At 34.8% G+C, this 144,179-nt stretch overlaps 2 protein-coding genes and 1 long non-coding RNA gene across 3 annotated transcripts; 2 read left to right on the top strand and 1 right to left on the bottom strand.

Moving 5' to 3' along the window:
• The first annotated feature begins 7,528 nt into the window (after window positions 1-7,528).
• LOC129747132 (serine protease snake-like) lies at window positions 7,529-8,624 on the top strand. The gene is made up of 3 exons (XM_055741166.1): window positions 7,529-7,626; window positions 7,686-7,724; window positions 7,782-8,624. The coding sequence occupies exons 1-3, from the start codon at window positions 7,578-7,580 to the stop codon at window positions 8,549-8,551; spliced, it is 858 nt and encodes a 285-aa protein (XP_055597141.1). The 5' UTR covers window positions 7,529-7,577; the 3' UTR covers window positions 8,552-8,624.
• A 21,657-nt stretch (window positions 8,625-30,281) lies between these two features.
• On the bottom strand, window positions 30,282-140,035 carry LOC129749236 (neurotrimin-like). The gene is made up of 8 exons (XM_055744173.1): window positions 139,294-140,035; window positions 60,141-60,238; window positions 59,730-59,937; window positions 31,889-32,047; window positions 31,585-31,713; window positions 31,358-31,495; window positions 31,077-31,235; window positions 30,282-30,641 (listed from the first exon to the last, which is right to left on the bottom strand). The coding sequence occupies exons 1-8, from the start codon at window positions 139,376-139,378 to the stop codon at window positions 30,427-30,429; spliced, it is 1,191 nt and encodes a 396-aa protein (XP_055600148.1). The 5' UTR covers window positions 139,379-140,035; the 3' UTR covers window positions 30,282-30,426.
• Window positions 34,316-35,821, top strand: LOC129749237 (uncharacterized). The gene is made up of 3 exons (XR_008737972.1): window positions 34,316-34,435; window positions 35,292-35,428; window positions 35,489-35,821. It is a non-coding gene; the product is annotated as an uncharacterized LOC129749237 (long non-coding RNA).
• Window positions 140,036-144,179: the final 4,144 nt, after the last annotated feature.

Raw genomic sequence — 144,179 nt, 5'->3', positions numbered from 1 at the left:
TGACGTTATTGGTTTCTTTAGTTATTTTGAATTTTTTGGTTGGAGTTGCAGTTATTTACCGGTAGCACTACGAGCACACACATAACTAGTTAGGATCTCCAAGTGCAATCTAAGTTCCTTTGGCATACTATGTGTGCCAGGTTATGTCACGACCGGGATTCAATCTCATGAACGTTGGCTTAGAAGACAAGGATACTATCCTCTAGGCCACGATCTGCTGGCATGAAAAATCTTATGAAAACTTATGTAAATGCATAGTTTTATATAAATGTATGATGTCATAAAAGTCATAAAGTCAGTCGCATAAAAACCCCTATTGTAGTGATTTTAGGTTCTGTTGAAACTAATTTTTGCACTTTTTCTGAACACATTACAAACACATATAGGATCTCAATGAAACTTGACGTTTCCTCGAAGAGACTCCATTTTTACTTAACACTAAGCGTACATCTTTCGAGGATATGATGGCTAGCATCTGACAAATGCTAAAACCACCAACCCACAGAATGTGTACTATGTATGCCGTGACCGGGAATTGATCTCATGACCGTTGGCTTAGAAGATTTGAATGATATCCTCTAGGCCACGGGCGGCGGCTAACAAAAATTTGAATATTGTATACATCTAGGGGAAATAAAATTACTTAAAAAATAATCTGCTAACTGAAATCTAAAAAAAATGTTTGGATGAATGAAAATTCAATGTTGACGAATGCGTGATGCAAAACAATCATATTCGAGCATAGGGAAACGAGATTTACAAGGTATCATTTTGAATAGCATTTTGTTGCATCTTACCCAAGGTAACTGAAGTAAAAAGCCAGCCTCGTCTTGGGCTTTTTATTAAAAAGAGTAACTTTGTAGAGTAAGTTTGAAACCAATCATTTCTTCAAAATTAATTCATCGAAAACTAATTTTTAACATCAACACATGAGAGGCCATGTAACAGGTGTTTATCACCAACGACGGTAATTAGAACTAGCAAAACAAAGATCTAAAACTAAGTATCTTCTTTATTATTTCTCAAGATTTTGATAATTAAAAAATCGTTTCATTGCAAATATTAAGCTGGAATAAAATATTCTTCAAAAAAACAATTTCAGTCTCCGTTTTTGTGTTTCTTGTATTTTGTTACATTAAAAAAGTTTTGATAAATCACACAGGCCTCAAAATTGACATTCTTCCGAAGGGCAAACAATTATAAGCTAATTTTGACTTATTTGAGTGCCCTGAATCTGAATTTGAAATTTTTCTATGAGCTTTTGTTATTGAAATAACTCTTGAAAAGTGCTTGAATTCATTTAAGAAATTCCTGCACTTTTTCGGGAAAAAGTTAAAAACATAAATATGACATTTTTAAATAAAAGTTTTGAATCCCACATCATCGTTCACTATGCCTTTCTGTAAGAAAGCCAAAAAAACATCAAATTTGGACATTGGAATTTTGCAAATAACAATTATTATCATTTTTCTTACAAACTTGAATCATGGATAATTTTTGACCTGATCTGACATATTTTTTAAATTCAATTTTTATTCTAAATCTGTTTTGGAAATATTTATGCAAAATTCAAAAAATAGTCTACTAAAAATTAATTTTGAAGAAAATTTCTAGTTCAGATTACGGAACATCATTTAGAAAAAAAATATTAATGACTTACCGAAAATAACATTGATTCGAAACTTCCATTATGATTTTTTTTTGAAAACTTAGATTTAATTACACTAGTTTACAGCATTTTTGAACTCACTAAACTGACAGTCATTTCCAATGTAAAATCGGGCGCTGAATCCGAAAATGAAATTCAAAAAAATCTCAGTAGAACCGTTTTTGAGTTATGCTCCAAATATGAAATTTCGGAAAAATTAAAAAAGTTCTTGTACTTAGATTAAAATATCTCGGACGGCATAACAGTAATTTGAAATCTCTCTTTTGCATATTGAAGGTGAATAAATTTTCTATCGATCATCTGAATACTGTTTTTGCGTTTGACCAACAGTATTGTTGATATTAGTGACTTTATGAAGAAAAAAAATATAAAAAACGCATTTTTTTAGAGAAAATTTTGTTTCTACGAAAGTTTTAAACTCGATGATAGCATTTAAAAAATCTGATTTTCTTTTGCGCTTAAATTTCAATTTAAGACGAAGATTTCAAGTGGTTATTTATTAAAATAGGTTGAAATTTGAAGAAGTTATGGCTGCTTTACCATAACTGTAATTTTTGCAGTTTTAACGAGCCGCAGTACACTTATCATAGTATAGGAAGAATGAAACATGATAAATCTCACTCGCACCAAGTCAAAATTATTTATTAGCTTACCAGAAGGTCTCATGCCAAGTTTCAGGAAGATCTGACCATAGGAAGGGGTTGCTTGAGTCTCAAACGTGAATAAAATTTTGAGGTATTTTGCCCGGAAGGAACGAAAAATACTGGTTTTTCATCAATAACTTTTTTCATCACTAGCTGATTGTTTTTTATGGTTGATTTTCTTAAAGCCTAAGTTGAGACAAATATTTCACCCGAAGACTGTAACTCGATTGGATTTGAAACAGAAAAGTTATTGCGGTTTAAAGGCCGCAAATTTTGTCCAACACGCAATGAGTACTTTTTACCCATTGCGATTTATACGACAATTTTCGACCAAAATACAATCTTTGAACCGCAATAACTTTTCTGTTTCAAATCCAATCGAGTTACAGTCTTCGGGTGAAATATTTTTCTCAACTTAGGCTTTAAGAAAATCAACCATAAAAAACAATCAGATAGTGATGAAAAAAGTTATTGATGAAAAACCAGTATTTTTCGTTCCTTCCGGGCAAAATACCTCAAAATTTTATTCACGTTTGAGACTCAAGCAACCCCTTCCTATGGTCAGATCTTCCTGAAACTTGGCATGAGACCTTCTGGTAAGCTAATAAATAATTTTGACTTGGTGCGAGTGAGATTTATCATGTTTCATTCTTCCTATGCTATGATAAGTGTACTGCGGTTCGTTAAATTATTAAAAACTGCAAAAATTACAGTTATGGTAAAGTAGCCATAACTTCTTCAAATTTCAACCTATTTTAATAAATAACCACTTGAAATTTTTGTTTTAAATTGACATTTAAGTGCAAAAGAAAATCAGATTTTTTAAATGCTATCATCGAGTTTAAAACTTTCGTAGAAACAAAATTTTCTCTAAAAAAATGCGTTTTTTATAATTTTTTTCCTTATAAAGTCACTAATATCAACAATACTGTTAGTCAAACGCAAAAACAGTATTCGGATGATCGATAGAAAATTTATTCACCTTCAATATGCAAAAGAGAGATTTCAAATTACTGTTATGCCGTCCGAGATATTTTAATCTAAGTACAAGAACTTTTTTAATTTTTCCGAAATTTCATATTTGGAGCATAACTCAAAAACGGTTCTACTGAGATTTTTTTGAATTTCATTTTCGGATTCAGCGCCCGATTTTACATTAAAAATGTTGGTCAGTTAATCAAGTTCACGATTTTTTTAAAATTTTGTAAACTAGTGTTATCAGTAGTATTTTTAATTTTGGAGCTTGTGTGATAATCATGACTAAGAAAATGGTGTTAGGAATCAATTTAATTATTTATTGTGATTTTTTGGTTTTGCTATTATTTTCCGCTAAATTTGAATTTCGAAGCCTCTCCCGAATAATGTCTTCATCATTCATTCCAAAAATAAATCGATTACGTTATATAAAATTGAAAATTATATCAGCTCTGTGGTATACAAATGTCGCATCTAACCCCGCTGTTGCATGATGCCCCGTTTGATGGCATGTATTTTTCTTTTGAGTGGACGATGATCATTGCCAAGCATGAAATTATTTATACTTCTACAACGGCTTGTACAGATCCAATAATGTCCTGATAAAAAAGACTGAAAAAAGTGCTTTTATCCATAAATAAGAAAGTTGTCTCTTTAAGTATGTAATAATTATATGGTAGTACTAGCAGACCCGGTAAACTTCGTTTTACCATATTAAACTTGGCGTCCATTTTCCATTTTTTTCCTTCGCTGTTTGACTTTAAAAAAGCATCAAATCTTGATTGTTAATCGTCTCGCTTTCGTGAACATGTCCTAGTTTTTTTTTACATATCCTTCTTTTCCGCTTACTCGAATTGTTGCGCTTAATATATCGGAATCAAATCTAAGAATTTTAACTCTATTCTAAGGGTCTTTTAATAAATTATCTAAAAAATTGCTCAATCAATCTTACATGCATTTTACATGAATCCTTTTCATTTACTTTTCTTTGATTCGTATGCTTTGAATATTCCCGAATGGTATCAGGTATCAGCTTCCCGTTGCAAATTTGATTTTTTCAGCACTCAACGTAACCATCAAACTTAGCAAGACTCATGCTAAAAAAATCCACTTTTTGTAACTTGCTCCATTAATAACTATACGTTGATAATATCTATGTTTCATTTATTAAATACCATTTAGTTGATTTACTCCGCTTTGCTCGAGTTCACTTTAAGGTTGAAATCGAAATCAAAAGTTTCTCAATAATTGAAATTTATTGCATATGATGCTTTATGGAAAAAGAATTTTGAATATCGGGACCATTTTTGAAGTATTTGCCCAATACTCTACCTATCGCAGCACTTTCAGCTCCCGAGTAACTTTGGATGGTCTATTTTTTTAAACTGCAGAAATTTTAAAAAACATTAGAGATGATTCTTTACTGACAATTTTCAAGCAGCAGTGGAAATTAATATCCATATGTTCATCAAAACCATGTCCAAAAAAAAAGATCGCCGTTTTATTATTTGTTTAAGCAAAAAATTTCTTTGAACATTAACCCAATTAATCAAGAAAACGATCAGTTTTGAATGGGGGAAAAATGTGTTTAAATTTTTTACTTCAACCGAGTTACAGCATTTTTATTTGGATTTTTATCCCAATGGACATATCTGCCAATTTAAACCATTTTTTTAAAGATTCTTACTGAAGCATTGGGGTGTTCTGATTTAATTTCCTGAACAGTGTTGGAGGTGGTCTGCTATTTTATTTAAGATTATGTGGTATTTTCAAGATTCAATAACATTTGATTGAAATACAGGTTTTTAAAAATTAGAAAGACCGAAAAGAGCTAACCTGTTAAGGCTACGATGATTTCATGAGTTCATTCGTTTTCTCTGGAAGTTTTCATGTAAATATACCTCGAAATCTTTGAAAACATTAAAGTGTCTTTCGGCTATCATCACAGTTCAACTTTCATATTCCTGCAAAAAGAAATATCTAAGTATACATGTGTCCCATTTATTGATGCAAGTGGAAACACTTTATTCTTTTTCAGATGCGTCAGTGTAAAGACTTCAAAATGAATTAAATACTTGTTCCTGTTTGTCTTTTTTATCAACTTTCATTGATATATCTGCAGTTTTTCTTCAGAATGAAATAATGCTTGGTACTTCAATTTCACTGAATACTGTTTTACCATAAGACCTTCATTTACAAAGACATTTAAAAGATTTGAATATCCGCTTCAAATTCACCACTCGGGATACCCTTTCTGACCATTTTGGAGAAAAAAATTCTTAAAAGGTATATGTTTAATGGCTAAAAGGCGCGTTGCCACTTGTTTCACCGTGTGAAATGACAGGAGTTAATGTTATTTTCGGCACTTTCAGGTCATAAAAAAAACTTATCCAAAAAAACTGCTTCTGCTATCAAAACAATAATGTTTCTGGAATATCAATCACAAAAAGCGGATCTGAAGTCTCGTCTTTGTAGCCAAAATATAGTAAACAAAGACACACGTTTATGTTAAGTACGTACTTGAATTCTGTGTAAACAAACAGTGAACCTGTAAACAGTTTTTCGGTGAATGATTTGACAAAAAAGTTGAGTTTTTTTAGTCCGATTTTTTATTTGGGCTTAACCATTTATAGATGAAGAAATAATGTATACATTTTTTTTGTAAATGTTAAACTTCAATCGTGTATAATCCTTTTTGAAGGACAGGCTCTTGTTCAATTCAAGTGTCTGTTCATCTTCAACGGATTTTGTTGTTGTTCTGTAAATTTAAAAGCACTTCATATATCTTCAGTTGAACACATTTGTACATGTTCGAAAAATGATTCTAGGGGTATTGGATTATAAAATTGTATGTAAATTTTCCCCCTTTCATTTTTTTAAATGCCCGCAAAGTCATACCATTATTTTGTATGCATCAGTTCTAAATTCATATTTTTCAGACAACAATTTCTTCTGAATCTAAAATAGTTTCATTTTTTTTTAAATCGTTTAGGTAAATGGTTTTGATTTGATCGGCAAAATATCAATCTGGGCGTCATGCATTACTATGTGCTGTACAAATGATGTAGGAATCGAGTAGATAAAAACACATCTAGGCTTCATATCGCCACCACATGCATTGAAATTATGCTTGGTTTAGAAATGCGCGCCCAAATATTTCAACTAATCAGTATGCTATGCCTTGGTAACTATCCTTTCTCGACGTTTGCTGGCGACGCCTCGACCATGGAGATGAAAAACAAACCGCCCGCCCGGCGCCCAAAAGAAAGAAAATCTCGAAAAAAATTGAAGGCCATGACTTGATTCAATTTATTACAAATTCAATGATTACGGACAATTGATGCGACTTTTTGTTGTTTTTATTCAATATAAACCGATTCGCATGCCCAAAGAATATTTTAAAAACAATTTCATTTGAATTGGTTGGGTCATTTCGGAGGAGTAGTACTACAAACACCGTTACAAGAGAATTTTATATAAAAGATACAAAGTTTCTCTTTGTCCAACACTTTAAACTGTGAAATGAAATCTTATATTGTCAAAAAAGTCAATGAAATTTTTATCACCCTGATTAAAGGGTCAAATATCACATTTTTTTTAGTTCCACGAAAATGCTTCTAGTTTACCTACGGGTTCAAGTATTTTCTAACTTTTGGAGCATATTACCTTGAAATTACATGCTGTCAGGAAATGCAAAAGACGGTGATCTACAAGTTTTTTCCAAAAAGATTTTTTTTTTGTATTGATTATAGTCGTTTTAACATCTTTATGTCATTCGCGATCGTTATTGAAAAACTTATCCGGTACAACTGTGTTCGATGTTTACTTCTGGGCTCGAACTCGCGGACATCGGCTCAGGAGACAACAGACTTGCCAACTGGGCTTTATCACAAGCCTTCCAAAAAGATATGATTAAAAATAAGAATAAAGTATCAAGTATCCCCATTCTTCTCTATTGTTTCTAAATGAATATCTTATATGACAAAAGAAAAAAACTAAGCGCTCAAATTTAATCTTAAATTATCCAACCCTTGTATTTCAGCTTCAGTTTGCTCTATTCAGTAAATATGTGAACGTAAATTTTCAAATAGAAACATGTTCCCTGTTACCTCATTCCTATTTTTCATTGAACTAGTAGAAATATTGATTGAGCTCTAATACCCAATCGTAATCGGGGCATATGGATGCCATCAGTAGGAAATTCCCAAAGAATTTACATACACGTTCCATTCGCTAACACTATCTATAAAAGATTGAGTCGTCCTGCACGGGATCGAACTTCGCTCAGAATGAGTCTACTGAACGGTGTCTCTCTGCTTGGATTATTCATACTGCAAGGTTTACGAGCTACAAACACCTTATGTTGACCGAAACTAACTTAACAAATTTCTCTTCAGGTTGGCTTGTAGTTCAAGGGGAACGAATCTCAGTTCAAAGTAAGTAATTCTCTAGCTAACTACCATTATGATTCCGTTAATTCCTTTTTCCCATAGAATGCAACGAATATCGAGCGCTCTCATCAAGGAAATGTCCTGCGCCTGCAGGGGATGATTCTTCTTTAGCTGAACCTGGAGATTTTCCGCACCAAGTTATACTCGGATTTCCTGGAAGAGATGAAGAAAAGCCGGACGAAGTAAGATTTGTGTGCGGTGGGGTTCTGATAAGTGAACGATATGTGCTTACCGTGGCACATTGCGCTGTTAGTGGTCCAGCTAAACCCATTTCTGTACGCCTGGGAGACGTAAACTTGGATCAGGAACAAAACGGGGAACAAACCATTGGGATCGAATCGATCGTGGCACATCCAAAGTTCAACCGCAGTGTCAATGATATTGCGCTGATCAAACTTGAACAGGATGTTCTCTTTACGGAAACAGTGCAGCCAGCTTGTCTGGACCAGGGTGAACCGAGAAAAACTGCTATTGAATCGAGCTTCGAGGAATCTCAGAGAAGGAAAACTGTGTTAAAAAGATTCCCGATGCGTATTCTTGACATTTCGGAGTGTGCGGAATTTGAGCGTGCTAGTACAATCTTCCGGAATGGTTTGGACCCGGAACAACATTTGTGCGTTACTCACGCGGCCGAGCCTGTCTGCTCACGGAACAGTGGTGATCCGTTGCAGGTTCCGGTTGAGGAAAACTCCTGTACCAGTTCTATTATAGCGTTGGCTGCATTTGGCAAACGTACCGATTGTGATCGTGGAGTCCATGTTAGAGTGGCTAAGTATCTGGATTGGATCGAATCAATCGTCTGGAGTCAATGAGTAACCTATTTCAGATTATGACACAGTAAACAAGAAAAATTGGAAAAAAATATATATTTTAACTACTTTTTTTTTTAAATGTGGTTCCTTATCATTCACATAATTGTTTGAAAAGATCATTATGATAAAAACGTGACTTTTTTTTTCTTTAAAAAAAAGAAGTCCTAAAATCATCATTTATGCTGAAAAGTTCTACAAATCTATAAAAATGTTTGTTTCTGTCTGATTTTCTTAGAATTACCATATCTAAGGCCATCTTAGTGAAACCAAAGTGTGATTCTTTATTTATCTTTAGCAGAAAATTCGATTTAAATAACATGTGGGTTGCCACTTATAAATGAGTACAATATAAGCTATACACTGCTCCTCCACCCCCACTTCAATTTTAATGAAGAAAATCAAATGTATTTCGAAAAATATGAAATTACCTAGGAATAATGAAATCTTTTAACAAACTTTTTCAATATATACGAGTCTGGTAAAAGTACGTTTTAAGATTATCGCACACCGAGAACAGTAAAATTCAAAACTCTGGCGTGGATAGATAGTGATTTGGACTGCCTACATCCAGACATAATTTTTTTTCGTAGAAGTTAAAATTACTCGGAAAAATGAGGTAAAGTAACTTTTTTGCATAAATGATGTAATATTTAAAAAACCGGCAACTATGTTTGAGCAATCAAAATTTTGCCTTTCAATGAAAGTTTCAATGTGTCTGTTTAGTTGTTTTTAACCACTATCAAATGCCGAGGAAAGTATTTCATTAATATGTCTCTGTTTTGCACAATAAACTGTGAATCACAAAAAACCTTGAAGGGCAGAAGTACGAACTGCAAATGGGGCAAAAGTATGAATGATATATAGGGGTTACTGAAATAAATCTGACCGGAAAGTTTTAACTTCTTGCTCGCACAAAAAAATGCTCAAATACGATGAGAACTGTATTTCGTTAACCTGTTGATTATGGAAAATAAGTGGAGAACTCCAAATTCGCGCACGTTGTTCGCCTATGTATAGGATTTGTATCAGAAGTGAATACAGAAGCTGCAGCTGTAAGTAAAGATTGATATAAAATAATTTCCCTCTTAACTTCATGCAGAATTGTGGAATTTTGAATGGTCGTACTTTTACCCCACATCATTCAAACTTTTGCCCCAGAAGAGTACGTTTCGCAGTTAGGCATTTTGACTAAATGTGACAATATGTGATAAAGGGGGAAGGGGGGTAAATTTTCTACAAATTTTGCCAGCCATCATTAATGGACGGCCCCTAAAATAAAAGGTGTGTAGTGTACGTGGTATTTTAAAGCCCTTCCTGGCGGACAGCAGAGGAACTACTGAGCACTACGGTCAGTAAAAATCTTGATATAATATTCAATTTGTAACCTTTCCATACCTTTTGAAAATATTCGTTAAAATGTACATATGTCATTTTTATTTGATTCATAGTTTGCATTCGTTCCTCTCTCGTCCATTCTGAAGAAAATACTTCAAGTTTCTCTACATTTGAACCCTACGTTAATAAGTTTTAGTTAATTACCAAAGGCCCAGCTACGAATGAAAAAAAGCCCAAAAATGATCATAATTTAAAATGTTAATTACTTCTGACTATTTTATTGTATTGAGCTGTTTCGATAATGTTTAAAGTTGCTAAGAATCAATTTATCCATGGATGCATAAAATTTTTTGCTTATTTTTTGATATTTTTTGATCATACTTCGAGCATTTTTTGATCAGTTTTGTTTATTTTAAGATAATTTATTGATCATTTTTTGATAATTTTTTTAACATTTTATGATAATTTTTTGATCATTTTTGATCATATTTTAATAATTTTTCAATTATTTTCGATCATTTTGGGAAAATTTTTTGATCATTTTTCATTATCTATTTTTAGATTTTCTTATCATCTATTCGTCTATTATCAATCAATTTTGATCAATTTTTATAATTTTTTAATAATTGTTTATCATATTTTGATCTTTTTGAAAATTTTTTTTTATCATTTTATGTAATTTTTTGATATTTTTTGATAATTTCTTGATCATCTGTAATCATTTTTGGATCATTTATTGATCAGTTTTGATCATTTTATGATCATCTTTGATTGTTATTTGTTCAAGTTTGATAATTTTTTATCAGAAAAGTTTCCAATTCTGATCTTCTTTCGAGTATTTTTTGATTTTTTTATCAACTTTTTTTCGAGTTTTTTGATGATTTTTTTACCTTTTTTTAAACATTAGCATTTTTCATCAGTTTTTGAAAAGTTTATGATCGAGTTTTGATAATTTTTGGATAATTCTTTAATTTTTTTTTCATTATTTTGTGAAAGTTTTAAAAGTTTTTTTATTAAATTTTGTTTATTTTTGATCATTTTCTGATGAGTTTTTGATCCTTTTTGATATATTTTTTTTTTATTATTTTTGATCATTGTTTGATCCTTTTTTATATTTTTCTAAACATTTTCTGATCATATTTTTTCAATTTGTATTGAAATTATTTTTTTATCTTTTCCTGTTTATTTTTTGAAAATTTTTGGATCATTTTTGAAATTTTTTAAAACCATTTTTTGATCTTTTTATCAATTTTTTCATCATTTTGTGTTACTTTTTTCTAATTATTTGATCACTTTTTCTTATAACTTTTCGATTTTTATTTTTGTTCGTTATTTTGATAAATTTTTGATCACATTTCAATGATCATGATTGATGTGGAACGGAAATTCAAAAAATAAAATCGATATCTACAACATCAATCAACCTTCTGAATGAAGGATTATGCCTGCTTAATGAAGGGTTCTTTGAAATGAGAAGTGATTATACAGTGAGCGAAATAAGAATAGCACCACTATGTGTTTTGCTTGTTAAAATATGAATGATTGAAAGTTACGAAAATTTTCTTCCACAGTTTGTTCTGAATTGCTTAACGGATAAATCTAGCATAAGTTTACTTTTTTTGGACGTAGCAATTGGCGTTGAGGACCAAAAATGTGGAAAAAGGGTGCGAAATAAGAATAGAACCACTTGAGCTTTTCAACAAAAAACAAGCTTATTTTTAAAAATTTACTGTGTAAAAGTGAATAATAATGCTTTTACGAATTATTTGAATAAATAACTGCATTTTAAGGAGTTTTTCAGAATTCCAAAGGTTTTCATAGGTTTTAATTGGGGGGTTTTAAGAGATGCTCCTCTGGCGTTAAGGAATTTGATATTTGAGCTGTAATTCTTTACCAAACTACTTATTTTCTTCATGTACTTCGTCTTGGACGTATTAATCATCATCGGCAAAGCAGATAAGTTGACTGGATCTGTTGAAAATCGTGCCCCGCATTTCGCCCACCGCTCGTCGAATAACACCTTCTAGCGCCACGTTGAACATCATGCAGGATAGACCATCACCTTGTCGAAGCCCCTTGTGCGATTCGAATGAACTCGACAATTCACCCGAGATCCGCACACAGCACTGCGTTCCATCCATCGTCGCCTTGATCAGTCAGATCAGCTTCCCGGAAAAGCCGTTCTCGTCCATGATTTTCCATAGCTCGTTACGGTCGATCGTGTCGTATGCGGCTTTGAAGTCGATGAATAGATGGTGCGTAGGGACTTGGTGTTCACGGCATTTTTGGAGGATTTGCCGTAATGTGAATATCTGGTCCGTCGTTGACCGTCCCTCCATGAAGCCGTCCTGATGACTTCCCACAAATCTGTTTGCTTGTGGCGTTGGGCGGCGGAGTAGGATTCGGGACAGCACTTTGTAGGCGGCATTGAGCACCGTGATTGAGTTTGGTACGGTGATCTCCAGGTGTACTTGTGTGGGAGGCGGTGCTGAAAAAAGGTACTACGTACGGCCATTCGTTTGGAGGCGGCGAAATCAATAAGTCTGAGGCCGTTTTCGTTGGTCAGCTGGTGCGCACTGAACCTTCCAATTATCGGTTTGAATTCCTCCTCCTGGCCGACCTGAGCATTGAAATCCCCGATGACGATCTTGATATCATGTTTAGGGCAACGGTCGTATTCACGCTCCAGCTGCACGTAAAATTCGTCTTTGTCGTCACCGGTACTTCCGAGGTGAGGGCTGTGCACGTTGATGATGCTGATATTGAAGAACCGGCCCTTGATTCTCAACCGGCACATTCGTGAGTTGATCGGCCACCACCCGATCACGCGCTTTTGCATCTTTCCCATCACTATAAAAGCTGTTCCAAGCTCATGTGTGTTGCCGCAGCTCTGGTAGATGGCGCGACCATCTGGAAACGTTCGTACCGTGGAGCCCTTCCAGCATACCTCCTGCAGCGCTACGATGTCGAATTTGCGGGCTCTTCAATTCGTTGGAGAGCACGTGGGTACTGCCCACAAAATTTAGAGATCGGCAGTTCCATGTTCCAAGTTTCCAATCGCTAGTCTCTTTTCGTCGCGTGGGTCTTTGCCGATTTCCATCCGAAATTTGTTGTTCGTTGTTCGTTGCTTATGTTTTTTGTAGTCACAGGCTCGCAAGGCCCGCAGCTAACCCCACTATCTCGCAGGAGGACCGTCGTGATGTTGCTGTTTTGGGTCCCGAACACCACCAGGGCGTTGTTGCACTCCGCACGCCGCCCCTGACATGGAGAATAGACGCTTACGAAGCCCCCTGACTCAGTCTGCATGCGACCAAAGCATCCACCGGGGTTGGGTACCCGATCTCCGCTAAGGTTGCTCGCACCCCAGCTAGCACCACGGGGAGGTAGAGAATCGGAGTTGCAGACAAGAGGTGATATGACCACTACCCGAAGGTTGGGTGTATGGGGTCTCGAGTTGCACATTGTCTACCGTTCACTAGCCATGTCAGTGAAGAATTATAAGTTAATTTATAATGAAGTTCATTATATAATTGTGTATGTTTATTCTTTTCGAAAAATTAAAAAATCTGAAATCAACGTTTTGTGTATTGCATTTTGAAATTCTAAAGCAATTAATTTAAAATCCATAATTTTTGTTATTTGGGGCCACAGAAGTTTTGTTAAATTGAAACCACCAGCATTCAGTTATTTTTTACCCGAAAATTTTGTTATTTTGGCCAAAACTATGGATCACTTTGAAAAAGGGTGTATTTTATTTCCAATCAAACGATAATTTTTAGTCGTGTGAATAATCGATATTTCAAGTCTGGCTCACCAAAATTATATTTCTACATTTTCTCAACCGAAATTTATATTATTTTTGGCCCAAATATAATTGTTTCTACGATATATTTTTCTACTTGTACTTGTGAAAAGAGTTTTTCAGGTCTCAGGTTATTAATTTGATTTTCCAAGAACTCTTCTGGTTGAATCGGTTAGTTTTTTAATAAATTTATGTGTACTTTTTACATATGTTTTTTTTAAAATTTTTTCTACCTCTAAATACCGATTTTTAGGATTTCCATCCCAGTAAACGATTTTTTTGGGTTTCAAAATACCGATATAAATGTGATATCACTGATCACCACCCATCGACTTAGGATTTTAACCGAGCGTGCACATGGTCGATTGCTTCGGGTTTGCCGCTACTTACGGTCATATGAAGATCCAGCAGTCGACCGATGGAACTCGACATGTAGGTAAACATACTGGAGCCTATTTCGTCACGTTCCCCGTGGTGTTATTGGGTAACGTGCCGTTATACTGAAGTGGAAGTTGCGGGTTCAAGTCGAGCCGTTGTATCTCCTTAATTTTGCAAGCAAAAGATTTCATTAAAACTGTTATCTAAAATATCGAACTTCAAACCGTGTGGTCTAAATGCACTTTTTTTTTCCCTTTCAAGTATTATGAAACTTTCATAGAAGCTTCAATTTGTTTTACTTTTTAAGTTCATTTGAAAAAAAAAACAAAAAACACCCAAGTTATTGATTTGAGTTTCTTTAAGTATGAAATTTAATTTAAAAATGAATTAATTAAATAGGTTGTCTTGTCAGCCGTTTCGTCAAACAACCGTAGGCGCATTTAACCCGCTAGGCGCATTTAGGAATACTTTCCCCTACCTAATATTCCTAGAAATATTTCTCGTAGGGGAAAGTATTCCAAAATGCGCCTACTACCGTTTACCGAAATGGCTTACAAACAACATATCTAATGATGCATTTTAAGGATGATACACTTTAAACATAAGGCAAGAAAGAATTTTATGAATTTTCCAACTGAAATTCACTGTCATCACTTCGAACACCTCGGACTCTGTATCGATGAAAACCTAAAATGGGGCGGTCACATAAGTCAGATTTGTAAAAAAATAGCACCTTACGTATTTGCTTTACGAAGGGTACGTCAAAATATAAATGAATCATCAGCATGGAAAATATATTATGCCTACATTCATTCCCATCTGATCTATATGAACTCTATCTGGGGCTGCGCAGCTGAAACACGCCTGCAACGACTAAAAATTCTACAAAATAAAGCTATAAAACATATTAGAAGATTACCGACCTTGTTTTCCACTGCATTGTTATACAGTACTAGAATACTCCCTCTGGAATTGCTAAATAAATTTGAAACGCTAACATTTTTCTATAAAATATCAAAGAAACTTTTAAAGTCAAACATCGAACTGGTTCACATTAATAACATCCACGCTAGGAACACGAGAAGCGCGGGTAATATGAATTTTTTTATAGCGCGAACAAGAACACAATTTGCGCAAAATAGCCTAGTACATCGTGGATTAAATCTCTTCAATACACTTCCAATAGAAATCAAAAATGCCAGAAATTTAGACACATTCAAGAAAACTCTTAAGTCATATCTTTTCAACCCACCCTAAGTCAATTCAGCCTAGAGGTATCAACCCACCTTGACGAAGCCTTACGGTACAAAGATAGTTTGGTTAGTCGGGGGGTTCGATGCCTCTTTGCTTCGCCGAAAAAACTTTTTAATTCTTGCTTAGCACTCCCAAGACAATCTTCAGAAGCAACGCGACGTAGGCGCGGTAAAACCTACTTACATGAACTCTTGGGAGAAAAAGGATAGGAAATTATCCTTGAGCTTTGCAATCCCTATACCCTTCCATTATCCTATCCTATCCAACCTTATTCCATGTAGCAAAATAGAAATGTGAAATGTAGACACTAGCCGGCAACCCAGAGCATCCCCCGGAATGAAGCAAAGGAAAAGTGTTTTCACGTACACATGTGTAAAAGCACTGGCATGAGCAGTTGACAACAGTCTTCAGACTAATCCAACTGCCAAGAAAACCGTTAATAAATAAAAAAAAAAAAAAAAACACACTCACTCTCTCAAAAAACAATTTTCATGTTCGAAGTGATGAGTTGATGACACACCCCAAGCAACCAAAAGTCTCGTTAAAAGGTCGAACACAGCCTAATCAGCATAATCAATGTGCTGAAGTTCGTTTTATTCAGCCCAAAATTTAAGTTCTTATTGAAACTTTGAAGTTCCATTACAGATTTGAACGGCCTTCTATTCAGCCCACAAGTAAACGTTTAATCAGCGAAAACAAAAAATAATTCTCCTCTTTTCTTTTATTTTGGTCACTACCAGCCCATGTGGTGCTGCCGGTTTCTCGGCATCCATATTTATTCCTCCCATCACCTCCCCCAATTGATCTTATTTAATTGCTTTGTTTTTAACTTTGAGCGATAGGGGAAAGGTTTCCTAAATGGGCCTATCGGGTTAAATGACCCTACGGCTGTTTGACGAAATGACTGACTAGACAGCTTATCTGACCAATGCATTTTGAGGGTGATACGCTTAAAACATAAGGCAAGAAAGAATTTTATGAATTTACAAACTCAAAAAAAATTAAAAAATCATACAAGGTTTTGATACATTTTGATGTAATATTTCGAATTTTAAAAATTATACGTAAAGAAGCTTAAAACAAAAACTAGGATGGTTTTTGTTTCTTACTCAAATGAACTTAAGAAATAAAACATATTTCAGCTTTTGTGGAGGTTTAATAATGATTATATAGTGGAATAATAGAGTGTTTTTGTATGCCCCCATCATGTTTGTAAAATGCCTCCATCTTAAAATAACAGGTTGAATAGAATAAATAAATGATTTTTATCATTGAACCTTAAAATCTAAGCTCTGAATAACATCTTAAGAGAGAAATGGTGGATCTAAAAACAGATTTGATAAAGTTTTCCTCATGGATGAATGCCTCCTTAGTATGGCAACCCTAACTTTTGTTTTATTTCATAAAATTATAATATACAAAGATTTTTATAAAACTTCAGCTTTGTCGTACGGAAATTATTACTTTCTAGCAGTTTCAATGGAATTATATGGATATATTGCACAAAAACAGAAATTTTGTTCGAAACATAAATAGGCGCATTTAGCCCGCACTGTTTGAGGTTCGGCATTTTAGACAACACTTATAATAAAATCGTTTTCTTGGAAACAGAAGAAAATTTTAACATTAAAATTACTCCAATGTATAGGAAACAGATGCCTGCACACGTGTATATAGTTTTTGTACACACATTCGATGTGATATTTGATTAAATCAGTGTTCTGCTTAATAGGCGCATATAGCCCGCTCCTCCCCTACATGCCGGCACGCACGCCAGTTCTGCTGCTACACAATTATTTGATTCGCTTACTCAAGCAATTAAACAACCTAATGGAAAAATTTGTCCTGGTACCAGATTTGAACCCGATCCTCCGAGATGATAGCCAAACACGCTGCCACGACGCCATGCCTAGATGTTGCCTTGTCGGCAGCTAAAATTCGAAGTGGTTATAAACTTCCTAGAATACCCACAAGAGCAGCCAGCAGCCAGCAGCCAGCAGCATAGACGCATGTTGATTATTTCTAAGAAACATTACGAAACGGCATATAAATCAATCATCGGTTATAATAATATCGGTTAAAAAAATGGAATTCCATGTTTATAACTGTTAAGCATAAAATTATACAAATTCTTGAGTTTAACTTGATATTAAATTAATGAACTGCTTCAATTGACTTTCTATGTGTGACAAATTCGTGGTAAGTAAATACAGTTGGACGAAATTTTATAAAGTTAAAATATTTACTCTTTTCAAAAACAATCACTTGCGAGTTAGCTTTAAGTTGTTCTGAGTTGAAGTTTCAAATTAAATTATACATTTCAACAATTTCCAAGCTGAAAAAAATGATTTATTTATTAGATGCCCTTTGGTGATGTTCATTCACCTTCCATATTCATGAAATGGCGGACATGTCTCAAAAAAGGCTGTTCGAGGAACTTTATGGAACTTGAAGTTCACAGCAGGTTATTTGAGGAACTTCTTGATACTTGAAGTTCACAGAAGGCTATTTGAGACCTAATGTGTAACTTTTATACTGTGTGGATGCGATTGACATGTCACAAAAATAGCTATTTGAGGAACTTTTTGGAACTTCATGTCCATAGAAGGCTATCTGAGGAACCTTTTGTAACTTTCATGTTCACATTCGAGAAAATTCGGTACCAATTCCCTTTGGAACCTTTGTTCAGCGAAATTCGAACTTGGGAGGCACGAGTTTAAGTAGATATGAGACTTTTGGTTTTTTTTTTTTCCTTGTAGGGGAGAGCCCACTGCGACCAGTAGTTGATCTATTGTGGTAATTACCCCGCGTTACTGTATGCTATCAGGCTCACCTGCACTATGGGTTGAAGTGACAGTTGATTGCTGACTAGGCATTTTATCCCAATCGGGTATGATATCAAAGATGTATGATATAACCTTCTTAGGGCTGATATTCAACCATATATCTTGTGCGCTTATTAACTTTGCCCCAAGAACACGCTCTCTCCTATTTAGGAGGGCGCAGCAGTTGCATAGAAGATGCTCTGCAGTTTCTTTTTCGAACCCGCAGAACCGACAGTCGTCGTTTTGAATAATGTTTATCCTTTTGAGATGCTGTTTTGTTGGACAGTGTCCTGTCAATAGACCAGTGTAAGTACTTAATTCGTGCTTACTTAAGTTCAACATGTTTTTGGAGAGTCGTGCGCTTGGTTCAATGAATCTTTTTGCCTGAGTTGCTCCCTCTGCTGTTCTCCAGTTGGAGACAATAGTGGTGCTTTCCCAGTTCTTGAGTTCCATATTCAAGGCACTCCTAGATACTCCGCAGAAAGGTTCAGGTCCAATTAACAGGCCCTGAGATCCTTCCCTAGCTAGCTGGTCTGCTTCTTCGTTCCCTAGGATACCGCAGTGGCCTGGAACCCAGAATAACAATACTCTGTTCCGTATGGCCAGGTTTCTTAGTGCAACAATACACTCCCATACTAGCTTGGAGTAACATGTGAAAGTACTTAGTGCTCGAAGAGCGGCCTGACTATCAGAGAATATATAGATACTTGTGTACCTGTATCCTCTTTTCAAACAGGCTAAAGTGCATTCTAAAATTGCTTGAACTTCTGCTTGGAACACTGTTGGCCAGTTTCCCATAGGAATTGAGATCCTGAGTCTAGGTCCGAACACCCCTGCCCCAGTTCTATTATCCATTTTTGACCCATCAGTAAAGAATTTTATTGATCCGGAAGGAACCGCAGGTCCACCTGACTCCCACACGTCCCTTTCATTGATAGTTACATTGTATGGTATGTCTAGATTGAAAACGGGTTCCATCCAGTCATCGTTCTTTACAATAAGTGAGTTTATTTTAAATATCTTAAGGATTTTTAGGTGTCCTGTAAGATCCCCCTCATAGAGAGTTTTGTTTTTGGTGAGTCTCAAGGCACTACGTTCTGCCTCTAACTCAATAAATTGATGTAGTGGCAGGATATTTAGTAGTGCATTCAGAGCCTCGTTTGATGTGCTTCGCATAGCGCCAGTTATAGCTAGCGTTGCTATTCTTTGAAGCTTCGCTAGTTTCTTCCGGGCCGTAGCTTGCACAGTTTTGGTCCACCATACTAAAGAAGCATACGAGATTTTGGGTCTTATTATAGCTGTAAATATCCAATGGATAATTTTAGGCCTTAGTCCCCATTTTTTCCCTACTCCCTTGAGGCAAACCCATAGAGCTGTTCTAGCCTTGGCTATTACATGCTCTATCTGCGGATTCCATGATAGCTTTGAATCTAGTATGATGCCTAAATATTTCACTTGTGATTCGAAGTTTAGCACTTCCCCGTCTAATGTTAGTGGTTTTAGTGCAGTTTTTCGTCTCGTAGTGAATGCTATCACAGTAGTTTTGGAAGGGTTAATGTTCAGTCCCTCTTCCCTGCACCAGAATAGTGCGTAGTTAAGCGCAGATTGCATTCTGTTTGACAACACATTCTCATATTTTCCCCGAACTATTATTACTACGTCGTCTGCAAAGCCAATAACTTCGAAACCCATAGATACAAGTTTGTTTAGGAGGTCGTCCACGATCAATGACCACAACAACGGTGATAGAACCCCACCTTGGGGACATCCCTTTGTTGGAGTGGCTTTGATTGTAAGTCCTCCCAAGCTTGCATAGATGGTTCTATTTATAAGCATGGTACTAGTCCAGTCAACAATTGCCGAGTGGCATCCTCGTCTTTTCATAGCTGTTTCGATTGAACTGTGTGATGCGTTGTCGAATGCCCCTTCAATGTCTAGAAAAGAAGCGAGTGCTATTTCTTTTGCCTCTAGGGTCTTTTCTAGTTTTTGTGTTAAAGTGTGCAAGGCCGTAACCGTTGACATACCTTTTTTGTAAGCGAACTGAAAATTATTTAGCTTACTTGAGCTAAGATACTGCGATTTAATGTGCTCGTCAAGTATCTTCTCCATTATTTTCAAGATAATGGATGTCAGACTTATAGGTCTGAATGCCTTTGGTTGAGTTTTATCTTTTTTCCCTGGTTTCGGGATGAAGATAACACGCACCTTTTTCCACTGAGTGGGAACATGACAGAGGGTCATACTGGCGACGAACATCTCTACCAAGGCAGGTATTACCATTTGTTTTGCTTGCTGTATTTGGATTGGTATAATTCCATCTTCGCCAGCAGCTTTAAATGGCTCGAATGTACTTATCGCCCAGTCAACCATTGACGGTTTAAAGATTGCGCGCGATTTGCGGAGAGCTTCCTCGCGTCTGACATTTCGTCTGGATCTTCCAGCCGGAGTGTCTATAATCTCTGTCCCTTCAATGGATCCTGGGAAATGCGTACTTAGTAGTAATTGAAGTGTTTCTTCTGGGTCTGTAGTGAACTCCCCATTATTTTTCTTCAATTGACCCAGTCCATTTGAGTGTTCTTTAGATAGAACTTTCTGGAGCCTGGCAGCTTCTGGCGTAGATTGAACGGTTTCACACATGTGCCTCCAACTACTTCTCTTAGCTTTACGAATATTTTTATTGTACTCAGTTAGAGACTTACGATAGTCATCCCAGTTTGAGTCAGCTTTTGCTTTGTTGAAAAGTCTCCTTGTTTTTTTCCTTAACTTTTCTAGTTGTCTGTTCCACCAAGGAACTCTTCTGTTTGAAACACGTTCCATCAGTGGACAGCTTGCTTCGAAAGCGTATATGATCTTATTGGTAAAACTGTTTGAAGCTTCCTCTAATTGCTTTGTTGTTCGTATTTTCACATCCAACAAAGGTTTACAAACTTCAAGTGTGTGTTTGTAGAGATCCCAGTTGGTGTTCCTAGGGTCTCTATAAACGTCCCTGATTATTTCTCCTCCCACTATGTCGAAAGTAATATGTCTGTGATCAGACAGTGATTCTTCATCCGACACCTCCCAGTTATTTATTTTCCCTAGAAGCAGTGGTGTGCATATAGTTAAATCGAGGACTTCTTGTCTGTTCGTCGTTGTGAACGTTGGTTTGTTTCCCTCGTTACATATTTCAATATGGTTTTGCGAAAGAAACTCTAATAAAGACTCACCTCTATTGTTGATGTCTGTACTTCCCCACAGCGTGTGATGAGCGTTAGCATCGCAGCAGATGAGAAACTGCTGGTTTTGTGCCCGGCATTTTCTCATGAATTCTACTACCATCGGTGGGGGTATTTCGGTGCTATCTCCCGGGAAATACGCTGAGGCTACACTTACCGTGTGCTTACCTTTCGGTGTCGGTATTTCCATTCGTATAGCCGTGATGTCTCCGTCGATAAATTCTGTAAAGGGAGTAAATTTAATTCTTTTATTAACTAGTAGAGCAGCCCTTGGGCGAGCGCTTCTTTCGTCGTAAAGAATCTTACCATTCGGCGTGTAAAGCCCTTGTACCTTACCCTTGTTAACCCAAGGTTCCTGGATAAAGGCAAGGTCCAGGTTTTCGGAGACGAATCTTCTCAGTAGTGTACTTGAGGCTCCTACAGCATGATGAAGATTCGCCTGAACACATTTTAGGGTGCTCATTTTTGGGGTTTTTTGCCCGTGGTGGTGGGGCAAAGCACCGGCTTTTTGCCATTTGCACATGTTTGCTTTTCTCCTTTTGGTTTGCTCCATGTGCTAGGGTTTCTTGACAGTTTTTTGTTTGCAGGTTTGTTGATGGTTACTTTACCTTTAAAACTGGTCATTCCACTCGGGCCTGGTTTAAGTTGATCTTGTTCCAAGCATGGGCCCATGTTCAACAACCTAGTCCCTTCCGGTGAGCAATCTGCATTGAATTTACTGGGGCTATACTCATTTTTCTCGTTTGTCCCTGAGTCTTGTCCCTGGTCCATAGATTGGCCCTGGTCCTTAGACTCTGGTTCTTTGAGATCGAGTGTTGCCGAAGTATTTCCTTTGCTAATCGACTCTCCTTCTGTGGGTTGGACCTGGTCTGTCGCCGACTGGTCCTTTACAAGGCCCTGTTTAGGCTGCCCGGGTCCTTGAACAGCTTTATCGGTGGTGTTCCCTTCAACAGCTCTGCTTTCTGGATTTCTCTTGGTTATTTTCCAGATTTTACTGGAACCAAATCCATAGTATATGACGAAGTTCCTCTTCTCCAGCTCTTTCATTGAGGTTTCGTCTACGGTGAAAACCACTTCGAGAGCTTCGTTCTTTTTGTGGATATCGTAGAATCTCCAGCTTTCAGTACTAAGCTCATCATTTTGGCTTTCAATTGTAGCCTGAATCGTACCGATATCGTCCTCGGCAGCTCCAGGTAGGTGAGCCTTCAGGATCTCCGATCTTGGGATTTGATTATCTCCAACGGCGACTAGCTCAGCTCCTACCCATGGCTTGATTGATGGTGTAACTTGCTTTAGCCAGTCCGATGTAGCCTGGTCAAGACACGTCACAACCATGAAACCTGATTTGTACGAACATTGAGCGAACTTCGGTTTAAGTTTCTCCTGTCTTTGACCGAGAACAGCCCGTTTAATCGCTTGCTGTACCATTTTCAGTTGTTCTGTTTTCAGCTGTGTGCTGGGGTAATCTTTGGCTAATATGCCTACCCTCACAGAACCAGCAACCTCACTATAGGAGGGTCTTTGCTTGGACTTGCCTTTAATTTTCTCTATTGGTCTCATTGGGCGTTTGGCCCTATGTAGACCTTCACGACCCTCATTGGTCTGTGGTCGAGCTTGCTTTGATTCGTATGGCTGTCTCGCAGGGGCTTGTGGCCCTCTGGCCTTCTTGGCTCTCGATTTTTCCACACTGTTTGAACCATCGTTATCTCCACTGCGCGCCCGTTTTACATTTTTTGCAGGGGGCGTATTTTTTTCAGTGGAAATTAGGCGCATTGCCTCTTCATATGGTACGTTTTTGGCCATAAGCTTTCTCAGCCTTCTCTTGGCCGCACCACTTAGCTGCCGTGTGTCGAGATTTTTCTCTTTTTTCGGCATTTCTGCTGTTTTGATGGTGACATTAACCCCATCATCGTCGCTCTCGTCGTTCATTTCCGCAGGTGAATCTAATGCGGAAGATGAGATGGATGGCACTCCTGTGAATGACTCGTTAGAGAGCTGTCTTTCGAGTTCACCTTCTGTGACTTCCATATTATCCGGCTGAGACGAGCAGTCGGCACTCGTATTGTTTTGTGTTTGTTTGTTTGTGTACATATTTTGATCCCACGAGTAGCTAGGGAAGTAAAGGTCAGCTGTGTCAGTGCCCTGCTGTAACACAGTAAGGGCTGTATACTGTGGGGTGCGCCCTGGTGCCCCACAGGTTCCGTTAGCGACTGAGATTCCCTCCAGCCATACATCCTATCGTCACGGTGCCTTAGGATTGGGGCACCTCCTCACTTTGCTATTGTCGAGTTGACAACATTGCCCGGGCTTCGCCGCCAGCTGCGTGTATACTTTTAGCTGGCTGTCATTTGTGATCATATGACTCGTGGAGGCGTGAGGTAGGAACGAGTGAGGACCAGAATTATGTTTGTCATTCCTTCCAGGTTGTCAACCCACCATTTGAAGCCCGAAATGACTTTTGGTTGCTTGAGACTTTACTGTGATTTCGATCGTTCCGTTCTGCTCTCTCTCCCCACAAAACCGACCATCGTTCTCGGAGAGCAAATAAACCCATGCGTTCTGCTGGTGATACTAAATTTTCTGGAATGATTCTAAGTTCATAATTTGCATATTTTGGTAACACATCCCAGCGGAGCTTTTTTTATGTCTATTAAATTTGCTTTCCCTTGAATATAATTTTAATTGGTCTAAACAGTGAAAATTCACTGCAAACTGAGTGTAAACACAGGAAAGATAACGAAAAAAAGGAATAATATTTCAAATTTCAAAAAATTACCGCTAAATAGCCAACTTTGATAAATTGTAGTAGATTCAGTTCTCTACGTAACCAAAATTTAATGATTGCAAATTGTTGGAAATAACATGAATTTTGTATCCGTATTTTATAAACAATATTTCCATCTCTAAAATAGTTTTAACAAGAGTTGAAATCGTTTCCTCTCAGCCTTTGGCTAGATCGTTAGTTTTTTTTTCACGCTCTCGATACTTTTCTAAAAGTCTAAAGATATTTTTTATGATCGCGTAAGTTCGGCATGTGGTGAAGTGATGAGTCCGTCCCCCGGAGACTACCTAGGTCGGACCACACCGTTAGACCAACTTATTGATGTTATTGAGAAAAATCCGTTGAAGCTTTATTAGTTCTTCAATTTACTGGTAAAGAGAGAAGTTATCAAAGAGAGAATTATTCATTATCATAACCTTCAAATACAACTTGAATGCTGCCATGCTGTGGATGTGCTTAGAATAATAATTTAAATTTCAAGCGATATTTTTTTTCTGTTTTTTGACTAATATCTGGATTTTCTTCGGTTTTTCCCAGATATTACCCGGTTTGAAAGCGATGAATTCAAAATCAAATCTCTGGTTTTTGTATGGTTTAAAAAAAAATGAAGTTCAGGGGAAATTCCTGGAATGTACCATATTTTTGGTTCTATTTCTTTATTAGAAAGACTTTCAGTACACGGCTGGTTCTTCAATTGGTCCTGTTGCCAAAAAATATACGAGCACCTTTACTTCATTCGATAATTCGTATTGCAGTACAAGTAATTTGCATTACTTGTACCGATATTTCCGCTTTTTCTCGCGTTTCCACGCGCTGTTCATTCCAATTCGCTTTCATACTTCAACAAAGCCGTTGACCTACACATTCGCCATCAATGAATTGCCGGTTGAACGAAATTGAAAGATGCCCCAATGCGTCGGTACCGATCATTTAAGGCAGAGAGAAGCAAGAAAAGTAGAACGAATTAAGACATTTATCAAACGGCCTCACTTCTCAACCCTTCGTTAGTGTCGATCTAATTGGTCATCATTTGTGGATCGAGCCAGACACTTCGAATCGGACAGCGCATGTGGAGTACGGAGAGAAAATGCCTCATCCGGGTGGTCAGACCATGGCCCTACTTGAGAAAGTTCCTCGTTTTTTTTTTGCTGTGGGCCCTTTTCTCTCCATGGACGGACAAGATGCGGTTCAGATGTCTGAACTTGGAACGAGTACTGAAAACTAGAGTTTCATGTGCAATATTAGATCCGAAAGGGCCAACTCAGGAATCATTATTGTTTACTGAAATAGGAAGATGACACTTTAAGGGAAGGTCGCCCATGGTTGTTGGAGAATAAAATAAAATCAATCTGTGATCAAATAGTAATTAACATAAAAACCAAACAAAACGATTATCAACCCAATGCCGGAATGAAAATCGAATTTAAGATAACATAACAAATCGAACTACAATGGAAGACTCAAAAAATTGAATTTGATATGGTAAGAACAAATGAAGAATTCGTAGTTAAATAACTGTTATAATCTGTTTATAGAACTTCAAGAATATTAGAATTTAAGAAAATTAGGGTAGGTTGTAATCATTCGGAATTTTTTGAATCATTGAATGTGTTTCCAAGAAATTTAATAGGGTAATGTGATTGCAGACTGAAATTAACGGTTTCCCAAAAAAAAAATTTGCTCAAAATAAAAAAAAAAATTGTATTTATTATATTTATTCCTTTCGAACTAATTTCACAATAAAAACAAATTTTCTTTATTCAATGATTGAATGACATTCTTGAAAAACATTTTCGTGTTCTTGCTTAAGCACTTCTCATTGTGACTGGAACAAATAACGAGAAAAATTCAAAATTAATAAGTAGTAGGACGCATCACAAGTCAATTCAGTAACAATCCTCTTTGCCCTATTTCATTCAAAGTTCAGAGCGTGAGCTTTATCGCCTAAAGTTATGCAAGCTAACAGCAAAGAAACTCATATCTAACTGCGTTATAAGCTTTCAATACGAAACTGACAGCACGTGGAGAGTGTAACGCTTGTTAGTAATCCTAGTGACCGCTAGGTGGCAGCATCGTCTAGTATTGTATTTCAAGTTTAATTTAGTGTTAAGAATTTTTGAAGGTCTAATTCGTTCTTGATTCACTGCAAAGAATAAAATATCGACATCAGTTATCAGAATTGTAAGTTTAGGGAACAGAATTCCAGATTCTGGTCTCTTAATACAGCTTTCTGAAATGAAACTTCGTTTTTTTTGCTTCTGTGCCGTTATCATTGTCCATTTGGTTAAAGAAACTTGGCATTATTTTACTAATTTTGTTATTCGACCGAAAGTGAATTTTGAGGTTACGTTAGCTTTCGGTCTTTTGGAAAAATAAAATCACTTTATATGTTCTTCATCCGACGTTTCGAATTATATCAATTCTTCTTCTAAACATATTTTCAATGCCTAACATCAATTTTTGAAATCAAAATTAGGCATTGAGAAATCCGAATCAAAATAAAAGTTCAAAATTCACTCTTAATCCTTTCAATGACCCATTTTTTCCGCTGAGAATTTCACAGAAGTTTAGTCTAATGAGAACAAACTACTTTTGTTCTACGAAAAACTATTCCAATAAGAATTAATTTTCACAATTTTAGAAAAAAACATCCATTTTTAAAAGAACAGAACTTACCATTCAGTAAGGGAGAATGGGAATACTTGATCCCTTTTACTTATTTCAATCATATCTTTATGGGAAAATTTTACAAATCGCCGTCTATTGCATTTTCTGACGGCGTGTACTTTCAAGTTTATATGCTGCAAAAGGTAGATCGATTCATGAATTCGTAGATTAATTTGAAGCATTTTTATGGGACTAAAAAAATTGTAATATTTTGAAAGTTACAGGAGACTTGAACCTAAATTCACGGTGTACTAAGCTTCGGCAAAAGTCCTGAAAATTTTAAAGATAATCGTTCCATTGACATTTTTGGCCATATTAGTTTCCATTTCTCAGTTTATAAGTGTCGGACAAAAAGAAATCCAAAAATTTGTCTAATACTCTAATATCATAGTTTACTTCAAGGCGCAATTTTTTAATATAAGATAAAAGCTTTTTTTTAGTTCTTTTTTCAGGAAAACATTGAAATAACATTAGCCATCAGATAAATGTTAATAATTTCGTGCTTAGCAGGGATCAACATACATTCAGGAAAAAAATATACCTTTATCGAGTTGCCACATTTCGTTATAATTTTTAAACAAAGAGCAATAACTCAAAAAATAAAATTTTTAAATTAACAGGTTTGATGATTTGATCTATTTAGCAAATTTATCTAGATAAATTGATCTTTGTAAGACATTCCAGTTTCGGAGGAATCAAGTATCTCCAGGGAGCAAGTATCCTCATTCTCCCCTACTTTTTCGGTTGCACTTTCTACACACTTTTTTTTCCTAAATTTGGAATCATATTGAGACTGCTACATAGCCTCATTTTGTTTTTGAGAGTTGGGAATCATGCGCCACTTTTTTTCGTTGTACCATAACTTATTTATTATAAAAGATAAAATGAAAATAAAAAATGGTCTGGTTTTCTACATTTTCAAGGTATCATAAAGTATTTTTTTAAAAAAAATTTAATATGTTATTTTCCCCAAATTCTGACTGTTTGAAAAAAAGTAATATTTTTTGGATTTTGAAAAAATGGTGGGGAATCGTGGGCCACCAAATCCAAATTGACCAAATAACATGCCAAGTTTATGAGTTGACCCAAAACTGTGATTTCTTAATTCATTTCGTTATTTTAAAGCAATTTCAGATGATGAAATAAAAAAGAGAGCTGTGTATGATCGCATAAATTCCAAAACCTGGCTCGCGAACGTTTTGGCAAAATTTCTTATATAGGATGGACAAAATATTTTTCATAACTCTTCATTTGGCATAAGAAAACTTTACAGATATGTAAAACGTATTTTAAGTTCTGAATGTGTATAAAATCATAAAAATATAGGTGGTGTGGCCCACGATTCTCCACAAGCTATGATTTGCAAATAGGTTGCGTTTGTGTGACTTATTGATGTTTCATCAAAAATTACTTTTCCACGTGAAAGATCATGACAAAACTAAGATCATAAGCGTATGAGCATATTTATGTTATGCACTTTAGGTTCCCCAGCGCTGAAATTAGCGGGTGTTTTTTTCAATTATGTAAGTAAATTTTTCTAACTTTTTTTTTCGATTCATAAATAAAAGAAGCATATGATGCGTATTTCAGTCAACGACATATAAGAATATATGCTCACGCAAAGCGACGACGATGATAGTTGGTTTGAGATTTTTATCTCAACACACATCTGAGATATTAAAAGTGGCCCACGTTTCCCGAACGATATAATTTCAACATAATCGAAAATTAAGAAAAGTAGAATGGGGATACTTGATCCCTTTTGCTAATTTTCATCATTTCTTTTTGAAAAAAAGAATTGCAGATCGTCGACTTTTGCATTTTCTTACAGAGTGTAATTTCAAGTTTACATGCTGCAAAAGTTAGATCCGTAGATGAAGTTTGAAGCGTGTTCGTGGAACTTAAAAAATTGTTATATTTTGAAAGTTAGAGGAAACTTGATCGTTTATTAAAGAAGACTTGATCCTCTAATCTGGGTGCTCTGAGATTCTTTAAAAATTTTGAAAATCTAAAGATAAAAATTCCAATGACTGTTTTGGCCTTATAAGATTTCATTTCACAGATTGTAAGTGTAAGACAAAGAGAGTTTTAAAAGTCTACTATCTTGAATTCATTGCATACTAATTTGGCATTTTTTAGATGATAGCACTTTTTGAGTCTTTTTTAAATCCTGAAATTATTGGATAAATATTAGTTATAGGATGAATAATAATAATTTGGTGCTTAGAAATGATCAAAATCTATTCAGAAGAAAAATTTACCTTTTTGATTCGAGGGATCAAGTGAACCCATAATATAATTTTGGTAATTTTTTTCTTACGTTTGAAAAAATGGCATTTAGAAGTTGATATGATAATCTAACAATTGAATTATTGGAATAAATATTTAATTATAATTCATTGGTGTAGGAGACATTTTATAGGCATAAAAAAAAGATTTCAAATCACATTTTTTTTTTAGATATTTTAAACAAAGTGAAATAACTCAAATTTAATTTTTTTAAGATAACAGATTTGTTGTTTTGTTCTCTTTGGCAATTTTTCTAGAACATTTAATCTATGTGAATCATTTCATTTTCGAGTTATAGCTGACGAATCACATTTATATTTTCGATTTTTTATTGATTTTTCTCAACCTCGTCTTTAGACAATTCTGGGGCTTGTGATATAGCTCAGTTGGCAAGTCTGTTGTCTCCTGAGCCGATGTTCGAGCCCAAGTGTAAATATCGAACACAGTTGTACCAGATAAGTTTTTCAATAACGATCTGCCAACTGCAACGTTGATAAAGTCGCGAATGCCATAAATCTGGTAAAACGACAATAATCGAAACAAAAAAAAATCTTTAGACAAGCTTTATATTTCATCTGTTTTAACAACATTAAATTTCATTTTCTCCTAAAATCAACCCAGAATGGTTGCACAGAACTTTAATACCAATAACTGTCTACAAGTTTCTTAGGTCGAAAAACATTGAGGATTCAAAGTTGATAATTGAGAATTTTACACCTCAAAAGTAGAGCATTGTAATTCTGATTAATTTGAAATAAAGTTCAGAATTTTAATTTAATTTCAATGTTTCGGATTAACAATTCTAAATGATGAATTCAAAAATTAAGATTTCAAAACTCAATGTTTAAACTTCTATTTACGAATTTATGATTCAGAATTCAGAATACTTAATTTAGGTATCGGAAGTCTTGTTTCAAAATCCAAAATTAAGAGTCTAAAATGTAGAATTCGCGACTAAAAATTTAGAGCCTCAAATTTGGAATAAATGATTCAAAGTTCAGGATTCAGAATCTAAATACACCCAGTAAAAAAAAAATTAAAAAAGCTTCTATCTTGAAACGTTAGATTTTCATTAAACCATTTTTTCGGACTCAATTAACCACAGAAGTGAAAGATAAATTTACAGGAATATATTTACAGCTTAATTGAAACATTTCGAATAGCAATTTTATTTGTGTCTAACAATTTTCTGTTTAGTCCGTTAACGATCACTTATCAGAGTTCGTATAAATTGAATGCTGCGACCCTTTGGGGCACGTTATATTTCTAATAATTCGTATAAGTGAATTTTCCTTTTCTTCTTGCAACTTGATCCTGAAGAGCAACAATCAGCATCGATAGGTTTTCACTGCGGTCCATAAGCTGAAGAAGAATACCATTAGACTTCCTGGGGAGCTTCCAGAGCATCTGTTGGCGGGCGTTTTCGATGTCCTCAGAACCAAATCCCGCAGCTGGTTCTGCTTGCTGATGGCGTTCGGAATGTTGTTGGAATGGGTTTCCTCCAGTATGATTGCTGGAGTTTCCTCCAAAATGGGTGCTTTACCTGGAATGGTATAAAAATAGGGAATACATGCCATAAATCTTCCTTTTAATTGTATTTGGAGTTTAACTACAGAAAAAATTGTCTTTTTACCAATAAAAATATGGTCTTCTGAGATGACTTGAATTGTGGAATTGATTGATTTTAAAAATAATCAAAAATGATAAAGAATCCGCTCATTATTTGACCATTCAAATTTTAATACCATAGTTTAACGAATTTTAACTATAAATTTCATTGATCTATTCTAATACTGTGATCAAAGAACAAAAAAAGATAAATATATGTAAATTTCATAGGTACAATATGAAGAATTTAGCCAAATATTATGCATGATTTAAAATTTAAAAACTAGCTTCTGTCGAAATCAAAGGTCTCTACCTCAATTAAATTAAATTCTAATGATACGATTATTTTCTCTTTAAACAGTTCACTTACTTAATTTCTTATGTATTTTAACTCCTTCCTCGGTGACTCCAAGTGCATTTTTGGCCACACATTTGTACACTCCAAAGTCGGTATTCTTCTGCAAGTGTACGGTGATGTGCATCTGCACCTTGTACACGTTATCGACAAACTGTTTCATTTCGCTGAGTCCTTTAAAAAAGAAAAAGAAAACCGGTAACAGAGGGAAAAAATCAAAACGTAACATTAGAATGCGGTAAACTGTTGGCTGTTGCCGGTCTAGTTTCAAGGAATGTAAATTTGCTTAACCTTACCGGGAAGAATAATTTCACCCTTTCCCCGCATCCAGTAGGTAATTGGATCCGGGTGAGCCTCGACCAAACATTCCAGCGCCACTTTTTGGCCTATTTCGGCAGTATACTGACGCAGGGGAACTCGAACGATTGGCAAGACTGTTGGAGGAGGTATAGTGAGACATAAAATGTGACACTTAATTATATTAAACAGTTTGGCTTGGGATAAAAATGAAAGCGATACTCACAATCGACGGTCACCAGGATTCGCTTACTGACAGTCGGCGAAACGCCATTCGACGCTATGCAATGGTAGGCCCCCGCGTGGTGTCGCTGGATGTTGAAAATATTCAAAACGGATCCATCGTGGGTGGCAACTGGAATGCAGAAGGAAGGCATTAGGAATCGGGCACGGTAATCGGAACCGAAGGAAAGAATAATGGTTAGCGCTAATAAATTCATCGCTATGGACTAATTAGGGACCGGGAGCACAATGACATCACCTGAACACTTCCCCAATCCATTTGAAGCTAAATGTTGGTACAAACTTACAGCCTGAGTTTTCCAGCTGAGATAACGATTTTTCACCGGCCCTTTTCCAAACGATCGTCGGATCAGGGACTCCGGTGGCCGCGCAAGTAAGCGAGACGTTCGATCCTTCCGGCACGGTCATGTCTTGGCTCGATTGGTGGTCCAAAATGTCCGGAGGAACTGTTGAAAAATGAAAATAACTAAACAATTTAAAGTTCCAAGAAAAGGGATAAGAATTGAGGGTATGTCGAGTTTTGATTTTTGAGAACAGGGAACGTGCTATTAAATATACTTATACTGCCAGCCAAAAGTTTTAGATCACCCCCAATAAAACATGAAAAATTTGATCGGCCATATCTCAGCCATCTTACTACATATTGGAATTCTTTTGATCCCATTCAAGTGATCGTGAGCAAAACCTTGTTCGAATGTACATATTCGACAAAATGTTAATATTGAGTTAACATGACTTAAATTTAGCTTAATTTGGGACATTTTTCAAATCCGAACTTTAAATTCAAACCTGATCTCAGGGTGATCGGATTGACTTACTTGCAATCTTATAAATTGCACTGTATTTGGAAAGCTTAGCTCAAAAAATATATCAAAAATGATTATAATCAGAACGTTAACCAAAATTAGAACATTAGTTTTTAATAGAATTAAGGAGAGGTCGACTGGATCATCTGTTGCGTTTGTTATTCGGCAATTCAGTCAAAAACTTTCGAAAACGATTTTTCGATTATTCCGACGTTTCGATGCTGTTTAGAATCATCTTCAGGGAATTCTAAAATATGATGTATTTCATCTTAAATCTCATATATTAACATACAAATTTAATTACTTGATAATTTGATGATACGATACGATTGTTAGTAAGATTATCAAATGTGTATGTTAACATTTAAGATTTTAAATGAAAAACATAATATTTTAGGATTCCCTGAAGATGATGCTAAACAGCATCGAAACATCGGAATTATCGAAAAATCGATTTCGAAATTTTTTGACTGAACTGCCGAATAAAAAACGCATCAAATTATTCAGTCGACCTCTCCTTAATTCCATTGAAAATCATGGCCGATTCATTTTCAAGTTTCTATCAGCACACAAACAATCAATGCGGATTACAGGTGACAAAAGCTATGAAAAACTATGCAACACTCAACCGAAAATTAGGAAATATGTTGAGTCGAAAACCATTTCTAATAACCTGTGGCAGAAAATGAATATTTCCACAACACATAGCCACTTCTTTCAAGTGTGTCTGTGAACTTCTAGCGCAAAATGGTCCTTACTTACACAAAATCGATCGAACTATTCAAACTTTTAAAATAACAGTTATGAACATCGAAATAAAAAATAAACTTTCCACACCATAAGTAAAATTGGAAAAGAATTACAGAATATCCCATGGCAAATAGCAAAATAGTATTTTGTTGAGAATGTATTGATCAACCTTCTCTCGCTCAACGCTTTACTCGGAAGCAAAGGTTGCTTTGAGGCAGCGAAAACGACAAAACCGATGATGCATACGCTCTCAACATGGCCCGCCTTCACGAAGCAAAATACATTCGAGGCAGCGAATCCAAGAAACCAAACGAATGTCTCTCACTCATCTTTTAGTTTTTTTAGTTTAGTTTATTTATTTCGTCAACCGTAACGTAGACTACATAGTTTGATACATGTGAATTTCCTTAAGAATAGGTTTAAGCAGTGTCTGCTTTACAATTTCTCCTTAAGAGTTTAGATTTCTTCGATTAAAATATTGTTTGAGTTTTTGCCGAGACATTGTAAAGTCAATGGTTTCGCAGTGTTGATTGTAAGAGGCCATCATGCGATTTATTGGCCCGTTTTTCGCGTAGTTTGTGCGATAGTGATTAATGAAAAATAAATTTCGATTTCGGAGTTGCCGAGAAGGTGCATAAAAGTTTAATTTTGATAGAATTTCTTTTGAGTCAATACGCTGCGAAACAATATCGTTTACAAATGAAACCATTGCATATTCACGGCGTTCTTTTAGTGTTTGTATGTCAATGAGCATGCAGCGCGCTTTATATGATGGAAGTGGAAATGATGTCCAACCTAATTTACGAAGAGCATATAGTAGAAATTGCTTTTGTACTGATTCTATTCTTTCTTCGTGTGAAATTGAATAAGGGGACCAAACAACGCTGCAATATTCCAGTAAGGACCTTACATAGGCAATATATAGTGTTTTTATTGTGTATGGGTCTTGAAAATTAAAGCAAAAGCGCTTAATAAAGCCCAGCATGTTATTTGCCCTATGGATGATAGTATTGTAATGGTCTGTGAAAGTAAGTTTAGAGTCTAAGATAATTCCTAAATCCCTAACTCGTTCACATTTGTCTACATTCTGATCTCCTAATGTAATTGTGATGTTTGGTGTTGTTCTTTTTCTGCTAAATGATATTAAATTGCATTTTTTTACATTCCCGCATACTCAAATATTATATCACAAATAGTCGATACGATACATCTACGGTCCCAAAAAAAGTGATTGTATTTGTTAACGTAGCTATAACTTTAAACTTTACTTCGACAACGGTAAGAACATAAAATGGACGTTCATGTGAATAAGTAATGGTATCATGGAAAGGTGAAAGAATGGTTTAACGATTTACTTCAATTTTATCAATAATTGTTAAACTTTTCTCGAACCATAACACTTAGCGTTCATGTCAAATGTCAAACTCACGTCAAAAATTATCGAAACGCAGATCATAGATGCCAGATGGTTTGAAAAACGAAAACTCAGCACGGATTTTTAAAATATCTTAAAACAATATTTATCGAATCAATCATATGAACAAAAAATAAACGCATCATTGTACATAGAAAAAAAACTTACATTACATTAAGATAATTGGGCCGATAATCAGCATTTATAGTTGATGGCGATAAAATGTTAGATACAAAGATATACATTTTTAAGCTTTTCATTAAGATACCAACAGGAGCTTCTGTATTCTATCCTGGATTTGAATCAAGCTGTCTACAATGAGCTTTGAATTGAGTTTTACATATAAAAAATTCTTTTTTGTTACTTAATAATCATTCCACATTTATAAATATATATATTTTAACCCTTTTATTGAACAAAGACTTATCGGTTTTGATCTTTTTTGCATTAATTAATTATCTCATGATGCAATAAAAAGATAAAATAAACTGAACTAAACACTTTGCTGGTTGAAGTCAAGGAATATCACTTACTTCCGTTCAATTTTTTGAATGATATCATTTAACTGTAGTGTCTTTGAAATTTTTCTGTTTCTAAAACTTATCGGCTTAGATTAATAACTCTTTTTTCCGTACAAAAATGGCAACATTCCATTCTTAAAAAATCATAATATAACTCCTTTTTTTATTTTCATTTTTTATTTTATATTTCTAAAATCAGTGTAGTTGGCATCACTGCTGAAAACATCAACATAACGACGACAACCGCAAGAGAAATTTTCGTTTTTCGCGATCAAAGTAGAACTCCCGGATCGGCAGCTGCAATCAAGAAAACGGACACCAGCGATGTTCAAACAGGTAAATTTCAGTAACAAAAATATTAATCTGAGAATGAGAAAGGTTTTTTCTTTATTTCAGCAACATATTCGCTGGAGGAGAGAAGGCACGCTGGGAGAAGCCATCCTTCTGGATCCAGCAGCTACGCCAACGTTCGGGTGGACACGGACACGGATACGGTTGGTGTGTCGGAAATGAGACCTGCACTAGTGGAGGAGCTAAGCAGCAAGAAATTCAAACCCACAGTCGAAAGGGACTTGGTACCCGCCGCTCCAGGAAAATTCCAGCTCCATTCAACCATTCGCACACCCGGTGTTGATTGATGGGTTGATCGAGTTAATGGTAATTATGTTTATTATTAGTTCATATGTTATAAAAGTGATTAAAGTGTATAATAAAAATGAATATAAAATCTAAAAATCGTTTTTGGAATATTTACACAAAAAGAAAACTTTCTTTTGTAAGTGCATGTGTGGGTGCTCCATTCCCGTACGATTCAGAATACGATACGGATAACGTTGGAAGAACGTTATATCGGATCGTTATACAACTTTTACTGTAAATGTTCAGTTACACTAGAACTTTAAGAATAACTGTAACTAAAACAGTTTGATATTCGGAATACGTTTTCTATGAGCGGTTTTCGTATGTTATCTCAACTGTTTGTAGAACAGTTCTTCCATATGAGTGTTTTAACAGTTTTAAACAGTAACATAACTTAACGCCATATTCAACAGACCGTCGTTTTGGAATTCAAGATAAGTGCAATGTTTTTTATGGTTTCAGATATCATTTTCTAAACGTTTTTTGACGCTATTTCTTAACGTTTTATAACTACTACAGGAACCGTCATGTTACAATATTTTCGTATTCGGGTTGAGCTTCAGAAGGCTTTTTTTGCACCACTGCACAATGGGGAAAAAAGTGTACAAACCGCGAAGAAATTCAATATCTTTCGTGCTACATGACCCAAATGTATGAAAATATACTTTCCTTTTGTGAAAATTTCCGGAGAATCGATTGGACATAGTTTCAAACGCCGCACAAGCTTACGAACGGAGATATAGTGCCTTTTTAACCCCTAATTCCCCTATATTTTGTAAACATTCCAGAAAAACACTGATTCGAACCAGAGAATTTTGAACGAAAACAGACCTATCGTGTGTAATTTTTTCTGAGGAATCGAATGAAGGCTGTTCTGGCCTCCGCACGCTTCAGAAAATGGAGTTATGGCTGTTTTTACCCTCAGTTCCCCTATATTTTTCAATTATTTCAGAAAAAAGCAAATTCGAACTTGAAAATTTTGAACCAAATGGGTTGTATTTTGTGTGATTTTTTCCGAGAAATCGAATGAATGCTGTTTGAGCCCCCGCACGCTTTGGAAAATGGAGTTATGGCTGTTTTACCCTAAATTCCCCTCAATTTTTCAAATTGTTAAGAAAAAGCATGTTCGGACTTGAAAATTTGTAATCTTTTGGGACGTATCTTGTGTAATTTTTTCCGAGGAATCCAATAAAGGCTGTTTGAGCCACCGTACGCTTCGGAAAATGAAGTTATGGCTGTTTTTACCCTCAATTCCCCTACATTTTTTAATAATTTAAGAAAAAAGCATGTTCGGACTTGAAATTTTTGAACCAAATGAATTGTATCCTATGTGATTTTTCCCGAGGAATTCAACGAAGCCTATTTGAGCCACCGCACGGATAAGGAACAGGAGTTATGGCTGTTTTACCCTCAATTGCCCAATATTTTTGAAATAGCTCAAAAAAAGCATGTTGAGACCAGATAATTATGAACCAAAAGTAAAGTATTTTGTAGAGTTTTTCGCGAGGAATCGAATGAAGGCTGTTTGAGCCGCCGCACGCTTCGGAAAATGAAGCTATGGCTGTTTTACCTTCAATTCCCCTACATTTTTCAAATTGTTAAGAAAACGCATGTTCGGACTTGAAAATTTTGAATCTTTTGGAACGTATCTTGTGTGATTTTTTCCGAGGAATCCAATGGAGCCTGTTTGAGCCACCGCACGCGTCGGAAAATGGAGTTATGGCTGTTTTTACCCTCAATTCCCCTACAGTTTTCAATGGTTTATGAAAAAATCATGTTCGGACTTGAAAATTTTGAACCAAATGGGTTGTATCTTATGTAATTTGTTCCAAGGAATCCAACGAAGCCTATTTGAGCCACCGCACGGATTGGAAACAGAAGTTATGGCTGTTTTACCCTCAATTTACCTACATTTTTCAAATAGCTCAGAAAAAGCATGTTCGGACTCGAAAATTTTGAACCAAATGGAACGTATCATGTGTGATTTTTTTCGGGGAATGCAACGAAGCCTCTTTGACATACCGCACACATCGGAAACAGGAGTTATGGCTGTTTTACCCTCAATTCCCTTTCATTTTTTCAAAAAGTTCAGAAAAACCATGATCGGACTTGAAAATTTTGAACTAAACGAGACTTATCTTATGCAATTTTTTCCGAGGAATCCAATAAAGCCTGTTTGAGCCACTGCACGCTTTGAAATAGTGAGTTATGGCTGTTTTTACCCTCGATTCCCCTACATTTTTCAATGATTTCAGAAAAATGTAGGGGAATTGAGGGTAAAAACAGCCATAACTCAAAATTTCAAAGCGTACGTTGGCTCAAACAGACTCCATTGGATTCTTCGGAAAAAATTGCATAAGATAAGTCTCATTTAGCTCAAAATTTTCAAGTCCGATCATGATTTTTCTGAACTTTTTTAAAAAAATGAAAGGGAATTGAGGGTAAAACAGCCATAACTCCTGTTTCCGATGTGTGCGGTGTGTCAAAGAGGCTTCGTTGCATTCCCCGAAAAAAATCACACATGATACGTTCCATTTGGTTCAAAATTTTCAAGTCCGAACGTGCTTTTTCTGAGCTATTTGAAAAATGTAGGGAAATTGAGGGTAAAACAGCCATAACTTCTGTTTCCAATCCGTGTGGTGGCTCAAATAGGCTTCGTTGGATTCCTTGGAAAAAATTTCATGAGATACAACCCATTTGGTTCAAAATTTTCAAGTCCGAACATGATTTTTTTCTGAAACCATTGAAAACTGTAGGGGAATTGAGGGTAAAAACAGCCATAACTCCATTTTTCGACGCGTGCGGTGGCTCAAACAGGCTCCATTGGATTCCTCGGAAAAAATAACACAAGATACGTCCCAAAAGATTCAAAATTTTCAAGTCCGAACATGCGTTTTCTTAACAATTTGAAAAATGTAGGGGAATTGAAGGTAAAACAGCCATAACTTCATTTTCCGAAGCGTGCGGTGGCTCAAACAGCCTTTATTGGATTCCTCGGAAAAAATTACACAAGATACGTCCCAAAAGATTACAAATTTTCAAGTCCGAACATGCTTTTTCTTAACAATTTGAAAAATTGAAGGGAATTTAGGGTAAAACAGCTATAACTCCATTTTCCAAAGCGTGCGGGTGCTCAAACAGCATTCATTCGATTTCTCGGAAAAAATCACACAATATACAACCCATTTGGTTCAAAATTTTCAAGTTCGAATTTGCTTTTTTCTGAAATAATTGAAAAATATAGGGGAACTGAGGGTAAAAACAGCCATAACTCCATTTTCTGAAGCGTGCGGAGGCCAGAACAGCCTTCATTCGATTCCTCAGAAAAAATTACACACGATAGGTCTGTTTTCGTTCAAAATTCTCTGGTTCGAATCAGTGTTTTTCTGGAATGTTTACAAAATATAGGGGAATTAGGGGTTAAAAAGGCACTATATCTCCGTTCGTAAGCTTGTGCGGCGTTTGAAACTATGTCCAATCGATTCTCCGGAAATTTTCACAAAAGGAAAGTATATTTTCATACATTTGGGTCATGTAGCACGAAAGATATTGAATTTCTTCGCGGTTTGTACACTTTTTTCCCCATTGTGCACTGGTAGAAAATGTGAATTTCATTCTGGAATATGCTGATGTCTTCTTAATTTCTTATTTCCAAATAGAGCTTCATGTCGTCGGCATAAATGAGCATTTTGAGATATTTGAGAATAAAGGAAATGTCGTTTACATAAAGTATGAAAAGTAGAGGTCCTAAATGAGATCCTTGCGGAACTCCTGAAGTGACTTGAATAGGGAGCGATTTCTTTCCATTGAAATTTATTATTTGTTGGCGATTCGTCAGGTATGATTCAAGCCATTTCAGGAGTTTAGATTTTATTCCAATTTTTTGTAATTTGAAAAGAAGCATTGGTATGTCTATGCGATCAAATGCCTTACTAAAGTCTGTATAAAGAGCTTCCACATGGTTGCCATTATCCATTGCATTCAATGAAAAGTCTATAAATTCAATTAAATTAGTTGAGGTTGTTACATTCTTGAGGGAACAGAATTCAAAAGGCACAGCAAACCCGAGTCTCCTCGATTTTGCCTGGATCGAATACCCGAGGTTTTTCTGCTGTTGCTATTATTGCACAGCAACCGCACGCAGGCAGCTAGTGTTTTCGTTTCTTTTTCCTCCCCCCTCCTTGCTCCATACGTTGCGGGCCTATGCAATCCAATAAGTTCGGTTGTTGTCGTTGTTGCCTCAACCTTTGCGGCGAGGTTGAAGATGTTCTCCTCAACGACAGCTATCTGCTTGAGTCCATCAAATTCAATAACGTAAATGAGTATGTGTGCCTCGTCTTCTTCATGCATCATGTAGCAACCGAACGTTGAGAGAGTTCGTTCGGGGCAGCAAACGAATGGTGTCTCTCAGAGCAGGTCCTCCTCATGGGCAGGGATGTCAACCTTCCAGATTTTGTCTGGATCTTCCAGACTTTTTGACCTCCGGCCAGACTTTTTTTTTGGTATCCAGACTTCCAGATTTTTAGTATTTCTTCCAGACAATTCCAGACATTTTTTTATTGACAAAGTTTTTTTTTCAAAATTTTAATCTATTTTGGCGTCATTTACTACTTTAACTGACTGGGGTGGAGTAGAATTGTTCGAGCTCACTTCGCTCTAATCAACAGCCCAGTAATTTTTTTTCCCACCGAATGACTCTGACCAAGTTTGAATCATAATCGTCCGAATTCAGATGGGCTAACTTTTTTAAGGATGGTATTCATCACTGTTAATGAGTTGAGGCGGTCGAACATATTGACGCCTCATTAACAGTTATGAATACCACCGTTAAAAAAGTTAGCCCATTTTTGAAGCCTTATAACTTTTTTATCTTAACTCTAATCGAAACGCAGTCTTGGGATGAAATATTTTTCATAGTTTAGGCTTTAAGAAAAACCGTTTTTGGAAGAAATCGGCCGACAAGAACCAAACTTATTGATGGAAAACTGGTTTTTCATGTTTCTACCGAACAAAATGTCTCGAAATCCCATACAAACTTCAAGCTCGTTGAGCGACCCCTTCTCGTGATCCGATCTGGCCCGAATTTGGCATGCGATCTTGTACTAGGACTAGGATCAATTTTAGCCTGCAGCGCATAGCTTTTTCAAAAGTTTGCTCATTTGGGGCATTCTAATCTACATACATCACAACTTATCAAATTTTACGCCAGACACAAGCGCTTCAAACTTTCCAAATCAAACACTATATTTGTTAACATTTAGCAGCTCTGTTGGTATATATTGTGAAATTACAAAAGAAATTGAAAAACAGTTTTAGACGTTTCAAAGCCATTGAAAAAGTAGACATTGACTAATTCAACGTCGCAATCTAGGCTCTGATAAACTTGGCTGAGATTTCTCAAAATGATGTTAATTGTCTTTAACGAAAACTTAAATCTGAATAGTTATCTAAAAGTGAAATCAGAATATTGATATTCTGAATACATAAACATCGAAACCTACGATGTCTTGTTTAAAATCGTATGTACTCAAGTAATGTTATTTAATGTTACAAAAATTATCTCGACAAGCCTCGTTGGACAAATGCTCGACACGAAGATTTAAATCATTTGCTTTTTACATTTACAGTGTTTTTCGATAATCTATAACATCCGGTCATAATGCCCTAGAATCCACTGAATGGCTCGCATACAAGTTATTTTATACACAAATTAACTCACGCTGTGGAAATATACTTCAAGAGTCTTGCTTAAAATATTTTTTACTTTTACAATTTCTCCTCCGAGGAAAAATTCTAAATCCATTTTTTAACCTGAATGTTTAGCATTACTTGATAGAAAGGTTTTAACAATGAAAAATGGTTTTTCAAAATTACCAATCTAGATATGACTGTATGCAATCAGAAATGAACAAAATCTTTAACTTAATTTCTTTTTTTCAATTTGGATCCCGATCACTTTTAATTTATAATCCATAGTTTTAAAACAATGAATCTGCGATCTGAAATAAGAATTTCTTAATGAACCTGGATTCTGGAATATGAATTGCTAAGCAGATGGTTTATATTCTGAACTTTTAATTTTTGATATAACGTTTTGTTTTAAAATTTTTGTATTGAAATAAGCTTTTCAACACCTGGGTAGGGAGGATAGAAATTTGCTGCATCATTTTTCATAGCCAAACATTGAGATAGTGGTTGATGTGTTTCGTTTTCAAGGATTTGTGATGTGCATTACCAACCAAATGCATTCTTATTTTTGAAAAATCATTTATTTTGGTAGAGATTAACTCAATAACTGGATAGAGCTGTTGAAACTTTGCATTTCGGAACCAACAAAAGCTCAACGTGATATCAATTTTACTAATTTTCTAAAAGGAATGATAAAGCTTACTACAATAACCCAAAGAAAATAAAAGAATCAATTTTTGAACTGGTCGGTGAAATGATCAGAAAGATTTGATGTTCGGGCGTTTTTTTTCCCCGACTAGCTCAACACTACAATGTCCCAGACATTTATACCCATTTCCAGACATTTTGGCCCAATTGTGTTGAAAATGGGTGCAATCGTCGAAGAAAAGTATTTTCTACAAATGCCTATGATATTTTATTACTCAAATTGCTATAGTTGCTTCAAAAACTTGGTTTTTAAAAACCATATTCAAAGCCACAGAACAAAACTGTGTTGCAAATACGCGCCGCTGTGTATTCAATATGCGCCTAGTAGCCAAACACACCCGAAAGCAGCCGAAGACCGAAAACACACCAATACTTACAGACACTTTGACTGAAAAGAAAATCAAAACGGACAAATCAAAATTTTGATAAAAATGAAAATTAGATTTTTTGGGCTGAATTAACGTTCAAAATATGGTTTTAGACTTTTTGTTCATTTTCAATGAAAATTGGCCTTTTTGAAAAATTAATGCTATTTTCAGCCTACTACGATTGGCGCGTTATAACGAGCGCATGGGCCGTGATAGAACATACCCATAAGAAGCATACCTTTGCGAGTTCAGTATAATTTTTTAGCATAAAATCATAGTTTAGATTCTGCTCTATCGATGTGTCAGAAAATTTTGTCTTATTCGTTTTTCTCTGCTTGGTGACACCTTATTGAAAGTGTTTTAAAATTTAGATCAAAAAGATGAAAAATCTAAATTGTGAAATTATCACGAAACAGGGTCATTTTAAGGAAAAATTCATACTTGCCATGACCAATCACAGCATTTCAAACAAATTGGTAATATTTTGCAGGCTTAAAATGTTACAGATTCTTCAAAACAAAGGTGGCGCGTATAAGCCACATGGGGCGTTATATGAACTTTCCCCCTATCGTCTCCTGTATTACTATGCGAGGCCTCAAAGCGTGTATTTTGAGAGCCTCTGATGAGAAAATTGGTGAGGATTTCAATCACTGAAACCAAGAGAACCCCAGCATGAACACGTTTATGCTTACACAAGAATCTGCTTTTCGAATGAATCTAAATCATAAAAAGAAGAAAACGAAATCTATGTGCTATCTTCAGATAAGAGAAATAGAACGGTTATCATGTACAAGGAGGATTACCATAACAAAATGAAAACCTTGGTAAACGATCAGGAAACGTACCCTAATGTCACGAGAGATCCAACCAATGGCATAGGGGAAAAGTTCATATAACGCCCCATGTGGCTAATACGCGCCACCCTTGTTTTGAAGAATCTGTAACATTTTAAGCCTGCAAAATATCACCAAATTGTTTCAAATGCTGTGATTGGTCATGGCAAGTATGAATTTTTCCTTAAAATGCCCCTGTGTCGTAATAATTTCACAATTTAGGTTTTTCTTCATTTCGATCTATATTTTAAAACACTTTCAATAAGGTGTCACAAAGCAGAGAAAACGAATAGGACAATATTTTCTGACACATCGATAGAGGAAAATCTAAACTATGATTTTATGCAAAAAAATCATAATGAACTCGCTAAGGTATGCTTTTTATGGGTATGTTCTATCACGGCCCATACGCTCGTTATAACGCGCCAATCGTAGTTGGCTGAAAATAGCATTAATTTTTCAAAAAGGCCATTTTTCATTGAAAATGAACAAACAGTCTTAAACCATATTCTGAGCATTAATTCAGCCCAAAAAATCTATTTTTATTTTTTTTTTTAATTTTGATTAGTCCATTTTGATTTTCTTTTCAATCAAAGTGTCTGTAAGTATTGGTGTGTTTTCGGTCTTCGGCTGCTCTCGGGTGTGTTCGGCTACTAGGCGCGTATTGAATACACAGCGGCGCGTATTTGCAACACAGTTTTGTTCTGTGGCTTTGAATATGGTTTTTAAAAATCAAGTTTTTGAAGCAACTGTAGCGATTTGAGTAATAAAAAATCATAGGCATTTGTAGAAAACACTTTTCTTCAATGATTACACCCATTTTTAACACAATTTGTACGTGGAATACATAGAAAATCAGCGATTCGCTTAGATGGCGCATAATAGGGCATGTTCCCCTACAAACAAAAAATAACAACTTCGTCAAACGCCTCCTCGACCTGAAATTAATCGATAAACAGGTAGCAAAACGACTAACAGTGTCAAAATCAACATGCCCAAGGATATATGGACAACCGAAGGCGCATAAAGCGGACTTGCCCCTCAGACCGGTCATCACAAATGTCGCCGCTCCAACATACCAACTGGCTAAATTCATAGCAGAAATTCTACAAAAATCTATAACAAGTCCAACGTTAAAAACTCATAAATATGAGCTTTGTGACGAAATAAACGGGATGATCATTTCGAACGATCACATACTGATCTCTCTAGATGTAGTCTCGATGTTTACCAATGATCCACGGAACCTTGTGTAGAGAATAAGAGATCATAGCATAAAAATGAGTAAAAAAAAAACGAACATTCTGATTATTATCATTGTGTTGACAAATGAACATAAAAAAATTAGTAAGAACATACGTTGTCTGTGAACACACAACAAGGAACGCATAAGGGGGCATCCATAAATTACGTAACGCTGTTAGGGGGGAGGGAGTAAGCTCCAGCGTTACGAATTGTGACATAGGGGAGGGGGGGGAGGTATGCTCATCGTTACGTAACGATTTTTTCCTTAAAAATTTCAGTTTACTTAATCGCAGCTATTTTGATGCCATGCAATTTTTGCAAAATGATAAGCAAACAAAAATCAGCTTAAAACTTGTAAGCTTCAATATGATTGAAACTGGTTTGTGATCTTTCCTATTTATAGATTCTGGGATAGACTTCTTAAAATGTGTATTGAATATCCTTGAAATTATCCGTTGAAAAAACAACTATTAGGTACATTTACCCCCAAGAACTCAATTCAACCTCAAGACGGAAATTTATTTTTTTCTCAATTGATTTAAAATATGCAATATTGATTATTCCGACGAATATTACAAAGTGAAGTATATTTTACATAACAAGTTATGCTCCACAAACAAAATAAAGTAAACAAGATAGATCATCAGTGCACAAGCACTGAGCAACTCGTTAAAAGACAATCAATTTATTTTATCAGAGAGTTATCATCAATGAATGCTAAGAAACGATTTGAATTGATATTAATTCCGTTTTGAAGAACGTTAGACAATTTGATGTTCAAATCTTTTTTTGATCTTCGAAAATCAGTATTTAAAATCATGAGAATATGGGTGGTGCGGGGGGGGGGGGGGGGTGAAGTATCAGCGTTACGTAATTTTCATAGGGGGGTACGTCGAATCGTTACGATTTGTGACATATGGGGGGGAGGGGGTCAAAAAGTGCATTTTTTGCGTTACGTAATTTATTGATGCCGCCTAAGGAAACCCGAAACTATCCGACAAATCTGATTCGGTTATATTATACTAGGATTAGTGAATCCACGCATATCTGATTCAGACTGTATTGGTTTGCGTGTATTTCGAAAAGGCCTATTTCAAAGAAAACCGAAGAACGACGAACAAGCGTCAGTTGATTGAATATAGTTGTATCGAACGGACGTACTTAGTGATATTCGGAAGTAGGTTGCGAAACATATAAAACGACGCCGAAACAAAAATAAATCCGCCGGACTCGACACCTTGTTCTCTCGTACACCATCGAACACTGGGCGGAGATAATCACCGAGATTAACCTAGATCTATTTCTAGAGATCCTGGATTTCTGCTTGAGGTCATCATATTTCCAATACGACAAAAAATACTATTTGCAAACTTATGGAACCGCAATGGAACGCGCCTATCACCAGTACTTGCACAACTTGTCCTCGACACTATAATTGCAAAAGCCCTCAAATCGTTACCCTTTCCTATCCCTGTCGTTAAAAAAATGTGTCGATGATCTGTTTCTCGCTGTACCAAACAACGGGGTCGAAATAGTTTTACAGAAATTCAACGTCCAGGAAAAAAGACTCCAATTTACTATGGAAAAAGAAGAAAATAGCAGACTTCCATATCTCGCCATGGTGATCATTCGAGACCAATCATAAAAACTCAAAACGGAGTGGTTCGCGAAACCTATAGTATCGGGACGCATGCTCAATTGGTTCTCATGTCACCAGATAAAACACAAAATCAACGTAGCAAACAACTTTATCGGCAGAATAAATCACCTATCCAGAAATGCAAAACACCAAAACAAAACCAAACTCATCCAGCACCATTTAGCAATAAACAATTACCCGAGAAATCTCATCAACCGAATGATCAACAACAACCAAACCACCCACCGCCCCCCAGAACAAACTATAGATCCTGCTCCGATCTCAACATCCACCAGCCTCACACAACCATCCACAGAAATTCTGCAAACCCCACCGATACCACAGGAAAGCTCATCAAAACAACTCCACCGCTCAATAGTCCTATTTGCCGCTGATAGTATTGGTGATATTATGCTGGTTGTTTCACCAACACTTTTTAGTTTTGGGACAATCAACCTCAAAAACGACCATGTTTGTCGACCGGCAGTCCTTTTTTTGTACCGAGAGTTTTGGAGGTTAATTGTCCCGTCTCATCTGTACACGCTCAGCAAGTGTGCGTAAGAAATGCCAAAAACAACTCTATGCCATACATCCCACACCTCTCTGACAAAATCATCAAAACTCTCAACTCCGATTACCCACTAATTAAAATAGCCGGAAAACAAGCCATCAGTGTTGGTCAACTGCACAGCCGAGTAAAGGATCCCACATCAATAGGCGAAATATCAGGCATAATATACAAAATTAATTGCACGGATTCGTGCACCTCGTCATATATTGGTCGGACCAGAAACACTCTCGACTAACGTATGGCAGGACACAAAAACAATGTAAGGCTGCTAGATAAATATAGAGCCAAACAAACAACGAAAACATCTGAAGCTACCACTACAACTGCTAAGCAACCAAAACAGAACGACCGGGACCCAAACAATTCCAAGGGGGAAAAATCAAGACAAGACACCTCAGCTCTCATCGATCATTGCATCAATACAGGACACTAACATTTTTAGAAATGTGCCACATATACAACACAACCTCCAACACAGTCAACTACAGAACCGATATCACCAATCTAAGCGCAACTTACTCTTCAATATTCCACTCTCTCAAAGAACAGAACTACAGAAACAATCCAAAGAAAAATGTCAAAAATATCGCAAAACAAATAGACCAGAGCTAGCCGCTACAATATCGTCTCTTGGTAGCCATATTTGTAGTCACTTTTAAAATTATACCGCTTCGATCAGACCTTGTTGATCGTAAGAATTTTTTAAAAATTTAAACGTTAGTATTTAAATATTAAAGTAAGTTTCAAATGAAGAAAATTAATTTCTGGTTCGTTCACAGTGCAACACAAAAACAATAGGAAAATAGGGCAAAAAAGTGAACAATAAGCTTCACATAAGCAATCAATTTTTACGTGATACGATCCGATTGTAGGTATGATTATCAAATTTGTATGTTAATTTTTAAGATTTCAGATGAAAAACATAATATTTTAGAATTCCCTTAAGATGATGCTAAACAGCATCGAATCGTTGGAATAATCGGAAAACCGTTTTCGAAATTTATTGACTGAACTGCCGAGTAACAAACGCATTAGTTTTTAAATAAGTATTAAGTTGTGATAATATAAATCATTTGATTTTTAAAATATTTTGTAATTTTAATAATAATTTCATAAGTAAGTGCAGGTCTTAAGCTTTCAAATAAGCCAGCCCGATCAGCAATAGCTTGTAAGACAACTTAGTTATGGTCAAAGCAAATTTGCATATTTTTTTAAACGGTCGGACTATTTGATGAAAATCATCAGAAAATGATGAAACTTTGGCTAAAGATCTAAAGAAGTTTGTCGTCAAAAATATTTCAACTTAACATTCATATGGCAAATGAAACTCATTAGCTTCAAAATCAGCTTACCAGATAAACATTACGTTGTTTGGTAACAGAGATACGCGTTAAATAATAGTGCATGTTTTAGCAGACTGATGGTCCCAAACTTTTCACCGTTTCATCATACTATGGGATGATCCCAAACTTTTGGACGACAACTTAAGTAGCTGTTTGATATATTTTTCAAAATTTTCAAGTTTTTGATGTAGTGATCCCAAACTTTTGATCTGCAGTGTATGTCCCCTGTAAGCGAGTCGCGAATTTCCCATGTAGTCCATGTAAATTTCGATTAAAAAAATGAGCGTACTCGTTTAAGAAAAACGTTTTGAAAATTTTTAAATTACTCATATTCAATTCGTTGCTACAACATTTTAATTTAAATAAAACCATATTAAAAGCAACAGAACTTAATTGTGTTAAATTTTCAGGCAGTGTTTATTCCATATGCGCCATAGCAAACGAAGAAACATTAATATTAAAAGACATTTTGTATGGAAAAATACTGAAATAGCAAAAACCTTGCAAAATCTGGGCATTTGATTTGGATTTTATTACACAAAATGCGAACAAATCAAGTAGTGATTATTCTAAAAAAAAATCTATCATAAAGTGACCAACACCAAACACCTTAAATTTTCATTTTTACCAAACCTGGTCAACCTGTCTCACAAATCGTTTTAAAAATTACCAAAAAATAAAAAATTAAATAAAGATAGCCAAAGAAAATTTAGACCAATTTGAGTTTTATCGTTGAGCCAGATCATAGTTTGCTTTTCTTGTCCAGTCCACTTTTTTATGAAAACCCATTGAATGTCCGAATAAATCCGGGAAAGCTGGGATGTCTACAATACATAATACATCACTTTCTCTTACTTATTAAATAAAGAAAATATTTAAGGGGTTACTAAATTCTGTTTCACATCTGGTCGCGTATTTTCATTTACTGCAGCGCCCCTAGTTGTCACATCGCGAATCTCTTGACAGTGTTTTGATTCGGATGGTTTGTTTTCTTAGTGGTGAAAATTTCATCAAGATTGAAGCAGTCAGTCAAAAGTTATCGACGATGGAACGGAAAGGCGAGAGAAAATTCCAAAATCGACTGTAAATTCGGTGCTGCAACGTTACCGGGAGACCTCTACGGTGGATCGAGCAAAACAAACCAGGCGTAAAAGTGGAACTTATGACCGGAAGCTGCGAGCAAAGGTAATTCGATCAGTTCACAATAATCCTGGAATCTCCTTGCGTGATTTGGCGAAAAAGTTCAAGAGGAACCACAGCCTACAGTTCGACGAATTCGTTTGCGAGAAGGCTTGCGGTCGTATCATGCAAGCAAACACCCCAACAGGACGCTGAAACAAAACCTGGTTGCAAAAACCAGGGCAAAGAAGTTGTACGAGAAAGTGATGACCCAGTACAACGGATGCATTTTGATGGACGACGAAACTTACGTCAAAATGGATTTTGGACAAATACCCGGTAACAAATTTTACCTTGCGAAGCCTAAGGGGGAATGTGGCGGGTAAATTCAAGTATGTTTTCGCAGATAAATTTGTTCGTAAGTTGATGATCTGGCAAGGGATCTGTCCCAGCAAACATAACATCGCATTAGAAATGTCAGCTCAACTCGTTAACAATTTTAATGCGAATCGTAATTCCTACCAAATCAAGTAAATGATCGTAAAAATGGTTAGTTAAAGTCTACCGACTCGTATATGACAAAAGTCCGCCATGTTTGCAAATTCGTCTCCCGCGTGTGGGATTCAAATGAGAAAACAACCTTGTTGTTCTCTTTGCGATAAGCAGTGCAACCAGATTTCTAAAAACCATAGGGTCCTTTTGGATAAAGTGGCCAATGAGAGAAGCAGCAAATATTGTCGCTGGCAACGGTTTGTATGCATTGAGAGCAAAACTTGCGCTCTCTCGCATACTTTCAGGATGTACGGTAAAAGGTGTTGTATATCGTCCAATTTTTACAACTCTTATCGCTTAAGCCAGAAGTTAAAAATTTGTATGTATATTGCCTCCACTTTAGTACGTAAATGCTGTTTTTTCGAGTTATATAAGATGACTTTATAATGAATATGGAACGTATAACAAAGTTTGTTGAAAAATATACCTACAAAAATGTTTGCTGGGGTAGTTGTGGGAAGAAGACTAAGATTTTCATCACTGGGGACACAATGAATGGAAATGTATACAAAGAAGAATATCTCCAGAAGAGGGTTCTGCCATTCATTCTGTCCCACAAAGGTCCGGTAAGGTTCTGGCCGGACCTGGCAAGCTGCCACTACAGCCGGGATGTCGTTAAGTGGTATAAGGAGAACAAGATCGATTTTGTTGAAAAAAGTATCAATCCCCTAAACTGTCCGGATTTCGTCCCATCAAGAAATATTGGGCAATAGTTAAGGGCAAACTGAAGAAATGAGGCAGAACCATGAAAAAGTCCGCTCCTATGGAAAAGTGGTGGAACAAGATGGCAAATGAGGTTACCAGCTGTACTGTGCCGAAAATAATGGGTGGTATCGCAAAAAAAAATCGAAACTTCATCCGAAAAGCTTACGAATGATTTTTATGTATTTCTTTTCCGTAAAGTGCAATAAAAACCCTACAAAATGACATTTTACTTTTGTTGTAAGTTATTTCTTTGCGAAGAAATGATCGATTTTATCGGACCAGATTCTATGTGAAACAGACTTTAGCGAACCAATCATGAATCTTTGACTTTGAAATTTTTTCCACGTTTGAAAAAATGTTACGATTTTTAATGACAGCTAGAATAACGGGGGCTAGAATAAGTATTAGAATAAATAATGCAAAATTATTGTTAGATTTCGATCATTATTGAAATTTGTGTAGATTGGAAGATTCTTCATACTTTTCCCAATTCAAATTAATTATAAAAAATTAAACAATAAAAAATTACTGTAGGCAATACTGAAGTGAATTTGCATTCCAATTTCAGTCTGTGATTTGAAATTCTGAATGATAATTTTAAAACTAATTTAAAACATGTTTTAAACTATTCATTCTGACGCACTTTTATTTCAAAATTATCCTCTACTTAAGCTAATAACCGGACATTACTTTCTTGTTGGTCAATCTCAGATTATTTTTGATCATGAAAACATACTCATAGTTGAATTGCGAATTTCATCGAGTGATTCTCTAAATATGAATATGATTTGAAGATTATCTTCTTCCAGTTTTTTGATTATGTATTTTGAACATTTTGTCGCATATGAAAGAACTTTGAGAATGTTTTTAATTTCAACACTGGATTTTTTTTAATGCCCAGGTTTTCAAAGTAAAGTGAAAAAGTCGAGCAATCAACGGTTGACAGAATATTGTTAAAAAAGGTCCGTATTTTAATCTGGTTTTTCACATTTAAAAAACAGAAAATTCAAATCTAGTTCCTAAAAATTCTCGGGTACAAATTTTCATCTCAATCTGATGAAAATTAACGTCAATATGGCTAAAACCAAATATGTCTATGTATGTCTAACACGGCTAAAATCCGAAAAAAACATGATTCGGAAAAAAGACTGATTGAAAGATCAACTACGAAAAGTTAAAAAAGCACTTTGTGAAACTATACGTTGCACACGAGGATATATTCTTTTAACTTTTTCTAAGATGATAACCACAAATGTAAAAAAGTGGTGTAAAAACTGTACTTTTCAATTAATGGATTGTCAAAATTGATAAAGTCATACCAGATAAATTTTGAAAAGAGGATTGAAAAGTTGACGTAATTTGACACATTTTTGGATTTTTAGATAGTCAAAATACAAAAAACAAAATGTTTTACGAATTCCCAAGGAGGCTGAGTTACATTATGAGGTTTCCAAAGCTATAATTTTTTAAGAATCGGTTCGGAAACAAAAGAGATATAGCGGTTTTAAGCGACGAACGTCAAATTGATACTCAATGTCTAATTCAGCGATGTTATATTTTTGTCTGTATCATCAGTGTATCTCTTTCGTTTTTATTGGAAATTTTATGAACGAGAATTGGACCTTCTTATGATAAAATTTTTTTTTTGCATTGCTGGTCTGATTAGAGTGTTTTTCCTGGGCTTTCGGGGTGCGTCCATAACAAAAGTCAGGATAAAAAATTTAAGATTTCAAGAATTCATCTCCGCCAAACTTCCAATCGTGTCATATTGACACTCAAGAGCGGATTAGGACTCCAATTCAATATCACATAACATTGAACATTTAATATGACATCCCGTTTTGGCCGACATGTAACCCGAAATTATGGACCACTCCTTTTTTCGGACCTCGTTCCAAAATTGGACATATGAAATCGATGGCCTTTAAAAATCACGTTATCATAGTTTCATTTCAATCTGATGCATAGTCACGTCAATATTGCAATAACAGTGAACAATTTATATGGACGTCCCCCTACCCGAAATTGGACAATCGAGATGAATTTTTCGTTCTGAAAAATTCCTATCTGAAAATTTTTGTGTCAATCTCATGCTTTATCACTTGTCGTGATGCCAAAAACAGTGAACAATTTATGTGGACGAGCCGTTTTTCTTCTTAAATAATTCAATCATTGTAACTCAAATCTATCATTTTTACTTCCGTAAAACTGAGTGAATAGGGACAGAAAATTGAAGAAATATTTTTTGATTTATTTATTAAACAACCTACAAATTATTTCTTTCCTTTAAAAGATCAATTAGTTTCATGATTCATTTCGTCAAATCCCATAATGAAACTTTTTTAATATTGTTGCTCAAAAAATTTCAAAAATATTTATTAAAAGCACTGATAAATAGCAAAATTTCAAACCATGACAAGCGTAGTTTGTAAACACTGAAAATAGTGATGTGCCATGTCTGCAAGTTTGGTACTTCCCACATGATTTTGGCGGTAAAAGAAGACAATTTCAACTTCAACAGAACATTTTTTTTTTTGGCAAATTATCTTGGGGTTAATCGGGGTAAAACTTATACCAAACATTACATCTTCAATGTTGCAATATCTAAAATTTTAAAATAAATAAAATTATATATGAAACACTTCAAACAAGATTTTCTTACAAATTAAAGCCCTCATAAACGGATTAAGGAAATTCATCGACACTAATTAAGCCATAAAGTCAAGTTTCTTGGAACCAGTAACCAGTTTTTCCCAGCAAAGCTGAAGTAGGCATTCTATTTTCTCCCGACAACAAATTTGATAATAATCAGATCCAATGGGGCAGATAACCTCGGCGTCCCTGCGCTAAGCTAAATTTAATTGCGTTCCATTCGAAGTCATAAAGAGTGTTAAAACAATCAGAAACCAAACACGAACTGGCTCGAGCCTGGACTGGAGACATAGGGCTTGATTCTGCGAGTATACCGGTGGCGGCATTTTTGTCCACTCGATTTTCTTACTAAATTAACCCTTTTGGGTTCTGATTTCGGCTTCTGGTTCTGTTATTCTGGATATTTACTTTGAAAAAGTTTATTGTAAGTAAAAATGTTTTACTGTTAAATAATTAAAGAAATCCTAATGAAAACTAATGTTGAAAGTTGAATGTTATAAAAAATTGACAAGTTTTTGTTTTTCAGTTGGTGTCTTAAAGGGTCTAAAATGAGTAGCGAACAGAACAAGTTGTACTCCCACTCGGTTGGTTGTCCATTTCTTGTTTCTTTTCCCCGTTTGCGCTGCCACTTAATTGCTAATAATCATTAATTTTATGTGAGTTTTTATTTCCTTGAACGGACATTGCTGAGCAAAAGAAGTGGAAGCTCAAGCACCAACATCAAAAAGAGAGTAGTAAAGAAAACGTTGCATCGGAATTGGCATGGAAATGGTGACTAAGGACTTGGCAGTTTTGGATCAACCTACCGCACCGAAAAATTCCCTCGAGACGATTTGTTTTTTTTTCTGTCCCTGCCATCAAACTGCCACCCACCAAATGCGATGATTGTCATTTGACACGAAAGGCTGTCCAAAAATTCAACGTTTTCCTTCACATTTTGACACCTTCCTCGGCTCAAGTCAATGGGTACAGATTTCTGGCAGGAAATTTTGCCACCCAAAACTAGTAAGGGGTTTGTATTGTGCCATTTTCTCAGATCCCGCGCTAGGATATGAACGTAGAAAATCCGCACTAACGGTTTATTTACACTTGCTGCTGTGTGGAGAGGGTTTGATTGTTTCCAAAATATTTAGACTATTTCTGTGGGCGGAAACGGACTGAAAGGGGGTCACCCGAATATGCCATTTGGGGGTGCGGTGCGTCTGACCTTAGTCTAGAATCGGCTTGAGCGGACACGTGCTAGAGCAATTTAGTGACAGCTCATCGAAGGGACACAGAAAACATGCCACGATTTCCATCGCTTCTTCCGGTGGATGGCGGCAGTGTGGTTTCTTAATCGCCCCCTTTCTGAATTTTGCCGGGAGGGTGTTCTATTTTTTAAGTGTAGGTAGGTTCTTCGTTTTTGACGCAACCAACCACGTGACATGGCAGGTTGTCTTTATTGGCTCCACGAGAGTGAATATTAATGCAATGCGACGGAAATCGATAGGATTGCAGTGCAACTTACAGTTCATCACGAACTGTTTTAAAGTTTTTAAAGATCAAACACGGTTTACATTGACTTGAGGGCACAAGCAACACTGAATATTTTAAGAGGTTGCTATCGCTGATCGTGGAAACGAACACGAAGGCAGCAGAAAGTGCACCGGTTTAAAACTGAACCAAATCGAATACATTAAAACATTTGGGGTTCATTTGTAGGAGAGTCACTGAGTGAACATGTGTGTCAGACTAGCCCGATTTGATTTGTATTTTCTCAATGTGCTTTTTTTGTCGCTCTGTTTACCTGAGCCGGAATATTTTTAGAAACAGCCTTGCCAAACAGAAGACCAACTCCAAACAAACAGTCAGCAGCAGCAGTCTTAAAAATCTGCGCTTCCTAAGCCAATGCCTTCTTTTCTACCGGAAGGCCAAATCAAAACAAACAATCAGCAGCATCAGTCTTAAAAATCAGCGCTTGTTAAACCAATTCCGTCTGTTTTCAGCGGAAGGCTAAATCAAAACAAACAATCAGCAGAAACTGTCTTGAAAATCTGAGCTGCTTTAACCAATTCGTATTTTTCCACCGGATTGCCAAGTCAAAATAAACAATAAGCAGCAGCTGCCTTAAAAATCTGCGCTTCTTAAGGCAATTTAACCTTTTTCTACCGAGTAGTGAAATCAAAACAAACGATCATAGCAGCAGCCTTAAAAATTTGCGCTTGCTAAGCCAATTTCGTGTTTTTCCACCGGAAGGCCAAATCAAAGCAAACAATTAGCAGAAGGTGCCTTAAAAATATGTACTTCCTAATCCAATTCGTCCTTTTCCACCAAAAGGTCAAGTAAAAAAAAACAATCAGAAGCAGAAGCCTCCAAAATCAGCGCTTCTTTAGCCAATTCCGTCTCTTTCCACGGATAAGCGAAACCAAAACAAACATTTAGCAGCAACTGCCTTGAAAATCTGTGCATTCTGAGCTAATCTGTCTTTTTCCATCGGAATGCCAGGTAAAAAAAATAATCAGCAGCAGTAGCCTTAAAAATCTGCGCTTCCTTAGTCAATTCCGTCTAATTTCAGCGAAAGGTGAAGCAAAACAAACAATCAGCAGAACCTGTTTTGAAAATCTGCGCTTGCTAAGCCAATTCTGTTTGTTTTCAGCGACAGACCAAATTAAAACAAACAATCAGCAGAAGCAGCCTTAAAAATCTGCGCTTCCAAAGCCAATCTATCCTTTTCCACCAGAAGGTCAAATCAAAGCAAACAATCAGCAACAACAGTCTTTAAAATCTGCTTTTGCTAAGTCAATTCCGTCTGTTTTCAGCGGAAGACCAAATCAAAACAGACAATCAGCAGAGACTGCCTTAAAAATCAACGCTTTTTCAGCCAATTCCGTCTTTTTCCACCGGAAGACCAAACCAAAACAGATATTCAACAGCAACAGTCTTATCACGTTCGTTGCCACGCTCATTTTCGTAGTTTTACTAGCCAGGCCCAAAAAATACTCAGAGCAAGAAATTTGAGAGGGAGAACTCTAGGATTTGAAACGTGTGGCTAACTGAGCGGCTAATTAGAGTAAGAAAGCGTCACCCGTGTTTTGATGTGAGGGGCTTCCCAGGAAATACACCCATCACACCAATATGGGTTCCATGGCGACGAACGTGTTAAAAATCTGTGCTTCTGAAGCCATTTCCATTTTTTCCACCGGAAGGCCAAACGTTAAAAAAACAATCTGCAAGAGCTGCCTTAAAAATCTGCGTTTCCTAAGTCAATTCCGTTTTTTTCAGCGGAAGTCCAAATCATAACAAACAATCAGCAAAGCTGCCTTAAAAATCTGCGCTTCTTTAGCCAATTTTATCTTTTTCCGCCGGAAGGCCAAACCACAATAAATATTTAGTAGCAACAGTCTTGAATTTTTTTGCTTTCAAGGCTAATTCCGTCTTTTCCACCGGAAGACCAGATAAAAAAACGATCAGCAGCAGCAGCCTTAAAAATCTGCGCTTCCTAAACTCTTTCCGTTTTTTTTCAGCGGAAGGCCAAATCAAAACAAACAATCAGTAGAAGCTGCATTCAAAATCTGCGCTTCTTCAGCCAATTCCGTCTTTTTCCACCAGAAGGCCAACCAAAAAAAAAAAAAAACATTTAGCAGCAACAGTCTTGAAACTGTTGCTTCCTAAGCCAATTGCATCTTTATTCCACCGGAAGGCCAAAATATAACAAACATTTAGCAGTAGCGTTCTTAAAATTCTGCGCTTCTTTAGCCAATTCCGTCTTTTTCCACCGGAAGACAGAACCAAAACAAACAATCAGCAAAAGAAGCCTAGAAATTCTGCGCTTCCAAAGCCAATTTTTCTGTTTTCAGCGGAAGACCAATTAAAAACATATAATCAGCTGAAACTGCTTTAAAAATCAGCGCTTCTTTAGCCAATTTCATTTATTTTCCACGGGAAGGCCAAACCAAAACAAACATTCAGGAGCAACAGTCTGTGCTTCTTAAGCCAATTTCATCTTCTTCCACCGGAAAGCCATACGTAAAAAAACAATCTTCAGAAGCTACCTTAAAAATCTGCGCTTTTTAAGTGAACTCCGTCTTTTTTTCAGCGGAAGTCCAAATCATATCAAACAATCAGCAGAAGCTGCCTAAAAATCTGCGCTTCTTTAGCCAATTCCGTATTTTTCCGCCAGAAGGCAAAACCAAAACAAATAATCAGCAGCAGCTGCCTTAAAAATCTGCGCTTCTTTTGTCTATTCCGTCTTTTGCCACCGGAAAGTCAAATCCAAACAAACGATCCTAGGCAGCAGCCTCAAAAATCTGCGTCTCCTGAGCCAATTCCGTCTTTTAACAACGGAAGGCCAAATCAAAGCAAACAATCAGCTGCACAGTCACAAACATTTGCGCTTTCTAAACTAATTTCGTCCTTTTCCATCGGTAGGCCAAATCAAAACAAGCAATCAACAGCAACAGTCTTAAAAATCTGCGCTTTTAAGACATTTCCGTATATTTCCACCCGAAGGTCAAATCAAAACAAACATTCAACAGCATCAGCCTTAAAATCTGCGCTTTTAAAGCCAATCCGTCCTTTTCCACCGGAAGACCAAATAAAAACAATCAATCAGCAGCTGCAGCCTTCAAAATCTGGACTTCTTAATCCAATTCCGTCTTTTTCCTCCGGAAGATAGAATAAATACAAACTATCAGCAGAAGTTGCCAAAAAAATCTTCGCTTCTTAAGCCAATTCCGTCTTTTTTCACTGGAAGGCAGAACCAAAATAAACCTCCAGCAGAAGCTGCCTTTAAAATCTGGGCTTCCTAAGTCAATTAGGTCTTTTCAACCGGAAGGCCAAATCAAGACAAACAATCAGCATTAACTGCCAAACCAAAATAAATATTTAGCAACAACAGTCTTAAAATTCTGGCTTCCCAAGCCAATTCCGCCTTTTTCCACCGAGAGGACAAATCGAAACAAAAGATTATTGCAGCAGCCTTAAAAATCTGCGTTTCCCAAGCCAAATTCGGTTTTTTCCACCGCGAGGCGAAATCAAAGCGAACAATCTGCATCAGCAGCCAAAACAATCTGCGCTTTCCCAGCGTCTTCGTCTCATTAACCGGAGCCGGAACCATTTCTTAAAAATCTGAGCATTGGCTTTGCAAACATTCTCATTTTTCCAACTACGTCATTGTCGTGCTTTTACGATTGATGTGCATCTCAACTCAGAGATTTACTCACACACGTTTATCATTCACAAGAATAGATCATTGACTGACTTTGTTTTGTTTGTTTTACCGTGTGATGCCAACATGACAAAATAAGCTGTAGAAATTTATTTTATTCCATTTATCTTCAGCGTAGCTGAAAACAACTATTATTACATATAGTTTTTATTAAATTTGATTTATTTTCTGCATATTCTACATCTCATTACATACTACAGCGATTTCATAAAATTTTGTGGTTATTTTAAATAAGTTTTGAATCCCCAATTTTAAAATAACCTAAAAGGTAGTATATTTTGTCAATAACCCGATAGAAAATCAGTTCAAACAGAATTTTGTTCAAGACTCGAAATGAATTTCTTTTTTATGTAGCACATATTTGAAGACGTCGATTTTTATGACAAAACTTTTTTAAAAAGACGCTTAGAAGTTATCAAACTGTATAAATAAAAACCTCAAGTTGAGTGAATAACGTTCTAGATTGAGATAAATTCGAATCTGTAAGCGTTATTAACTGTCCTAATGTCCTAAAATTTAATAAAGTGATTAACAAAATATAGCTACCAAGAAATATTTTCTTAATAGGCCTGCTAAAAAATGTGTTAACATTTTCAAATTTGGAACATTTTTGATTATGTCCAACTTTCACAATTCTGGGGCGGGATTATGGAACTCGAAACAATCGAGCTTCGTTCGATTCGACCGACTTTGGCATTACCGATGATCTACTACCTGGTTTACTCGAAATTTAGTACGTAAATATTTAGAACTCGAACGAGATACGTAATACCGATTCTAATTCGATTCGAGTTGAAACTTGAAACGAGTATCTCGAACCGACTTGGATTTCAGTCCAATTTTGAACGGTAAAATATTTATTTTCATAAACATTGTAAAAATCATCATATAGATTTTTTTTTAAACCGATTGAAACCCAAATAAAAAAAAATCTAAACCTATCACCAATCCCTTTCCAGTCCAGTCTTGTAGCCTTTACCAAGCCGAATACATTCTAACCACGTCTGGTTTGGTTGTGGCGGTGGTAGTTAAAGTTAAATTATTATCCTATCTAGTGGCACGCGAGCCAGCGATTAGAAGAATTTGTAGTAATATTATACACTGTGCTGTTCGTTGGCCAACCCAAGCCGGGTCAATGGCGTAGATCGGATCGCTCCTCCCACCCCTCTTAGATTATTCGAGTTTTTTTTTAAGCGTGGGAGGTTTCATGTTTCACCTGACAAGTGGGATGATAGTGTGAACACGATTAGAGTTCGTTGATAAATCTGAAGCCTAATGGTGGTTCTTATTGCCGCAGATTTTTCATTCGAACACACTGGGTCGGGGAAATTGTCGCCTGTCATTGGTGGCAAAATTAACGATAACTTACCTACAACGTTGAGATATCCCATTTGGCTCTTCATGGGATCGGTGTTAATTTGGCACATGTACCAACCCTTGTCGGACTCCTTGATGTCCTTGATCCTGAGCTGCCAGATGCGCTGCTCGGTGTGCGTTACGGAAATCCGCTCGCTCTTGGTGATGACTAAGGTTTCGATCGTCAGAATGGTTTGAGTGTCTACTCGGAGCCACGCGACCTACCGGAAACGGAAACAGAAACCGACAAAAGTCAGTCACAATTATAGATACTACCCAGTCGTTACGTAATTGAACGATTAGTGAGTTGTAGTCTGGGGTTGATTTTCCCCCAAAAGGAACCCACAATCGACTAATGAAACGGCAAATAAATGCCAAACATACAAACCGTTTGGATTGTTGGAGTAATTGTGCAGAAAATTACCTTATATTTGTGTAAATCATGCACCCGGCACGTCATGACGCCTTCCCTGCCGACTGGAACCGTCACGTTGGAAATCGGGGCGCTGAATTTGGGATCGACTGTGGGCGAGAAGAGAAAGTTGCAATTGTTACCGAAGGCGGAATGGTGGCGCATTTACTTATGTAGTTATGGTGGATTGTGCTTGTTTGTTAACGGAGAAGACCGAGAGCAAGTACGAAACACGTCAATTAAATTTTTCCAGCTCAGATCGGAGTGCATACATGTTTCATACATATGTATATTTGGAGGATTGAAGAATATGTATCTTGATGATTTGGTGGTAGATTTATGCAAACAATTCAGCGTGTTTTAAAATTTCGGTATACATCTATTTGAGTTTAGTTACCAAAATGGAAGCTAGGGTTCTTGAGAGAATTACTGTTCATCTCAAAAAATCCTTTATTTATATTAAATAATAAGGTTTAAAACTATTTAGAACAGTGTTTCTTAAGCAACTATTGACGTGAGTGTTTGTGAACATACAGTACCGTTCATAATTGTATAGAAATTGGAAGCACGCGCACTGTCACTTCGACTTTTAACTTCCATAACTTTTTACTCTGATGATATTTTTTGATCAAATTTTCTGCGTTCGATAGATCAACAATCACACTATTATACCACAAAATTTGAGCTTTCTTGAGTTTGTGTGGTCTGAGATACAGTAGTTCTACGAAAATTGTACTTTTTTAACTTTCACTATTCAAGTTGCAATATCTCAGAAACTACGCTACATTTTTGATTGGAATTTTGCTAGCATGTGAAGCATATGAAGATACATGTCTGAAGTTTTTGAAAAATTCTATCGATGGGATCAAAAGTTACGCGAGGCACAATATTTCAGGCATGAACCTAAAAATGCGATTTCTATGGAATTTTGATCAAAAAATGTCGTCAGAGTAAAAAGTTATGAAAGTTCAAAGTAGAGTTGACAGTGCGAGTGCTTTCAATTTCTTTACAATTATGAACGGTACTGTATATTGGAATATACAAAAGGGTCTTGTCTCATTGCAAATTTTTTAGAATTTCAAAACGCCTATAGTTAAAAAAATCCTGTTTGTCAAATCGGATGACAGATTTTTTCGCAGATTTTTGAAATGAGATTTAGGTAACCGGGTTTTGATTTGAAATTTTGTATGAAAAAAACAATATATTTTGTTCGAAGAATGTAACTTTATTTCTTGAACATTTTGTTCTCACATGATTCAAATAAATGGGATATACTCTGGCTCAGTCCTGCAAATAATCAGTGTCAGCTTTCAATTTTCAATTGAATTTTCTGCAGTGTACGCTCAGTTCATTTTCATCTGCGTTCATCTGATAATGAACAGAAAGCTCAATCCCGAAAGCACTCTGCATACTCATTCACAAATCGGCAACATCGGTGCTCAGTATACATTCAGGCTCTTTGCAGGTTCATGAGATTATCCAATCTTCATTTTCAGTATCAAGCAAACATTGCTGAAAGGGAAAAAAGCTCAATTCGATTATCATTAAGTTTAGTTGAATGGTGACAAAGCTTGTTCGATGCGCTAGACTTCAGAAATTGAATAATTTCTGCTGAGATTTCTGTTGTAGAGGTGAGTAGGTTGAGAAATAATTGTTCGGGTTGGCGAAAAGAACGCTGGCGAGGGAGCGTGTGGGACGAATGTGGGGGACAAAATAATGACACAAATATGACAAAAATTTGGCAATAAAATGACAAATCATGACAAATGTGGAAAAGTTATAACAAAATTATGACAAAATAAAATACAAAAATATGACATTAATTTTACAATATAATAAAAAAAATCAGCGCAACTCTGTCGAAAATATGACAAATGTGACAAAAATATGACAATTTTTTTACAAAAACGACAAAATTTTACAAAAATATAACAACTGACAAAAATGTGACAATTTTAACCAAAATATGACGATACATGTATGCGCAAAAAAATTGAAAAATAAGACAAGCGTGGTAAAAATATGACGAATATATAACAATAAAATGACAATATCATGAAATAAAATTGTGATAAAAGTATAACAAATTGATGACATAAATTAGACAAATAAAATCAATTTATAATTTAAATATTGAAAAAATTTAAATTGAAGGGACAAAAATGTAGTCAAACTTTGTTAAATTATGACAAAGTGATAAAAATATGACAAAAGTCATATCTTTCAAATTGTTGTCATTTCTTTTTACCAAATTTGTCATAAGTTTACCATGTTTTTTCATTCTATTGTTAATATTTGTAATAATTTTGTCATATTTATCAGATTTATGACATAATTTTGTCTTATTTTTGACTAGGGTTTATCGATTTTTTGTCATTTTATTGTTAAATCAATGTCATATTTATGTCTTAATTTTGACATTTTTTTGTCATATTTGTCAGATTTTTGTCATAACTTTGTAATTTTTTTGTCATGTTTTGTTATTTTATTGTCAAAATTTTACTATATTTTTGTAATATTTTTTCATATTTTTTGCCATATTTTTATCACGTTTGTCAAATTTTTATCTCATCTGCCAGATTTTCGTCAAGTTTTTGTTATTTTATAGTTCATGTTTTTGTCATATTTAGGCCATAATTTTGTCATATTTATTAGATTGCTGTCATTTTATTGTCATATTTTGTCCTATCTGTCAGATTTTGGTTATACTAAATATTGTTATAATTTTGTCATGTTTTCACCATATCTAATTCATTTTGTCATAATTTCGTCATTTTTTTACCACAATTGTCAAATTTTTGTTATATTTGTCAGATATTCGCCATGTCGTCATCAAGAAATTTATATTCATCTCTCTTTCCGCCCCTTCTGAATAATCGTATAGTCTTAGCGAATTTCAAATCATGTTTTCTTTTCGAATCCCATTTCACAATTTTTGAAAACGGCAAAAAAACAAATGCCTACTGAAATTATCAGCAACTTTAGCTGACACTGATTGAATGCTAAAGCTGCATTCACTGATCGAACGCAGTGAGTGACAGAAACGCCTAAGCGAAAGTCGCTTTCGTAGCAGTCGACTGAAACAAGTTAGTTCGGGTTTACGAGTGAGCTTTCTACTGACTGAGAGACATGCTCACAAAGCTTGCCGTAAGCACGAAGATGACCGAGCCGATGAGAAGCTTTTATATTTGTTGACTTTTCTATTCTATTCATTTCAGTTCAAGCTTTTTACACTGATAGAAAATCACAGTCACAATCATTCGTGCTTTCAGAAAATTTGCAGCACTGCTCTGGCTACAACTTTACTCAAGACGTCGAAGCAATAGGAGTAGCCAGAAAATAGTTATAATGCCCCAAACAGATAATTCTTTTATTTATGTAAGAATCTAACAACACTGTTCCTAAAATTATAAATACACTTTCATTCTTATGTAAAAGAAACAATGATTCTTTTAAAACATTTTAGTTGCAAACATACTACAAAAAAGTGTTTTTTTTTTCAATTTATATTTAACTTAGCATTAGTTTTTGTAGGGTAGGCAAGTTCTCTTACTTTTCTCCTAACACTACTCATCAGTTTCTGCACAGTGCTTTCTCGGACCATTTTTACCACTTTCTTCAATTTTTAATCACTGTCCGCTGGTTTCCTGATTTTCCTCATATTTTCCTTCGTCAAAGCCCATAAGTTTCGATTGGACCAATCTCTAGACAGTTTGGTTTGGTAATCCGCTCTTGAGTGTAAATATGACACAATTGGAAGATTGGCGACTTGTAACTTTATTCGGGTGCACCTAATAAAACAATTTCTTCTGGGACCTTCAATGAAATTTCGAAAACTTAAACCTCCCTAGTCAAACCTTGAGTGTCGATTTGAAACTAATGCTATATCTTTCTTGTTTCTCGACCGATTTTTTTTACTATATTTATAGTTTCAGAAACCTCGTAATGTAGCTCGAATATGATTTCCAGATAGTTTTCAGCTAAAACACTTCAGTTTTTTGTTGTTCAAATCTAAGAAAAAAACTTTAATCAATGAACCATCAAAATGGTTGAAGTCACAACAGATAAATGTCTAAAAAAGGATTGGAAAACTGACGCATCGTTAGATTTTCAAGAAATAAAACAAACAATTTTGGATAAGTTTTCAAAGGTAGCAGTTTTTTAAATTTTTTTGTCAATTAACAACTTCATACTGATTCGAGTGGTTTAATTAAATAAGTGTTGCAATACTTTACAGTACACAAACATGATTAAAAACCAGTATATCAAAAAAGGGCTCCAAAACTGTTACTGTTACTGTTACCAAGGCAAACATATTCCCATCCCATGGAAATTTTTTTCAAGTTAAATTTTCAACGTAGTAAAGAGAAGTTACTTGATCTTATAAGGTTTTTATGAAGTGTTAACAAACAATTCAGATAATTTGCGCGCCTACAGCGCTTGAGACATTTCGTTTAATGACACAGCACGCCGTTTATGAATTTAAACTAATTTTTTTTTGTAAATTTCAATGTGCAATTCAATGAATATTTTGTATTAAAACTCTAAACCTTTCATACATAACCCCTGTCTCATCTACATAATTTGCTTTCATGAAAAAGTGTAACTAAACAAGTTAATATTTTGAAAATAAAATGATAGATATAACTTAAAAATAAATTCATCGACCACTTATTTTATCATCAACAAGTTGGAAGCCATGTTTTAGGTGTTTACCACTCACGATGAGCATCAGAATCAACAATATAAAATCCAAAACCAAGTTGATATCCTCTATTTCATAACACAAAGTTTCGATTTACAAAAATACGTGCTAATGTTAAATATTCATTTGGAAGCCTATTCTATTATATGTTTCTAGTTCTTTTGGATGCTCAACACCACATTCAAAAACGTCTAGATAAACTTCAAAAGGCCACAAAAATTACATCCTTCTGTTGAGCAGAAGTTCAATTTCACTAATTTGGGTGCTCTGGATCTAAATATGCTGATTTTCTATCAGCTTTTGTTTTTTAAGTATTTTTTGAAAATACTTTAAAACCATTGGAAATTTATCTCGTTGAAACAAAAACCTAGAATAAAAAAAAGTTTTAAATCAATTATCAATCCTCAATACTTAAAATAATCTTGAGTTTTGCGAAAAATGTTATAGAGGTTTTCTATTTGTTGATTTTTCTCCATTTTTAAGGAAGTTTTAAACCAAATAGAATTTTAGATATATTTAAAACAAAAACGAATCATTTTGTAGGTTTGATCAAATTTTGTTAAATAAATTTAATTTTTTTATAAACATTATTCAGTAATGTCATAAATGCTTAAAATTATACCTTTTCATATTTAAACAAATGAAGAAATTAACTTTCTAAGATCATGCATTACAATTTCCTATTTATTACTCCTTAATTGAATGAAATAGGTATAATAAACAAATTCAGAATCAGATTTTTTTCATTAACGTAGATTTGTTATACCATCAGTTAAAAATGATTGTTTTCACCTTAAACTGATACATTTTAAAGCTTTTAAGCCTCATATCACAAAAACTAGAGGTGATAGAAAAAATTTGACAAAAAATTCGGGTTCAGAACACTTGAATCCACCAAATCAATTAATAAATCATAGGCACCAAAATGCCGTTCCCTTGAATAATGATGAGTTTCTTGAAAAAAAAATCCATCTAAAATGTTAAAAAAAATTTCTTTTTCATCTACATATTTTGTTTTCATTTTCAAAAAATTAACCTTATTTTAAAGACAAACTTTTTAAATTTATGAAATATGTTTAATAAGTTTGCCTTTGTTTTTTTAATTCTGAATTTTTAAGTTATAAATCATCCCAAGTTACCATAAGCACTCATACATAGCTCTTAAGCAACACTTTATTTCCATATAAAACTCTGAATTAATGCTTGTTTTGCACTATATGCGTATATAGTGCAGGTTTAATGCTAAAAAGGCGAAATAACAGGCTGAATAAATGCTATCACAACATAGCCTTTAATAAGGATTACAAATGCTGAATTAGAAAATCATCAAAACGTCATTTTTCGCCAGCCGTATAAAAGCAATAACAATGCATACTTAGAACACCTTTTAATTTTTTTAATTGATTGATCGTGATTGATTTGAAACGTAAATTCAAAAAATAAAATCATTATCTACAACTTCAATCAACCTGCTGAATTAAAGTATTATGCCTGCTTAATGAAGGGTTCTATGAAATGAGAAGTGATTATAATTGAATTATGAATTAAATTTGATGAGTCTCGCAGCAGCCTTTATCTTTCCATGCGCCTTTACCATTTTGACCACTTTTGATGCTGATGAGGTGGGTAAAAAAACCCGTACTACAAGTACTGTTCAGATCAAACCACTTCTTCTTATCGCTTCTATGCATTAATCATGCTGATTTAAAACTAAAAAGCATTATGAATGTTGATATAATGCTAACTTGCATTAGAAATGTTGATTTAATGCTGATTAAGGGTTATGGCTTAATGCTTATGGTTACTTGGGATAATCTTCTTAAATAGAAGCTTTTTAAATTAAATTTTTAATAAGAAAAACATAGTTTCCACCTTCATTTCTTAGCAGGACCCAATATTTCAAAAGAAAGTGGCAAAATATTCAGAGCTTCATATTTTATACTTTAAAACCTTTAAATTAAAATTTATAAACGTTTCATAAATTCTCATTTCATTAAATCATATTTTTAAATCAACCATGATTTTTAACTATGATCCGAATATGATATTATTGTGAAAGTTAAATTTTAACTGCACAATGTAAAACCTGTATTATCTATGTGTTTTCAATATTTACAACAAAACTTGGAATTCATTTTTTTATTTTATCAACTTCTTATCATTCAAGAGATCACATATTTTAAAATCTGCACTTTTGCAGTATAATTGGACATGTTGTATTATAAATATATAAAGTTATTGTTTTAAATTTCGAAAATGAGCTTTATTCTTATAAGTTTAATAATTTTAAGATAGAAAATGGACTAAAGTTTGGAGAATATTTTCTTCTTTCTATCAAATAAAATTCAATTATCAACTGTTAAATAAATTCTCATAAGGCGGCATCCATAAATTACGTAACGCAAAAAATGCACTTTTTTGACCCCCTCCCCCCCATATGTCACAAATCGTAACGCTTCTATGTATCCCCCTATGAAAATTACGTAACGCTGACAATTACCCCCCCCCCCCCCCCCTCCCATCTTATCATATTTTTAAAAACTGATTTTTAAAGATAAAAAAAATTTAACCCAAAATTTTTAACGTTCTTCAAAACGGAATTAATATCTTAATCGCTGATACTGATTGATGATAACTCTCTGATAAGAGAAATAATTGTCTTATTACGAGTTGCTTTATGCTTGTTAACTGATGATTTACCTTGTTTACTTTATTCTGTTCAAGCAGCATAAATTGTTATGAAAAATATACTCCACTTAGTAATATTCGTCGGAATAATCAAAATTGCATTTTTTAAATCAGTTGAGAAAAAATAATAATATTTCCGTTTTAAGATTGTATTGAGTTCTTGGGAGTAAATGTACTTAATATTCGGTTTTCCAACGGTTATTACACAGATGAACAGATGAACAAATGTACAAGTTCGAACAAAAAATCTTCAAAAACTTGTGTAAAATTTCCAGTGCTCTATTTCAAACAAGCCGTTAAAAAATGACGAAAAACAGTGCCATCTTTTGCTAGATTTGTAACTTTTGAACGGCGCAATAGATGGAACTGTGTCTAGATAGCTCTTTTAAATGTAACAATTTTTCGAAAGGACGCAATAGTATTTGAATTCAAAAATGAATAAATTTCAATACAATACGACGAATTATTCCACACAATTTGATCAACCACGAATAATTTTAAGCTGAGGAAAATAGCATCATCATGTTTTTTTCATTACAGAGACTGCCGAAATAACAAACAGATGTACAACCTTGAATTTTAATATTCTAGAAACCAGTGCAAAATTTCAAATGGTATCATTTGAACAAGCCGAATAAACTTTTAAAGTTCCTCATTCTTGAAAGAGTTACTCGTATATGGTCTCAAAAATTAATAAATTAACATCGTAGCAGAATGGACGGCTTAAATATATTCACAACAAGGTAAATTTGCCTGGTTCATTTTACCTTCATTATTTTTTAGGAAAAAAGACTAACTAAGAAATTCGGACAAGCCAGACGAACCAGTTGTTTTATCCAGTTGAGTTTAAAATTAACAATCTCATGAAACGATATAGATTCTAGGCTTTTCTGAGCGAGCATTTTCTTGTATTATATATTTTTCTATTGAGTGTTTAATGTTAGTTTGAAGCAATTAGAAAAAAGCTTAAAGCTATAAATTTTCATGACGCAAATCATAAATGTGTTGCGAATCTTTATCATCAATTTGCTCAAAACTAGTCAAATAGAAATTCGACATTTTCATAACTGACTAATAGTTTGTTATTATGTTTTGTTTACATTTCACTTTCTTCTTGACAGTTCTCTCTGGTGTCCTTGGAGACATCTGGTGGCTCAATCAAAACACATAAATTTGATTGAAAACGGTCGTTGGAACTTTACACACGTTTCAAGGCTTTGCTTGTACATCAGTTCATCAGTGGTTATTACACGGATATCCAATAAACATGTTTTGAAATATGGAGGCTATCTCAAAATCTTAAAAGAGGAAAAATTACAAACCAGTTTCAATCTAGTTGAAGCTTACAAATTAGATATCAGTTTGCTTAGTGTACTGTACAAATTGCATGACATCTAAAAAACTGCAATTAAATTGAAATTTTTAAGGAAAAAATCGTTACGTAACGATGAGCATAGCTCCCCCCTCCCCTATGTCACAATTCGTAACGCTCGAGCTTACTTCCTCCCCCCCCTAGGAGCGTTACGTAATTTATGGATGCCCCCAAAGCTCAAAATTGATTTTTTTTCCTAATCGAGAATTCACATTTCTTATCTTGATTTTTTTAAATTAAAAATGTTAATTTAGTTGAATAACAAATAACAATCTTTATCTTTTTTTTATTGATCATGGTTAAGTCTTAATCTGATCTGACATTTATTTGAGAATTCAGATTTTTTTTCAATGTATTGTAATATCTATATATACTTTTTCTGTGCTTTTATTCTAAATTTTAAATCGCATTCTTTTTCTGGTGTTTCAGAAATATTGTTTTCAAATTCGAAAACTAGACTGCTTATTTTCAAGAAAATTCCTAGTTCAGGAAATATAATTTTGAATAATTTAGCAATGATTCATCGGAAATAGTCTTGATTTGAAACATTCATTCTGATTTGATTTGAAAATTTTGGTTTATTTTATCAGTCAAATTTATTATATTTGTAGTTTGTGTGATATTCATAAGTAAACAATGGTGTTAAAATCAATTTTCTTATTTATTAAGTATTTTTTGGTATTTTTATTATTTTTGTCTAAATTTTAATTTCGAAACCACCTACCCCCCCCCCCCCCCTCCCATGGACGAGTCCTTCGCACGGGCCTGCGTACTGATAAAATACACTTTTGCAACTTGTTATATAAATATCTATTGTGATTTGGACAACTTTTAGCTTGAAAGAAAGAAATAAAAAAATTTAGAAATGATCCTTAAGTTTTTAGAAGAATTGTGTGCCTCAGAGCCATTGGACTTCTACAAAACTTTTGTTATTCACATATGACATATGACATATGACGAAGCAGTGATGAATACCACCCTTAAAAAGTAAGCCCATTTTTTAAGCCTTATAACTCCTTTGCCTTAACTCTAATCGAAATGCAGTCTTCGAATGAAATATTTGTTATAGGTAAGGCTTTATCAAATCGTATTCAAAAGAAATCGGCCGAAGTAAATCAAAGTTATTGTTGCAAAACTGGTTTTCCATGTTTCTCCAAAAAAAAAAAATCACATTAAAACATCAGGCTCGTTGAGGAATCTCTTCCCGTGATCCGATCTGGCCCAAATTTGGCATGAGATTTTGTACAAGGCCTAGGATCAATTTAGCCTGCAGCGCATAATATTTCACAGGTTTAAAATTTTCCTTACAAATTTGGGGGCAGTCTAGGAAAACATTTAACACTTTTCAAATTCAATGGCTTCTTAAAAATTTAAGTCCACAGATAATCATACTCATCAAAAAGTTTTAGTTTGGGACATCGAATTGATTTCTTCGATTTATTTGACTTTTTTTTTTAAATAAAAGTCTTTTTCCTATACTTATAAAAATGGGTAACTTGCAACAAACTTTATTTTAATGAAAAATGTAATGAAAGCGTATGATGATTCCTAGTTTTCGATAAATTTGTGATGCCAAAAAGCCATTTCGCATTGAAACATGGGTGGCCAAACCATGGCCCGCGAAGCTTTTTTTGGAAAACCATGTCCTAAGAATTTAACGTTTTTCCTGGTCTCGATATGTCATTTGGATAAATATATCTGAATCTACACCAACTAAATTCAAAACAAAGATCTGAAAGTCTCTTGTAATTAATATAAGTCAAGGTTAAAGTGTGTAAAAACTTATTTAGAGAAAACACGCTTTTCAATTGTTGTGTTTGGCCATTTTTCATACATTTTTCGGACGTAAGCAATCTCCTTTGAAACGTAAAAGTATGCGAATAAAATTTTAAAAATCTAAAAAAATCATCAAATCTAATTTGAATCATGGAAAATCGTCTGGCATTATTCAGTCAAAGTTGATGATTTTTGCACTTATACCTCTTCGGCTTTGAGGGCCTCATATAATTTAACAAAAAAGTTACAGTCACTGAATAAAATTAACAATTACAATTACAATTTTTAAATTATCAAAATTGTACGGTATTTTACACACTATCTGTAAATTCATCACTCATTTTCCAATGTTTTCCGATTGAGTTTTGGTGACTACTTATCATTATTGGTATGAAGAGCATTCAAGTGGACTCTTGTTTTAATATTGAGGAGTCTGGATAGCCTCAGGAAGATAGAAAGATTGTATCGAATTGTATTTCATCAACTTAGATCATCCATCAAAATTTATTAACTTTTGTAATTTATGTACAATATCGAAATATTGCTCTGTAAATTTTTCTCATTCTTTTTTTGCTTACCTTTAACAATAGAGGGTATGTTCATGTAAATTAAACCAAATCAAAACTAGACAGAATTTACAGTTGGGAAGTAGAGTTCAACTAGAACCAGTTTGGTACTGATAAATCATTCAGAAGAACATCTTTTTTAGCAAAATTTTCACTTAAAAAAGGTGCAATGATAATAAAACAATCATATTCGTATTCATCTTGTTTGTTGAAAGCTTTCCCAATACACTTGTCAAATCGAGATACTGTAAAAATTTAAAAGAGTTGGATCGAGTTGAGGATGAGATCCGTACTTTGAAAAATCAATTTTATTTAAAAAATCTTTTAAATGTGAATAGCTTGTGAACGTTTCTTTTTCCAAAATTCCATTCTGCGATTTTTTTTATTATTTGCTTTTCAAATTTTGCTAAGGATAACGGAGAACTTGAAAAATTTGGAAAATGGTCGTTCTTTTTTTCATACTTGGAGTCCATACAATTAACTAAATGTTCATAGTAGTAACGCGATTTGACATTTCTGGGATGGAAAAACCGAGGAGGTTTCAAATCTCTTGAAAAAATTAACGTTCATACATAATTTTGAGGGATAATTCATTTCGTATTGCGCAATATTTCTACTATATTTCAAATGGAGCAAAAGTTGTAAGAATATGCGAGTAACAAAACTGATGTATTAAATTGACTCTACTCGATGTTAACTAGGCAAATGTTCTTATAGCGTTATCATCTGTTATTGTTTATTTTCTTTGAATACTCCAGAACAATTTGTTTTTTTTTTACCCGCCAGCCAATATCCGCCAGCCAATTTGGCCCGCCTGTTGAAAATGTTAGCCATCCATGCATTAAAACATAAATTACGATAATGTTTGGATCCTGAATATATTTAGGGGTAAAAAATACTACAATGATTCTACTAACTGGAATCATAAAAATAATAGTTTTGCTGGATAAAATTTAAATGTTGAGAAATGCGTGAAGCCAAACAATCCTATTCCTGCATATGGAAACGAGTTTTACAAGATGTCTCTTCAATTTGCCTTTTGTAGCATTTTATCCCAGATAAGTAACTGAATTATAGAAATATTAGTTTAAAAAATTGGTGATTTTCTGGAAAATATCTTCACGCCTACATTGTTGATTAAAGATGATGCAACCAATATACAGTTTGTAGGTGTTATCATTAAGCCATTCCGTTATACTGGGTAAGGTTTTTTAGCATCGAAATTGTATTAATGTGTACATTTATCGCTCTTTTTTTTTAAAGTCTTATATGAACATCAAAACTATTGAAAAACTAGCGTAAGATATGAGAAATAATGGTATCTTCAGATTTTGGCACAAAAAAATATCATTTTCACGTTATTTTAGATTAAAAAATTGAATCAGTGCTGTGGTATTAAAATGTTACATCTGAACCCCGTTCAACAGTATACTGTTCATTTTAAATCGTGCTTAGACATAATGGGACATATAGGATATATTATAATGTTTTGTTCAGTTTAAATTGTTCGAAGACTTCTTTGAAGATCGTTTTATAACTTTTATCATACATAAATACCTACATATGTACATTCTTAAAAATCTCGAAACGTACGAAATGATAACACTACCCATTTTTACTCCATTCCTTGAGAGGGTTCAAGAAACTTCGAGAAATTGTTTCTTAATCAAGATACAATTTAGCTGTTTTAGGTTTTCAACTGATTCCATCATAAAAATAAAAAAAAACCACCGAACAAAGAAAACTGCCCTTAGAAATTAAAAGCACTCGATAGAGTCAACACCTTTAACGATTAAACATTTCGTTAAAAGCCCATTTAGTTTTCCAATGATGATACACAAAAACGTCGAACTTACACCGGAAAAGTTCCATTGCCATAGAGCGTTTTAAATGTTATCGAATGACATTCAAAAACTGTGTGGCTTTTTGTGGATGTAAAAAGCAGAAGAAAAGAAAAAGCGTTAAGAAAATCTCTCGTAAACAAAACCCCTTTACATCGATTTGAAGGAGTTACAAATGCAGGAAAAATCTAAAGGACGATTAAGGTGCTAGTTTTACAACCACTAAGAACAGTCGAATGTTAGATGGGGTTGTTGATTTCTCTGCTCTATGATTCTACAATCGTGGGGGAAACCGGACACGCACACTGAAATGAACACATTTTACTAGAACATCGTAAAACAGATTGACTTGTTTGAGTGCTAAGGCGTTTGAGATAGGAGCGGGAAATGCCAAAGCAGTAACGTGCCTAAAAGCTAGATAGGAGGTCGGGTTTTTTTCTGTTGCCTCTTCCATGAAATGGCTACATCTATGGAGGGAATAAGGAAGTGAAAACATAATTTTGATTCAACCCCAGCTAGTTAAACATCAGTTTTTGTGTTTTAATGGTGGTGCACTGGGAAATTCTCGGTGCCGCGCTGCTGACGACGGAATTGGGCAGGGGGATGAAATCGTTCTATCGTTGAATGGCATCGCTTATCGTGCGTTATGAATATTCAAAACAAATAATTGAGATGTTAACACGATTATTAGTCATGTTCAAGAAGCTTGAGCATAAGTAATGTTTCGGCTTAATTATGATATTTCTGTATGAACTGATTTCCGGATTTGATAACATTTGTTTTTTTTTCTGTAGAAATTCATAGATTTTTGGCTTCGCCTTGCTTCAAGCCGTTTTTATTTCTGTCGAATAACATCAGAAAATCAAATGGCATAACTTTACCAATCAATGTTTCACCTGATTTTATTTTATTCTTTTTTCGAATAACCCAGAGAGAAGCAAACTTTCACCCATACACTCATGAAACAGATCGTAATTATCAACGGTAAACAATCCCGAGGATAAGTGCCGAGTGAGCCATTTCAGGGCCACACGGTAGCACAAATCGAATCGAAATGAATCGTCTCAAAGTTTTCATCAAGAGCAGCAGAAATTGATTGGTGCAAAAGTTTGGTCGCTTCGCCAATTATGGGTTAACCGCTATTCAATGTAAAAAAAAATCTGTTTGAATATAGTTTTAGCTTAAATAATAGCCAGCCATTTACAATGGATCTCTTATAAGTAATAATTAAATCATCTTAGTACTGAGGATATTTAAATAATTATTTTGGTACAGTACTTCCGTGATAAAATTAAAGATAAATCTTAAGACAACCTTCGGAGAAAAAATCGAAATTTATTAAGTGAAATTCAGATTAATCAAGAATATACCAGATCCAGTAAAATAAACCGAAACTTAACCAGAAAAAACAACATTGAACAAGAAAAGACAATATTAAATAAGATAAACGAAGATTAAACACGTTTAACAAGACGAAACAAATAAAAATAAGAATAGATAAGATTACACAAGATTTAAAAAGATTCAACAAGATTTAATCAGATTTATCCAGATTTAACCAGATTAAATATGATTATACAAGGTTTAACCAGATTAAACAAGATTTTGAAAAATAAAAAAGTATAAAATTAATGAATAAATAAATAAATTACCCTTTTCAAGCACCTTTAAACTGAAGAACCTTTTTTTCATTATCCAAAAATAATTTGCACACCATCAGAAAGGGTGTTTCTTGTTCTTCATTTTACATCCAAAGATATTCAGTTATCTTATTTTAAAATTGAGAGAGTTAACGTTGAAACTTTAAAATTTCAGTAAGAAAAAAAAATTGATTTTAACAATTATTTATGATTTGTATACCTAATATCTTGTTAAAAAAGCAGTTATGTTGAAACAAAATTATTGCGAGATTCTGTTAAGAAAGTCATCTTTTATGAAAGACAAGAGATGTTAAATTGTGACTGTTTGTTTGGCCTAGAATCGGTAATATAGATATCTATTATTATGCGTTGTGACTCTACTGTTTCTCAAATCATGATTCATTAAAACTTAAAAGACTGTCGAAATTTGGAGGTCTCTTCACATTTTTAACAGAAATTTAATGTAATTTTCAGAATGAAAATCGGTTCAGAAGGTTGTGAGTTGCACCTTAGTAAAGAATGCGTTGTGACGTCACGAAAATATTGATTTGCTTTTTTCGAAAACGTTCAAGACTGATTATTTCAACATAATAGTTTGATAACTTTCAAGCAACAATGCTCTTCAATAAATGATTTCAAGTATTTTTTTTTATTACTGATAAAAATTTTTTTTTTTGAAAACGCGTTTTTTAAATCTCTCTAATAAAAACATAAAAAAAATTGGCTCATGACTTTATTCGAGGATAAACAAACTATCAGTAAAATTAAAATTCTCATCTAATTTTTATGAACCTTAGTGAATCATTATGTAGGTAGTTATCTGTGGTTCAAATTGAAATCTTGAAAAGATCAAGTTTTTCTTATATAAATTTTAAGATGAAAAAACCCACTAATTGCTTTCATTACTTGCTGGCATTAGGCATACAAAATAAATATTCATGAAATAAATGCAATGTGATTCAAAAAATCTAAGAACATGGTATATTTTGAAGATTTAATCTATTTTTCAAACAAATCCATAAGCCTTTCATACAAAAATTTTTTTTAAATAAAACTTTTGCGTGGAAGAGTGACTTTGATGGATTTTATTCATACAAAAAGGAAAAAAACCTTTTTAAAAAAAAACTATCCTTAATTGAAATTTCCACCTCAAAGAATTGAACAAGAAAATTCAAATCGAGCCGCGTATTAACATAGAATCTCCCACACTTTAAAATAAATTATAAAGTTAAACAAATTAAAATATGTATGAGCGCCAGATCAGACTACGGGAAGGGGTCGTGTAAATAAACAGAAAATAAATTGGTTCGGAATGAACATAAAAATTAGTTTTTCACAAATAAATTAGGTCTTTATCAATAGATTTTTTTTTATTTGAGTTTTCTTGAAGCTTGAATTATGACAATATTTCATCTGAAGAACGCATTTCAATTAGAGCTTTGATAAAACAGTAATTGATCTTTAAGAACAGGTTTTGAGTGTCAATTAATGTTTTTTTGTTAAATGATGCAAAATTTTTAAAACTTCAAATCATTTTCTTCATAACCCTAATTATTTGTTAAAATTATAGCTTCGGCGGATAGAGTTTTAAGAAAATGTTGCAAAACTGGATTTTCATGTTCTTTCCGAACAAAATTTCTCATAATTCCAAACATGGCCTGCCAACATGTAATGAGGATCCAATAAAGCAAGCGAGGTATTCTACTCTACACCCAAAATTTTCAATTAAGTACCAAATTTTAATAAAAGAGAAAGGTTAATAAAGAGTAACAATCAAGACTTAAAACTTATGCCAAATCCTCAAAAACCTATCTTAAGTTCAAAATTCTGCTACACTTTATTAAATTTTCTTACATAATCATAGAAAATTAGGTCTGGATATTAAATTTTAAATTAAATTAAACCCATTTCGGAGGTTCTGATTCCATAATTCCCATAACCAAAATTGTATTCTTTTTTCGTATTGAGGAGTCTGTATCCAGTTCAAGATTGTTATTTTTCAGTTCCAATAATCATAAGGAATTAGAAATGAAAAGCTGCTTTGAAATCCGGGTCAAATTTTGAGAATATGCATTTCCAATGTTTTGAATAAAGTTTTCCGAATATGAAAAAAAGAAAAAAATTGTTTTATATTCAAATTCAAAATTCTTAAACAAAATTCAAACATTTAAAGCTTCAAAACAACTATGCCAAATTGAACACTCAGATTCAGATTGTTTGAAATTTATATTTTATTTTAGATTCACAATACAGATGTTTAATAAATGATTAAAATAGTGAATTGAGATTAATCTATATATATAAAAATGAATGTTTGTCTGTCTGTCTGTTCCCTATAGACTCGAAAACTACTGAACCGATCATCGTCAAAATTGGCATCTGAGGGTTTTTGAGGCCGGGGATGGTTTCTGTAATAGTCAAAACTCCATCCGACTTAAGGGAGGGGGGGCTTCCATACAAAGTTTGTAGTTTTTTGGAACAAATAAAAGTCATGACATCCATTTTCTCGAGATTTTTTCTTCATTTGGGCGGTTTGTTTTTCGTCTCCAAGGTCGAGGCGTCGAGCCAACGTCGCAAAATGATAGTAACCCAGGCATAGCATACTGATCAGTGGGAATATTTTGGCGCGTATTTCTCAACCAAGCATATTTTCTATGCAAGGGGTGGCGATATGAAGCCTTGATGTGTTTTTTTTCTACTTGATTCCTAGCTCATTTGTACAGCACATGGTTATAAATGACGCCTAGATGAGACCCAGATTGACATTTTGTCTATCGAATAAAACATATACATTTTTTTGGCCAAAATCTGAATTTGAAAAGTCATGGCATCCATTTTTAGAGATTGTCTTTTATTTGAGGGGTTTGTTTTTCGTCTCTATGGTCAAGCAAACGTCGTCGCAAGTCTAAAGCATACTGTTTATTGATCGCTGGAAAATTTAACAATCAGGCGCCTGTTTCTCAACCAAGTACCTACATATGTTTCTTATGCACGTGGGGGCGATATGCCAGCGATATGCAACCTAGATGTGTTTTTTTCTTGCTTAATTGCACGTGGAATTTAATGACGCCTAGATGTGACACGGATTGGTATTTTATCAATCGAATCATAACCAATTGAAAGTTTCGCAAAAATACTTTCATATTTAGTTCGTGTTAATGTAGGTAGCATTCGACTTTTCATTCAAGGAACATTAGAACATGTTCAAACGTTCAACTTTTTCTGTAAAAAAAATGAAAATTATGTTTTCTTCTAGAAATTGTTACTTCGGGCCGAAAACACAACTGAAACGAGTTTAAAAATGAAACTGGGAGCTTTTATTTTTAAATAATTCTGAACAAACCATCGTACTTTTTTTATTACATACCAATTCAAGTACGTACTTAACATGAAATGTGATTTTGTGTTACATGGCTGCATAAAAGAGACTTTTGATTCGCTTCGTTTTTGAAAAGCGAGACTTTAGAACTGATGTTTAACTGGACGCAAAGTTTTTATGAGAAATTTTTAGTATACCCTTAAAGTGTTAAAAACAATATTCCCTCCTGTCAACTTACACGGTGGGGCATGGGCAAACGTTGAACTTTGAAGAAATTCATCTTCAAAATGATTCAATATGTTGGGAAGACCAGAAGGAGTATTCTGAATGTTGACACTGAAGCTGATATTGAAAATTCTTTAATGTCTTTGTAAATGACCTTTGTCATTCCCTTTGAACGGCATTCGTTAAAAGTGGAGTAAAACATAAATTAATAGTGCAGGAATACTGCAGATATATCTGTGAAACTTGATAGAACAAAAAACAGGAATACGAATACAAAGCCATTACTCTGACGCATCTGTAAGTAAGCTTTGCATTGACACTTGCCCCAATATACGGGAGGACAAATGTAAACTTAGGAATTTGATTTTTTCAACATTTTTAAATATTTGATTTTAAAAAAGAAAATAAAAAAAAACGCTGAGAACTTATTTAGTGATGAAACTGATATTTTTTTAATTATTTATATTTTTTGCCGTAGTAAATTTATTAAAAAAAAACAGAAATTCGCACTGTATTTGAAACATAACAAATTTAATATATTTTTTATTACCATAATAAGTGTTGTTTGGGAAAACTTCAAGCTATAATGTCTCAAGTCCACGAGTTTGGAATATGGCGAAACATTTTTTTAACATAATTTTGGCGCAAAAACGATAGATATTCAAACTGCTTCGTAGGCGAGGATGGTGAAAAAGCTGTTTGAAAATGGTTATCAAAAATCCTTTTCATCGTTTTTTTTTCAAATTTCTATAGCTTATTTTTTCAACTCCAAAAAATACCCCATCTAAAGCTTATCAGGAGCTGGAAGTGCTCATAATACAGAATATTATGAATATACTCAAAAAACTGTCTCGATTCACGCTATTCATCGGTTTTAAAAATTCTATCTCCATAAAGTACAATTTGCAATAAATTCCAATATTCGAATCTTTTTCTTTCAATTTTTAATTTATGTAAACTCGAGCCGGTTAAATTTTCCTACCTTCTTCAAGCAGTGGGGGACAAAATTGGAAAAGATGGGGGAGCTCCCATGTAAATTTAAGATAAAGAGCTTTTCAAAGAAGGGACCATATTTAAAAACGTTTTTTTGGGTACAGAGTACAAATTTCAGTTCTTGAAAAATGAGATTAGAGATCAAGTTTCAGTAAATAATATATACCATCTTTGATTTGCAATTCAGAACTGCAGCTGCAGCTCTCATTTCAAAGTTGTTGGTTCTGAAGTATGATGAGGTTTGATTTAAAAAAATGCTCTCTAAAATGTAAATTTGAATAATTTTGTATAAATTACATTTATTTCCGGAAGGTGTAGCAAAGCACAACGGGTCAGCTAGTCCAGAATAAAAGAATTTGAATAATAAATTCATGAATGCGGGAATGAGAGCTTTTAAACTTCTCTTATAAAAATCTGATCTGGAATAAGATTCGGAAATAGTTTTTTTGTACATGTCAGAAATTGTATGGAAATTCGGATACAGAATCAAAGCGCAATTTAGGTTGAGAATTCAGAAAGATGTTGAGGAATTCAAGAGATCATAAACTTAAGATTGCTTTCAATTCAATTTTCAGATTAAAAAAAAAATTAGTTTGTAAACACAACTAAGCTTAAAATCAAAATAAAAAGTACAATTTAAGTGTTTAGTTTTTAACATAAAACAATAGTTTTATTTAAAAAATTCTCTATAAGATTTTCATTATAGAATTGATTCTTTATGAAAAATATTTGTTGTTAAAGAAACATGTACCTAGTCTTCACCTTAAAAAATTTGCACAAAATTCTTTATTTTATTGGTGTATTGTTAACATTACATTAACCCATTAAGGACACCGAAATTCGGCAGATTGTATTTCAGAAATCAATGGGCCAAATTCTGATTATTTAATATATTTGAGTAACGGGAAGTGTTGTGTTAAATTTTGTTGAATGAGTTTTCATGATAAGATTCATAACATTTGAATGATGCTTTTTAATGGAGCATACTAACGGCAAGCGGAAAAAACGTGGCATCTCGTATTTGGTCAGCAATAAATTAATATTGCAGTTTATGAAGGCCAAATTTCAAACTTAAATCATTAATTATGTTCAAGTTTGCATCAAGCAAATTTTATCCGGAAATCTGATGATTGTATACTTTTTTTTTGCAAATATGTAGTTTAAAAAAGGGTTTGGAAGATTGAGGTTGTTTGATATAGAAATAGAATAATTTTTTTAAAGAAATGGCAGGACTCATTAAATAAAAAAAATATTTCATACTCAAATTAACTAAGGCTGATCTACCAGACTCTTGAACAAATTCAAACAATTTAACCATCGATGGAAGCGAATTTAGCTCACCTTTAGGTTTAGGATAAAATTTCTTTATTTAAGATTTAATAGAAAAACGTTTAATGTAAAAGTACTTAAAAATGAATGATCATATAATTATAAACATAATTTGTTTTAATTTTTTTTGGATTCGTGAATTGTTGGACAATAAATCATAGGTAAAAACATAATCCATACAAATTTTAAGGTAATTGCGCAATTTCTTTCCGTGGTCCGATGCACCCAAAGCCCTTGGAATAATTTCAGCTTGCAACTTGTAATATTTTCATAATTCGCCTGATTTGGTCACTTTAGTGTCCATAAACAATCTATTAAGTTCTCCTAGTATTAATTTTTTTTATGATATTCCCGTGATCACAAAAATCATATTGATGTTCGCAGTGTTGCAAACTTTACCTGTTTTTATGGGCCGTTTGGGATTCAGAGCACTTAATTTTTTGGGAATAGGTAAACCCGATAAGAAGAGAAAAATAATTTTTTTATATCAAAATGAGATAAAATTTAGAACTCGTAGGATGTTGAAATATATCAAATTCTAACAAAAAATCCATGCAAGAAAAACTAAATTACATCACCTCTTGATAGCGTTATATCAAGATTTTATCTCAATCAGATATGATTTGAACCACCTTTGACAACAATTTGAGTCTTGTATACAAGCTTTATTCAATGTATGCTTTGGACTCTTGGTACTTTTATGCAAGGTTGCATTGGCTCCTGCCTGGCATTCAAACATTATTGATTTGTTTCAAACTTGCACAACTCTTGAAAAGTTTTGGTACAACCGAGGAGATTCGAATATCGACCTGCTGGTTGAGAGGTGCGCACGCTACCACAGAACCATACCTGATGCAATGGAAAGAGGGCTTCAGAATTCTAATAAACGCTTTCCTAGCATGTAACTTGAAATCGGAAAAATAACTGGTTGTATCAAATGATATATAATATTTTTTTTTTTCGAAGCGATGAAGGCAAAGATTTTTATATCAATGCTTTATCTGAATGAAATAATAATATCTCATCCAGATGGGTTTAAGTAGTAATTAAAATATGTTTTCCTAATCGGGAAAGGATATTTCATTACCAAATCCCGTTATTTGTTAAGTTTCTTAGCCTTTTTAGTTAATGTGTTGATTTTAAGATTTTTTTTATCTATTTCTTGTAGCTGAAAATAAAATTTTGTGACGTCACAACGATTTGCAAAACCGTGATTCAAAAAAATAGCACATTGTGACGTCAAATCGCTGTAAAATAAATTGAATTCAAAATTTCAAAACATCAAAAACAGCAATTTGTTGGTTGTAACAAACTGATACTTTTCTGAAATGCTCTTGAATTTTGGTCGTAAAGAAGAGCAGAAATGTTCGATTTGGTAAATTTTTTTTTAGAAAAATTGAAAGAGTGGCACGTTATGACGTCATGACTTCTGTTGTTTATATTTTGATAACGATTTGCCAAAAAAATACTCTTGATTTCAAATTATAGCGCTTTAAATTTTTAACTTAGAGGTATCCTTTTTTTTCTATGAAAGCTATAAGCCGTATAATTTATATACAATTTACCAAAAAACTGTTTTATAAACGATGTGACGTCACGCTGAAATGAATCAAAAAAATATAGAAATAAATAAAAAAAAAAATAAATCAACATGATTATTAGAGAATAAAAAAAGGTATAGAAAGATTCAACATAGTCAAACAAGATTAAACAAGATCAATCAAAGTTAAAGAAGATTACAAAATATGAAGAATATGAATATGAAATAATGAAATAAGAATATGAAATATGAAGTGTGAATTTGAGAAATCTGGTTCAGTGATTTTTGAAAAATAATTAGATCTTTAATGTGTTTATATTGTATAGATTCTCTGATGCAATTTGTTTTCTAAACACGATTCCATTTTCTAAAAATTTGCAATCAGAGACTGTGGCCGTCGAAGACCGTTTCCTGAGACTAAAACCTTAACATATTTCTGGGACACATAAGCGGATTTTTTTTATTATCTGACAATTTGCACCGGCGGTCTTCCCCAAAATTGAAAAATGGGTTCTTTTTTACGACTTAAAAACACATGTATTTTTTAAGACCTCTGATTTTTTTTATTTTTCGAGTTAAATTTGATTAGATTTTTCTGTAAATAAAATAAAATCTCCATAGAGAGCTCCATAACTCTGTTATTTTTCAGCGGAAACCATAAAATTGCATTTCAAATTGCAACATTATGCTATCAAATTTCTGGCTAAAACTTGAAGTCAGTGTCCTGTGAACATTCTTAAAAGCACCGAATAATATTGTTTTGACTTGCTTTGATAAGTACTTTTGTTCCCATGTCGTAAGAAGCACGCATTACAGTGTTGTTTGTTTTCGATGCAAAAAAAAGAGTTTTATTGTCAATATATCTTTCATAACTCTTAAAGGAGACATTGGCCCACTTTGATGTCTTCAGATGAAAGTTGCATCATAAATTGGGCTATACAATGATGTTATTTAGAATATTCGGTGATGCAGACGGTACTTTAAACACCATTTAGAGCGTTTTTACAATTTTGCATGTTAAAGATCATTACTTAATTTTTTAAAATAATTTTTCTTGGAAAGCTGGTAAAATTTCAATGCGTTTTGGCGTGCTATTTTATTACTCCGTTTGAAAATAACAGAGTTTTGGAAATTTTAAATATGGTATTATTTGATTAACAAAAAATATTATCAAATCTTACTCAAAAAATAAAAATGTTTGAAATCTGAAAAAAAATCTGGGTGTTTTTAAGTCGTAAAAATGAAGCCACTTTTCAATTTTGGTGAAGATCTGAAGACCCCCAGCGATAATAAAAAATCCCTATTATCCAACTGGACGAGAACTTGAATTTTGTTCCTCTTTTGGTGGAAATAAGACATACAATATTAATTTATAATTAAGCATAACAATTTCGAAAAAAGTTGTAAAAAGCTGATCGTTTTTGACACAGTTTTATTTTTTATTTTATTTTGGCAACACAAAGTGTTTGAGCGTGATGATAAAATTGGATAGTGTTTGTTTTACAACGTTCAATGAATTCTGAATATACCTTCTAAATCTTGGTTCAAAATCAAATCTAAGACATATGAAAAGAAAAATAAATTAATAGAAATAATCATATTAAGTGGAATTCAAATAAAATCTTAAATAACTTCCTATATGTTGTGAAAAGATTCTAAGTAAACAAGAAGAAGTATTTGTTAAAAAAAAGGAAATTTCTGCCTAAATTTTGAGACTATTTCACCTACTTTTTCACCAGAATATTCGTGTAAGTAATTTTTAAATTCGGAAGCCTATTTGGGCTACTTTAGGAGCAGTTAAATTTTAATAAGATTTTTTTTTGTAGAGAAATGAATTCAACTATGTAAGTTGAAATTTACGGGACTAGACAAGATGAAAATCAATGTTGAAAAACATGCGAAAAAAAAATTTTTTTTCGCATGTTCTTCAACATTAATTTTCATCTTGTCTAGTCCCTGAAATTTTAACTTACACAGTTGGATTCATTTCTCTATAAAAAAAAATGTTTCGCTGACTGAATGTTTGGGTCAAGACCCATCTCTGGGTCGCAGTTTAAAAATTTTATTAAAATTTGCGAGAGTTCTTACTATTATGTAAATGAGAAATTAATTAAATTTTAAGACTAGTCTTTTCTTCATAATTTGTCTAAATACTCGTTCGAAAGCTTGTTAATACTTCTGCCACAATGAAATAAAGAACAATTATCACAATCATCCATGGTAAATTACCATATTTATGAGCCTTGGATATATTTAATTTAAAGATACTTATGATAACTGAAACCAATATCAATAATTTTTTCTATCAATACCACCTAAATTTATTTTTTCTATAACAAGCACCACTTAATGGGTCGGGACCATTAAGTAAGTTAATATAAAAAGCACCTTTTTGTTTTTCATCATTCGTTTCTGTTCAATTTCAGCCATGAAGCTAGTCAGTTATAATAACTCTAACTTTAGCATCGAAGATTCATCCGAGAGTTTGAATTCAACTCAAATCTATCGACTTTTCAGCCCGGCAGCTTCTCACACCTGTCAGACTTGAAAGCAGTGAGTGCTAATAAATTATGACCTATAGTTTCAAAGCCAAAGCACTTTCAAGTCATAAGGCTTTAAACTAACAGGGAAAATACCTTTCGATAGGAGCTGCTGGAAATCGTACAACAGTCTCATAAGTACTGAAATGTTTGTATATGTCTACGTAAGAAAGTTGCAGCCAATGGATGTATAGCATTCGTCAAACTTACACCTAGGAACAAGCTGATGAAAGCCCCCTTTTCGATGCCACCGACCGACTTGTGAGTTTTCTCAACTCAAAGCAACATTCGAGAGGCGGCTGAAAACTTACAACTTGTAAACTGCCAGCCAAAGTCTCCCATCCCCAAGGATGGATGTTTGTAAGGTTGTCGAGAGGGTCGAGAAATCAAGTGGATGCGTGCGAGAGGTGTTGTAGACGACTTAAAGTTTACCCAAAGCATGGTCGGAAAGTTTTACATAATAATTTCAGCTCCTTTCGGGCAAACTCCTGTAGGAAAACGGCCGACCGGGAAGGAAAATTTACACAGAGGTACCTAACTGGTACATATCACGTGCAACAGGATTTTCACTTGCCAACCCATTAGGTTTCATTAGTTTCAAACATTGAGGTGGGCTTCTCGTTGACGTCAAGCTGATGTTCGACTGCTGCTAATTAGATCGACATTTTAGGTGGGGCTCGTTTTATATGTTTGAAGTTTTATTTTTTTTTTTAAATCTTTTTAAAGATTTTAATAAAAAAATAGTTTGGTTTGATAATAGTTTTAGAACAATCAAAGTCCAGATCATCTAAACATTATTATGAAATTGTGCTGAATCAAAGTAAGAATAAAGTAAGGTACAAGAAAAGTTCAGATATGTACCGGTATTTCGCTAGCAACTTAAGGCTATGATCATTTAGAATCCTGTCACTTCATTTCTGTGATGTTGGTTATCTATATTGCCTATTTTCTCAGATTTTTAAGTTGAGTTTTTAAGTATTTGAGATATTAATCATGCAAAAAGACATGGTTAAAAAGAATTTTGCACAATCGCCTCAGAAATTCTTCATTGTCAACTTGAAAACTAATGAATTGTTTTTTTCTGAAACTGTTTTTGGCTTAAACGGTTAAGGAGTGTAAGAAACCACTCTAGAATGCTCACGACGTTTAAATCAAGCGTCGGAGTGGAACCCTTGATCTCAACTATGATTAAAAGTCTATTATTATTGAGGATAACTTAATGCAGACCCCTTAACTATGCAGTAAATCCGATTCCTGCAGGTAAAAAGTGTTGCCTGACTAGTAGACATCAAGTAAATAACTAATAGTGAGCAGTTTCATAGATCACAATCTGTGCAACTGGGCTTTACGCAATATGACAGATGTTTTCTGATGGACAAAAAAATTTATGTAAAAACCGAGTTTAAGAGGTAAAATTTTTCGAGATGTCCGCTCATGAAATGGTTCCAACCAGATACCAATTGGTTTTTCCACGTGAATTTGTGTAAAATATCAAAATTTTCCTAGCTGCACGTTCTTTTGATTGGTTTGAAGAAAGTAAGGTTGTTTTTTTGAAGTTTTTACCGAGGTTTGGTTCAAAATGTTCCGAAGACGAGACGTTTTTGAAATGCTCAATGACAGCAGTCACAAGACCTGGAACAATGGAATAACCTATGTACGTTCTGGAAAAAATGAGCAATCTGTGATTAAAGACTGTGAAAGAAAAAAAGCTGTGAGAAAAATAATATCAAGAGAATGCTCCAAAATACAACAAAAAATGGAAACGCTGTAACCACACAAATACATTCTGTTTGGTTAAAAATAATCTTTGGCTTCAAACTAAATTAAGTTTGGACAAAAGTGTCAATGAAGATTAATATAAAATTTCCAATTATTTTATATAAGAAAAAGGCCAGCAATAAAATCATTGATTCTTCAGGAGGAAGACCTTCAGTTAATTTTTAAGATTCTTCGGATCGTTACGAGCGAAGAAAAGATACTGGATTGCGTAGATAAGTTCTGTTTTTTGAGTTTCTTTTCTGCTGAAGCTTCTTCTTCTGTAAGAAAATCGAACACTTAATGTCCATCTTTAGTTCGGTTTGCTTGATGAATTCTCGAGTTATAGGGTATTTCGGGGGAATATGCACAAACGGACGAACCATGCTAGGCCTACTATTGTGTGGTGGTTGATACAATTCTATCCGCTATCAACCACTGCAAGGTAGTAGGCCCGTGAGGAACAAAACGATGAAATGTGATGAATTTTTTTTTCAAATTAAAATTACCCTTCCGCTCATTTTCAACATATTTCATCTTATTCTAAACTTCTATCCGTCTATAATCTTTCAATTCTTAAATATTCTTTCTCAAAGAATATAACATTTCACCGATATAGCTGATAAAATAATTTCATAAAAATAAATTTACGGTGATTAACTCTTCATTTCAAAAAGTTATTTGATTCGGAAAAAAATGGAAAAAATATGTTTTCCAAATTTTACTACACATTAAAACAAATGGTTTGTTAACATTTCCCAGTGAAAAAATGAAAAATTCGGAAAAATTTTGACTTAATTTTGAACTGTGTCAGTTTCAACCAAATTTTTCTGCTGCTTTTGGCATCAAATTCAGTGAACCGATTCGATTTTCAGTGCACGATTTTTATTCAAATCCGATCGAATGTGATAACTTGATAATTTAGGACTAAACAAAGATCATTTCGACAATCGGGCTGTTTTCATGAAAAACTGCACTCCAAAATTTAGAATAAAACACGTGATTTTGTTTGCATCTTACCGAACAGCACCTTGAGGGGAGGGCGATTTGTCCATAAATTGATGGGGGCATTTCGATCGGATATTTAAAATTTAATAAATCTTCAGTTTATCAAAAAACAACGTTTTACCACAGTTTTTCATCAATTGAAATTGAAATATATAATTTGAACAAAAAACAAAATCAATGGTGAAGATGTTTCAGGCCATCATCTTGGTTTAAAAGCCTATTTCATTTGATCACTTTTTTACATCTTGAGTGATGGATAGTCATCACAAAATAAAATTTAATTATTGTTCGTGTTTTAATGAATATCTAGTTTACATTTTTTTTTGAATTACAAGGTATTGGTTTTAAGAACACATTTGTGTAAAAATAATCCACTTAAGCTTCGCAAATCTCAAAAATTTATCAAAATATAGTCGCTGGCTTTTTACCCCGCAAGGGCATCATGGACAGAAGTACCCTACATGAATTTAATATTTAATTTGTATGGAAGCATCCATTCATAGATGGAATTAGTTTTAAGCCATCATAATAAACTGTAGGGATGAGATGAAGAATATACAGAAAATAAATCAAATTTAATTAGGAATAAAATAAAATAATAGTTGTGTTCGGCAACACTGTAGATGAATAAAATAAAATAAATTTCTATGAGAACATTTGCTATTTTGGCAGCACTTGACAAACAAACAAAACAAAGTCAGTCATTGATCTATTCTTGCGAGCGACAGACGTGTTAAAGTGAATCTCTGAATTGAGATTCGTAAAATCACGACATAAACGATTTGCCGTAACTCGTCAAAGTTAAAATTTGGTTCAATTTGCTTCATTTGCTCCTTGTCAAGTTCCTATCAGTTGTTAGATCTTTTATGGTTGCTGGATTTGTTTTGAGAAATGTATGAATTTTGTATCATTTCTATAAAATCTCCATCTTCCAGAAAAGAGATGGGTCTCAAACTAGCGTTAAATAACATGCATTTATCTCTTGACATATTTGAATCCGCATTATTAATTCAAGAGTTGTGCAGATATTCAGGTAACATTTGTATGGATTCCCCCCATTTTTGTGTGGGGAGGGATCTCAAAACATCATTTAACTTTTTAACGGTTCAAAAAACTCTTACATTTTCACACCGATCGACTGAGGAGCTCCCAAGTTGATAAAGAAAATCAGCTAAACAAAGTTGTCTAGATCAAATTTAACAACATCTAGATGAAAAAAAGTAACATCAAATTAAAGATTTTGATCAGTTGAACAACTTTTCAGAAGACTCTAAACCAGTAGGATTTGATTTGAAAAAGTTAAGAGGTTTGGACCATCAATTGGTCAGGTCTGCACCACTTAATAAAAAATAAATGAATTCTAGTAGCATTTCTAGTTGAATTCCAGTAGAATTTCTGTAGGCAGCCAAGTATTTAAATGTTATATGATTTTAATCGCCGTAATTTTTTATGACTATAATTTTAATGGCATGTGCGGCGGAATGAAAACTTAAGAGAATTTATTTTATAGAAATTTGAAAGAAAGGTGGATAGACAGGCATTAGTGCACCAATAGGAGAAAGCTTGATAGATGTTGAAATTTTAGGCTAGAGGGCATGTTGATGAAAAGCTCCCATGAATTGCTCCCGCCTTTGCTCTGCACTAGCTAACTATACATGAGAAACTCAGAAAGAGAATTCCCATGTATAGCGAGCCCAGTGGTTTGAGAGCGTGTTTTTACGCACACTTCAAACGAGCAAAAACGTTGCAACCCATGGGCCTACTGAGCTTTCCTTATGCGAGAACAGTTCTAGCGACGTTGCCTGTCTATCCACCTTCTTTCAAATTTCTATAAAATAAATTCTCTCTAGTTTTCGTTCCGCCGCGCATGCCATTAAAATTATAGTCATAAAAAATTACAGCGATTAAAATCATATAACAAACAATCATTGGCAAAAAGAAAAAATACAACAAAAAAATACGGTTCAAAAATTGTCACTTGGCCAAAAAGTAAGAACGCGGAATAGATAAAATGTGAATTGCGAAAAAATCGACAAGTAGCAACTATTCGCAGCGAATCTGAAAAAAATGGAAACGTCGCTAGAACTGTTCTCTCATAAGGAAAGCTCAGTAGGCCCATGGGTTGCAACGTTTTTGCTCGTTTGAAGTGTGCGTAAAAACACGCTCTCAAACCACTGGGCTCGCTATACATGGGAATTCTCTTTCTGAGTTTCTCATCCCAAGTAACAATTTTAGCTTTGTTATGGTCAGCAAAATATCGTTTGGACTATCGCATTAATCTCCATAAAAAGCTAAAGCGCATTCTATAACATCACCTGGACTCTAATAAAGCCAAAATCAGGCTATTTGGCCCTACCCTAGAAACGTCATCAAGACATATGATTGTTGGTCATCAATGTTGGTCACCAAAGCTTTTAAAAAGCTATTATAAAACATGTTAGAAATTTTTGTTTTTTCGGTTCTGTCAGTTCTCGGAGTTTTTTTTTATTTTTTCCAGCAACCATAATGGTTGATGAATGATGATTGCATTATTCAGATATGATCTGGTAAAATTAATAGTTAAAAAAAAAACAATGTTTTAACCATATATTGAGCGTCTTTTCTACTGCCAGTCAAGATTTTAGGTAAAATGTATATGAAATAGTATCTTAAAATAAATGCGCCTCGTCAAATCTGATGGTCAATCATGATGGAATTGATGGAAAAGGCCTGAAAAAATATTTTCCAATGCTTGCATTGTGAATCCATCAACATGGCGTCATTTTGTGCCCTTCGATTTTGCAACCAACATGGCGTGAGTCAATTCATAGTTTTATTATGGTTTAATGATGACCCTAAAAAAAGCTACGATTTGACGTTTCTCTCGCGAGCCAACCAATTACACGCTAAGGTTGAGTTCCTCATTTCTGAGTTGTTAATCATTAGTACAGTAAATGAGGACAGACTTTTTGAATGAAAAGGGATTGGTTTTGAATGACCCGTGAAATAAATCATGAATTGAAGTCGAATTTCGTTGTCTGACGCCATCTTGAAATCCAAGATGGCGGCTTCCGCTGAACTTTAAAATGGTGTAAATGACTTGAAATCGCATGAAACTCCAACGAAATGGGTATCGGGTGAAAGGGCTAAACGAGTAGAAGTTGAATTTCGCTATCAGACGCCATCTTGAAATCCAAGATGGCGGCATCCGCTCAACTTTTAATGCTTAATGCTGACAAAAAGTCGCATTAAACCACCACTATACGGGTATTGGGTGAAAGGATTAAACTAGAATTCGATTTTTTTTCTTTCCGACGCCATCTTGAAATCCAAGATGGCAGCTTCCACTGAATTTAAAATACTGTTAATCAATGAAAATCGCTTGAACACAACTTTTTTTCACGTAATACTACATTAAAACTACTATTTTAAGACAATTTAGATCATTTTAAATCACTTTTATTATTGTTTCATTATGTTTCTAATGCATCAAGCACTTTTCTTGTTTTGTTTATAGTTATTGTTTTTTTTTCCATTTATGTAATTCTTTTATTCCTATCATGCTATTATGTTTTAATTGTATTGGCCTTATTCTAGCGAAAACTATAAGGCTATGTTGTTTCTGTTAACCGTCTGATTTAGGCACATGTGCCAAATTCGATGTTTCCAAAATCGAATGTTGCCAAAAACGAATGGAGTCTGTATTGTTGTGGTTTTTGTGGGATTTTCAGTCACTTACAGATTTTCAGAGAAACGCGAAAAGAGATATTTGACTTCTATCATTTAGCCTTAGCACCCAATACAATATATTTGGGAGTTTCATGCTATTTTCATTCATTTACAGTATTTTTAAGTTCAGCTGAAGCCACCTTCCTGGATTTCAAGATAGCGTCAGAATGCAAAAATAAACTTTTTTATAAATTATCCCAATTGACAAACACCCATATTTTGGAGGTTTCATGCGATATTCAATGATTTAGAGCATTTTTAAAGTTTATAGAAAGCTGCCATCTTGGATTTCAAGATGGCGTAAGATAGCAATATTCGACTTCTACTCGTTAAACCCTTCCACCCACTACCACCTGGGTTTCATGTCATTTTAAGTCATTCACTACATTTTAAAGTTTAGCGGAAGCCGTTATCTTGGATTTCAAGATGGCGTCAGATAGCGAAATTCAACTTCTACCGGTTGATTTCTTTCAACTTATACCCCTATAATATAGGTTTTATGCGATTTTCAGTCATTTACAGTATTTTCAAGTTGAGTGGCAGCCGCCATCTTGGATTTAAGATGGCGACGGGCAACGAAATTTGATTTCTACTCGTTTATTACTTTCACCTAATAACCATATTGTGAAGGTTTCACGATATTTTCAGTAATTTACAGCTTTGAAAATAAAAGCGGAAGCCGCCATCTTGAATTAATGATGGCGTCAAGCAACAATTTTTTTCCTACTATTTGGGCCCTTTCACTCAATACTCATATTGTAAAAATATTCATATCACTTTCGGTGATTCCAAGTTTTCAAAGATGTATTTTTTAATTTTAACTCAAAACCAACACGCATAACTTACCAAAAATGTGTGAAAATGGGAGTTCCAATTCAAATATGTGCTATCTAATCTGAGCGTGTCCTGTTTTGACATCTTGATCGAGAACTGTCACTAAGTTTTATGGCGGTTTAATAATCATGCACTGAGTGCTATTATAGAACATGCAAAAGAAAGCTTGGAGCAAACTTCTAGGTTTGTGTTTTATTATAGTTTGAAAAGAGCATTCATAACTCTTTCAAAATAACTAAAACAGCATGTTTAATAAAAGTTTTATTAGCGTTTTCAAAACCATCTGAAAACATATGGTCGAAAAAAAATTATAAGCATTCTGCATGACCATAATAAAACCGCCATAAAACGAGCTGCACAAAAAAATGCCATAATTAAACCATAATAAAACTTCCTAATGCTAGTTGGCATAATCTGTGTTACTTGGGATGTATAGTTAGCTAGTGCAGAGCAAAGGCGGGAGCAATTCATGGGAGCTTTTCATCAACATGCCTTCTTGCCTAAAATTTCAACACCTATTAAGCTTTCTCCTATTGGCGCACTAATGCCTGTCTATCCACCTTTCTTTCAAATTTCTATAAAATAAATTTTCTCTAGTTTTCATTCCGCCGCACATGCCATTAAAATTATAGTCAAGTATTAAAATGGCCCAACCAATTCTACTTGGAATGAATTTGTTTGTATAATATATGCATGAACAATAGAATGAGTCGATTTGGGGTCATTTTCGAATTCCTCAAACCCTGGGGTCTAAAAAGCTTCGTTTTGGTCCAAAACTCATTCATGATTTTTTGCAGAATTTTTAAGTAACGTTTAAATGTAAATGTAAATTTGAACATTTAGGTTTGTAAGGGAAAATTGAATATTTTGTACTGAAAAATCATCATCATTTTTGTTTCTTCTGTGGAACCGAGCCTGCTGATGGTTTTTGTGCCAATTTATAAATTTCTTCAAGGAAATTTTCTGCTGAACAACTTTGTCGAATATCATAACTTCGTATCTTTTTAGACAATTAAGTTATTAGCTGTTCAACAGGTGTATGTCTTTTTGGATTGATAAACCATAAATTTAATTGAAAACACTGCTAGTGCCCCACGAAGTATGGCATGAAAAGTGGTCCTGCAATACCTCGCTAGGCACCCAGCAGTGGTGTCAATTGAATTTATTGTTTATCAATGCCAAAAGACATACCCCTATTAAACAGCTAATAACTTTTTTTGTATAAAAAGATACGAAGTTACGGTCTTCGACAAAGTTGTTTAACGGAAAATTTCTTGAAGAAATTTATAAATTGGCACAAAAACCATTAGCTGACTCGGTCTCACAGAAGAAACAAAAATGATGTTGGTTTTTCAGTACAAAATATTCAATTTACCCATACAAATCTAAAAGTTCAAATTTACTCATGTAAACTTTACCTTAAATTTTGCAAAAAATCATGGATGAGTTTTGGAAGCTTTTTGGACCGCAGGGTTTCAGGAATTCAAAAATGACCCCAAATCGACTCAGTCTAATGAACAACATTAAGTGTAGATGTATGTGTGGCCGAATTCAATTAAACTCACAACAAAAGTCAGGAAGAATAATAAGGGGCCATTCACATACCACGTGGACAACTTAGGGGGGGGAGGGGGGTATGGAAATGTCCACGCTTGTCCACGGAGAGGGGGTTAGGGGTTTGGGTCATGTCCACGTGGACATACTTACTTTCAAAATATTTTTTAAAGGCGAATAAATATTAAGATGTTTAATCAAAATCTCGAAATAACATACCTTTCCAGTTTAAGTTTAAAAAATAAGTAGCTACTTGAAAGCAAGTAATAAATATGATAATTAATAAATTTAAAAATTTTAATTTTTTTATATCTGGAAATTCATATTCGGTTTTACAAAATCAGCCATTTCTATAACAAAAAGGCAAAAAGTGGTATTCTCTAACTGTCAAATTACAGGTATTTCAAATAAAAAAATTTCCAATCTGTCCACGTGGACATCCGGGGAGGGGGTAGGGGTTTGCCAAATGTCCAGGCTTGTCCACGGAGGGGGAGGAGGGGGTAAAAATCTCATTTTTCTGTCCACGTGGTATCTGAACGGCCCCTAATTGACTGGGAAGGACTATGTCAATAAACTAACCAACTCAGATGATGCACTAGATAAGATATCAGACTGGCAAGCCGAGATGAGATGTTAAAGTGAGTTCGATTCTCACTTTATTTTTTTTTATAAAACTTTTACAACTGTTGTTTGTTAATTTTGGAAAATTTTTGGCTTTCAGTCAAATTATTTGAGAAAAACAGCGTTTTCCTATTTCATCCGACTTTTCGGCGTAATGTATTTCACCTTCTTCATGGTTTTACTGTAATTTGTGAGTGTATCAATTAAAGGTTTTGTGTCTCAACTCAACTTCTTACCGTCCTGTTTCCTTAATTGTTCACATCAGCGTAAGCCGAGATAAGATGTTGCAGTGAGTTCGATTCTCACTGTATTTTTTTTTTATAAAACTTTTACAACTGTTGTTTGTTAATTTTCTAAAATTTTTGGCTTTCAGTCAAATTATTTGAGAAAAACAGCGTTTTCCTATTTCATCCGACGTTTCGGCGTAATGTATTTCGCCTTCTTCATGGTTTTACTGTAATTTGTGAGTGTAACAATTAAAGATCTTTCCGTCCTGTTTTCTCAATTGTTCACATCAGCGTAAGTTTGAATTTGTTTTTAACTGCTATCGGTAGTTACACTGTGTCACTGTCAACTATGCTTTGAATACTGGATGTAGAATTGTTGGTTTCATTGTTATCTTGTTTGTTATGATGTTCTTTCTGTGTGTGTCTGTAAATGTAAAACTCCTGCATAAGTTGAGTTTAAGTTTGCTACATCAGTGCGTTTGTTAACAGATTTAGGCACGTTGAAAATATGTATCATCTCGAGGATGGGTAAACTTTTCTGCTTATATGTGTGGTCGAGTATTTTTAAAGAATTTAAAGAATTTATGTTGGTGGTCGATAAATTTACAATGTGCGATGCGAGCAGTAGATGTAGTTTTATCGCCTTCATTTCCTCGACTTGGGCCGTGTATCCTTGTTCGATCAGCAAATTGAGTTGTTTGATGTTGCTGCGGTGCATAGCCAGTCTATTTTTGAGCAAACTGCCAGTCATACCTATGTAGTTCCAGTTACATTGGGAGTTCACACGATAGATGACTGAGTGTTGATCGAGGAATGGATCCGGGTCCTCGATGCTGGTGTGTAGTTGGTTAAAGGTGTTGGTACTTCTGGTTGTGACTGACGGGTACGTTTCCCTGAAAAGCCTTATAACTTGCTGTGAAAAGAACATCATAACAAACAAGATAACAAGGAAACCAACAATTCTACATCCAGTATACAAAGCACAGTTGACAGTGACACAGTGTAACTACCGATAGCAACAAATTCAAACTTACGCTGATGTGAACAATTAAGAAAACAGAACGGAGAGAAGTTGAGCTGAGACACAACCATTTTTGACAAGAAATAGCACCCTACTAAGTAAAACAAAAATCATATTACACAACACCTTTTATTGTTACACTCACAAATTACAGTAAAACCCTGAAGAAGGCGAAATACATTACGCCGAAACTTCGGATGGAATAGGCTGTTTTTCTCAAATAATTTGACTGAAAGCCAAAAATTTTCCAACATTATGTATTTTTTGGGATGAATATTCCAATAGGAGGAAAATCCCATAAAATGTTTTTCTTATTTTGCTTGAATGTAGTGGTCCATCATTCTGCTTAGGAGCTCGAGTCTTTATGCCAGCAGTGCTTTCAGGAGTGCTTCCAGTCATATTATTTTTGGTACCGTACACTTTTCAGCGTATTTTCGGCACAGGCATTGCATTGGATTTTGGCAACCTCTTCTATGGGTGTGGCGTGGCTAGATCTCACAAATGCTAAAACCATCAACCCAAGAAAGACTACTTTGAATGTCTTGACCAGGATTTGAACTCCAAACCAATTTTCGTAAAAAACTTGAACTCTAACCAATACGGCAAAGCCTCTAAAAAATGTCGTCAATTGCAAAACCGTGTTCATGATCTAATTTGAAACGAATTAAATGTGTTCCGGGAATAAGATCCTTTGCATGGAACTTTTTTAAGTTGCTGTTATATTTCCTTAACCTAATGAGTTCATTAATTGGATGAAAACGTGGTTGAACGTTTTACTACTTCCAAATTGCTTAATCCGTTTTACACTTGGCAAATCGATTTCCTTATCTTTAATCGGTCAATCATAACTTATATACCGGCTGCATACCTAAGAGGAACGACATTTTTACTATCAACAAATACTCCTACCTATTTTCACGGAATAAATGCCAAACGACTGGTGCCTGCATATATTTTGACTGGAATTCCTATTTACAGCTTCAATTAACGCTAATAATCCGGAAGTAGTTTATGGCTTTCGTTTTATATTTGCTGGGTAATTCCCGGGGTAGCTTGATTTTCCCTAGATTGGATTGAATTCGGAACGACCGTCGCTGAGCGACGATCACTGACTGGAGGAAGGCGGCATTCGATTTTTCCTGCTCGAAGAAGTGTTCACGAATGGTACCTAAAACAACTCGGTAAACATCTCAATTATAGCGCCCGACAGAAGAACTCTGCTATTCGCATTAGTTATATGTTTGATTTCGAGAAAATTGGCCATCGCTAGGAGAATTTCAACTTTATTAGAATATCAAAATTTATGCTCACGCAGAGGAAATTGTGAGATGTGTTTGTTCCTGTCTATGAAATTTCTTCGAGCTGGGGTTTGTAGGTTGAAGCTCCTGTTTTTCAATTCCTATGTAAATCCCTACCAGATGGAAGTTATTTGAGGATGACACGCGATTTTAAATGGCTGTTCTGAAAAAGTAACATGTTTTGGTTTTATTAAAAACATTCACCGTTCAGTGGTTTGGTTTCCATAAACATATAGGCAATAGTTTGCTGGGTGTGGTAATAGATGAAAATGGAAAACTAAATCGAAACCAATCTCTTTATTTTCGCCCAGTAAGTGCAAACTTCTATGTTCAAATTACGATCATTACGGTACACGAAGTCTCACAATGCGAATGGCGGTGATCAAAACTGACTTCAATCATGCATAATTTTCTGGACAAAGAACGGAAGAGAAGCCCCAGAAGTCGCAGTTTGGTTGAAGTCAGGTTCCGAAAACCGAACGAGAGAGCTATTATAGGCTGAGGAACCTCGGATTCGGACGTTATAAGTTATTCTGCTGGAACCTAGATTCGCCGTATCTGGGACTAAGAAAGCCAGAGAATAATCGTTCAGCCTACAGCATAGCAAAATAATTGAGACACGATATATGGCGGCCGGCCGGGACTCTCGTAAGTAGTCCATTCTGCTGTCCAGTCCAGGGCACAAGTTTTCCCTAGCACGATAGCACCTGAACAGCAGCGTCGGGACGCATTGATTAACGGCGGGAAGGTATTATTATTTCTAAATTAGACGTGATTATGGGAATTTTCAATTGATTTTCTTCTACGGCTTAGCTGGCAATACTTAGCACAGTTTGAAAACTCTACACAACAACCTCAATCCTACACGCTCTGGCTCGTAAAGGGCATATGGATTTTCCCTAGCTAGATTTTCGTCAGCCTATAGAAGGTATGAGCGAAGACTTTCCACCCGGATTTGCTGGTGCAAAATTTTGCTATTGACGTGCCTCTCATCTAGCGTATGTAAGAGGACTTTGATTATTGGGTTGGTGGGTCTCCTTGAAGGAAAAGGTCAGGCAGTGACCGCGTTTTTATTTACCCTATCCAGGAAGGATGAAGGGAAGCATGTCATAAATATTCAACTTGAATGTACATAATTTTCTTCTTCAGTTCTATGCCAAAAATTAAAATATTCTAGAAAACTTTAACTTGAAACTTTTCTACAGTTTTGTCTTAAAAGACTTTACTTTTAAGACAAAACTGTAGAAAGTTGTAGTCATGAAATTAGGGTAAATATAATTCAAACTCCTAACGTTATTTTTAAAATAAATTCAGTTTTACCCATAAAAAATGCGAAAATGTTTGGGGGTCTGTTTTGGGCTACATTTGACTACAATTGATTTTTGAGAACATTTTTGTGGGTGTATTAGTTTAACCGTATTAGTTTAACCTTCATCTGTCAATTGACGTAAACATTGCAGTAGTACATTATACTAAGCTTGCCAGATTGCCCGGTTTTATCCGGGTTTGCCCGGATATTTGATGCAAAATTTTGAGAAAATCCGGTCCGGCCCGGTTGCCCGGATATCGTGAAAAAAATCCGGATATTGCCCGGATTTTTTCACAATTTTCACAAAGAAACAAAAAAAAATCAAAGTTTTTGAGTAAGTTTCAGCAAAATCGATTAACGGTATGGAAATTTTCAATGTTTGTTTCAAATCATTTCGCTGATTTACTTCTATAAACCTTTAAATATTTAAGTGTTCCAAAAAATTGTTGGAAATCTGCAATTACATTAATAAAATATTAATTTAATTTTTTTGCATTTTTTTCTAGGTATAATAACACCTAAATTTTACCTGGTTTTTGCCCGGTTTTTTTTATTGGAAAAATTGAAATCCATGCCTGGATTTTGCCAGGTTTTTTTGAAAAAATGCCCGGAATTGCTAGGCCCGGATGGGAGTGGAAAAAATTCTGGCAACCTTACATTATACGCTATAACGGCAAGATGTGCACAAACGAGTCTGCACGCACTGTAAAAGTGGTGAAATTGGTCATGACGAAAGGGAAGCCGAATCCAGTAAGATTAACCCAGAGGCTGGCTAGAAAGCGACTAGCTCAAATTATTCCATGCAACGGTTGGTCAAAGATGACTTAAAACATCATCAAAGGCAAGAGCACTGCGACTTGAGCGCTTGGAGCAACTCCTATCCAGGTTGAAGAAGAAGCAGCTGATTGTCGTGTTCTCAAGCGAGAAGCTTTTTTCGATTGATCCGGTGTCCAACTTACGCACGGATTGGAATATTTCACCCATGGATGCTAAGGATGTTCCAGGTATTGTGAAAGACAAGTTTTTTACCAAGCATCCTGCCGGAGTCATGATATTTGAAGCGTTTTCTTCAAATAGATTTCATATGCCTCCTGTTTTCATAAAAACAGGAGTTAAAGTTAATACTGAAGTCTACATGGACATTTTGAAGAATCTGGCCCTTCTGTGGATTCGGGCAAACTTCGATGAACCCGAGAAGGTTTTTTTCTTGAACCAAATGGATCACATATCCCAAATCACCTCGAAACCATACCTCGAAACGGACTCAAACTTGACAGGAAGAGAATGTGGATAAAGGATCTTTGGTCTCCGAGCAGTCAAGATATGAACCCTACTGACTATTTGATTTGGGCGTGTATTCAAGCGTAGGCCTGTGAATCCTTTAACCCAAGTGTCAATTCTCCGAAGGCTTCGATCTCTGAGGCGTGGGCTTCTATTGCGCCTGGAGAGGGTAGCTGTGAACGAATGTGGAGTCATCGAGTTATTGGTTTTTTACATGTTTATCTACATGTCTAAATTAATAAAATAGATTTCAAAACTTGTTATTATTAAGAAAAGTGTTTTTGAACTTTGATGACTCATTTTCACCTTTATAATGAGCCATACTGTATATGTTTTTAATTAACCCAGGTTTGCGAGATTTGTGAAAGAATTAATTTCTATATTACCTAAAATAAAAAAAGTACTTTCATGTAATTGTCGCATGAAAACAGGCTTTAAAGTATGCATTTCAGAATGATGACAACTGATTTGTGAAGCAAATAACAGATAATTGTCTTCTTTCGAGTTGAGAGCTTGTTGGATTGATGTCAGCTATAAAGTAAATGAATAAATACTTCCGAGGGTAAAACTAAATAAAAATTGAAAAACTGTATTTTTGTATCTTTCGAAGGAGCTCCAGTTATTATGGGTCATCTGATGATTAAAAAATAATCCAAATATGAAAGTTTATTCATCGTTCGGCCCATAAAAAAAAATTTCAAATATTTAGAACCTACACTGGAAGTCGTCATGAATGATGTCATCACAACTCTAATTTTTTTAACGGACATGCACTAAACACGCGGATATTTCGTGAATTATGTCAGGACGGTGAAGCTAAATATATTTTGTAGTTCTGTCTTGGTTCATTTCGTACCTGAAAGTTATAAAATTTTCAAGGTGATGGAAATTTTTTAGAGAAACATGAGGGTTAAAGAAAAGGAAGAACATAAGCCGTGAATATTATGAATTTCTCAAAAAAGATACAACGGCTCACCGACAGGACTTTAAGGGGAGATTGCAGGTTCCAGTCATGTCGGTAAGCCGATGTATCTTTTTTTGAGAAATTCATGATATTCACGGCTTATGTTCTTCCTTGACCCTAATGTTTCTCTAAAATTCTATCACCTTGAAAACGAAATTTCCACCCCCTCGAGTAACTTCAAGAGCAATACACAACTTTTGGGCATTCCATCACTTTTTGTACCTTGATTTTTTTTTGAATTTTCGATTTTTCAATTTTGTTTGTTTTGTACATTTTTTTCTTTATTAATATTTTTTGTATTATTTTTTTTCATCAACCCTCCTTCCCTCTCCTCGTGATGTTTCAACTCTGAATGATGATACCACCTTTAGGTATAATTCACTGTGGTATAATTCACTGTTCAATATGGCTTTCAAAACCCTTTTCAAAAAGCAGGTAAAACATGGCATCATCAAACTTTCATTTAAACCAAAAGTTGGCTTAGCTGTGGTATTTGTGTAGTTTATTAATATTAATGACACCTAATGAAGCTTTGAATTGCTATCAATTAAAACTATACGCATAAATATAGTATCAGTTTGCTATACGTACCTCGTTATGGTCTAAATTTACTATCTCTAAGCAATTTTTGGAACCGTAAAACGGGGTAACTTTGACCATCAATAAATTTTGTCACATTATCATCAATAACTTATTCTATATTTAGTTCGAATTTTTGAAAACTGTTCTCTACGTTTGAAAGCCTATTAATCGAGTACCAAACAGAGTAAAAATGTAATTTCAAAATCTGCAAATATCTATTTTTCAAGGCTCGCAAACAAACAGCTCTCCTAATGATAACAAAAAGTATTTAGAAGCAAAAGGGTGGTTTTATAAGAAAGAACTAATTTTATTCTTTGTATATTTAAAGTTATAGTGCTTTTTTTAAGTTACTTAATGATAAAATTTTGATATTTAAAAAGCAAGTACATTTTCCAAGAGTAAGCCCTTATTGGACATATGGATAGGAATCCTATCAAATGATTAACTTTGAAGAAAAAATAAAAATGGAAATAGTGAGAGGGCCTAGGCGAATGTGTGAAGGTAAAATTTCATTTGTATTTTGAAGCTAAAAATATTTAGCAATTATTATAATTTTTGCCCCTAGATGTATGCAGCATCATTGTGTTTTTCTCGATTATAAATGTTTTTAGAAGAAAATGTTAAAACGCAAGGTCTGCTCGAGTCTGCTTAAGTTACAACACGTTGGAACTCTTATGTGTAATATTAAATTCTTTTTTTTTTTATAAAACTTCTCCAAATTTTTTGTAAATGGGGCTTAAATCGTTTTTCAATTTCGTTAAAAATCATTCGTTTCACGAATTTATTTATTTTTTTGAAGGAAAAATTGTAGATTTATTTCAGATTCTATCTATCCTTAAGCTGTATTTGTCATGGATTAATATTCATTTATACAATTTTAAAATAATAATATCACATAAATTAAAGCTGAACAAAATGCATGAAAATTACTTGCCATTCAAAAATCATAATTATTAAAAATTATTAATTAAATTATTAAAAATAAGTTAACGGCTTTTTTTTTTGTTAACCTTCAACGTTGGTTTGCTATTCGATAAAAAATAATTATCCTTGGTCTTCACAAACGGTCTCAATTATTTCCCGAGCATATTTTTTTAGCATATTATACCATATTTTTTATAGAATTTTGCTATCATGCCTTGAAAGAAAAAAAAAACTTGGTATCATTTTGTCCGAAAGGAGGAGGTACAACTTCAAAATTTTGACCATAACAGTCACAGTGACTCAACTTTTAGAAAAAGTTAAATATGTAGATGAAACTTCAGTTTTCAAAATAATGATACCTCTTTGATGCCTCTTTTGCAATGATTAAAACATCAATAAGAAAAAATGCGTGCCAGTAAAGAACAAACTTGCTGTTTGTTTTCAGTTGGATTTAATTGAATCTGATTTTTCATCACACTAAATTGAATACAATATGATGCTATCATTTTTATCTTACTTTTCCAGTCTATCGTAATAAGGCTACTACACCTGAGGAAAAGGTTGCATGATTTCAATGCAGCTCTGCGCTAGTTCTGGCACTACTGGCATAAAGAACCGAGCTTCCAAACAAAATGATGCTACATTCAAGCGAAACTAGATAAACATCTTATAAGATTTTCATTCTATTGGATATTTAATCCTTCAATGAAAAAATTATGTAAGAATCGAACCCAACACAATACTCTTATTTCGACTTGTCAGCCCGATAGCTTAACCAATGTACCAACTGAGTCAGTGAACAAACGAAGGTTTATTGTAAGAGTCCTTCTGCCACGTCACCAAAAAAAATTGCACTAGGGGAGAAATGGGCTATATGCGCCTATTAGGCAGAATACTGATTTAATCAAATATTATATCGGATATGTGTATCCTTCAGAAATAGATTTAATTAAAACTGTTGTCAAAATTGTCAAACCTCAAACTTTATCAGTGCTCAAACCGTGCGGGCTTAATGCACCTATTTAGGTTTTACGCAAAAATTATGTTTTTTTTTTTTTGACAATATGTCCATATAATTCCATTGAAAATGGTAAAAACTGATAACTTGATAAATTGAATAAAACAAGAGTTATGATTGCCATATTATGGAGGCAGTTCATCTTTAAGAAAAACTTTATCAAATCAATTTAGAGATCTTCAATTCTCTCTTAGGATGTTAATGAGAGCTTAGATTTAAAGTTTTTTTTTTAATAAAAATAATAATATTTATTCTATTCAACCTGTTATGTTAGGATAGAGGCATTTTATAAACATGATGGGAGCTCTAGTCATTATGAAATCTTCATAAAAGCTTAAATTTGTTTTACTTTTTAAGTTGATTTTGATAAAAAAAAAACACCCAAGGTTTTGTTTTGAGCTCCTCTACGCATAATTTTCAAAATTCAAAAGAGTACATCGAAAGGTATCAAAACCTTGTATGAATTTTCAAATTTTGTTGAATTGGTCAATTCATACAATTCTTGCTTGCTTTTTGTTCATAGCGTATCACCCTCAAAATGCATTGATTAGGTACATTGCCTTGTCAGCCATTTCGTCAAACGGCCGTAGGCGCATTTTACTCGATAGGCGCATTTAAGAACACTTTCCTTTAAGTTGGCCGTGTACTTCGTCTTGTGGTGGGATATGGGATAATTTTATTTTTTGGTTTCTTTCAGACAAATGCAATATGGTTACAGGGAGTAAAATGCCAGCGATGAAAAACTTTGTTTGTGTCGGCCCGGCATAGAATCTTATTCCGATATTTCCTCCTTATTATTGAAGTATTTAGAGTCTGATTTGTGGATGTAGAAGGTAACATAAAATATGTGACTACACTCCCGACAGACAATGGACTTTAGTGAGATAGTTTCATGCTAAAATTTGAGAATCCTATCTGATATGTAGGATATCCTTTATTTTACCGTTTCTAAAACAGCTTTCTATAAGTTCTCAGCACCTAAAATGTTGTTTTGCAGTTTCAAATCTTCCCCACCATGACTACATCGATTTGCGTATTATGGTACCAAATTGGTTTTTCAGAAGTAACACTAGAAATGAGTATTGCATCCAGGCACTCATTTTGGCATTTTGTGTTGGTTTTAATTAAAAAAAAACTTATGTATCAGCCAATGCAAGGTGTGTGTACCCAAGCAACCAAAAGTCTCGTTAAAAAGGTGAAACACAGCTTAATCAGCATAATAAATTTGCTGAAGTTCGATTTATTTAGCCCAAATTTTAAGTTCTTATTGAAACTTTGAACGGCCTTCTGTTCAGCTCACAAGTCATCTTTTAATCAGCAAAACAACACAAACCTATTCTCTCCTCGCTTACTCCGGTCACCACCAGCCCATGTGGTGCAGTCGGTTTTTTGGCATCCATAATAATTCGACAAAACGTCTTTCAAGTTCGAACGCGCAGCGTGAGGAGTCGGATACCAAAAAGGGTTTTTTAAAGGACCATGGTAAGCATTGAATCAATAAAAGTACCCAAACCATAAACAAAGCACAATATTGGTTCTAAAATAAATTTAGTTGGAAAATTTCAAAGTCGTAGTTTCCTTTAAAAAAATCATTTTGAAAAAATTAATTTCGAATCATATGAAATATTCAAGAATTCATTAGAAAAAAAAAACAAATAATACTAGGGGAAAAAATCTGGGATTTGTGCCATTCTGGTAAATGTTCCATTCTGGGGAAAAAATTCTGGGAAACGGTCCATTCTGGGAAAAAAATTTCTGGTAAATGGTGCATTCTGGGGAATTTTTTTCTGGGAAATGATTCATTCTGGGGTTTGATTTCGGGTATTTGTCATTCTGGGAAAAATTCATTCTGGGCAATGGTTTTCGGGTAAATGGGATACAATCATCAACAGTGCTGCGGAAAACGTCATCGGTTATGTGGAGCGAACTCGACGAAACGACTGGTTCGACGAGGAGTGCAGGAGGGTGATGGACGAAGAGAATGCCGCGCGGGCGGCAGTAGTGCAAAGAGGCACCCGTCGAAATGTGGAAAATCACCGACAGCGGAAGAGGCAGCGAGTCCGAATTTTCCAGGAGAAAAAGCGCCGCCTGGAGGAGGAGGAGCTCGAGGAGCTGGAGCAGCTGCATCGTTCCCAAGAAACACGAAAGTTCTATCAGAAACTCAACGCATCCCGCAAAGGCTTCGTGCCGCAAGCCGAAATGTGCCGGGATAAGGACGGGGGTATCCTGACGGACAATCGTGAGGTGATCACAAGGTGGAAGCAGCACTTCGATGAACACCTGAACGGCGCACATGCAGGAGATCAAGACGGTGGGGGAAGGTACATCGCCGGCGTAGCCAACGAGGCAGAGGAGCCACTCCCAACGATGAGTGAAGTTAAGGAAGCCATTCGCCAGCTGAATAGAAACAAGTCGGCTGGGAAGGATGGCATCGCAGCTGAACTCATCAAAATGGGCCCGGACAAGTTGGCCGATTGCCTACACCGGTTGATAGTCCGGATCTGGGACATAGAACAGCTACCGGAGGAGTGGAAGGAGGGGGTAATATGCCCCATCTACAAGAAGGGCGACAAATTGGACTGTGAGAACTACCGAGCGATCACTGTCCTCAATGCCGCCTACAAAGTGTTGTCCCGAATCCTACTCCGCCGCCTCACGCCACAAGCAAACAGATTCGTGGGAAGTCATCAGGCCGGCTTCATGGAGGGACGGTCAACGACGGACCAGATATTCACATTACGGCAAATCCTCCATTCATCGACTTCAAAGCCGCATACGACACGATCGACCGTAACGAGCTATGGAAAATCATGGACGAGAACGGCTTTTCCGGGAAGCTGATCAGGCAGATCAAGGTGACGATGGATGGAACGCAGTGCTGTGAGCGGATCTCGAGTGAATTGTCGAGTTCATTCGAATCGCGCAGGGGGCTTCGTCAAGGTGATGGTCTATCCTGCATGATGTTCAACGTGGCGCTAGAAGGTGTTATTCGACGAGCGGTGGGCGAAATGCGGGGCACGATTTTCAACAGATCCAGTCAACTTATCTGCTTTGCCGATGACATTGATATAGTCGGCAGATCATCTGCGGCGGTGGAGGAGATCTACCGCAAACTGAAACGCGAAGCAGGAAGGATTGGGCTGATGCTTAATACGTCCAAGACGAAGTACATGCTGGCCTGCGGATGCGAGACCGATCGAACCCGCTTGTCCAGTAATAACAAGGTCACGATCGACAGCGACGAGTTGGAGATAGTCGAAGACTTTGTCTATCTCGGCTCACTGGTGACCGCAGACAATGACACCAGCCGTGAGATCCGGAGGCGAATAATCAGCGGAAGTCGTGCCTACTATGGACTCCACAAGCAACTGCGGTCGAGAAGACTTTGCCCTCGCACGAAGTGTAACCTATATTCGACGCTCATTAGACCGCTTGTTCTCTACGGGCACGAGACATGGATATTGCTCGAGGAGGACCTGCGTACACTCGGAGTATTCGAGCGACGAGTGTTAAGAACCATCTTTGGCGGCGTACATGAGAACGGAGTGTGGAGGCGAAGGATGAACCACGAGCTCACGCGACTCTACGGCGAACCCAGTATCCAGAAGGTGGTGAAAGCTGGCCGGATACGCTGGGCGGGACATGTTGCGAGAATGCCGGACGACTGTCCTGCAAAACAGGTGTTCGCTACGAATCCGGTTGGAACAAGACGAGCAGGGGCGCAACGAGCGAGGTGGTTAGACCAAGTGGAGCGTGATCTGGCGAACGTGGGGTGCGCGAGAAATTGGAGAACGGTTGCCATGGACTGAGTGAATTTTAAGAATTATGTTCGTCAAGTTATGTCGTGAGACGAATTACTATGTAAATAAAATAAAAAATAATAAATTGCTTACTCAAGCAATCAAAAAACCTAATGAATAAAATTTATCCTGATACAAGATTTGAATCGCGATCTTTCGAGATGATTTCCAAACATGCTGCCACGAGGTCACGTCTAGATGTTGCCTTACCAGCAGCTTAAACTCCAAGTGGTAATAAGCTTCCCAAGATGTCCGTGGAAGGCTATTTGAGACCCTATTTGTAACTTTTATACTGAATGGAAGTGATTTACATGTCACAAAAAGGCTATTTAAGCAACTTAGTGGAACTTGAAGTCCATGAAAGGCTATTTGAGGCCATATTTGTAACTTTTATACTGAATGAAAGTGATTGAAATGTCACAAAAGGCTATTTAATTCAACTTAGACTTTTTGACTTTATTGCATTACAGAAATAAAAGAAAAGAAAGAAACCTTAATGAATTTTCATTCCTCTAAAAGGTTATTTAAGGAACTTTTTGGAACTTGAAGTACATGGAAGCTTATTTGAGACCTTATTTGTAACTTTTATACTGAATGGAAGTGACTAACCTATTTAAGGAACTTAGTGGAAGTCCATGGAAGGCTATTTGAGACCCAATTTATAACTTTTATACTGAATGAAAGTGATTGGCATGTCACAAAAAGGTTATTAAGGAACTTTTTGGTGCTTGAAATCCAAGGAAGGCTATTTGAGATCCAATTGGCAACTTTTATACTGAATGGAAGCGATTTGATATGTCACAAAAAGGCTATTTAAGGAACTTTTTGGAAATTCAAGTCCACGGAAGGCTATTTGAGGCTCTATTTGTAACTTTAACACTGAGTGATGCGATTGACGTGTCAGAAAAAAGGCTATTTGAGGAACATTTTGTAACTCTCATGCACGAATTCGAGCAAATACGGTACCAATTCCCTTTGGAAACTTTGTTCAGGGAAATTCGAACTTCGTAGGCTTGCGTTTAAGTAGATATGGGACTTTTGGTTGCTTGGGTAGTCACCCCATGTTATGCTTTGCTATGTTTCAAATTTCGTTCCTCAAATTTGAAGTTCAATGAATCTACAGTGAGCGAAATAAGAATAGCACCACTAAGTGTTTTGCTTGTTGAAATATGAATGATTGAAATTTACGGAAATTTTCTTCCACAGTTTGTTCTGAATTGCTTAACGGATAAATCAAGCATAAGTTTACTTTTTTTGGTCGTAGCAATTGGCGTTGAGGACCAAAAATGTGAAAAAAGGGTGCGAAATAAGAATAGAACCACTTGAGTTTTTCAACAAAAACATGATTACATATTTTTAAAAATTTACTGTGTAAAAGTGAATAATAATGCTTCTACGAATTATTTGAATAGATAACTGCATTTTAAGGAGTTTTCCATAATTCCAAAGGTTTTCAAAGGTATTAAAAGGGGGCTTTAAGAGATGCTCCTCTAGCGTTAAGAAAATTGATATTTGAGCTATGAAACTTAATCAAACTGCTTGATTTCTTCATTAACATTCATAAGTATGATGCAAAATGATGGAATATAAATTTGAGGCTGAGTTTGAATCCAAAAAGCAGGTTGGAATTCAAAAATACTTATGTTTTTTAATAGTCCAACACAATTTCTCTAGTTTTAAGTCATAGATGGCAGCACTTTCTTGCCATTTAACCAAATTCATAACCATTTTCGAATATCCGGGATTAATTAGGGAGTGCTGGATGATTTTGGTTAAGAAAAAAATACATGTACCGTGTAAACGATTTGGAAACTCTAAGATCACTAAATCAAAAAAAAAATAGAATTGCATCAAGGTCACTAAAAGTGAATTCTTTGGACCGATTATCAGAATAAAGTTATACTTTGCGATGGAGCTTGATGGACCAGACGGCTAGCAGTATTATTAGTATGATTTGCAATTGAATCGGAAGTTGAGATGAGCAGGAATTTTGATGGTTGTACATTTTTGTGCTGGTGATTCTTTTGCAAATCCGGAAAAGCTTTCTGCAGAGTGAATTTCCACAAAATTGTGATAAGAAAATACCTAAAAATGATGAATATTGGCCTAAATAAACCTGGAAAATCAATACTGAGACTAAATTTGGTTTTAACTGCAAGATAGTGCTGCCATCTACGACTTGAAACTGGAAAAAGTGTGGTTTACTGAACAAAATCAAAGAGTTTTATTTCCAACCTATTTTTTCTGATTCAAAATTAATCGGGGATGTTTGTTTCATCATTTCACGTCATTTTAATGATAAAAGTAAGTAGTTTGGTAAAGAATTACAGCTTAAATATCAAATTCATTAACGCTAGAGGAGCATCTCTTAAAACCTTTTTTAAAACCTTTGAAAAGCTTTGGAATTCTGGAAAACTCCTTAAAATGCAGTTATCTATTCAAATGATTCGTAGAAGCACTCTGTTGTGGTATGAGCCTACTTGGTTGAATGATTCAACTGAATCAAAGCAATCGAAGGATTCCTTTTATTTCAACCACGGTAAATGAAAAGTTCATATACCAGTATTTCGATAGCAACTTACTACCTTCTTCAGTGAACGTTTTGAAGTGATACACATTCATCAATCGAAAACGTTCACTGAAGAAGGTAGTAAGTTGCTATCGAAATACTGGTATATGAACTTTTCATTTACCGTGGTTGAATTAAAAGGAATCCTTCGATTGCTTTGATTCAGTCGTAGAAGCATTATTATTCACTTTCACACAGTAAATTTTTAGAAATAATCATGTTTTTGTTGAAAAACTCAAGTGGTTCTATTCTTATTTCGCACCCTTTTTTCACATTTCTGGTCCTCAACGCCAATTGCTACGACCAAAAAAAGTAAACTTATGCTTAATTTATCCATTTAGTAATTCAGAACAAACTGTGGAAGAAAATTTTCGTAATTTTCAATCATTCATATTTTCACAAGCAAAACACATGTAGTACCTACCATAACCATAGGGATCTTTTTCACTTGAAACAAAACAAAACACATATTGAAAACCATAGCAACATACATTTTTTCACGCAAAAAAATAAAGTAGGCTTAAATTGCTTTCTTGACAAGGATATCTCTATACATTTTAATACGTGTCATTAGAATACCAGGAGTATTTTTATGTGAAAAAGTTATAACTTCCAGTGTACTTTCGAACACGAACTAACAGTTGAGACACAAACCTACGGTTGATGGAAATATGGTACAGTGTTATATCAAATCTTCAATGATACTAGACTTGACTCATCATTGAATCGCTAAGCAACTGTGCAAAATTGGAATCGGTTGATCCAAGTGATGAATTTATGCATTTTGTACGTATGACTTTTTTTTATTCATGTTATCAACCTTTCCGTGCAACATTCGGGATTTTTATGTGCTTCAGTCTTTTCTTACTTAAAAGTTCATAAAAAAACGACATCAAACCCCAATCTATTCGTTCAGCTGATGATTATGGCCTTAGGATTGTCCGATATTTTGAACTCTGCGCCATCAAAGCCAAAAGAAGTCATGGTCGCAGCGGGTAATTTTGACGTACCTACCAAGTATCTACATTTTCCACCCGCTTTTTTCACACCCTTTCATTCATTTCGCTTTGGTCTGCAAGAAAAACCGCATGGAACTGAAAAATGGTGATGTGTTTACCGACACTTTGTTTCTGTTCTAACACTCCGTTGTTGTTGTTGATGATGATGGTGGTGTTTGGTGGTAGGTACTTCATTCGACTGATTTTTTGTGACGCTACTTTCCATCCTTTGGCGGAGAACAATTGTTTCGTTTCCATTGCCGGTTAATTTCCTCAAATGGGCAATTCTAGGGGCTGGGGCGTTAGGTCAGAGATAAGCACAGCGTGCTGCTATTTGTGAACTTGGCGTGAATGAGGCCTATCGCGACCTTTCCTGGCGCTAGGCGTAAGTTTTTCTCGAAGAAAATTGACCCATTCGACGACGGTTTCTGGTTTTTGGGAAATAGTTACTGCTCGGGAAAAGGGTTAGGCATCTTTTGTGTTGGAAATCCTTTCAAAGTCATGGGGTAAGAAGAATCTTTTGTTGATTTGGCTCCTGTCTGTAAAGTTTGCATTATCTTGCTGACCCAGGAGGACAATTCAATGGAACAAAGAATGAAGGCTTTTTATTGGAGGTATTCTTGGGATATAATTAAAAAATCAAGTAGGTGATGATATTGTGAGATAATGAAGAGTTACAAATCGGGACTGGGGCTTTAACAACAAAATTTCATATTTCATATATTTTTCATATAATTTCTTATATTTTAATTTTTTATTTCATCTGTTTTGTTGAGCCATCAAAACGTTCGCCAAAGCATCCAATTATTGTTGTGTATTTGCATGAATATTTTTAATTTGTTTTTTTGCTCATCTGTGTCACAATTCCCACTTTTCTTTAAAAAATTCTTTTTTTTTTATCTTTTACTCACTTTTACTTACTTACTTTTATTAGAGGACGACGAAATCATTGGTAAACTTAATTCAGATCTATAGGCCACAAAACTTTTAAACTTCCATTCATCCGATACATTTTATTACATGGGTGATATTTATAGGTACCTACTTCCTATTTAATTTGAATAATAAATAGTCGTTAAATCTTTCGTTAGTTGTACTAATAAAACTCTGGAAAGGATTCTCCAATAACTGTCTTTTTCTGACTTCAATGCCCTTCAAATAAGCAATCAACACATTTGTGATTTCATTAATTAAACTCTTAATAAATAATATTTCTCTATATCAACCATGACAATAGCAACATGAGGTGGGAGGCAAAGTATTTCACTCTACACTCAAAATTTTTAGTTTTAAATCATTTTTTGATGATGGAGTAAGGTTATTCGGAAATAACAATCTTGACTCAGAACCGATGTAAAAACTTCGTTAACGTATCCAAGGTTCAGAATTCAGCTACAGTTTTTCAAAATTTTCTCACTTATTGATAGTAATTTATTTCTGAATACTTAATTTTGAACAAGATTCAATTTATTTCAGAGATTCTGGGTCCATATAATCTATTTCGAAATTGTATTTTTGTTTTCATATTTAGGATTATCTATATAGTTCAGGATTCTTGACTTTCAGTTCAAATCATCATTTAAAATTAGAATGAAATGCTGTGTTTCAAATCGTCATCTAAATTTGGTTTCACATTTCGTTCAAAGTTTGATTCATGATTTTCGAAACTCATACGCATTTTTGACATTTAGTTCATATTTTTTCGAATATGAATAAAAACTTAGAAAACATTCTGAGTTCTTGTATCAGATTGAAAATCGAAGTTCATGAACTTATTCTTATGCATAATTAAAATATAACAGCTAAAAATATAAGCTATGGTGATGCAGATTCATCATTTGATTTTATTTATTTCGTTTGGAGTTGTATACATATTTAGGAAACCCTTTCTATGTAGGTACATTTCAGAAAATGTATTGAAATTCAGAAACAGATTGAAATTGAATTTTTGAATCCGGGTTTAAAATTTAGATTCAGAATTATGGACAGTTCAAAATTCAGACTCAGATTCAGCTCGTAAATGAGTTTCAACCTCGAAGTAAAATTATCAAGATGACTATTTCGCAATTGCAAGAGATCTCAGACGTTATTAATCTGGATTTTTAAATTAAATTTCAAAATTAAATCTAAGTCATTTCGTTTGCACAATCCAGCTGAAAATGACAAAAACCTAGTAAAGTTTGAGATCATTTTGCAAGTTGTGTATTATGAATGAATTATTTAGAAAAACCCATCAACAGGCATTGTTTTTGATTAAAAGTAATAGAAGGTTAAGAATCTTGTATCTTCTCTTACAGAAATTGCAGGAAATTCCATTAGTTTTGGCGTACTGTTCAACATTATATTCCAGTTTTTTCAAGAAACAAATTTCAAACTAAAATCTTTAAATAGGATCGAGCTAGCATAAGGTTGCCAGAACATTTTCAGCACGTGTCTGAGCCGGACAAATCCGGGCAATTTTTTGTAGAAACCAGGCAAAATCCGGGCATTGGATTTCAAAATCGACGACCAAAAATCTGGGCAATCCCTGGGCAAAAATTTGAAACAAAAAATGTTTTCATCAAATCTTATCGGTAGATTTCAAATGGTATTTTAAGCTTCCAAAAACCATTCATGATTATTTATATAAAATTTTCTCGATTAATTTTGTTTTGGAGGCATAAATTAAGAAAATTTAAACATAAATTTGTTTTTTTGTTTGATTTGATAAATAAAGTTAAAAAATCCGGGTAAAATCCGTGCTTTTTTCAAAAAAAATCTGGGCAACCGGGCTGGGCCGGACTGTTTCCAAATGTTGTATTGAATATCCAGATAGAACCCGAATTAAACTGGGCAACCTCGCAACCTTAAGCTGGCATAAATCTGAATCACGAAATTTCAAATTATAACTTCTACTTTTGAAAATTGCATTTATTTTTAATTTTTTTCGTAATTGAAGGCTTTTAAAAAAATTATTGTCAGTTCAATTCATTTTTGATTCATTTTTGGGGAAAATCATCCATATATTTCAATTTATAATCAGGCAAGTTTTGAACTTTTCGTCAAAAATTTAAAAAATTGTTACCAAAGCATTCTTAAAACATGTCTTTATCATCATTTGAAAGATTTTAGGATGCATTTTTAAAAGTTTCTATTTTATACGAAAAACTATTTATGTAAAAGATAATGATTATTCAAAAAGTAAACAGCAAAAGCTAAAGATTTTCCAAAAATTATTAAAATTTTGCTCAAGTTTAAAGCTTAGATAACCAACCTTTGCTTAAAAATTTCTTTTGTATTTTGAAGAAATTTCCTTTCTAATGACCCAGAAATTTTATTGTAGAAATCAAACCTTCGATTGAAAACCATTGAATGAAATAATGTCATTTTTGTCATTTTTGTCATTTTTGCCATTTTTGTCATTTTTGTCATTTTTGTCATTTTTGTCATATTTGTCATATTTGTCATTTTTGTCATTTTTGTCATTTTTGTCATTTTTGTCATTTTTGTCATTTTTGTCATTTTTGTCATTTTTGTCATTTTTGTCATTTTTGTCATTTTTGTCATTTTTGTCATTTTTGTCATTTTTGTCATATTTGTCATATTTGTCATTTTTGTCATTTTTGTCATTTTTGTCATTTTTGTCATTTTTGTCATTTTTGTCATTTTTGTCATTTTTGTCATTTTTGTCATTTTTGTCATTTTTGTCATTTTTGTCATTTTTGTCATTTTTGTCATTTTTGTCATTTTTGTCATTTTTGTCATTTTTGTCATTTTTGTCATTTTTGTCATTTTTGTCATTTTTGTCATTTTTGTCATTTTTGTCATTTTTGTCATTTTTGTCATTTTTGTCATTTTTGTCATTTTTGTCATTTTTGTCATTTTTGTCATTTTTGTCATTTTTGTCATTTTTGTCATTTTTGTCATTTTTGTCATTTTTGTCATTTTTGTCATTTTTGTCATTTTTGTCATTTTTGTCATTTTTGTCATTTTTGTCATTTTTGTCATTTTTGTCATTTTTGTCATTTTTGTCATTTTTGTCATTTTTGTCATTTTTGTCATTTTTGTCATTTTTGTCATTTTTGTCATTTTTGTCATTTTTGTCATTTTTGTCATTTTTGTCATTTTTGTCATTTTTGTCATTTTTGTCATTTTTGTCATTTTTGTCATTTTTGTCATTTTTGTCATTTTTGTCATTTTTGTCATTTTTGTCATTTTTGTCATTTTTGTCATTTTTGTCATTTTTGTCATTTTTGTCATTTTTGTCATTTTTGTCATTTTTGTCATTTTTGTCATTTTTGTCATTTTTGTCATTTTTGTCATTTTTGTCATTTTTGTCATTTTTGTCATTTTTGTCATTTTTGTCATTTTTGTCATTTTTGTCATTTTTGTCATTTTTGTCATTTTTGTCATTTTTGTCATTTTTGTCATTTTTGTCATTTTTGTCATTTTTGTCATTTTTGTCATTTTTGTCATTTTTGTCATTTTTGTCATTTTTGTCATTTTTGTCATTTTTGTCATTTTTGTCATTTTTGTCATTTTTGTCATTTTTGTCATTTTTGTCATTTTTGTCATTTTTGTCATTTTTGTCATTTTTGTCATTTTTGTCATTTTTGTCATTTTTGTCATTTTTGTCATTTTTGTCATTTTTGTCATTTTTGTCATTTTTGTCATTTTTGTCATTTTTGTCATTTTTGTCATTTTTGTCATTTTTGTCATTTTTGTCATTTTTGTCATTTTTGTCATTTTTGTCATTTTTGTCATTTTTGTCATTTTTGTCATTTTTGTCATTTTTGTCATTTTTGTCATTTTTGTCATTTTTGTCATTTTTGTCATTTTTGTCATTTTTGTCATTTTTGTCATTTTTGTCATTTTTGTCATTTTTGTCATTTTTGTCATTTTTGTCATTTTTGTCATTTTTGTCATTTTTGTCATTTTTGTCATTTTTGTCATTTTTGTCATTTTTGTCATTTTTGTCATTTTTGTCATTTTTGTCATTTTTGTCATTTTTGTCATTTTTGTCATTTTTGTCATTTTTGTCATTTTTGTCATTTTTGTCATTTTTGTCATTTTTGTCATTTTTGTCATTTTTGTCATTTTTGTCATTTTTGTCATTTTTGTCATTTTTGTCATTTTTGTCATTTTTGTCATTTTTGTCATTTTTGTCATTTTTGTCATTTTTGTCATTTTTGTCATTTTTGTCATTTTTGTCATTTTTGTCATTTTTGTCATTTTTGTCATTTTTGTCATTTTTGTCATTTTTGTCATTTTTGTCATTTTTGTCATTTTTGTCATTTTTGTCATTTTTGTCATTTTTGTCATTTTTGTCATTTTTGTCATTTTTGTCATTTTTGTCATTTTTGTCATTTTTGTCATTTTTGTCATTTTTGTCATTTTTGTCATTTTTGTCATTTTTGTCATTTTTGTCATTTTTGTCATTTTTGTCATTTTTGTCATTTTTGTCATTTTTGTCATTTTTGTCATTTTTGTCATTTTTGTCATTTTTGTCATTTTTGTCATTTTTGTCATTTTTGTCATTTTTGTCATTTTTGTCATTTTTGTCATTTTTGTCATTTTTGTCATTTTTGTCATTTTTGTCATTTTTGTCATTTTTGTCATTTTTGTCATTTTTGTCATTTTTGTCATTTTTGTCATTTTTGTCATTTTTGTCATTTTTGTCATTTTTGTCATTTTTGTCATTTTTGTCATTTTTGTCATTTTTGTCATTTTTGTCATTTTTGTCATTTTTGTCATTTTTGTCATTTTTGTCATTTTTGTCATTTTTGTCATTTTTGTCATTTTTGTCATTTTTGTCATTTTTGTCATTTTTGTCATTTTTGTCATTTTTGTCATTTTTGTCATTTTTGTCATTTTTGTCATTTTTGTCATTTTTGTCATTTTTGTCATTTTTGTCATTTTTGTCATTTTTGTCATTTTTGTCATTTTTGTCATTTTTGTCATTTTTGTCATTTTTGTCATTTTTGTCATTTTTGTCATTTTTGTCATTTTTGTCATTTTTGTCATTTTTGTCATTTTTGTCATTTTTGTCATTTTTGTCATTTTTGTCATTTTTGTCATTTTTGTCATTTTTGTCATTTTTGTCATTTTTGTCATTTTTGTCATTTTTGTCATTTTTGTCATTTTTGTCATTTTTGTCATTTTTGTCATTTTTGTCATTTTTGTCATTTTTGTCATTTTTGTCATTTTTGTCATTTTTGTCATTTTTGTCATTTTTGTCATTTTTGTCATTTTTGTCATTTTTGTCATTTTTGTCATTTTTGTCATTTTTGTCATTTTTGTCATTTTTGTCATTTTTGTCATTTTTGTCATTTTTGTCATTTTTGTCATTTTTGTCATTTTTGTCATTTTTGTCATTTTTGTCATTTTTGTCATTTTTGTCATTTTTGTCATTTTTGTCATTTTTGTCATTTTTGTCATTTTTGTCATTTTTGTCATTTTTGTCATTTTTGTCATTTTTGTCATTTTTGTCATTTTTGTCATTTTTGTCATTTTTGTCATTTTTGTCATTTTTGTCATTTTTGTCATTTTTGTCATTTTTGTCATTTTTGTCATTTTTGTCATTTTTGTCATTTTTGTCATTTTTGTCATTTTTGTCATTTTTGTCATTTTTGTCATTTTTGTCATTTTTGTCATTTTTGTCATTTTTGTCATTTTTGTCATTTTTGTCATTTTTGTCATTTTTGTCATTTTTGTCATTTTTGTCATTTTTGTCATTTTTGTCATTTTTGTCATTTTTGTCATTTTTGTCATTTTTGTCATTTTTGTCATTTTTGTCATTTTTGTCATTTTTGTCATTTTTGTCATTTTTGTCATTTTTGTCATTTTTGTCATTTTTGTCATTTTTGTCATTTTTGTCATTTTTGTCATTTTTGTCATTTTTGTCATTTTTGTCATTTTTGTCATTTTTGTCATTTTTGTCATTTTTGTCATTTTTGTCATTTTTGTCATTTTTGTCATTTTTGTCATTTTTGTCATTTTTGTCATTTTTGTCATTTTTGTCATTTTTGTCATTTTTGTCATTTTTGTCATTTTTGTCATTTTTGTCATTTTTGTCATTTTTGTCATTTTTGTCATTTTTGTCATTTTTGTCATTTTTGTCATTTTTGTCATTTTTGTCATTTTTGTCATTTTTGTCATTTTTGTCATTTTTGTCATTTTTGTCATTTTTGTCATTTTTGTCATTTTTGTCATTTTTGTCATTTTTGTCATTTTTGTCATTTTTGTCATTTTTGTCATTTTTGTCATTTTTGTCATTTTTGTCATTTTTGTCATTTTTGTCATTTTTGTCATTTTTGTCATTTTTGTCATTTTTGTCATTTTTGTCATTTTTGTCATTTTTGTCATTTTTGTCATTTTTGTCATTTTTGTCATTTTTGTCATTTTTGTCATTTTTGTCATTTTTGTCATTTTTGTCATTTTTGTCATTTTTGTCATTTTTGTCATTTTTGTCATTTTTGTCATTTTTGTCATTTTTGTCATTTTTGTCATTTTTGTCATTTTTGTCATTTTTGTCATTTTTGTCATTTTTGTCATTTTTGTCATTTTTGTCATTTTTGTCATTTTTGTCATTTTTGTCATTTTTGTCATTTTTGTCATTTTTGTCATTTTTGTCATTTTTGTCATTTTTGTCATTTTTGTCATTTTTGTCATTTTTGTCATTTTTGTCATTTTTGTCATTTTTGTCATTTTTGTCATTTTTGTCATTTTTGTCATTTTTGTCATTTTGTCATTTTTGTCATTTTTGTCATTTTTGTCATTTTTGTCATTTTTGTCATTTTTGTCATTTTTGTCATTTTTGTCATTTTTGTCATTTTTGTCATTTTTGTCATTTTTGTCATTTTTGTCATTTTTGTCATTTTTGTCATTTTTGTCATTTTTGTCATTTTTGTCATTTTTGTCATTTTTGTCATTTTTGTCATTTTTGTCATTTTTGTCATTTTTGTCATTTTTGTCATTTTTGTCATTTTTGTCATTTTTGTCATTTTTGTCATTTTTGTCATTTTTGTCATTTTTGTCATTTTTGTCATTTTTGTCATTTTTGTCATTTTTGTCATTTTTGTCATTTTTGTCATTTTTGTCATTTTTGTCATTTTTGTCATTTTTGTCATTTTTGTCATTTTTGTCATTTTTGTCATTTTTGTCATTTTTGTTATTTTCGTCATTTTTGTCATTTTTGACATTTTTGTCTTTTTTGTCATTTTTTATGAAATTTTATATTGAAATTCTCGTTTGAATGTTCATGAAAATTTCAGACACTTTTCAAACAGTCCGATCGCGCTGAAATATTTCGCGTTCGCTGGAATCGAAAAATCATCTATAATCTCAGAAATTTGACTTATGTTTACGTACGAATTCAATCCGAAAATTTAATATAGAGTTGTCATACACCTTTACTGCTTTGATTGAAAATGAATCATCGTAAACGTATTCATTTTTATTTCTTTTTTACAATAATTCAAACTTTCCTATAAAGACCCAAGGTCACATATACTTCCTTTTCCGGTTCATTTTTCATAAGTTATTCCAAAATTGTGCGACAGAAAAAAAACAACAACACGCACGTGTATTTGCCCAAGCGATGAGGGAAGAAATTTTATTCAAACATAAATATCTTGACACAATTGTTTATCATTCCGAAGGGATTATGTTTATTTAAGTTTGGCTCAAGAAGCTGTGCGTTTTCAGATTGGGTTAGATGGTTGTATGTGGTATAGGGTTGTATCGCCATAGGCAATCGGGCTCTCGTTTTTTTCATGTTGGGCCCAAACGAATAAGGGCGGGAAACATCTTATGACAAACTGTCAGTGGAAGGCTAGAACAACCTTGGAACTTGGCTGTGGTTCTTCAAACATTGTATAACAAATGGTACGTTGCGTGGAGAAGCCTGAACTGATTTTTCCTCCTCATAGTATGGCAGAAAAAATTATGCATGCTTCAACACCACCCGAGAATATTTGCTTTCGTTTGGAAGATGTAGGGCAATGTTGCTGCTCTCGAGTCTACGGTTCTGAGGAAATGTCCTTCCCGGGAAGCAGCTCAATAAACAAATAATCAAAAAATGGTTCTTCAGAGATTTTCTCATATGTTTTTCCTCGGATAACAAACAACCTACCGCGCCTTGGCTTTACCTCGGAGCTTATATGCAGAATTTTGGAGCTACCCTTTTCCTGAGTAAGATTTTTCATATTTTGTCTATATTAAGATAGCTGTCGTTGAAAATTTCTAAAATAAAATTAAGGTTTTCTCTAATAAAATTTAACTTCACTTTTCATGTTTGTTCAATTTAACTACCGTACTAATGTTCATTGTTTTGAAATAAATTAACTTCAACTACACATATCCTTCTCAGGAGTAAACCGTTTCGTTTTGAATCCGAAACAGCAGGAAGCCAACAATTTTAATTAATCTGCTCGCTCCGGAGAGAATAAAACTAATTATCTAATTACAACACTAATTCCGCAAAAAGGTTAACACCACGCCCGGTTTATAACACTTGACTTGACTTGTCTTGACTTGGTTTGGCTTGGCTAAGCTGCTTGATGCCGTGCCAGGACATGTTCTTCTACTGCTTGCTCGTGGGAGGCTGCTGCAGGCACACCAAAAGTGGAAGCCATGTCTTGGTTTTGCCTGGCAGCAAACTGGTCTTCTTGTGTTTGGTTGTTGTTGTTGGGAAACAAGTAGGTATCACTTTGGCATTTGGCAGCGTGTTCCTGGAAACTTAAGCTAACCAAACAAGCAAACGCGTGGCATCGTGTATGCCGTTGTTTTACAGTCCAACTATCTTTTGCACGTCTGGAATGTGACAAACAGGAAATATATTTAAATTTTGTTTATAGTTTTACATGCACGAGTAGCTACCGAAAATGGAGATATTTAAAAAAAAAGTTGATTGTAAACGATCGGGACAGTCGAGCATTTTGAAACCTCATTATTAGTGGTGAATGTTATCCTAAAAATGTTAGTTCATTTTTTTTAAAGATTGATATCTTGCTTTGGTAACCACAAGCAAACAGATTCGTGGAAAATCATCTTGCCAGTTTCATGGAGGGACGGTCAACGACGGACCAGATCTTCAAATTACGACAAATCCTCCAAAACTGCCATGAACACCAAGTCCCTACGCACCCCAGCGCAGCGTTAAAGGGACTCCCTATATTAAGCCGAACTACAAGATCAGTAAAACTCCAATAATTCACTTCTCGATAATTTTATTTACAATTTGCAACACTAATATTTTGGTTATATGCACAAACTAGTAATGTCCCAGATGGTTACGGTATCTTTTAGTGCCAAGCCCTGGTTGTCGGTTTTAAAGATGACGGAGCTTCGATGAGGGCGATGCTGCCGGAAACCGGGAGGTTTTTTCCCGGAACCTCTGCTACGAGAACGGAGGAACTAGCTGAGGAGGTTTGTTGGTCGATCCGAAGGGTTCGTTGTTCAGAATCGACCGTAACCTTCAACATATGAGCGCTCGGAGGTTATCCCTGACGATCGTGAACTACGAATAGGCAGGATCTCAGACCAGGAACAAAGGGTTGTTGTTGTCCCGCCAAGAATCAGGCGTTAATGTTCCGTAATTGAGCGGGAACAAAATGGCGGTTCGGCGTCTTACGGCTTAACTGGTGTCTGGCTTTGAAAACTAAGCTGGCTTTTGTGTGCTGGATGTGTCGTGCACTTTGTACTTCGCAGTTTTGTTGTACTTTTGGAAGTGAGTCGCCTTTGACCGGCCTTGAACCGAGAGTTTAGTTCATTGCTCTCTCGTTGTAACGAATACGATCGCTGCTCCTTCGCCAGCTCGTCGGGCGTCGCCCAAGCAGGCGTGTGGCGCTGCCGTAGGCTTTAAAGGCTGCATTATTCGGGGAAAACCATCACCTTTTCCCTTACTGCGATATTTGAAAACTACATTTACTCGCGACCAATCACTACAACCTCGATGGAAGTGTTATCTGACGCTAACAGTTGTCGAGCTCATTCGAATCGCGCAGGGGGCTCTGACAAGGCGATGGTCTATCCTGCATGATATTCAACGTGGCGCTAAAAGGTTTTAAGGTGTTACTCAACGGGCGGGGGCGAAATGCGGGGCACGATTTTTTACCAGATTCAGTCAACTTATTTGCTTTGCCGACGCCATTGAATTAGTTAATGATTAATACGTCCAAGGCAAAGTAAGAGCTGGCCTGCGGATCCGAAACCGACCAGGCCCGCTTGTTCAGTTCTAACGAGGTCACGATCGACGGCGACGAACTGGAGATTTGTTTATTTATTTATTTGTTTAAAAATTCAACGGATCACATGTTGATCTAAATAACTTAATCATAAATAATTTTTTAAAATTAAAATTAAAATCCACTCGAAACAGTTCTGGACTCGTTTTATTTTTTTTCTCGGAACACATTTCTCAAAACGTCCAAGTCAAAATGCTCAGAAAAACGATTTAAAGTTTTTAAGATTCCAACAAAAGCGCTGTTGGCCCCATTGTTGTTCAGATGAATGGGAACGTAGAGCTGCAAATGCTGGTTTCTTAATATTCGGGGTCGTACACTGAGAAAGACAGCCTCCTGCAGCGTGGGAGAGTCTATGCTCGATGTCAGCAGATCAGCCACAATCAGAGCTCGAGTAGCGTTCCTACTAACTTGAAGCGTATCCAAGTCTATGAGGCAGCAACGATTTTCGTAGCTTGACAGATGAAACGGATCGTGCCAATTCAAGTTCTGATAGAAGAAGCACCAGACAGCTGATGCGTACTCAAGAATGGAACGAACTATGCAGCAATAAAGACTTATTAAGGCAGTACACCTTTTTGAAGTCTTTGGCCATGCGAAACAGGAATCCAAGGTTTCTAGAAGCTTTGTCAACAACATAGTTAGTGTGAGTCTTGAACTCCAGCCGTTGATCGAGGATCGTTGATGTGGTCCACTCGGATGATGGTTTCGCTTCCAAAGATGTACTCCGCATGAAGAGTGTGTCGCTTACGGGAAATTGATATAACCGAGCATTTGCTACGGTTCAACGGCAGGCAGTTAATGTCGCACCGTTTTGCGTTTTTTTTTTTTTTTGACATCTTCAGGAGAGCAAATGGAACCTAAGGCTATGATCATTTAGTATCCGGGCAGTTACAAACGATTGTATTTTAAAAACTATTCATTTGATTGAAAAACTTTCTATGGAGGAAATGAAGGTGTTAAAATGACAATTAATATGAAAATATAAAAAAAATTATTTATCAATGATTTTAAGAAATAATCTTACTTTTTCATAAAATCTCTTTTTTATTTTTGCACACTTGCAGTCATGTATTGATCTATTATTTTTACCACAGAAGTAAAACCTTTGCAAAATCATGATATTTTACACAAACTCACGTAGAAAAAGTAATTGGAATCTGGTTGGAACCTTTTCATGAGTAGGCATCTCGAAAAATTGGATCTCTTAAATCCTGTTTTAACATAAATTTCTTCGTCCATCAGTTCAAATCTGTCACATTGCGTAAAAACCAGTTGCACATATTGCAATCTAAGGAACTGTTCACTATTAGTTATTTACTTGGTGTCTACTAGTCAGACAACACTTTTTGACTAACGGAAATGGATTCATTGCATTATTTATGGGGTCAGCACTCAGTTATTCCCAATAACCATAAATTGTTTACAATATTTAAGATCAAGGGTTCCATTCCGATGCTTGATTTGAACTTTGTGTGGATTCTAGAGTGGCTCCTTATACATCTTAACCATTCGCTCCAAAAAAGAATCAGAAAAAATTGACAGTTTATGAGTTTTCAAGTCGACAATGAAAAGTTGTGAAGGCGCAAAATGCGCCATAGGCGCAAATTTGTGCAAAATTATTATTACCATGTCTTTTTTCATCGTAAATATCTCAAACACACATTTACTTAAAAATCTGGCAAAAATAGGCAAGATAGTCCTTTTCAGAACCAACACAACGCAGCTAAAGTTTTGCATATCCGAGCTCTATTAACGTAGCAATCATCGAAATAAAGTGCCCGGATACTAAATGATCATAGCCTTACGTTAGAGAGGCAAAGTGAAAAAGATTCGGCTACAACCAGGTCACTGGAACGATCAGAAGGCACGTACAATACGCACACGTAGAGTTTCCAATCACCAAGATCGATGCGGGTTCAAAGAAGTTCCAGATTATCCCAAGAATCGTATTAAGATATAGACAGAGATAGTCGAAGACTTTGTCTATCTCGGACAAGGACAAAGAAAAGGACACCAGCCGTGCAATCCGGCGGCGAGACATGGATATTGCTCGAGGAGGACCTGAGCACACTTAGAATATTCGAGCGGCGAGAACCATCTTTGGCGGCGTGCAGGAAAACGGAGTGTGGAGGCAAAGTATGAACCACGAGCTCGTGCGACTCTACGGCAAACCCAGGATCCAGAAAATGGCGAATGCTGGACGGATACGCTGGGCAGGACATGTTGCAAGAATGCCAGACGACTGTTCTGCAAAACAGGTATTCGCTACCAATCCGGTAGCGGTGGTTTGACCAAGTGAAGCGTGATCTGGCGAATGTGGGATGTACGAGAAATTGGAGAACAATCGCCACGGACCGAGTGAATTTTAGGAATAATGTTCGTCAAGTTATGTCATGAGTTAGGATCTAAAACTCATTTATATAAGCGACAGAACTGTGGCGATATAGTCTGGTGGCAGTGAAAAAGAATACTAGAAAACAATAATAGTAATAATAATAATAATAAAAAAAAATCAGGAGTCTAGCGAATAGTGTTAGTCTCTTTTGAAAAAGAAACCTTTATTAACAGATATCATATACAAGTGAGAAATCTCGCCAACGGGTTTAATTCTATTTCGAAATGGGACTCTCAACCTAAGCGTGTGTAAATCTAATGAAGCCTTTTGAGGTTTTGAAATCAGTGTGTACAAAAAAAAAATAAGAACTTTATGTGTTAGTGTGCGACCGTGTACTTATGTACAGACGGTATTCCCGACTATATGAGTAATTGTATGAGTGTGTCATGAATAGCACATAGAAGTGCTACGTGTGAGTGAGCTCAACATTACGAAAACGTTTTCAATAATGATCCCATCTCAACTCATTCTCTAAACTATTCTTGGAGGGTAAAGTCACGCGAAGTAAGTACCGGTTCGAAAAGTGAAAGATGGCGGAGGATGACAATCACCACAAGAACCTGCATCGCTCCGATTTTTGCTCATAAAAATGCCCTGGAACACGAGCGTGAGCGAGATGTGAACGAGAATCTCCTGTTCTTCCGAATGAAGCTCGACCATAACAAAAACACGACCAAAATCTAGCATACCCGACCATTGCGTAGCAGAGAGCCGGTTCATAAAAATTATTACTCATGAGCCGTGTTAGTGATGATATTATTTTTCCCGTAGAAATGTCCGTCCCTTTGCGAAGCTTGAGCTTAAAGAATCACCATCAGTAACAATGCTGACTCCAAAACTTTTTGGCTTTAAAAAAGCGTTGGCGAAAAAGAATAGAAAATACTCCTGAGACGGAATACTACGGAAATAAAATAAAATAATATTTATTGAATCGTTCTCATAAAGATTTGAAGGATTTCATGTAAGCTTAATATAAGAGTTTATAAATTTCAACGCAATGATCCATCTTGATACTTCAAAATTTGTACGTGTTACAAATTTCAAGAAAATGACTAAAAATGTTTGAGCTATTCAACGTTTGTCTAGTAAGTAAGCTTCCTTCCTTTTAATCCGCAATCTGCTCTTGAGTGTCAATATGAAACTATGAGAAGTTTGGCGGCTTTCATCTTTATTCAGGCGCATTCAATTAAAATTCTTCTGGGACCCTCAATATCATAAGATTGTTAATTTCTCCTGATATTTTTTTAATTGTCACATTCTGAAAGCCCAGACAAAAAAAAAACTCCCTAATGAAATCTATAGTGTTAATTTAAAACTTCTCGCTTAACACTTAACGTACAGGATGCGGTCAAATTAGTGTTTATGCAATATAAATAATAATTACGTCTAATATAAATGTTTTTCGCAAATTTATTTACATTTTCTCATTTTTAAAATGCAAGTGTTTTTTTCATAATAATAATTTTTCTAAGTTTAATGGTTTTTCAAAAAATACATGAAAGATAGGGAGAACTTGCCTATGGCCAGACAACATTGATTTTTCGAAAACGCATTGTCTAATTATGTTTTAACACAAGGGAATTAAAGTAAATAGCTAAATAGTTTGAAATATGGTAATACAATGATAGGCATCGAAAGCTTTTGCCTTTTATATATTACGGAGATGATCGCCTTAGCTTTACATAGGTATTGTGGTCAGCTTTTTCAGCTTATTATCTTTCGATTACAGTAGATATAAGATAACTGAACGATAGTTTAATGGAAATATTGGGAAAACTGAAGAAAATGCGATTTGTCTTTGACGGTTACTCAAATGTGTGAAACAATAAAAAGTAGTAGCGCTGCCGTGCAAACAACGAACACCCGAAAACAGCTTACACATCGATCGAACCAGCTCTCGCAATAGAAAACTTCATTTGAGCCGGCCGTACATTTCCTTTTGTCCGATCGGGGTACGAAAAACACGTGCTTCGATCCATCCATGTATCATTGTATAGATCAATGCAAAGTCAGCCTATCGACTTTGCTTCTTCTAGACAGTAATACGATGTGGGACAAATGGTCTTGTGCGGCAAGAAGTTTTCTCAAATCACGCTCTTGGCTCATTTTCAACACCTTTCATGCTTCCTAATCTAATCTATCCGTCTATAATTTTCATTACTTTCATTTGAAATTCTTCCTATTAGAATGTATAGTTCACCGAAATGCCATTAATCATTAAATTAAAATCATAAACCAGCGGTGATAAACTGTTAACACAAACTCTAGCTTGTAAGTGACATGTATTTATTTACTTCAATAAAGCTCACTTTCTAAACCTAACTCGCGAGCATCAGACGTGTTTGGCCGCCGAAAATTTCGTTTTGTTCTCGGCCTTTGATTTGCTCCGCCATCGCTGGTCAACTTGATGACCAAAGTTGTTGCTGCTGCCCCGGAATTCGTTAGCCGTTTGGGACCCAATTCGTGGTACACTAACAACGGAATCCTTCGTCCGTACAATAATGTATAAGAGATCAATGAATTTTGTTTGAGAACCACGCCTTATCAAACGTAGGAGTAGTCGTTGGGTGCATTTATGCTGTTTTCATGAATAAACTTGTAAGAGTTCTAAATTTGATAAAAATTATTTAAAAACAGAAGAGGCCATTCAATCTGATTCTACCAATTTGAAATAGTTGATCGATGCTAAAAAATATTATGTGATGAAAATGTTTCTCTTCGAATTCTCTCCTATCTTTTCAAAGCCTTTTAATTTTTTACCAATCTTCTATCTGTCTTTAAATGTTTTTTAATTGTTGTTGATTTCGTAAAGTATAAATTGGAAATCATTCAGTCTTCGTTAACGGTTAAAAATTTACACTCGGATATCTGTATTGACTGTATCTTCAAAGCTACTGAACCAATTTTTGATTATTATATCATTTCAGAATTGGCTTTGGAAAAAGTCAGAAAATTTTATGCGAAACTTAAGTTTCCAGTTAAAGTCTGCTTCATTTAATATTGGAACACAAACAATTGCGTGTAGTTCAGTCATTTATTAACGAATTCATAATTTGTTTTTCATACAAATGTAGCATTTTCTTTACTCTTTCATAAAAAAAATTAAAAAAATTATTCATTGCTGTTTCAAAGAAATTCTCGTACTTTTCCCGTAATACGGCACATGAGGCGGCGCACACCCTTTTCGTCCACCGTTTTGGCGATTTGATTCCACCAGTTCTTCATTTGAGTCATGTTCCTAACAAGTTTTTCTTTTGCCTTAAGCCTCCGCTTCGTGATTGCCCAGTATTTCTCTATCGGCCGGAACTGGGGGCAGTTTGGGGGGTTGAGGTCCTTCGGTATTACGCTGACCCCGTTCGTTGCGTACCATGCCATAACCGTTTTGCTGTAATGGCAGCTTGCGAGGTCCGGCCAAAACATTACTGGACGGTCGTGGGCACGAATAAACGGCAGAATACGTTTCTGTAGGCACTCTTTTTTGTAGACTTCTGATGTCATTGTCTTGTCAGTGAGAAAGACTTTGGTTTTCTGTCCAGAACTGCATATCCCCTGCCAAATCATGTACTTGCGGGCGAATTTATCCGCAAACACGAACTTAAATTTTGCAAGTACATCCCCCCGAGCCGTCGCCAAATAAAATTTTTGACCTGGGATTTGCCCAAAGTCCGCCTTCACGTAGGTCTCATCGTCCATCAGAATACATCCGTCGAACTTGGTCAGCACTTGGTCGTACAGCTTTCGAGCACGGATTCTGGCCACATTGTTCTGCTTCAGCGTCCGATTTAGCTGTTTGCTGTCTCGGAATGACCTTATTCCTTCCCGGAGACGAATTCGTCGCACCGTACTGTGAGCGGCCTGGAACTTATTGGCCAAATCGCGGTCTGAAAGATTGGGATTCCTCTTCACGGCCTTGATGACTTTCCCACGCAGTTTCCGGTCGACAGTTCCACTCCGACGCTTCGAATGCGGCTTCCGAGCCGTCGTCAATGTTTCCTTGTACTGCTTGATAACACGCCATACGGTATTTCTGGGCATTTTAAGCTGTTTAGCTGGCTTCGATGCCGACAACAATGGATTTTCAAGAAAACTGTGCACAATTTGATCTCTCCGTTCGGCTTCCATGGCGGTTGATTACAAAATGCTATCGTTTGGTGTTATGACATAAATACATGGTGAAAGGTAATGAATTTCCCGACACGTGGGTGAAAAAAGTTTCCAAATCCGTTCACTAGGAGCGCCACAATGAGCAAAAGAATTTGTTCCAATATTAAATGAAGCAGACTTTATGTATGGCTAGGTGATTGCAAATCTTTCATTTTCAATTAGGATTTTCTAGAAAATCGAGATCATAAGGGCAAATTCAAGTCCCAACATGAACACCTGTTTGTAGATCAGCATCGGACAAAAGTCCACTTATTCTTCAGTCCAAAATTGGATTTCTTGAGAATTTTTGTAGCTGGGATGTAACAGAGACCTCAAAAAAAAAAAAAAAACATGATGCTACCATTAAACGATATCAATTCAATAGCAACAATGTAAACTTATCTTATATTAATTCAAGAATTTAAATATTTTTCAATTCAACCGTCACAATTATCCATATTGGTTCTTCTGCTTTGAACAAATTACGCTTAGTTGAATGCAACAGTTGAAGAAAACCTGTATTTTTTAATAGAAATTTCTGACTTATTAATTGATGGGGCTTTTACAAATTTTGAGCAAATGTTGATTGACTTCTACTTAACCTAGTTTCATGAGAGTTTTTTGTTTGAATAACAAAAGATATATTTCATCATGATTACACAAATAAAAACGCTCCATGATACGATTGTATAGGGCTAAGTGAGGTAATTATGAACAACGGATAATTCCGAACAAACGCCGTAAGCGCCGTTAGGGTCATAGTAGGGTCTCAAAACTGATAAAATGTGATAGTCTGTCATTCTATTGATAAGTTACAGTTATAACTTGCAAGCCTAACTGTATAAATTTGGTAGTTACAGTTATTAACAAAAATTATGTCTCTGAGAAACGAAAATCGTTTTGAGACGTGTCATATCAATTGACTTCCTCGTCAATGTGAATGGAGATAAAATGTTGATTTTGAAAGTTTCACGTTTGGTAATTCATGCTCCATGTGGTGTGATATGATTTTATGTTGAGAAAAATTTCCTCCCACGCACTAAGAAGTGATCATATTTACCCCATACTTTTCAAGATGCTGGGTAATTATGAACACGTGTTTTCTCAGCACTGGCTTATGATTAACATTAACTTTTTACCTTTAAATGATAACCGTCCAAATCTTGAAAATAAGCCTAAAACATTACTTTATATTTTATTTAGAATTGTGGATCTGTGGTTATTTGAAAAGATGCCTTTCAGCTATGAAAAACTGAAAATAACCTTTAACTTCTCAACAGTAAATTTATAAAATCAACAAATCTCACTACAATGCACTGTTTAGATGTGGTTTCAATCTAGGAATAAAGCCAATATCAAAAGTCATCACATAACAAGAATCGTTACAGTCTTCATAATTACCCCATAGACAAGGGGGTAATTATGAACAAGTGTTTTACGCCCACAAGCTGCAACTTAAAAATTAGAAGAAAAAAAATCTTAAAATGAGGAAGGGAACCAGTCATTGGTTTTTGGTTACTTTCTAGAATTCCAAAGTTAAAAAGCTACTTGTTTGAGCTGATGTATGAAAAACTGAGTAATTTCGTTCATAATTACCCCACCTTGCCCTACTTAGTTAACTGAGGTTACAAAATCAAGCACTAAAAAGAGTACATTTACATAATTTCTAATTTTGATTAGCATTTAGTTGCGCCTGAATTATATAAATTTTTATGTAAAAAAATTGGTGGCTGTCCGAAATATATTATCTCATCAACATTGTTGATACAGAGTCATAAATCCGATATCAAGTTTGTAGGTGATATCATTCGGCAAATCCGTCATACAGGGTAAAGTTTTTTACCTCATCGAAAAACGTTAAATTTTTTACACTCGATGAACATATGGAAAACTAGCTTAAGAAGTGAGAAACCATGTCATCATCTTTTTTAAATCATTGTAATAATTAATAACATTATAAAAAAATAAAAATAAAATAAGTTCTGTGGTGTAAAAATGATTCATATAACCCCGCTGTTGCATGATGCTCCGTTTGACGGTACCAAGTTTTTGAAAATCTATAAATTTGTTTTAAATTATTTAGATTTTTCTTAGATCTTACATTGAAGCTCACTCAACGTGTTAACTATTTCCAATGGTTCCAATCGACCGCCACCAGCAAGGTTTCACTGTAAAGTGGCATCGCTCCTCCACCCGGTGTGCAGCGGAATCTGGCTTTCCCTAACCTAGCATAACCTAACCTAACATTAGCCAACAAGATGGCACTAAACGTGGCTTTCGAAAGGAACGCGCCTTCGCCCGGGCAGGATATGGATAAAGTTGTTATGTGCGTGTAAGACCAAACAATTGAATATGGGAGCATTGTTTGCTATCGGGGCTTTTCTAGAGGAAGATGTTCGCCATGGCTGCCGGCACTGAAGTATGCAACCAGTTAAACAACATAAGATTGCTACATAGGTACATATATTGCATTGTTCGGCCGTGAAGATCCAAGAAAACATGTGCAACAAGCGTTTGTTGTGATATTTTGTGGTAGGTTGCTAATCGGAAACAATGTGCGGCGATGCACTGAATGAGAAAAAAAATCCTCCCCTAATAAGATATATAAGAGTAAATAGTCTGCTTAACATGGCTTTTCTTCAAATGAGGGGCTGAGGGAAGTTTTACAATGTTTATCAAAACTAATTTCTTGATTTTCAAATAATACGAAACTTTTGATAAAAGTTTAGAAATGGTTATTAATTCCGGCAAAACTGGATCCAAACAAGTTTTCTTATGATTTTATTGATCTTTTGCATCTGATTATGTCTTTATGTGAAAACAATCTTGAAAAGTGCAAGATCAATGAAAATTCCTCACAAATCATCAGTAAATGAAGAAGCATATGATTTGTATCCATAGTCATGTGCTTGAAGCTTTCTACTGATTATCCAGTCTAGTTGCTTGCTTGGGAAGAATTGCAAACGACTACAACTATTAAATTTGCCCGAAGTAGGAATAATGTAAACCAGACGCTTGCTTGCTGAAAGGCGCCGTAAATTTCGTCTTCGAACAGCTTGAGGTACCAGTTTGCATACTTTTGCATGTTGGCGCTGGAAATTTCCTTCACGAAAGTTGTAATTAATCGGAATCAATTAACAATTATCTTAGGAGCGGGAAATGTTCAGGAAAAAGTGATCAAACATTTTAAATGTAATATTGGATTTTCGCGTATGGAATTAAACGAAAACTGTTTATTTATGATGTGCATTGACATTTATGCATGTGTTAACATGTGTCATATGCTCTGATATAGTGAGAAATTAAAGAAAAATTGAATTGTTGTTTCTCAAAAATCTCTGTTTATGCTTAACCCTAATCTGGTATAGATACTGGTAGAAGTTTGGTGGCTTGTAATTTTATTCGGGCGCATCCAAATAAAAAAAAATCAGGCACCCTCAATAAACTCTTGAAAACTTTGATTTTGTATCATTACTTTTTTTTTAACGCACCCTGGGATTATTCGATAATGCAGATGGTACTTTAAGGCACCATTTAATTCTTATTTTAAATTTTTCATTTCATTACTGAAATTTTTAAAATATTTAATTTAGAAAGCTAATGAAATTTACCTGCGTTTTGATTTGCCTTTTTTACGATTGCCGTGTGACTGGTGAACGCTAGACAATGTGCAACTCGAGACCCCATACACCCAACCTTCGGTTAGTGGTCATATCACCTCTTGTCTCACAACTTCGGTTCTCTACTTCCCCGTAGCTGGGGTGCAAACAACCTTAGCAGAGATCGGGTACCCAACCCCGGTGGATCCTGCAGACTGAGTTAGGGGGCTTCGTACGCGTCTGTTCTCCATGTCAGGGGCAGCGTGCGGAGTGCAACAGCGTCCTGGTGGTGTTCGGGATCCAAAACAGCAACATCACGACGATCCTCCTGCGAGATAGTGGGGTTAGCTGCGGGCCTTGCGAGCCCGTGACTACAAAAAAACATAAGCAACGAACAACGAACAACAAATTTCGGATGGAAATCGGCAAAGACCCACGCGACGAAAAGGGACTAGCGATTGGAAACTTGGAACATGGAACTGTCAATCTCTAAATTTTGTGGGCAGTACCCACGTGCTCTCCAACGAATTGAAGAGCCGCATTTTCGACATCGTAGCGCTACAGGAGGTACGCTGGAAGAACTTCACGGTACGAACGTACGCAGAAGATCGTTTCATCTACCAGAGCTACGGCAACACACACACAAGCTTGGAACAGCTTTTATAGTGATGGGGAAGATGAAGAAGCTCGTGATCGGGTGGTGGCCGATCGACCAACAAATGTGCCGGTTGAGGATCCCGGTTTTCCAACATCAGCATCATCAACGTGCACAGCCTTCACCTAGGAAGTACCGGAGACGACAAATACAAATTCTACGCGCAGCTGGAGCGTGAATACGACCACTGCCCAAAACATAATATCAAGATTTTCATCGGGGATTTTAACGCTCAGGTCGGCCAGGAGAAGGAATTCAAACCGACAATTGGAAGGTTCAGCACGCACCAGCTGACAAACGAAAACGGCCTCAGACTAATAGATTTTGCCGCCTCCAAAACGAATGGCCAAACGTAGTACCTTTTTCCAGCACCGTTTCCCACACTACTACACCTGGAGATCACCGTACCAAACGCAATCACAGATCGACTACGTTTGATAGACAGCCGGCACTTCTCGGACATCATCGACGTCAAATCCTGCGAGGCGCAAACATCGAGTCAGACCACTATCTGGTGATGGTGAAGATGCGCCCGAAACTCTCCGTAGTGAACAACATACGAAACCTACGTCCGTCTCGTTAAATATCACACGACTGAAGCAACCTGAGGTCGCGGCAGACTACGCGTAATCGGTCGAAGCAGCACTGCCGGCAGAGGGCGAGATTGACGAAGCCCCTTTCGTGGGCTGTTGGAATACTATAAAGACACCCATTAACGATGCTGCGGAGAACGTCATCAGGCATGTGGAACGAACTCGACGGAACGACTGGTTCGATGAGGAGTGTAGCAGGGTGATGGACGAATAGAATGCAGCGTGGGAGGCAGTAGCGCAAAGAGGCACCCGTCGAAATGTGAAAAATCATCGACAGCGGAAGAGGCAGAGGAGCTGGAGCAGCTGTATCGTTCCCAAGGAAGTTCTATCAGAAATTCAACGCATCCCGCAAAAGTATCGTGCTGCAAGCCAAAATGTGGACCGATACGCTCTGCAAAATCAAGAAAACGGAGGAGGGGTCAGAAATCCGTAAGTACCCAAGCAAGCTCGAAAGAACCCCAGCAGAAAAACTAATAAGACGGTTTATCCCCAGGACCCCGTTTTTTGCAAAATCTTTTCTTTTGGCCAACTCTCTTGGATAATACCCTTGAAAATTCCTTTGGCAAAGCGTTCGCTACGTTGCAACCACACCTCCCACCCATCAATCACCATCCATCTGGCGAGCATCCGTGGTACCACCGACGAATCCGGTAGAATCTGATCACCACCACCGCGCACCGTGGTGAAATCCTGGGGGAACAGTCAACGATTCTTATCGCCGCACCAGTGGCAAAAATCCCGGCGAACGAGTGCTGAATCCGCCCGCTTTCCATCGCCACCATTGGCGAAGAATTTCCGGTGGATCAGCCACGAATCATTCGCATCTGATCCAGTGGCAAAGAAATCCCGATGAACCGGTGCTGAATCCGAGTCTTCCGATCGCCGCATCTGTGGCGAAGAACATCCGGTGGAAAAGCCGCCAATTTGGACTGAGTTCCAGCGCAGCACCAGTGGAAATAGGATCCCGGGAAAGCCAGTAAGTAACACGCGGTCTTGGAAAGATAGGAGGGAATTCGTCAAAATGTTGCCCAATACACGCAAAATAAACTATATCTTGATTTTATTCATTTGTGGCACCGACCACGATCTGCCCCTATAATACTCATCAAAATGGGCCCAGGCAAGTTGGTCGATTGCCTTCACCGGTTGATGGTCCGGATGTGTGACACAGAACAGTTACCGGAGGAGTGAAAGGAGGGGGAAATATGCTCTATCTACAAGAAGGGCGACAAATTGGTCTTGATAACTAAAGAGCGTTCACTGTCCTCAATGCCGCCTACAAAGTGTTGTTCCGAATCCTATGGGAAGTCATTAGGCCGGCTTCATGGAGGGAGATCAACGACAGATCAGATCTTCACATTACGGCAAATTATCCAAAAATGCCGTGAACACCAAGTCCTTACGCACCATCTATTCATCGAATTCAAAGCCGCATACGACACGATCAACCGTGACGAGCTATGGAAAATCATGGACGAGAACGGCTTTTCCGGAAGGTGATCAGACTTATCAAGACGACGATGGATTTTTGATGAATTTGTCGAGTTCATCCTGCATGATGTTCAACATGACGCTAGAAGGTGCTATTTGACGAGCGGTGGGCGAAATGCGGGGCACGATTTTCAACAGGTTCAGTCAACTTATCTGCTTTGCCGATCACATTGATATAAAGGCGGTGGAGGAGATCTACCGCAAACTGAAACCCGAAGCAGGAAGTATTGGGTTGATGATTAAAACGTCCAAGGCGAAGTACATGTTGGCTTGCGGATTCGAGACCGACCGAACCCGCTTGTCCAGTAATAACAAGGTCACGATCGACGGCGACGAGCTGGAGATACTCGTAGACTTTGTCTATCTCGGCTCACTGGTGACGGCAGACAATGACACCAGCCGTGAGATCCGGCGGCGAATGATCAGCGAAAGTCGTGCCTACTTTGGACTTTACAAGCAACTGCAGTTGAGATGATATAGTCTTAACACGAAGTGTAACCTGTATATGACGCTCATTAGACCGGTTGTTCTCTACGGGCACGAGACATGGATATTGCTCGAGGAGGACCTGCGTACACTCGGAGTATTCGAGCGCCGAGTAGTCTAGCTGAAATAGCTTTATTATAACTAAATGAATCATGAAATTATAGTTAAGGGTCAACTCATAAGTTAAGCATGTTATTAAGTCATTAAGGATTTGGTGGCCCACAACTCCCCACCATTTTCCAAAGTCCAAAAAATATTACTTTTTTTTTATCTATATTGATTTATCTCATATAATAAAGAATTTATGGGGCAAAGAACAAAAAGGGGACGTCGATGCCCCACTTTCCCCTATTATTTACGCATTTAATGATTCACAGAACCTTTGAATTAAGAGTCAAAAGTGGCAAATTTCCTCTAAAAAAAATGAAAATTTTCGATGTATGAAGATCAAACTTACTTCCAGGACGTAAAATTGACCAATGTTGAATTCTTTAAAAGCAGTTTAGTAGTTTACTGGATGCACAAAAAAGTTGCCAAATAAAGCACATAATTTGATCCGGGAGAGTTCCTATAGGGGTGCTGGTACACGTTTTTACGTCGTCACGTCACGAAAAAGATACATTTGTTAAGTTTTCTCTTAGCTTACAATTTGAAAATCTCTCAAACTTTTTTATCATCAAGATCTTGCAAGTGCTTTTCGAAAAATATCACTTTTTAGAAATCGGTCCAGCGGTTCCTAAGATGCACCTGCGCATTAGGGTGTCCCAAAATTGCATAATGTCTCGGAATCTGGGGGCTAAACCTGCAAATGGTAAATTAGGATGTGGAGAACAAACTTTTGTATAAGACCGACTAAAAAAAATCATGTTTGGAGGTACAATCTTTGAACCGCCATAACTTTATTGTCTTAAGACCAATCGAGTTGTAGTCTTCAGGTGAAATGTTTGTCTTAATCAAAGTTGTAATAAAATCAGTATCATTAAGCAATCGATTGGCAAAGGAAAAAATATTTGATGAAAAACCAGTATAGAATCCCTTTCACACTTAAGATTCAGTGCAACCCCTTCCCGTTGTCAAATTCAGCTCAAATTTGGCATATGGCCTTCTGATGATTCCCTTAAACCATTCAAGTCTTTGCATGTTGTTTGTATGATTGTGTGGAGAGCTATTTACGGTTTAATCCTTAATAAAAATCACAATTTAGGATTATTTTTATTTAATTGATCAAATTAGTCTTAGTAAATAATATCTAGAAAATCAAAACACTCAAGTGTGAAATGGATTTTGAGACATTGTGTGAAGTATTTTTTTTTCTTTACCAATTAAGTGCTTAATTATGTTAATTTTATTAAAATTTCAATTAAGACTAAGACTAACATTTCACCTGCAGACTCCAACTCGATTGTACTTAAAACAGAAAAGTTATGGCGGTTCAAAGATTGTATTTTGGTGGTAAATTGTCGTTTTAACACGCAAGGACTCATTGCGTTTTACAGAACAATTTGCTTCCAAAATAAAATCTTTGAACCACCAAAACCTAACCATTACTTAGACAGTTCACGAATAAATAAACATTATCTTTGTGCAAGTCGTTTGTATGTAATGAAAATGTAATGATGTTTTTCTGTATTCTACGTGGTCTGTTCTGAATATCCTGACTGAAATGTTTCGAAAAAAAATTGTGATGATTTTCCTTATTTTCTTCTGAGTTTTTTTTCGATTAATGACATCATTTGTAAAACATTATTTTTATCGAGATTCTGGGTGGAGAGTTTTGAAGAAAAAAAAAGTTTTTATTCCTTTTCATAGATTTATAGAAATTGAAGCATTATGATTAAAGTGATGTTAAAACTTTTTATCCCATGGGGGCCCCCTGAGCCGGAGGGGGTGGCGGTGTAATTGTCCCTATTGCACGCCCCCATCCCCGCTTAATCCGGCTTTGAGTATTTAAACAAATAATCAGACCATTTAGCACAGCAGCACAGCGATACCATTTTTTGGTGTCGAATGCTAGCAAAATTCGCCATCGATGTGTTTTAAAAATTTCTGGGAAAAGGCTGGATTAAAGTGGAAGCATAAAACTTTCAGTGAAACCTGAATTTAGCAGAACTGTGCTATCCGCATAAAGGGGTGAAGGAAAAAAAATTGCTTCGTTATTATATATGTTTTTTAGAAAATGACTCTGTTTAGTAGAGATAGTTAATTCAGATTCTTGATTATTTGTTTGTAAGATAACGTATGGGAAAATATTCATATTTTTAAAATAAAGTTAACCAATCTGGTGCCTAGTTTTGCTTTTGATTAACAGTGACTGCAGCAATAGAAACATCCAAAAAATTCTTGTCATCAAAATTGGACACTATCCAAACATATTTTTCAAATTTTAATACTAAAAATTAAACTCTAAAATAAGAGGTATCTAAACTAAATAAAACACAATCTTTTCTTTATGGAAAAGTTGCAAAGCTGGAAAACCAGTTGGACAAAGTAAGTAAAAGTTCGATCTCTAAAAATGCCATGATTTTAGAAGTCCCATTTGTACAAAATGAGAATACGATTAATGTCATTTGCAAAATCGCTCAAAAACTTGGTTTTAACTTTAATGAAAACCAGATTGAGTTCTCTGGTAGATTATTTTACAACAAAAATAAAGTAAATCCGCTTGTATCAATTAGAGTGATCTTCAAAGAAACCTCGGTCAAGGAGGAATTATTTTCCAAAATGCGTGTCTTTGAAAAACTCGACTCCACAGGTTTTCTCTTAAATGGTAGATCCTCAAATATAATGATTCGAGATGAACTTACTCCTTTATCTTTAGAACTTCTCACTGAACTCCGAGACTCTGAAGATTTGCTTGGCATGATATATATCTGATCTGGCAGAAATGGCGTTATACTTTTAAAAAAAATCTGAATCAAAATTGGTTTGGTATCTCGCTTCGGTCTTTGCTTTGAATTTCATAAAAATAAGAATATGTTTCTGCTCTAAGACAAATTCAATATTAGCTTTGACATTAAGCTGTTGTTTTATTTTGATATAAAATGAAAATAAACGAAAGTTGTTGATACCAAGATTTGCTGTCATGGAAAATCTTCAACCAATGATGCTATCATTTTGCTATTGACATTTTCGTTTCAGTTTGCTGTTCTAAAAACAAATATGGATACCTTATTGATTGTTTATTATCGCACACAGTAGTATTTTAACCCAAACTCTGGCCAAAACCTAGAAATTAAAATATAAAAAAATCTTATTTGTTTAGGTTATTCGATTGTTAGATAGTTGTTGCATATTAGTATTGTCGATTTTAAACCATCGGTATACTGCCTCTACTCGCATAACAGTCCCATATGGATAGGAAATGCTAACAATATGGGACTGTTTTGCGAGTAGAGGCAGTATAGTGATGTCGTAATGGCATAACTCGGAACATTGATGTATCCAAATTTTAAATTTTGTCTTCCAAAATTTGGCATAAACAAGTACAATTACAGACTACGTAGCACGCAAAATAATGAACTACGAACAAAATTTCTTTTACAAATCTTCAGTTTCAATATGGCCAATTAATTGTGGCAGAAAATGCGGCTAATTCTTGATAAATACATGTAGTAGAGCAGCTGAACAAAATTGCGCAATGTTTTCGAACAAACTCATATTGTTTTTATACAAATTAGTGTTTAAGTTTATCTTCCGAGCTCCGCCGGAAAAAATTTCAAATATCATATGAATGTTTCTAACTTCCTTAAACATGTCCAAAAAAAACCGTGCACTTGCGCGAGATATTTTCAATTTTGAAATTTAAAATTTGAGCGTATTTTGTCCCTAATATTGTTTCAGATAGCGAGCATGTCATGCATTTTCTTTGTGTTATACAAACGGATTTTATTGGGTTTGATTTGATTGTTTAATGAATGGTATTTTTTTTATCAATTCTGATAGTTGATCGGCTGGTTTGCTTCGAATTTGCTTGAAAACAAAAACTTTATAAGGGCGCAGTGAATGATCCAAGAAGAACAAAGTTATTAAATCTGAAATTTTCGGTAAAAGTGAGTTGTGTATACTTGAAAACAACGGAAAAAAGATTATTCATCATTTTAAAAACAAAACAGGTTTTGACAAACTTTTTACATAGAGTACTCCTATCTGTAACGCCTGGAAATCAACACGAAAAAATGCTATCATTATGGTGTCGATACCCCATTTTGGTGGCAATTTTATATCAAACAGGGCATTAAAGTCTGCTCGGGTCTGCTATAGTTCATTTTCAAGTATTAAAACATATATTAATGCACTTTTAAAAAATGTTGTAAAAAACCTGCTGCGGTATGACCTTGTTATTGTTATACCCCAATCCCCTGGATCATTTTATATTGAATAAAAATTTAACAACTTGAAAATTTAATTGAAAAACTGATTTATACCCATTCAATTTTTTTTAATCTGAGCTTAGGCTTATTAAAAAACAACAAACACTAAAAACCAGGTTCAGGTAAAACAGGTATGAATAACATACATGTTTTGCTAAATATATTAAGAGTTATGTAATCTTTTCACTTTCAGTTCAACTTACTTCCAGAGACATCCTTTTGCACACAGGTCACCACAAACTCTAGCAGCAAAAGTGCGACTAGTCTGAGTACCCGATTTGCACCCATCTCGGACCCTACGAAAAAATCAGTTGATATCCGGAACCGGCCAAGGTACTTCCCTGCTGTGATGTCCAGGGCACTTGACGCAGCAATTCAACCGTACTCCCGCAACGCGCCGGTTATTACAACAAGCTCCCCTTTCAGGAAGCAATGTGGCCGAAAAAATGCGGCTGCTATGTAAACCACTTGCACACCGTTTAATTATTTCGTTTTAATTACATAGCTTCGCCATTCAGGGCACAACAATTTGGCTGGTGACTTTCCTCAATGGTGTTTTGTGCCTCAAGCGTGTTGAAGTATCCTCCGTAGCACTCCTTAAAGGTCGAACTTGAGTTCATCACAGCAGCTGACCAAAGCTATGAAAACACTGTCAACATTTTATTAGTGACCAACTTAGCCCGTCTCATCAGCATATTTAATTGGAATCACATCAAACGAATGTCAAGAAGCCCACAGAATGGCGAATGAGTCTAGTCTAGCATCGACAGCCGGCATTCCAGGACTATTTTCTCCACCAACAGCAGCAATCTTCTAGAAGGGGGGCAAACGGGTTAACCACTGGGATAATATCCTGATCCAGTCAAGAAAAACCAAACACTACCGGAGCTAGCGAGAGAGAGAAAGTCCATTATCGAGAAGCTAGTGAGCAACCGAAGACTCCGAACCGCGCCAGGTGTAAATATTAACTGACTCCAATTTTCCAGCGGCAAGTCAATTTGAAGCAAATTTCCAACCCCAAACATCAGCCAGCATTCTCTTGGTTTCGTCCTTGCGCTACCCCAAACCAAATCATTCGGTCGCCTTCAAGTCTTTCTTGATTGCAGCACCAAGAAAATCCGATGCCGCCGAGCAAATCCTCACACTTCTTTGGCTAGGACTAGACGTCTTAGCCGACTTGCAACGAACCTGCCCGATGATCGTGCTTAGTCGATTCGTGCTGCAAAAAGCTTCCTCGCTTCGATTGCATTGAAGTCACTCGAAGGGCTTTCGACTATAATGAATTGAGTGCTGGGGGAAATTGCTTTTCTTTGCTGCGGCAAACGAGTGGGTGGCAGGGGGTTTAGATTATTGTTATGCTTTGATTCGACCAGCTGTTCTGCTGTGTCGGTGTCGTTCGTCGGCTCGTCGTCCTTCGTCGTAGCTTGTCGGTTGTCGGTTGTCGTCATCGACATCGTCGTCGGGTCGCTGATGTTGTTGTCATGCTTGTTTTCGTTGTCGGCACCGGCGTTTATCGTTAGATGCTTGATACCGGCACTGGAGCGTGGAAGTTTTCTTCTTTCAGCTAGTGAAGAAAAAACGCTTGGGAAAACTGTGTGTGAGGATAGATCTACAGTACGGGCGTAAAGTATTCAAACGCATCGATCGAGAAAAGTTTACTTGAGATTATATATATACCTCGTAAGTAAATAAGTATAATAAAATAAAATATGATTGCATGTTTTAAAAGGCACATTAACAAATATTGACCATTGTGTAATGCAAACAGATTCATTGAAAATAAAACCAATAATTGAGTCTATAATTGAAGTCTTACGCCAAAAAACTATCACGGTCCATAAAATTAATCTTATGTTAACAGTTTATCACCGCTGGTTTTATGATTTTAATTTTATTGATTAATGGCATTTCGGTGAATTATATCTTCTAATAGGAAGAATTTCAAATGAAGATAATGAAAATTATAGACGGATAGATTAGATTGGGAAGTATGAAAGGTGTTGAAAATGAGCCAAAAGCGTGATTTGAGAAAACTTCTTGCCGCACAAGACCATTTGTCCCGCACCGTATCGTTGTCTTTCTTCTAGACAATGATATATACGGTGACATACGGTGATATTAAAATCGGATTCAGATTACTTTGATATTAGAATTTTCGCATTTGTCGTTTCTAAAAAATATAGCTTAACAACTGAAATAAACAATTCTTTTTTTTGCCTCGTTTTGCTTGCTTTGAATGCATTCATCAGTACTTTGAAGCCCTCATTCCAATGCTAGGTTCTGTGGTACCGTGCGCACTTCTCACCCTGAAGGTCGTGGGTCGAATTTCCCAGTTGTACCTAAACTTTTCAAGAATGCCTCCAATTGGAAACAATTCATATAAGTTGGGTACCCAGGGTACCCAGGTACCCCATAAACACTAAAGCGTAGGTTTAATATCTTTGACACTCAACGTACCGGGAGGGGAGGGGGGCGGGTAGCCAAATGACATTTTTTTAACTTCAATAGACTATAACTGCCATAATTGTTGTTTTTTTGCAAATTTTTATGAATGACTATTTTTATTATAATAATTCAGGTATTTTTTTGATTATAATATTTGATTTTAATATTTTGATTATAATATCAAAAAATAATATAATATTTTTTTAATATAAAAATTTAATTATAATATAGTAGAAACGGATGTTAAGGAGGGGGGGGGGGGAGGTAGGGTCTAACACTTTAAAAAAATCGATTTTTTATTTTTTTATTTTCTTATTGTAAAACATTTCAAGAATGTTGTGTCAAATTTGCAAGTCAATTGAAGCAAAACTGTAGAAATTTTTTTTCGGAAGCACATTTTTAAAGTTTTTCTCGAAAGCACATTTTTAAAGTCCGTGGACATCGTCTTTTGAAAACTACTTATCCGATTCTTTTCAAATTTGGAACATATTTTCTACATATAAAATACCAGACCCCAACGTTTTTCTTTTTTGTTTTTTTTTACTTTGGGGAGATTTTACAGGTGAAAAATGGCGGATTTTTTCGTGAAAAATCGTAGTTTCTACTTCAAACAACCACAAAAATTTCATAAATTGTTTTTTAAGTTAAATAAAAACGTTGGGGTCCAGAAAAACATCTATTAAAAAAATTTTGCTCTGATTTTTTGACTTCAGATGATTCTGTGCTGAGATACAGTGTCCACCGCAAAACCTGTTTTCTAAAAGGCATCCTAGAAAGTGCTCCGTCACCGGCTCATTTTTCAAAATTTTTCTTCGAAAAAATAACTTAAACTTTTTTTAAACAATGCTTTGTTTAAAATTTGAATACATTTGTTTGAACGATAGCTCTAGAAAAAAAATCGTGAAAATGGTGTTTTTTATACCCGATAGACCCTACACCCCCACCCCCCCTTAAGCAAACGTCAAGGCTGAAATTTCGGCGAGATTTTAGATATAATTAATTCCTTGATGAAACATAGTAAGGGATGCCATATGGCCATATTTTATGGCAATATTTTGTTTATATCGTATGCTTAGCGTTTATCGTTTATTAAGCTCTTCTATTTTCACAGTAAAATTGTGATTTGAGCGTAGATTTAATGTATCAATGATAAAAAGTAAACAACTTATATAACATCTATTTTTTCTTGATAAAGCCATTAAAACTGTCTGATATGGGCATTCAAAACCTTTTTTTTAATTCCAATATCTTATCACTTACAACTTTGCCAAAAGGCTCAATTTGTTGAATTTTTGATTTCAAGATGATAAAAAACAACAATCATTAACATTTTTTTTCAAAGATTCTGTACTCACGATAATTAAAGTTCAATATATATAAACAGAACAGACACAAATCTTGTTTGAATTTTTAATAATTTTTATTTTTTGTCTTTAAATAACAATTAAATTTTTTCATGCCACGTGTCAAAATCGTTTTATCCTCAAACTGCACTGATTAGATATGTTGAATCTTCAGCCATGTCATCAATCGGCTGTACGCGTATATTACCCAATATGCGCATTTGCCAACACTTCCTCCTATTCACTGGAATTGTAGCCAATTGATCAGATTGGAAATCATTAGTGAAGTGTTGCCAATATGACGGATAGATAACCCAAGCATATATCAATCAAACTTGACGAGATTAAATGTGTTTGTATTATCAGTTTTCGATACAAATAGTACTCTGTTTTATTTAACATCAGAACCCCAAGTAACATTTTGAAATCGCAATGGTTTTTATCAAATAAATAATGTTTTTTATAAGGTTTGAGAAAAATCTAAAAGCTGTGAAGCGGCACAAACCTTTATATAAATTATCTTCAGGGTAGTTACACGAGCTCTTTACAACCTTCTTATAAAACAGCTGACAAATTCAAGATTGTTTTTATCATTCAATTTGATAAAGGTTTTGAAGTCCTCTATGCAACATGTTAAAAACCATGTATGATTGCAGCACTTGATCAAGACTAAACTGCATTATATAAAACGACTGAGAATTGAAATTTTCATTCAATTGAATGTTAACAAAAATAAGTTTTTGAAATACACTCTGGCGAAATAAATTTTTGTAGTGGTTTAAGTTAAAAAAACAGGAATAAAAATCCTCATATTTATTAGCTATTGAAGGGAAGGCTCGGGCTGGATATTCAGACATTTCTTGCCAAATTTTGATAGCTATTTTCTAACAACAAAAACTCATTCCTTTTTTTCATTTCACTCAAAGTTTTGAAGAAGCAGAACACACTTACGGAGCTTGCTGATGCCCAAGTCATCGTGAGCCTGCTGTGTTACACAACACGAGTGGATTTCTCACCACAAACATTTTCCTCCAGTGTCCATCTCCAGTTCCATCGTAACTGTTACTGCTACCGGATGTAGTGCATTTTTACATTCAAATGCGAACTTAGGTATCCATTACTTAACAGGGTCGTAATCCATCTCCGACTATCCGTTTCGAAGATTTAATGCATAGGTACTTCCACGTTTCTGAGATAATCCGGTATTCGATCCTCCTCCTGAAAAGATAAGCAAAATTCTGCAGCACACAGGTACCTATGTCTGCTTGTTTGATATCGGTCACCTTCTTTGTTTTCAACGA

The sequence above is a fragment of the Uranotaenia lowii genome, chromosome 2 (assembly GCF_029784155.1).
Source record: "Uranotaenia lowii strain MFRU-FL chromosome 2, ASM2978415v1, whole genome shotgun sequence".
NCBI classification, from domain to species: domain Eukaryota; kingdom Metazoa; phylum Arthropoda; class Insecta; order Diptera; family Culicidae; genus Uranotaenia; species Uranotaenia lowii.
Note: the sequence above shows the minus strand (reverse complement) of the source record. Positions and strands in the feature narration are given on the sequence as shown.

Coding starts and splice junctions, on each gene's coding strand:
- LOC129747132 (XM_055741166.1), top strand. CDS start 7,578: ATGAGTCTACTGAACGGTGTCTCTCTGCTTGGATTATTCATACTGCAA. Junction 7,627..7,685: donor TGGATTATTCATACTGCAAG/GTTTACGAGCTA, acceptor ATTTCTCTTCAG/GTTGGCTTGTAGTTCAAGGG. Junction 7,725..7,781: donor GGAACGAATCTCAGTTCAAA/GTAAGTAATTCT, acceptor TTTTTCCCATAG/AATGCAACGAATATCGAGCG.
- LOC129749236 (XM_055744173.1), bottom strand. CDS start 139,378: ATGGGTGCAAATCGGGTACTCAGACTAGTCGCACTTTTGCTGCTAGAG. Junction 60,239..139,293: donor GCAAAAGGATGTCTCTGGAA/GTAAGTTGAACT, acceptor TCTCGCCCACAG/TCGATCCCAAATTCAGCGCC. Junction 59,938..60,140: donor ATGATTTACACAAATATAAG/GTAATTTTCTGC, acceptor CGTTTCCGGTAG/GTCGCGTGGCTCCGAGTAGA.